At 58.6% G+C, this 130,144-nt stretch overlaps 7 protein-coding genes across 14 annotated transcripts; 5 read left to right on the top strand and 2 right to left on the bottom strand.

The window, feature by feature from the left end:
• The first annotated feature begins 9,936 nt into the window (after nucleotides 1–9,936).
• LOC120307570 (protein-glutamine gamma-glutamyltransferase 5-like) lies at nucleotides 9,937–17,489 on the top strand. Its single transcript, XM_039342441.1, has 13 exons — nucleotides 9,937–9,958; nucleotides 10,050–10,229; nucleotides 11,974–12,210; nucleotides 12,549–12,667; nucleotides 12,812–12,940; nucleotides 13,058–13,235; nucleotides 13,731–13,869; nucleotides 14,216–14,319; nucleotides 14,404–14,643; nucleotides 15,572–15,901; nucleotides 15,985–16,145; nucleotides 16,268–16,401; nucleotides 17,039–17,489. Exons 1-13 carry the CDS (start codon nucleotides 9,949–9,951, stop codon nucleotides 17,211–17,213), a joined length of 2,136 nt encoding a protein of 711 aa, XP_039198375.1. The 5' UTR covers nucleotides 9,937–9,948; the 3' UTR covers nucleotides 17,214–17,489.
• Nucleotides 17,490–18,193: 704 nt separating this feature from the next.
• Nucleotides 18,194–22,294, bottom strand: CCNDBP1 (cyclin D1 binding protein 1). Of its 2 annotated transcripts, none has more exons than XM_039342445.1 (10): nucleotides 22,021–22,294; nucleotides 21,844–21,917; nucleotides 21,390–21,471; nucleotides 21,064–21,160; nucleotides 20,816–20,889; nucleotides 20,612–20,688; nucleotides 19,342–19,583; nucleotides 19,039–19,099; nucleotides 18,610–18,656; nucleotides 18,194–18,417 (listed from the first exon to the last, which is right to left on the bottom strand). In XM_039342445.1, the coding sequence occupies exons 1-10, from the start codon at nucleotides 22,139–22,141 to the stop codon at nucleotides 18,246–18,248; spliced, it is 1,047 nt and encodes a 348-aa protein (XP_039198379.1). In that variant the 5' UTR covers nucleotides 22,142–22,294; the 3' UTR covers nucleotides 18,194–18,245. The 2 variants fall into 2 exon arrangements, with proteins under 2 accessions (XP_039198379.1, XP_039198380.1); XM_039342446.1 differs by having other exon boundaries at nucleotides 19,342–19,577.
• Nucleotides 22,295–22,731: 437 nt separating this feature from the next.
• Nucleotides 22,732–29,446, top strand: DDX27 (DEAD-box helicase 27). Its single transcript, XM_039342440.1, has 21 exons — nucleotides 22,732–22,946; nucleotides 23,034–23,159; nucleotides 23,246–23,305; nucleotides 23,446–23,599; nucleotides 24,040–24,089; nucleotides 24,466–24,555; nucleotides 25,186–25,291; nucleotides 25,380–25,553; nucleotides 25,650–25,800; nucleotides 25,949–26,048; nucleotides 26,274–26,415; nucleotides 26,498–26,651; nucleotides 26,735–26,816; nucleotides 26,897–27,074; nucleotides 27,168–27,274; nucleotides 27,664–27,769; nucleotides 27,846–27,940; nucleotides 28,043–28,172; nucleotides 28,297–28,387; nucleotides 28,761–28,835; nucleotides 29,075–29,446. Exons 1-21 carry the CDS (start codon nucleotides 22,881–22,883, stop codon nucleotides 29,088–29,090), a joined length of 2,253 nt encoding a protein of 750 aa, XP_039198374.1. The 5' UTR covers nucleotides 22,732–22,880; the 3' UTR covers nucleotides 29,091–29,446.
• Nucleotides 29,447–31,440: 1,994 nt separating this feature from the next.
• LOC120307568 (small nuclear ribonucleoprotein-associated protein B') lies at nucleotides 31,441–33,427 on the bottom strand. The gene is made up of 7 exons (XM_039342438.1): nucleotides 33,329–33,427; nucleotides 33,095–33,246; nucleotides 32,861–32,972; nucleotides 32,389–32,541; nucleotides 32,098–32,236; nucleotides 31,787–31,912; nucleotides 31,441–31,617 (listed from the first exon to the last, which is right to left on the bottom strand). Exons 1-7 carry the CDS (start codon nucleotides 33,329–33,331, stop codon nucleotides 31,580–31,582), a joined length of 723 nt encoding a protein of 240 aa, XP_039198372.1. The 5' UTR covers nucleotides 33,332–33,427; the 3' UTR covers nucleotides 31,441–31,579.
• Nucleotides 33,428–33,562: 135 nt separating this feature from the next.
• Nucleotides 33,563–43,133, top strand: ELMO2 (engulfment and cell motility 2). Of its 6 annotated transcripts, XR_005556578.1 has the most exons (24): nucleotides 33,563–33,717; nucleotides 34,715–34,842; nucleotides 34,970–35,010; nucleotides 35,152–35,224; nucleotides 35,359–35,409; nucleotides 35,574–35,755; nucleotides 36,349–36,448; nucleotides 36,527–36,678; nucleotides 36,761–36,839; nucleotides 37,099–37,134; nucleotides 37,386–37,436; nucleotides 37,645–37,767; nucleotides 37,858–37,992; nucleotides 38,075–38,179; nucleotides 38,269–38,377; nucleotides 38,940–39,076; nucleotides 39,159–39,322; nucleotides 39,410–39,522; nucleotides 39,597–39,704; nucleotides 39,819–39,901; nucleotides 40,003–40,080; nucleotides 40,535–40,954; nucleotides 41,286–41,475; nucleotides 42,833–42,969. XR_005556578.1 is itself a non-coding variant. In XM_039342434.1 (22 exons), the coding sequence occupies exons 2-22, from the start codon at nucleotides 34,765–34,767 to the stop codon at nucleotides 43,031–43,033; spliced, it is 2,199 nt and encodes a 732-aa protein (XP_039198368.1). In that variant the 5' UTR covers nucleotides 33,563–33,717; nucleotides 34,715–34,764; the 3' UTR covers nucleotides 43,034–43,132. The 6 variants fall into 6 exon arrangements, 4 of the variants coding, with proteins under 4 accessions (XP_039198368.1, XP_039198371.1, XP_039198370.1 ...); XR_005556579.1 differs by lacking the exon at nucleotides 40,535–40,954; XM_039342434.1 differs by lacking the exons at nucleotides 40,535–40,954; nucleotides 41,286–41,475 and having other exon boundaries at nucleotides 42,833–43,132.
• Nucleotides 43,134–43,251: 118 nt separating this feature from the next.
• On the top strand, nucleotides 43,252–47,556 carry SLC35C2 (solute carrier family 35 member C2). The gene is made up of 9 exons (XM_039342433.1): nucleotides 43,252–43,378; nucleotides 43,458–43,623; nucleotides 43,775–43,838; nucleotides 43,993–44,065; nucleotides 44,207–44,375; nucleotides 44,462–44,545; nucleotides 45,141–45,316; nucleotides 45,654–45,777; nucleotides 45,861–47,556. The coding sequence occupies exons 1-9, from the start codon at nucleotides 43,280–43,282 to the stop codon at nucleotides 45,962–45,964; spliced, it is 1,059 nt and encodes a 352-aa protein (XP_039198367.1). The 5' UTR covers nucleotides 43,252–43,279; the 3' UTR covers nucleotides 45,965–47,556.
• Nucleotides 47,557–63,625: 16,069 nt separating this feature from the next.
• Nucleotides 63,626–128,800, top strand: CDH22 (cadherin 22). 2 transcript variants are annotated; one of them, XM_039342431.1, is made up of 12 exons: nucleotides 63,626–63,758; nucleotides 79,944–80,759; nucleotides 88,894–89,188; nucleotides 91,805–91,924; nucleotides 98,484–98,651; nucleotides 98,964–99,157; nucleotides 99,379–99,632; nucleotides 102,657–102,793; nucleotides 122,211–122,332; nucleotides 122,606–122,723; nucleotides 127,118–127,369; nucleotides 128,027–128,800. In XM_039342431.1, exons 2-12 carry the CDS (start codon nucleotides 80,424–80,426, stop codon nucleotides 128,542–128,544), a joined length of 2,514 nt encoding a protein of 837 aa, XP_039198365.1. In that variant the 5' UTR covers nucleotides 63,626–63,758; nucleotides 79,944–80,423; the 3' UTR covers nucleotides 128,545–128,800. The 2 variants fall into 2 exon arrangements, with proteins under 2 accessions (XP_039198365.1, XP_039198366.1); XM_039342432.1 differs by lacking the exon at nucleotides 63,626–63,758 and adding an exon at nucleotides 78,268–78,724.
• Nucleotides 128,801–130,144: the final 1,344 nt, after the last annotated feature.

The following is a 130,144-nucleotide window of genomic DNA, read 5'->3' as shown; positions in this document are numbered from 1 at the left end:
TGCACGCTGCTATAAGCAGGGCGGGCATTTATTTACTTTATTCTTTTATATGTTAGAATATAGAATAAAGTAGAATAGAATAGAATAGAATAGAATAGAATAGAATAGAATAGAATAGAATAGAATAGAACTGGAAGGGTCTTCTAGTCTGACCCCCTGCTCGAGCAGGAGAACCTATACTACCTCAGACAGGTGATTTCCCAGTCTCTTCTTAAAGATCTCCAGTGATGGGGTGCCCACGATTTCTCGAGGCAAGCTGTTCCACTGGTTAATTGTCCTCACTGTCAGGAAGTTTCTCCTTAACTCTAGGTTGCTTCTCTCCTTGATTAGTTTCCAACCATTGTTTCTTGTCCTGCCCTCTGGTGCTTTGAAGAATAGTTTGACTCCCTCTTCTTTGGGACAGCCCCTCAAATACTGGAATGCTGCTATCATGTCACCCCTGTTTCTTCTTTTCTTTATACTAGCCAAACCTAAGTCCTACAGCCGTCCTTTGTATGTTTTAGTTTCCAGGCCTTTGATCATCTTAGTTGCTCTTCTCTGAACTTTTTCCAAACTCTTAACATGTTTTTTTTTCTAATGTGACCAAAACTGGATACACAATTCCAGGTGTGGTCTTACTAGGGTTTTATAAAGCAGTACTAATACTTCACGTGATCTTGATTCTGTACCTCTGTTTATACAACCCAGGATTGTATTAGCTTTTTTTGGCTTCTGCTGCACATGGCTGGCTTATTGTCAAGTGATCGTCCACTAGGACTCCAAGATTCCTCTCACAGTTACTGTTTTTAAGCCAGGTCTCGGCTAATCTGTACTTGTACCTTTGATTTTTCCTGCCTAAATGTAAAAATTTGCTTTTCTCCACATTGAAACTCATTTTGTTGGGTAGGGCCCACTGTTCAAGTTTGCCAAGATCTTTTTGGATCCTGAGTTTTTCTTTTGGGTGTTGGCTACTCCTGACAGTTTGGTGTGATCTGCAAATTTGATGAAGATATTGAAGAGTACTGGGCCTAAGACGGAACCTTGTGGTACCCCACTGCTTACTTCTCTCCATGTGGATGTAGTGTCGTTGAGGACTACTCTCTGAGTACAGTTTGCCAGCCAGCTACAGATCCATCGGATGGTGATGCTGTCTGTCTATTCCACCTTTTTCTAGCTTACCAAAGAGTAGGTTGTGGTCTACCTTGTCAAATGCCTTACTGAAGTCTAAGTATACTACGTCCACAGTATTTTGCTGGTCTATTAGTTTAGTCACTTTGTCAACAAATGAAATAAGATTGGTTTGGCATGATCTGTTTTTAACAAACTCGTGCTGGCTACCAGTTATAACTTTGTCTGCTTCTACTTGCTCACAGATCTGCTTTTTGATGATCTTTTCCAGGATCTTCCCAGGTATTGATGTTAGACTGATTGGTCTGTAATTTCCTGGGTCTGTTTTTTTACCTTTCTTGAAGATGGGAACCCCATCAGCCCTTTTCCAATCCTCAGGTATTTCCCCAGTGCTCCAGGATTTTTGAAAGAGGGCTAATTAATTCTAAAGAAACAGCAGTCCAATCTGAAAACTGAAAACCTTGAAATCTCATTAGATACATTACATGCTTATCCTTTCTTTAAAAAAAATTCTCAGTTTCAGAAATCATTCACTTTTCTAGCCTTTTTTTAAAAAATGGAGAGTTTTGTTACAGCATTTGAGAAAATCCACCCCATCTTCTATTTATCAAAGTCAAAATGTTTTGTTTGTCACACACAGCTAGTAAACACAATCCAAGAAAATTCAATTTTTAGTGCCGCTTGACAATTTAAACCTGTTGTTTACTAGCACTGATCATCCAACTTGTTTCAATACCTAAAAATATAAGCAGGGATCCTCAACCTTGGCAACTTTAAGAGTTGTGGACTTCAATTCCCAGAATTCTTCAGCCAGCAAAGCTGACTGAGGAATTCTGGGAGTTGAAGTCCACAACTCTTAAAATTGCCAAGATTGAGGACCCCTGATATAAAGGCCACAATTAGCATTCTTTTCCCCCAACATTTTGCACATCCTGTTCAGAAGATAAATTTCCCCTAAAAGGGGATGCCTTTTTGGACTGTGAGGGTCCATGAATCTGAAATCACCATTAGATTTTATCCCATCTTTACCACTTTAAAGAAACCAGGAAACCACACCAAAGAACTTGGAGATGGACCTGCTCAATGCTGGCACCAGCCAGAGCAGAAGAAAGATCAGCGAAGAAGCAAGGCGAGATCAGAAGGCATGGAGAGACCATCAGCCCCCGAGAATCGCCAAGGGATGGACATGATTGAATCACAACCAAATCCTCCTCCTCCCCCTATCTGACCACCAACAACAACCCTGCAAGGTGGGTTGGAGTAAGAGAGAGGGACTGGCCCAAAGTCACCCAGCCGGCTTTCCTGCCTAAGGCCTCACCATCTTTTCCATCAACCTCCTAGAAGATCTCATTCGGCATTCTGGTGCAGTCCCGGTCACTAGACCGGGACACTTACGCTAGGTATGAAAAATGGCAAAAAGAGATGGGGGGGGGCCCTCGGCTCTGTTGGGTGGCCGGAGCAGCCCCACCACTTAGTCTTCCTCCTTCCCCGCGTCAGAAGGAAAGCCCGTCTGTGTAACTGGCCTTGGTGGCTGCTATTTCCTGGGGCCTCTTGGCAGCACTCCTGAGCCTCCGTAAGCTGGACAAAGGAGACCAGTATGCCTTCCCCCCCAGGGGTTGCTGGGCCTCGGGGTCAGTCACGGCTTAAATCCTCCTGAAGCCATTTGGCCTCTCTCTACTCCCCCCCCCCACGTGTGTGTCTCTTTCCCCCTTTATGACAATCTTCCGAGAGGACCTCCTGGTTGGCAGGCCGTCCTGGCAGAGATTCCCACTGTGGGACAACGGCCAGGAGTCTGGCAGCCAGGGCACAGGGTGCCTATGAGTGGCTGGTGCTGGATGGGGAGGGGGCCCTCAAGCAGCAGCTGAGGCTCTCCTGGGTCAGGTCAGCCCCAGACCCATCCCTGAGGCCCCCACATTGTCTAAATGGAAAGTTTGGGGCCAAGAAGGAACACCCGCTTCCAGTTCAGAAGGACGAGGGAAGGGAGCCTTGGCTGCCCAGCCACAGCTGAGGATGAGGAGGGGCAGGGACCCTCCCCTCACAGCTAGCAGGGGCAGAGGCTGAGCCCACCCACCCCCCAGAGGAAAGGCTGCGACCACTGGGCTCCCTCCTCTGGGGCAGGGAGGGTGGACCCGCTGCTGGACTTCTACAGGGGACGACTGCAGGGACCCCCGCATCGTCATCGTCACGCTCTTGTTGTTGTTGTGGGGAAAACAGGAGGAGGAAGGATGATTACATACATTTGCCTCCTTGAGTTATTTATGAAAAAATAAAGACAGGCTGTAACAGTAAAGGAACATCTTCCTCCTTGGATCGGATTACTGTGTGTTGCTCTGCCCAAGCCCCTTCCTCATTTCTTGAAGCAGCCCGGCCCGGGGAAGGAAGCCACAGCCATGGGAAGGGGGCTGCCAGGGGGACTGAGGGCCCAGCTCTCTGCACCCTTTAGGGGTCCAACCCGCCCATAGCGATGCCCCAAGAGCAGCACCCCACCCTCAGCACCAGCCCTGCCCAAAGGGGCTCCTTCCCTTCCTGCCAGCCAGCCGCGGGTCTTCATTGGGAGGAGGCCAATGGAGCTTCCACCCCCCCCCCCACTGCAGCTGCATTGAGGAGGCTTTCTGGGCAAACGTTTGGCTGGCAACGAGTGGAAAAGCACTTTGCCTTCTCCAGCCCAGGGCTCTGGGCTCTCCTGTGCCGGGAGAACTTTGGTGCCATCCATCCAAAACCACCTCTCAGCCCTTCCTGGGCACCAGATCTCCTCTGGCTCAAGGAGGCAGCCCCCACCGTTCCAGCCTGAGTCCCCGGGCCACTTTCCGCCTCTCTTGGGGCCCTGGCTGGCTGTGGGTCTGGGGGAGCTCGGAAGCGTCTCCAAGGGCTGCAGGGGGGGGCATCTTTCCTCTCAGATAAAGTCAATCCGCTGGGCAGATCCTTTGGCAGTGATTAAGATGGATCTGAGCCCCATGGTCAGGGAGGAGGTTGACCCTCAGGGAGTGGACATTCTGGCTGTGGGAACGGCCACCTGCGTTCCGGACCCATGGCCCTCCCCCTGAGTGGGTCCAAGTAGTGGTCAATGCCCTTGGGGGACAGGGTGCTCCTACCTGCCTTGCAGGACGCTTCTCCTTCTCCAGAGGCCATCTCTGGACCCAGTAGTACTGGACAACCTTTGTCCGGTCCCCAACCTCCTCCCCCACTGTTTTTTTTAGGGAAGGTTGTTGAGAAGGTGGGGATGCTCAGCTGCCCCAGGGCCTCCAGTGAGCGGATTCCCTGAGCCTTTTCAGTCAGAGTTCAGGCCGGGACAGAGCACCGAAGCAGCTTCAGCTCAACCCTGCAAAGGCAGGGGGGCTCCGTACTTTGGGCCCCCCAGGGGCAGGTGACATGTCCTCTTTTACTCCAGATGGGGTGGTGGTCTCCTGGACTTTGCTGGCCTATCTGGGGTGCTGCTGGACTCACAGAGCCCTGAAAGAGCAGGTGGCTGTCATGGCCAGGAGGACTTTGCACATGTTTCTCCTCTGTGCCAACTTCATCCTTTCCTGGGCCGGGAAGCCTGGCTCATGTCTTGGCCACTCGTGCCTTGGTCACTGCAACACGCTCTCCACGGGACTGCCCTTGAAGACCACTCAGAAATGACCACTGAACCAGTATGCAGCAGGACAGGCAATGACTGGTGCCGTTAGATTCACCCATGTTACACCCATGTTATACCTGTGCAGCGTGAGCTACACCGGCTCCAAGTTTCTTTCCAAGTGCAATTCAAGCGGCTGGTTCTATTCGTTCGTTCGTTCGCTCGTTCGCTGGCTCGCTCACTCATTCATTCATATTCATTCACTGAAAACATTTATACAGCTTCCCATCTTATAACAAATGCTGGCTTTTACATATATGGCACGGTGCCTGGTGATTTGCAGGGCTCTTTTCCCCTACCAGATCAGGAGGTGGGGAGCAAGCTTCTGGTCCCTCCCCTTAATATGTTACCCTCCCGTGGGACCTTTTCCCTGGCAGCCCCCGCCCTATGGAGCACCCTCCCCCCCTTGGACTTCGGCAGTCCCTCTCCCCTTTTAACCTTCCAGAAAGCGCTTGAGGCTTGGCCCTTCCCCCGAGTGCTAGGATAGGGAAGGGTAATTTTAATGATGGGGCGGGGGTGTGTCTAATATTTTTGACTTAAATATCTTGGTTGCAATATTTTTATTGTACATAAACGTGGTTTTATCTTTCGCTCGCGAGCCGGAGGGGCGATGCGAAAGTCTTAAATAAGCTCCGGCCGAAGGGCGGGCGGGGCCTCCGGGTCCCCCGGTGTTTGTGTTTGGCACACTCAGCGGCGGGAGTGGCCGCCCGTGGAAAGCCCGCCCCCCCCCCGAGTGAGTGAGGCTTCCTGGGCAGCCCTGGCTGCTTTCAGCGCCCCGGCTGCATCCTCCCGGTGAATCAGCCGCGCATCCTTGGACTCCGCCGGAATTCCCCCAAGGGCGCTTCGTTCGCGCGGCGCTGTCTGGCTGCCTGGGTCGGGGGGGGAGGGGGAGAGCCGCCCCCAAGGGAAGGCCGGGAGGCCTCGGCAGAAACCGCGGAGCCCGAGCAGCCGCCTCCCCGTTAGGCGGGCGGGAAGGGAGCCGCGGGGGTCGGGCTGATGCGGCAGGCGAGAGCCGGGGCTCGCGGGAAGACAATCCCGGTCCCGTAGATAGGACGGGGGGCGGAGGGGAGCCCTGAAACCGTAAAAGCCTCCGGAGGCTGTTTCAGGGAGCGCGGTCGAGCGACCCCCAAGGCCGAAGGTTCTGAGCGAACGTTCCGGGAAGCCCCTCCGGGGCGGCCCCGTTCAGGCGCGGTTGGGCTCTCGGCGGAGGCCGCTGACCGGGCGCTGCTTTTCCTGCCTCGCCAGCACCGGCCCTCCGGCTGCCTCCGCCCCGGGACGGCTCGAGTTGGCTCCGCGGCCGGCCCGGGCAGCTCCCCCTCCAGCTGGGGCCACACCTGGCCCCGGTTCCGGGTATTTTAACGCCGGCCCCGCTCAGCCCCTGCTCTGCTGGCCGCCCTCTGGGTTCTCCGACGCCCAGCCGCCTCCCGGGCTCTTCCAGGTCCCCGGGAATGGGGCCGCTGGGCCCGGATCACCTGAGGTCCCAGAAGCGCTCCATTTTGCTTTTGCCCCTCAGTCCAGCTTTGGGCACAACCACAACCGCACCCCTGTGCAATTCTGTGACCATGGGGCACCACCCAACAGCGGGCCCCATTTCCCTTCTCAAGAAGGCAGGGAAGGAGCCCTCTGCCTCTGCCCATCCACACCCGGGACGGCCGCACCACTTTCTTCAGGCAAACCGATTTATTGGGTTCTCTTGGTTGTTTATGTATCACCTATGGAGGCCGCCCATCCCACTCGGGAGCGACTCTGGGCAGTGTGCAATTAAACACTAGTTACACTCTCTTTGGCTTCCTTTTTCACTTTGGGCTATTTTTGGAGTCTTAGTCTGGGGTTTAGGTTTTCTGCCCTCCTGGAGATGCCTTGGCTCCATGGTGAACGTGGCCTGGTGGCCTGGGAGAGCTCTGGTCAACGGCATCCAGGCCAGGGGAAGGGACAGTCCCAGTCTCTGCTGCCCTGGTCAGAGCCCCCCTGGGGTTGTGTGTCCAGCCCTGGTCTCCACGATGCAGAAGGGAGGCTGAGAAGGGGAGAGCCACAGAGACGGGCAAAGAGGATCTGCTCTGGGGGACACAGGGCAGCTCTGCCCCCTTCCCATCCACAGGAGGGTCTGTGAACATTCTCTGTGGTGGCTGAGGGGAGAGCCCCGGTGGGAGTGCCCACCCCCAACTAAGGAGAGGTGCCTGTCCTGGAGAATTTTGTCAGGAAAGCTCAGGAGTCCATGTGGGGAGGGGTCCATCTCTGGAGAGCCCCAAAGGAAGACTGGCCAGTCATTAGTCTGGGGTGAACTGAAGATGCCCGACTTTGCCCCGGGGAGGGGGGATGGACTAGAAGACCTCTGGGATTCTGTGAATTCCCATTGGCCTCTTTCTCCACAGAATCCTGAAAAACAGGAAGAGGAAGGGGTCAGATTCCCCCAGCCCCACTTTTTGCATCCCAAGGGCTTCAGACCCTGCTCAGGACCCTCCTCTCTCCTCCCAGCAGCCCTTTCACAGCAGGGCCAGCCTGCCCAGGAGGGTTTGTGGCACCGGCCAGCAGCCCCAGCGCGGGCTGATCCGACGGCACAGCCAACCCACTCAGAGTCAGTCGCTGCAGGTGGGCACCTTTCACCCAGCCCAGGGAGACCTCCAGGCCAAGGAGGCGCAAGCTGGGACCCCTGAGTCGGTGGTTCTTCCCCAGGGCCAGCCAGGCCAGCTGCTGAGCTTTGGTGGCCTCGTCTCAGCCCAGGGAAACAGAGGAGGGGAAGCCCACAAGGGTCCTGGGAGGGGGAGATTTGTTATTTTTTTAACCTGTTAACCATTTATCACCAGCAGCCGGATGATCTGGCGCTGTTGTCTGGGTTGCAGGAAGGGGGAAGAAGCCCAAAAACTATGTGGGAAGGATGGGTTGGCCCCCTGGCAAATGCCATCCAGCTGAAATAGGTGCACAGTGATGCCCGTTGGGGCAACATAACCCCCCCAACCTCAAGTCTGCACTGTTGGGTCTGAGTCTCCTGAAACTGTGGGGTCCCTGGTGCTCTCTGAGCTTGGTTGTTTTCTTGCAGCCATTTCATGACCCAACTAGGTAACATCCTCAGTGCGAGTGTAGGTTTTTCTCCCTGTTTATATTCAGTAGCTTGCCCTTCCTGTATTGGTGGTGGGTGTAGTTTTCCCCTTGGTGGTTCTTTATTAAGATATTGTTTGTCTTGTGTTAATCCCTGCTTATCTGGATCTGGGCCACTAGATAGGATTGTTCTTTTTGTTTCTTTGTTTCCTTCTTAGCTTTTCTATTGTCTCTGATGTATAAATCTGGTTTATCTCTACGTTATGTAGTGATGACTGATTTATCTAAATGCCAAGTTCCCAGGAATTTCCTGGCATTTTTGGATTTGGCTTGGTCTAGGATGCTTCTTCAGGGGGGGGGGGAATGTGGCTGAGACTGTTCGTATGTGTGGGGAGATTAAGGCGTTTCCATCGGATCCCCCGGCTGCTTATTTTCCTTATTTTCGTTCAGGGATGAGCCCTGCTTGTCTTCCGCCCGTCTGTCCTGCGTTGCAGCCGCTTCAGTCCTCCACAAGTATGTTGTGGGTGACTCTGGTTTTTTTCTCTCTCCTTGGGCTGCTGGGTTTTTGGGTTTACTTAAGGTGCTTTGAAGGGCTTTAACTGTTTGTGTGCTGTAGCGATGCTTGGTAGTGATTGCACTGTGTTGGTTATTTCTGAGTTGTTTTTCTTCTGGAACTAGCGCCCCCTCCTGGGAAAGAACTCCATAAAGAGGTCACCGTGTGTGGCGGCCCTGAACAGGGCCCACTCTGGGGCGAAAAGGGGCTGGCCTGACTCCACCAGCATCACGCCCCCCCAGCGCAGAGGAGGCTGGGGGCTTCGGCCTTCCCCCAGGCCAGGTGAGAACATCTGGGGCTTGGGAAAGAGGTGATGGGGGGGAATGCGAGCCAGATGCAAAACTTCCTGCAGAAGGCAGATGGGGGGGGGGCGCTTCTCTCCTCTCCAAGGACTCCCCCCCCCCAAATGCTTCTCACTGGGGGAGACAGAAGCTGCTTCTAAAGATGAACCAAGAGAGAAGGGATTGAACACCCCAGCCCCACCCACGCTGGTCGGGCAAGCCTCTGTAGGGGAACAGGGAGGCAAGCCCACCCTGTCTGGCGCTGATGATGCCCCCTAGCTGTGCTGAGGGGGAAGGGTCTTCCCTCCCCCTCCCCCTCCCCCAGGTGTGAAAGGCTCCTGCTCAGAACATCCTGCCCGGCTGGTGTGGGAGACCTCAAGCTGCCCAGAGAGGCTGAAGGCTCTCAGGAGGGCTCTGGCCGGGAGACCCCGCTCTGGGGGCGGGAGGGGAGTGATGAGAGGGCAGGCAGATGGGGCAGAGTTGAGAGCCAGAGAAGGCAGGAGGGAGCAGCCCCTCGGTGACTAGACTGAGGGGCTTGTGGTTGGAAGGGCCTGGTGGCACCGGGAGCAACTCCAATTGGCCATTTTTTCCAAACGCTGATGTGCCCCCCCCTTTCATCCCTTGCACTTGTTTTGATCTGTTCTTTCCTCCAGATGGGAGGACCACTCTGGGGCCAGAAGGACCAGCTCACGCTGGGCCCCTCGGGCTGCTTTCCTGAAGAAAAAGAGAAGAAAGAAGCAGCTGAGAAGGAGGGCTCGGGTGCGGGGGGGGGCTGGCCACCATGGAAGTATTGGGGGGGGGGGAAGCAGGCCGGAGAGGAAGCTGGTTAAGGCTGCCCCCAAGTAAGCGGTGGGGGGAGGGGGAGGTGGGGCCTTGTGGATCCACCAGATCAGGCTGTCTGGTGGGGAAGGCCAACCAAGCCAAGGTGTCCCCAGTGCGAGGAAGGGCCCGAAGCGTCTCAAGACTCCCGAGGCTGCTCCAGGGGCCACGGCCCAAAGGCCGCAGGGAGCCACGGCCCGGACTGGCAGAGAGGCTCCTCGCCATCCTGGTCCGCCCACAGGGAGGGAGGGAGGGAAGAAGGGCACACACGACTCTTAATTGTGCCCCCACCCTCCCTGGGTCCCTGGGCTTCCTCTCTCTCACACACAAAGTGTGTTGACGTGCCTTTTCAGCAAGTGTGAACTGCGCCCACGCCCAGGCAGCTCTTGGGTGGGAGCTGCTGTGCCAGCAAGTTGGTGACGGAGCAGGAAGGTGAATGGGCCATGCCCAGAGTGCCACGCCTGGAGCCTCCTTGGCTCCTGCCAGATGCCGCCTGCAGGCATCCGCCAGAAGAGCCCGGCAGCAGCAGGAGCAGCATGGCTGGAGGTAGGGAGGCTCGGCGCAGGCAGAGGGGCCGTGGTGATGAAGGGAGCCCAGCTCTGCCCCAGGGCCCCTCACTCCCCACTGTGCCCCACAGAGCTGCAGCTAGCCTTTGTGGACTGGCATGGCCTGGAGAACACCCACAGGCACCATACGGCCGAGATGAGCAGTGGGCAGCTGGCTGTGCGGAGGGGACAGCCCTTCACCCTCACCCTCCACTTCCACTCCAGGAACTACGAGCCGGGGTTTGATTCCCTGTACCTGGTTGCAGAGACAGGTAAGGGGGGAGAGGGGGGATCCCAAGCCAGGCATCCATGCTGGTTGCTGCTTCCCCACCGAGACCCAGCCAGAGGGGCTTCTCCTCACTGCAGGGCACTCCTCCGGGGGAGCCCCTCCACCTCCCCACTGCAAAGCCCCCCCTGCGGACCAAGTGGCACAAAGGCTGCTTCCGCTGATGTCCGCCTGGGTCCAGAAGTGTGTGTGTGGGTTGTTGGGAGTGACAGCCGGTGGGTGGTGCCTCCCCCCACGTTAAGTCCCCAGGCAAAGTCTCTCCCGGGAGCAGGGAGCGAAGGCTTCCTCCCGGTGGCCGGGCTCTGCCCAGGAGGTCCAGGGGAAACGGAGCCAACTCCAAGCTGAGTAGGCTGCACAGAGGTTGCCGCAAAGCTTCTGGGGCGAGGTGTGTGACTGTGTCAGTGGAGGGGGAGCGAGGAAACTGCCCAGGAACAGGCGGCGGGGACTACCTGGTGAGCGTGGCCAAGACTTGGCTCTGCGCATCGAAGGTGAGAACCAGAGGATCGCTTGAGCCAAAACTCTGAGGAAGGGCTGGCCGGATCAGCCACCCGCACCTTGCCGGCAGAAGACCTCGCCGAGGGATCTGGTCTGGCTCCCTTGGGGGGAGACGGGACGGGAGATCACCGAGGCCTAAAGGGGGTTCACGCTCGATGGACTCACTCGCCAACAGCAGCCCCAAAGAGTCCTCCCTCGCTGGGGTCGCCTGTCACCCAAATGCGTCTCCCAGAATCGCCAAGTGAGCCCCATCCGGCTGGAGGGAGTTTCTGTTAGCTCAGGGTGAGCGGCGGAGTCCGGCTGCCCTCTCAACTTTGCTGGCAGATGTTTCCTTACCCGATCAGGAACCTCTTCAGAGCTTCTCTCGTGGTACAAATAAAAGCCTCTTGTACAAATATGGTTTCTTTGTCTGGCTCCCTCCACCCCACCCTTTGCTGAGCCCCAATTTGGCAACCGTCAGTGTTGATTTATACTGTAGGTGTCCTGATTGCGGGCAGCCGTTTGGCAAACCCATCGGAGCTGCGGGTTGGGGAATTCCTCAGGCAGCTGTGAATTTGGGCAGGAGGGGTGCTCTGCCCACTCCCTGCAGTGGCCATCCCTGGGCAATGGCCAGAATGCCCCCACCTGCTATGGGTCTCTGGCGGTTGCCATGGGTCTTTCTTTTACCCGGGGCCTGTAAGGTTGCCCCCGTTTTCCTGAGGCTGAGGGGGACATGTCACTTTGGCTCAGCCATCCTGTGCCAATATCTCAAGATTAGGGCCAAGGAAGGAATTTCCCAATTTTGACCCCGGCACCGCAGCAGTGGCAGTGCTGCCATCTCGGAGTAGGGGGTGCTCAATTCAAGGGCCAAGGAAGAAAGGGGGGCAGAGGCCAGCCGGGGGGCCACTGGCCATTCCTTGGGTGTAGGTAGAGGCCCCCCTTGATCTGCATGAGGCAGAGCCGGTCAACGGAATGCTGACCATCCAGCTGGGCTGGTCTGGCTGGCTGGCTTCCCTCTGGAGCACAAAGGCCCCCCCCCAGTGTGAAACAGGCTGACCTTAGAGGAGCATCTGAGTCTCTCTTTGCTTAACGGTTCCTGGGCTCCCCCCACTTCCCCTGATGGGGAGGCTGCCCTCAGATGGCACGGCAAGCTTGGCCCACACAAGCAGCGAGAGAGACGGGTCCAGGCGCTCCCTTGCCCGTCCTCCTCCAGAGTGGAAACAGAAGAGTCCACTGGTGGCCCCTTCTCCCCCCAGGACCAGGGCCGGAGAGGGCCATCTTCCTGGTGAGTCTGAGCCAGCAGCACAGCAGGGAGGCCTGGAGAGCAAGCGCAGTGCCCAGCGGCCCCCAGTCCACAGATGTCACCATCTGGGCTCCTGCAGAGGCCCTTGTTGGGCAGTACCAGCTGAACGTCCACTTTGACTCCGGCCAGGGCGCGTCGTCCTCCTTCCAGCTGGGCGAGATCCTCCTCCTCTTCAATGCCTGGTGTCCAGGTACTGGGGCCGCTTCCTCCACTGCCGGGGCCCTCTCCCCCTGCCTTTCAAGGCCACAGCCACCCTCCAATGCCTGGACTGAACTGAGCAGGCCTGCGCCTGATTGGTCCTTGGAAGGAAGACCACCAGGAGATATCAAGGCTTAGAGCACCCCAGGGCTCTCTCCTAGATGGGCCCTGTGTGCCGCATAGGCAGCTTTGGCTCCAGAGAGAGACACTAAGAGGCTGTGACTGGGGGGGTGTCCCCCCAAAAGGAGGGAGAAGCTTATTTGGTCCTTTTGGGGAACCTAAAATAATTGGGGGAGCAGGAGAGAAAACCCTTCTCCCTCCACTGCACAGAAGACGACGTCTACCTGGAAAGCGAGGCCGAGAGGCAGGAATATGTGATGAACGAGCACGGCGTCATCTTCCACGGAAACAGGAACTGGATCCACCCAGGTCCCTGGAACTACGGCCAGGTACTGGGAGCCCTTCTCCCACCGGGCTGTTGCATCGCAGTTCAATGGGGGGCCCTCCTCAACTCCCCCTGCCGTTTTAATGGTGGCAGCCAAACTGGACGCTTGCCCCATCCCGGCCCACTCAGCTTCATTTCTCTCCTGTAGTTCGATGAAGAGACGGTCAGCATCTGCCTGAAGCTGCTGGAAAGCAACCTGCAGTTCCAGCACCACCCAGCGCAGGATTCTGCCCTGCGCAGCAGCCCGGTCTATGTCAGCCGGGTGTTGAGCGCCATGGTAAGAGCTGTGCCCTGGGCACCCCGGCCACTGACTGGGGCATCCGGGTGCCAACCTAGAAGGGGGTCCTCCTTCTCTCTCAGGGCTGCGAGCTCCCACCTCTTTCCTCCTCTCCAGGTCAACAGCAATGACGACTCCGGGGTCCTCCTGGGCAATTGGGGCGAGGACTATTCTGGGGGCACCCGACCCAGCGAGTGGAGCAGCAGCACCCCCATCCTCAAGAAGTGGTACCGCTCCGGAGGGCAGCCGGTCAAGTACGGGCAGTGCTGGGTCTTTGCAGCTGTGATGTGCACAGGTAGGGCTGGGGGCAGTCGCTAGCACGCCACACCTCCCCCACCAGATGGTGTGTGTGGGCAGGGGCAATCTCCCTTGGTGTCCCTAAACCAATTTCTTTGGACAAATCCCGGGAGGAGGAAGGAAATATCTTCACCTTGTCTCCCTGTGAGCCTTGGCTGCTGGGATGCAGGCTCACCCAGAAGCTCTTAACCTGGGTCAGTTTTTCAGAGTCTTCCCACCTTCTCTTCGGCTAAGAGAGCTATCTCTCATGCAAGGCGGGCTGAGGCTGGCACGGCCGTGTGAACCCCTTCACTTGGGCACCCCTGGCCCCTCCACAACCCTTCGGGAACCTTGGAATCCCTGCACCCACAGACGATGGTTGCAAATGCTCCAGGACTGATATGTTGTGGGGAGCAATTGGGGGGAGGGCAGGACCCCTTGCAGACATACAGAGGAGGACGGAGGGAGCTTTGCCCTTTGAGCTGCACGGTGCACCGAATCCCTCTCTCCCCAGTCATGCGCAGCCTGGGGATCCCAACCCGTGTGGTGACGAACTTTGACTCGGGTCACGAGAAGGATGGCAACCTGGTTATCGACGTCTTCTATGACAACACTGGGCAGCTGCTACCCCGGGAGAGCAAGGACAGCATCTGGTGGGTGGCTCCTTCACCCCATGGCTTTGGACAGCGCTCCGGGGCCAGGCTGGCCTCTGTGTGGCTGGGCTGCCCTGCAGGGGCTTGGGAAATGAAGCAAGCAGCAGTCTTGGAGATGTTCTCCCCCTCCCTTTCACCCATGAGGCCTCCACAGGAACAGAAGGGTGGGAGGCTCAGAGGAGACCTCTTTCTTGCAGGCTGGAAAAGAGAGTAGATAAATTCATAGAAAGAGGGGGAGACAACTATGGGGGTGGATTCATGGGGGTGTCCCCCACCAGCGGGGTTGAGGTTTGCAAGAGGGCTGCCGGCTACCTGTGACAATTCCCTCCCTCTACTTGTGTGGCAGGAACTTCCATGTCTGGAATGAATGCTGGATGGTGCGCAGGGATCTGCCCCCTGGGTACGATGGCTGGCAAGTCTTGGATGCCACACCACAGGAGTCCAGCAATGGTAACCGGCTCTGTTCTCTGACTGGGCTTGGTCAGGCTGGTGTGCGTCCATCTCGACCCTTCCTCTCTCTCTCCCTTTTGGCAGGCCTGTACCGCTGTGGCCCATCACCCGTCAGAGCTATCCGGAACGGCGATATCCACCTGCGCTACGACACCCCCTTTGTGTTCTCCATGGTGAATGCGGACCGGGTGGTTTGGCTGCTCTCTGGGACAAGAAGGGAAAAACTCCAGTGGAACCCAAGCGCCGTGGGGAACTACATCAGCACCAAGGCCGTGGGAAGTGATGAGCGAGAAGACATCACCCACACCTACAAGCACCAGGAAGGTACCTCTGGCCCCTTGAGCTTCACACAACCCCTCTCTGCCCCGATTTAAGCAGCCTCTAAGCCCAGGCCTCGGGGTGGAGTGGGTGACAGAGTGGGAGGGGGACCCCCTGCTTGAGCAGGAGACCCTGGGCCACTCTGGACAAATGGCTGTTGAAATGCTTGAAACCCTCCAGTGATGGAGCACCCACAACTCCCCGAGGCAAGCTGTTCCATGGATTAACGGTTCTCACTATCGGGGAATTTCCTCTTAGTTCTCGGCTGGGTCTCTTTAATAATCTTCCATCTGTGGCTTCTTGCCCTGTCTTCAGGGGCTTTGGGGAATGAGGTGACCCCCCCCCCAAGCATTCTCCTGGATTGTTTTTTTTCAGACCTTTGCATGCACAGTTTGCCATGTAGGCTGCCCAGGATAGTCAAGGAGTTGGGCACTCTATCAATGAACGAAATCTATAGCTGCCAGCCACCCTGAAACACTCAGCAGGGCTTCCTGGAGCCGTCCAGGGTGGCCGTGTTCCTCCCAGCCCGATGGCCTCGCCCGGCCTATTACAGTTCCTCCAAGCCTTGCTTTACCATGACAGCAACCCCAGCACTGGCAGCCTCCCCCCCCTGAACACTCCCTCTCCCATAAGTAGTGGGGCAGAACCTGGACCAAGAGGCTGCTAGATGGGCCTTTATAACTTGCCAGCATCGTGACATAAAAGCACACGATTAATTTCCAGACAGAATCAGGCGGAAAGAGAGTAGGAGGGAGACCCCTCAGTCAAGGATTTAGGATGAGGTTGGGCCGGAGGCTGCTGCTTACGGCCCCTCAGTCAGCTTGCTGGCCTTTTGGAGGTGTCCCTGCTTGGGACCCCCCCTTCCTCCTCCTCTCCTTTGCCCTGGGCAGCCCCTGCTCCCGGCCTCCTCAGGCAGCCCCCTCTCCCTCCACAGGCTCCCTGGGCGAGCGCCAGGTGTTCCTGAAGGCCCTCATGCGCAGCCAGCCCTTCGGCCCCATCAGAAGCAGCACCAGCGCCCTTCCGGCTCTCCCAGAGGGCCGGCGCCGGGACCCCCCCACGGGGGCTCAGATGTACCTCCACCTTCAGCTGGTGGAGAGTCCGGAGATCGGCCAGGACATCCACCTCACCCTCCTGGCCCGCAACCTGGAGTTTGCCTCCAAGGAGCTGAAGCTGAGCCTGAGCGCCCAGTCGGTGCTGCATAACGGGCACCCCCTGGTGCCCTTCTGGCAAGACACCCTGTACCTGTCCTTCAGCCCCAAGGAAGGTAAGGCGGGGGGCAGCTGCGGGTGGTCGGGTGGCTCAGGGACGGCCCGGCTCTCGCCCCGGCTACCTACCTTATTTCCGCAGAAAAGCGCATTCCCTGGCACATCTCCTACCGGCAGTATAGCCGGCACCTCCCGGAGGACAAGCAGATCCGGGTGGTGGCCATAGGGGAGGAGAACACCACCTGGCAGAAGGCCCTGGCAGAAAAGACCATCACGGTGGCCACTCCCCCCGTCCTGATTCATGTAGGTGACCTCCCCACACGCTGATTCCCCCCCACCCCAGCAGAGCTGCTCAGCATTTCTGTGGGGGGCCATGCTGCTCCTGACTTTCTAATCCCCCATTCTCTCCCCCCCCCATGGCGCAGGTGTTGTCCCCCGTGGTGCTGCATCGGCCCTTCCAGTTCCGAGTGCAGTTTGCCAACCCCCTGAGTGAAGCCGTCAGTGATGGCCTCCTGACCGTGGAGGGTGCCGGCCTGGTGCGAGGCCAAGCCCAGATAGAGTGAGTGGGCTGGGCTGGGGGGGGGGGCTGCTGCAGCTCTGCCTGGAATGGGGGGGCAACTGTCTCCTTAGGAATGCTGCACGGGCAGGGGTGGTCTTCCCTTTCTGCACTGCACAATCCCGTGCGCATGTTGTGTCAGTGTGAGAGCAGCCATGTCTGGACTTGCCTAGCTGTCTCCCGGCAGATGAGAGGGGAGCTCCACGCCCCTTCGGATTCTAGGAAAGGTGCAGCAGAGCTGGGCAGAAACGCGGAACCCCCCGCGCTGCCTGTTGAGCCCCTCTAGGAGCTGCTAGGCAGAGAGCAGCCACCCGCCCCAGCCAAGGCCACCCAGTTGCCAGGGGCACTTACTGAGGGCGGCCCAGAAAGCGGGTGGGGCACTTCCTCTGGAAGGTGCCAGAGGCTCCTTGGCTGCTGCTGGATTCTGGCCAGGCCTGTTTTGCGCCTCCAAAGGCCCCGGAGAGAGCCAGACAGGGCGAGAGTGGCCCTCAGCAGCTGCCCCGGAGCGAGGGAGGAAACGCTCTGGCGTGGGAGGCCTGCTCTTCCGATCCTCGGGCTGGGGAACTGCAGGGTGGGGAGGTGGCTTTCTCTGCTAGAGCAATGGAGGACGGCACCAAGCCCCTGCCTTTGCCCCCCCCAGGTTGGGCTTCCTGCCTGCTGGACAGCAAGCTAGCCTCACCCTCCAGCTGATCCCCTACAAGAGTGGGCCGCGGCAGCTGCACCTCACACTCCGGAGCAGCCTCTTCCCCCCCCTGAAGGGACACAAGCAGGTGCAGGTGGCCGAAGGTGGCTGGAGGACAGGCTGGCTGCCTTAGCCATGGCCACGGAGGGGCTGCATCAGGACAGGAGCAGCCTCAACCGCCCCCCCACCCCCCTTCAACGCACTTAATAAACTGACTGTTGCACTGATGGGGTCTTTTCTCGGGAGCAGCTTCTCCAAGACCCCCAGGCAGAGTCCACGTGAAGCTGTGGGAGACCTCACCACTGCACTGGCTGCAAACGAAGGCTCTCTCCCCAGCTTCTGGACGTTCAGTGCCTTCAGGGGAACTTTCGGCTTTAGGGTGATGTGGTGGGTGATGGGAAGGGAACAATTCTCTCCCAAGAGGGGGGCCCTCCCCCAAGTCAGGGGAGATAAGGAGTGGGACGGGGGGGGGGGCAGAACAGCACTGAGGTGCTGAAGGGGGGTGAGCAAGGCAAAGGGCTGTGTTTTACCTTTGATTTCATACACAAAAGGCTCCTGTTACAACGCAGATGTCAAAACAGCCACAGAAATAAAATCCCAAGCAAGGAGAGTCTGGACAAAAGCTGATGCCCGCCGATCCTGCAGTGGAGCTCAAGGTTCTGAGCGGAGGGCTCCTGTGGCGATTCCCCCCGCCCCACCCAGAGCAAAGGCAGTCATGCCACACAGACCCTCCCCTGCCGGGGCTACAGAAGGCCAAACCCGCCCCTGGACCGTCCCCTCCAGCTCCCCCGGCCACTGGGCGCTGCCTTCCCCGAGGAGCTGCCCCCACAAGGAGAAGGCCAGCAGGGAGCCACTCCGGGTCCTCTGGTGGGCCAGAGCCACAACTGACCACCCCACCTGGTAGCTGCCCCTGGTCAGCTAGGAAGGATGGGGTGGAAAACTGGAGACCCAGGCCCCCTGGTCCTCTGCACGTGCCCCTGCCCACCCTCACCACCCCTGTCCTTGCCACTTAGGTCACCGCTTCCGTGCCAAGTCACAGCCTCTCTGGAACCGGAGCCGTGTGTGTGTGTGTGCTTGTGCTAGAAAAATAACCACACTGCAAGCATTCCAAGCTTCTTGCACAAAGGCCAAGGGTCCTTTACTGCCCGCAGTTGGAACAGAAGTGCTACGGCTGCTCCTTCGGCCGAGCATCTCCCACGCACAGACCCTCCCCTGCCGGGCCAGGGTCTCCCAGCAGGCCTTGGGTGGAGTCCTTGATCTTGCCCAGGTTGTGATCCACTGCTCCAGCCAGGAACTGCACCCAGCTCCCTTCGGAGGGAGGGCAGACGTGGCTCGTCCTGCGGGAAACGAGATGGCAGCCCTGAAGGGACGGACTCGGCTCCCTGCCCTGCCCAGCCCAGCCCAGCAGGCAGCTCAGGCTCCTCTGCCGGGATGGAAAGTCGGCCGCCTGCCAGCCTGGCCTCCAGGCAACTGACCCAGAGAGACACTCCCTGGAGACCCAGGGCAAGTCCAGAACCGGTTTCCCTCACCTGGCGATTTCCAGCATCCTCATTAGCACCGAAGCCAGTTTCCCAGCCTGAAAAGGGATCAGCAAGTGAGCAAGGAGCCTAGCAACCATGAGGCTCCCCCCCCAAAAGCACACCCTGCCAAGGGTCCCCGGGGGCTTTAGCTGTGATTAACAGCCTGCCTCCAGGGATCCTCGCTGACATATCCTGGCTGCCCAGGCCCATGGGGAGGAGAGGCTCTCCTCCGCTGGGTCCTTCCCCAAAGGCAGACTCTCAGGACTGTGGGACAGGCTTGCTCCGTTTCCCTTGCAGGTGGCCCCAAAGCAGCCTGGGGTGACCCTCTCAGCTGAGACGCCCTCCGTGGGGAGGACCGAGGGGAGTAATCACACCGGGCGTCCCACAGGTCTGGGCAGCTAGGAAGACGCCACCCAAGTCTCTCCTGGACCAACTTGCATTCAGCCGCAGAGTGAGCTGGTTCACGGGCGGGCAGAGGCCAAGCACCAGTTCGTCCACACTAAAACACAGAACACAAAAGCAGCACGGGGTCAGCACAAACACGGCCAGCACAATGCAGAGTCTCTCAGGCAAGTTGGGTCTCGCAGGGGTGATTGTTGGGAGCAGATGCAGCAACGACCTCCTGACCTTTCAGCGAACTCCTTGGAGGCAGGAGGAGTCCCCTCCTCGCCATGTGGGTCCCATTGCTGCCGGGGATGGCAGTGCTCCTCCTCTGCTCTGTGGGGCTTCGGTGACTCTCACCTGGGGCTGAGCTCAGCTGCGGCCTCGGCCAGGGCATCCAGCTGAGCCACCTGCTCCTCCGTGTCTGCTCTGCCGTGGGTTCTCATGGCCCCCAGCAATTTCTTCAGCCCAGCCTTGGTGGCCTTCACCAGCCCCTTGCAGGGGCCCAGCAGCTGCCGCTCGGTATCGGTCCAAGCAAGGGCAGAGCCCAGCATTTCATCCTCCAGCAGGTCACCGGGAGAAGCCCCTCCCTCAGCCTGCATCTAACACAAACACAAACCTATCACAAAAGTGCTTCAGTGTGAGGGAATGGCAGCATCTGGGCAGCTGGGGGAGGGAGGGGAGACACGCCACCAAGGCTGCCATGGGAAGCCCTTGCAGGAGAATCACTAACCGGGGGTGGGACTTTGAGCATGCGGGGGGGGGGACCCAAGGGGGCACCTTCGGGGCTCAACCACCTTCAATGTGGTATGGCCTTGCAAGGGTGCAGAAGCGTCACCCTGGGCATCCTGAAGAAACCAAGAGGGGTCACAATGGTGAAGACTGGGACAGAATTCCAAGGCTCAGAGGAATCAGCCAGGCCCCAAGAGGAGATCAAGTGCAAATGGGAAGGTCTGTGGAATGGCTGGTCTCAGGGATCTATTCTTTTCTGTTGGAAAGCCGTGATACCACCACAGACAGGAGGGGAAACAGGATCCACTCCGAGAGCGAGAATCGGATTCCCCATCTGTGGGGTCTGGGCAGTAGGAAGGACTAGGCAGACCAGAGAAGGCTTACATTCCACTCCACCTACAGCCCAATTTGTTCAAATAATTGCTTGCAACCGCTTGTAGTAAGCATGCCAGCTGCCCGTGATCCCTGGGGCTTTGAAGGCGATTGCCAGTTGACAGGAGGGGCCAATGACAAAACTTTGACGGGGGCATTTTTGGAAGGCAGAAGAGCATCTCAGGGTAAACCAAAGCCAAGTTCTGATCACTCTTTATTGGAGTTGAAGCTTTCTGGGCTAAATAGCACATCTGGGTCTTTAAAGGCTTGCCACGGGCTCACTCACAGAAAAGAAGGCTGCAACCCATTTTATCATAAAATGCAGGTGCTGCTCCTACGTGGCTGCTTCCCACTGTCTTCAAGTTAAAAGGCCCAGCAGCCCCACTCCCTGCCCGCCTCAAAGCTCCCCACGTGCATAGCTGCCCCTCCTTCTTGCCAGGGGAGAAGGCCTCTCTTTGCTCCCAAGCTCTGGCAGTGGCTGGGCCTTTGCCCCAGGCAGCCCGAAGCAGCCCCCTTCTCTCCCCACCTGCTCCATTTCCTCCAGTGCGTCCTTGACAAGCTCCAGGCAGGAAGAGATGGCCAACGTGACCGCTGCCAGGTTGTCTGACCAGAGAGAACACGGGGTGAGCACTCTGGGGGGGGTGTGGCCGGAGCCCTGGCTCAGCCTGGGCCCATTCTCTGGCCAGAGCAGGGGCTGCCTGCTAGCCCGGACCTCTCTCCCACCACTCACCAGACGGCAGGCAGGAAACTCGGTCGCAGGCCTCCCAGACGCCTCCGGTAGAGATAAGTTGCTCCTGGGACAGGCTGCAAGAGGAATGGCGTGACAGGGACCTGCAGCCAGCATGCAGCTGGAAGGCTGGGGCCAGGAGGAGAGCTTGGCTCAGCCGAGGACCCCCCACCCCACCCATCAACTCAGCCTCCTGGGCAGTTTTCTGGGGAGGGAAAGCAGAGGGGCAGCCATGGAGGGAGAAGGCTCACCTCTCCTGGGGGGTCCGAAGGATAACCTCTGTGAGCTGAATCATCCCCTCCACCACCTGGATCGTGGCACAGCGGACAGCATTGTTCAGGGTCTTTCCTAGGAGAGGCAAAGGGAGCTCTGCAGCACTTAACTTGCAAAGTGCAGCAAGACTCCTCCTAACAAGCAACTCTGAATAAAAGCAGCCCCCTCCAGCCGTCCCTGAGAAGCTCTGGGCCTCTCCCCAGCTTGAGAGAAGGGATGGAGGGCCAACTGTCAGTGCCGATGGCCCGAAAGCTCTCTGCGCTGCTGTTAAAGGGGGGGGGGCGGCACTGATGCTGCTGCTGACCTTGGCTTCGCGGGAGCTGGCGAGACACCGAGACGGCTCCGAGGACAGCAATGCGCACCTCTTCGCTTAGCCTCTCGCATGTCTGGGGAGAAGGAACCAACCGCCAAGGTTAAGCTGCCGTCCCCAACAAGGCTGTGTATCCAGGTCCTCCAATGGCTAGAGGGGCCCTACTATGGGCACCAGTGAAGGATGCTCCGCTTCCCGCTTCCCCCCCCCCTCCGGAAAAAGCAAGTTGAGCTTAAAACGGGGAACTGACTGGAGAACAGCCTCGCTCCAGTCAAGGGGAAAAGCTGCCTCCCACCCAGGGCGAAGGCTCAGCATGAAGTGGGGCCGCACCACAACCTCGCAGGCGGGGGGGGGGAGGCGCTCAGGCTTCTGCCCCCCCTACGCGCGCGCCCCCTGCCCTCCCCGCCTCTGGGCCGCCAGCCAGGAGGTGGGGGGGAGGGCGACCCACCTGGGAGTTTCGGGCGGCGGCGGCGGCCAGGCTGAGCCGCGTGGCTTCCCGCGAGGCGGCCCCGAAGGCTCCGGCTGCGAGGGGAGGAGAGCGAGACCCGCGTCAGGGAGGCCCGGCCGGGAACCGGAGGCCGCCCCTGCCCTGCCCTCCCCCGCCCGCCCTCCGCCGCGACCTCACCCAGCGCCTCCCGGAAGCGAGCCCGGTCGAAGGCCTCCCCCTCCTCCTCCTCCCCGCCGCCTCCTCCTCCTCTCGGCAGCCCCGCCAGCGCCTCCCGCAGCGCTTCCCGCAGCGCCTCCATGGCCGGCCACTCCGGGGCGGAAGGAGGTCCATCTCCCGGGAGGGTCCGGGCGGGGGCTCTTCCGGCCCGCCCGGCCTGGCAGTTCAGCCGCTTCCGACCTTCTCCCGCCGGGCAGATCAGAGCGGAGTTCCGGGCTCTTTGGCGGAGACCTCTCCCGGAACCTGAGGGGGGGGGGAAGGGAAAGGGCGGAAGCCCCGAGACTCGCTTCTCGGGACATTTTGGCACCGAAAGGGGGATCTGAGTAACCCCGGTCCCTTCGGAGCTTTGCGGGCCCAGCGGGGGCCTCCTGCATAGAGACCTTCCGGAGTGAACCGTCGGGTTTTACGTCGCAGAGAAATCTCAAAAATAAAAAAAAAATCTGCGGACTGGCTGCATCGCTGCGGCTCCGGTCGAATTGTCTGCAGCCTGGGAAAACGAGGAAGGCGGCAGGCGCGGAAGCCTGAGATACCCCGCCCGCGCCTTCCTGGGGCCCATTCCGGCACTCCTGCCATTTTCCCTCGCAAAACCTCCCAAGTGTTGCTTGGCCGCCCGGCAGGGCTGAGGCCGCCCCGCGCATTCCGGCGACCCTTAAAGAGAGTTGCAGTCCGGGGTGTTTGCGGAGCTGCTTTTCTCTCGAGGATGTCGAGGTTCCGAAGCGCTTCCTGCCGCTGCCGCGGGGGGACCCTTTCGGAGCGTCCTACGTTTCCGACCGGAGCGAAGGGACAGGGGACCGGAAGTCGCGTGCTTCCCCGCAGCCACGATGGAGGCCGGTACCGGAGCCAAACGGAGCCTGGAGGAGCAGGAGCGGACGGACTCGGAGTCAGAGGTGAGAGGCTGGCGGCGAGCCGGAAGGGCAGCGGTGAGAGATTCGCGCCGCCAACCGACTCTCTCCCCATCCTGACCTTCCCCGCAGGAGGAACCGGCGGCGGCGGCGGTCCGAGGAGACTTCGCAGCGGGCTTCGCGTTCTCTGAGAAGGAAGCGGCGGCAGGGCCGGGCGGCGGGGCCTGGGCGGAGGCGCTGGGGCAGCTGAAGCGCAAGGTAGGCGCCGGGGACGCGGGGCGGGAGCGGGGTCGGCCGCAGCGTCCCTCTCACCTCTCGGCCCCCTTTATCCCCCCTTCCCGCAGCGCTGCGCCACCAGCTTGGACGAGAAAATCGCGACGGTGCGGAGGCAGCGCCGAGCTCAGGTCAGAAGCCGCTCGCAGCGCCGGCTTGGACCGGCCTGTCTTGCGGCGCTTCCCTTCCTTGGGGGGGGGGAGGAGGCGGACCGGTGGGCGCGGGGCTTTGGCCCGGGTGGTTGAGCCGGAGGAACGTCGCCCTTCTGCAGGAGAAGGCGACCAAAGAAGGAGCGGCAAGCAGAGAGTGTGGAGGGGCCACCGGGGAAAATGAGGCAAAGGCCGGGGGAGACAGCGAGGAGGAAGAGGAAGAGGAGCTGCAGTCGGAGCCTTCCTCGGCCGACGAGAGCGTCTTCGCCAAAGCTGGTAATTAGCGCTGGCCTTGAGGGAGGCCCACCCGGGAGAGGCTCCCAGGGTGGGCACCAGCTTGCATTCCTTTTTGCCGGGAGGTCCCTCTGCTGCTTTTGATAAGCTGAATCAGGGCCAGAGATCAAGTATATTCAGTGAGTAGAAAGGACCAGGTCGCGATGAAATACGATTAGGTTCAAGATATTGTGAAAACTTCTTTCCTTATACGGTATACCGAAGCCATAACGGATTATTTTTTTGGGTGTCACATGACGCATAAGTTCTAGCATAAACTGAACTTGGATTGAATGTCTACAGAGACAACCAGCTAATACTTGGTATTGTTTCATAAACTTAAATGGTACTGTAGTTTATTTAATTATACGGTGAATGTCTCAATTCCATTGCTCTTGTAGTATTTTGTAACATAAGTACGCAGCAATTGCTTTTTTTTGTAGATATGCTAAAGCTGAAGGAGCGGTGGAAACAGAAACATGGTGAAAAGGAGGTGAGCGTTAGTGGGGTGAAGTCAGACCAATTTGGAGGGTCTGTTAAGTCCAGCTTTGCTCAGTGCAGCCTCTCAGATAGAGAGCCATCGGCCATTTTTTTTCTATCACAAATTTATCTTAAAAATGGAGGATGAATGGGATGAGTTTACGCACTGCTAATTCATCCCAAATTGGCTTGGTTTTGAGCTGTTGTGCCCGTGCTTGATCATTGTGAGTTGTTCATAGCTTTAGTGTTGCGCATATGCCAGACCACTGTGATTTTTTTTTGCAAAGAATTGTTAAAATAGACCTTGGCTTTGCTACTAGGAGAGATTTGCCTCTGTGTAATATGGTTGGAGGGTTCACACTGTTGTTTTTCTCTGGCCTAATTTTTAGGAAACCACACAGTTCTTTCAGGAAGACGCTTCGCAGTATGATGATAGTTTGTCCTTCCAAGATATGAACCTCTCTCGGCCCTTGCTGAAGGTACCCTTTTGAAATGTGGGCTTGAGGTGCCTGGTGTCTCGTATGGGTAAAGCCCAAATAGATTTAGGTGCGGTGTCTGAAGATCCAGCGTTGGGATACGGTGCTTGCTGCAGGAGAGTCCACTGGCAGCATAGAAAAGCAGCACAGATGGCCGGAGAGAGCAGACAGTTTTAAGAAGTGGCAGATTTCTCTGGTTCCAAATGGCTGCTTGGAAGAGAGTGCAGTCCTGGGCCCTTCCCAAGGCCTTTCCACGCTCAAATGACGTTCTAGGGACGGGTCCCAAGTGAAAAGCTTTCAGTGGAGCTCTGTGGCTTCCATGGGATGAAGAGCCTGGTAGTTTTTAGGAAAGAGTTGGACGGTCGTAGTCTCACGTGCGCCTTGCAGAAAGAAAAGAGCAGAATAACTCAGTGAAACGGCTGATTTTTAAACACCCTCCTCTTTGATACAGGGCATTCCTCCTATAGAAATGGGAAATACTAAGTAATTAAGAGAGGTAAATGTTAAGTACAATGGTCCTGCTTAAGAACGGGAGCAGTTTGGTAAAGGCTCTTTCTAGTGATGTAATCAGATCTCTACTGGGATGGCTCCAGACGTTTGCATGCTGACCTGCATAATGCTGTCTGTTGTCAGGCTATAACTGCTCTGGGCTTCAAGCAGCCTACCCCGATCCAGAAGGCCTGCATCCCTGTAGGACTGTTGGGGAAGGACTTGTGTGCGTGTGCAGCCACAGGAACAGGTGTGTTGCGCCTGGCTGGAGGTGGGAAGTGGGGGCTTGGAATGACCGCTGGCCTCCTATGGATCTTAACTTTTTGCCTGCTTTCCAGGAAAGACTGCGGCCTTCATCCTTCCTGTCCTGGAGCGCCTGATCTACAAACCTCGGCAGGCCCCCGTCAGTCGGGTGTTAGTGCTGGTGCCAACTCGGGAGCTGGGCATCCAGGTGCATTCCGTTACAAAGCAGCTGGCTCAGTTCAGCAGCATCACCGTGTGCCTGGCAGTGGGTGAGTGGCCCAGCCTTGGGCATTTCCACGGCCAGTTCGCTTGATCTGCTTGTTGTTTGGGGATGGCTGGGCTGCACGCTGTTTGTGTTGTTGCAGGTGGCTTGGACCTCAAGACCCAGGAGGCAGCCCTGCGCTCTGGCCCTGACATTCTCATCGCCACTCCTGGCCGCCTCATTGACCATCTGCACAACTGTCCCTCCTTCCACCTGGGCAGCATTGAGGTCCTCATTCTGGATGAAGCCGACCGGTGAGAGGAGGGTTTTAATTCCCCCGGGACCGAGAATGCGGGTTCGGCTCTCCTCTGGCCCTCTAAGCCCCGTGGCCTGAGCTTTGCACAGTGGGCCAGGGAGAGGGCTGGCCCGGTCATTGGCTCTTGTTCCCCCCTTGCACATCAGGATGCTGGATGAATATTTTGAGGAGCAGATGAAGGAGATCATTCGGATGTGCGCTCGACACCGCCAGACCATGCTCTTCTCTGCCACCATGACGGACGAGGTACCGCAGGCGCCTGGCGTGGAGGAGGAGGGCAGGTGGGAAGAGAAGGGGGTGGCTGTCTGTGGGGGTGGATGAGAACCCCCTCGCCCCGCCTGGCAGGACTGCTCTGGAGCAGCAGGGGAGGCCTCGTTCCTGTCGCATCTGGAGCAGCAGCCTCTGGGGACGCTGTTCCTGGGGAGGGCTGAGTGGGGCCGGGCTGAGGAACTTCCCCTCCCACTTTGGCAGGTCAAGGATTTGGCTTCGGTTTCTTTGAAAAACCCCGTCCGGATCTTTGTGAACAGCAACACAGAGGTGGCCCCCTTTCTGCGCCAGGAGTTCGTCCGCATCCGGCCCAGCCGCGAGGGGGACAGGGAGGCCATTGTGGCAGGTGGGAGCTGGTGGAGCAGCTTCGGGTGGGGGGTTCAGGCGAGGGGGGAGCTGGCGTTAATGGGTCTCCCTCTGCTCTCCAGCTCTGCTGACCCGGACCTTCCCTGACCACGTGATGCTCTTCATCCAGACCAAGAAACAGGCCCACCGCCTGCACATCCTCCTGGGCCTGATGGGCCTGCGTGTCGGGGAGCTGCACGGCAACCTTTCCCAGGCCCAGCGCTTGGAGGCTCTCCGGTAGGTGGGAGGGAGGGAGTGGGCGGCCGGGGAGAGCCAGGTCGGGGCTGGACTGGCCTTTTCAGGGGCTCCTTTCTCTGCAGGCAGTTCAAGGACGAGCAGATCGACGTCCTGGTGGCCACCGATGTTGCCGCCCGAGGCCTTGACATTGAAGGCGTCAAGACAGTAAGGTCCCTCCCTCCTCCTCCCCCCAGCCTCTTTTTCCCAGGGGCCAGTGCTCTTCACTGCCTCCTCTCTACTTGCAGGTGATCAACTTCACCATGCCCAACACCACCAAGCACTATGTCCACCGGGTGGGGCGCACAGCTCGGGCGGGGCGCGTGGGCCGCTCCGTGTCCTTAGTGGGCGAGGAAGAGCGCAAGATGCTGAAGGAGATCGTCAAGGCTGCCAAGGCCCCCGTGAAGGCCAGGATCCTCCCCCAGGGTAACGGCTGTGGGGTTAGGGTTAGGGGGTGGGTTAGACCCTCGTTTTGCTGTGAGGGATTCGGTGGAGGCAGCGGTCTTTTGGTGCCCCCAGATGTGATTCTGCGCTTCCGGGAGAAAATTGAGAAGCTGGAGCCAGATGTGTACGCTGTGCTGCGCCTGGAGCGGGAAGAGCGGGCGCTGCAGTGCTCGGAGGCCCAGGTGCGCCAGGCGGGAGGGGGCCGGTGGAGGAGGGGCTCCTGGGCTGAGTTCTCTGCCCACTGAGGGAGTGGAGAAGGGTGGGGTGGGGAACTGTCTGCTTCCAGGGGGCTAATTTAGAAGAAATTCATTTCACACCTTGGTGACCCAAGTCCAGGCAGAGAATGAATTTGGCGTTGCATTTCAACACCTGCAGGATCTACCATAGTGGGAGGGAGGGGCTGTCCCAGTTGCTGCTTCAGTGGGGGATGAGTAACATCCTCCTCTTCTTCCCTCCCCCCTTGCCAAGGACAAATGGATCTGGTCCCACAGCTCCTCTGCCTGGCCTGGGGAAGATCCTTTCGTCTGCCAAGGCAGCCTTCGGGCTCTGACCACATCTGCTCTCCTTCCAGATCAACACTGCCAAGCGGAGGTTGGAAGCCGGTTCCCAGCCAGCAGGGGCTGGGGGCACTCCCCGCAGCTGGTTCCAGAGCCAGGAGGAGAGGAAGAACGAGAAGCGTAAGGCTTGGCTCTGGGGAAGGGCTTGGATCCGTCCAGGCCTGGCCCTGACCTCCCCCCCTTGCTTCTCTCCCAGTCGCCAAGGCCCTGCAGGAGTTTGACTTTGCGCTTCGAGGCAAGAAGAAGAGAACCAAGTTTGTGAGGGATTCCCAGAAGAAGGCTCAGCCTACGGTGAGCAGCTGCCTGTCTGGAGGAGGATGGGGGGGGGAGGACTGGCGCTTGGGCCCCCGGCCCCTCCCCAGCCAGCCTTGCGAGCGTCTCTCTTGTTGGCAGCCTGAGGAACGTTCCCAGTTTGAGATCTTGAAGGCCCAGATGTATGCCGAGCGACTAGCCAAAAGGAGCCGCCGGCCCAAGCGAGCCCGGGCCATGCCGGAGGAAACGCCGCCGACAGAAATGGAGGCTGGTGAGGCTTCTCTTTCCCCTGTTCTGAGGCCAGGGGGGCGCCGGGGGGCCCTCTGGGGGAGAGGGGGGCTTTCCTCCATGACTGGCTTACAACCTGCCTTCTCGGCCCTCCTCTCCTCTGAAAGGGCCCAAGAAGCAGTGCAAGAAGAAAACTTCGGCATTTGACGTGGAGCTCACCAACACGAACGAGAAAGCCCTCAAGCAGTATCGAGCAGGGTGAGTATCGCTCTTCCGCCCTTGCAACTCCCTCCCTTTGGTGGGCAGTTTGGGGGCTCTCTCTAGAGCACCGACGGTGCTTCTCCGGTGTCTGGGCCCAGAAGCCCAGTCTGGTGGGTCGGGAAAGGGTCTGGGGGGGGGGGACCGTGAGAGAAGTCCAGGGAGGGGAAGTGAAAACAAAATCCCAGAAGGCAGCAACAGTGGTTCCTGCACTGTGAGCGAGAGAATTGTGCCCAGGGGGTCACCAGGAGTGAAGCTTAACTTGAAAGCATCTTTTTCCACCCACCCCCTCCCTCCCCCCAAAACCCCTGGGCGGTTGAGAGGAAAAGGCCTCCTGAGGTTCCGCTGAGGGCAGCGCTTTTTCCCTCTCCAGGCCTTCCTTTGAAGACCGCCAGCGTCTGGGCCTTCAGGGGAGAAGGAAAGGAGGAAAATTTAAAACCAAGTCCAGGTAAGGCTCCAGTACACCCGGTCTTCCTTCCTGGATTGTCCCACCATTCAGTCAGAGCTGAAGAAGCTTCTGGGATGAGAAGCGAAACATCTTCAAAGAAAAGCAAGAAAGTCCAGTTGCCTCCTGAAAAAGAAGCACCTTTGGGGCAATCATGACCTGGGTGACTGGGAATCTCCACGGACATCCTTCCTGGATCCTTTTCTGGTTCTGAGATTGTTGCTTGCTTGTTCTTTATGCAGGTACAGGCGGAAGTGAGCGCACCTGGGGGCCGGGTGGCAGAGGCCTCCACCTGGCAGCCCTTGTGGAATTCAAGATCTCTTCAGATCAGCTCTCGGGGCAGCAGCAGCCGAGCAGTTGGAACCGAGCAGTGCCCAGAAAAAAAACACCTGGCTGCTTTGGGACTTGGCTGAAGAATTGGACCTTGGGAGGGATGTCAGGAGGACCTCTCTTGTGGTCCATTTTCTCGCTTCTCTGGAACTTCCTAGGAAGACCCTGAGACCAAATAAACAACTATGTTGTTGACTCATCTACGTTGCTGCCTTGCTATGGAGCCCGAGGGTTTTGTGTGATCTTTACCTAACAACTATTAAAGGAGGTTATGAAAATTCCAAGAACTCAAAGGCAACCTTTACTCACTAAAGCAGTTCTTAGTAACAATGAGGTATTCTGCTAAAATCAGCAGGGGGAAGCTTAGAAACCCTTTAGGGGAAGGGCAGTCTCATCCCTTGTCCTTGGATGACTGTGCCCTACTGTGGTCTGCAACTCCCAGCAAAGTGGAGGACCTCTAAGGGGCGTTAATGCTTGAGCCTCTAAGATCAAGGCTGTGACTGGAGCAGCTTTCCTCACTACAGCTGTCGCTTTAGGCAGAGGTCTGCTTGTTTGTCTGCCTGAAGACCAGGGGGGGGTCTCACCTCCCCCCACCAGCCCAGCAATAGTCTCCTCGGTATTGTCTAGGAGTGTGGCCTTCTGCCCAGCTACAGAACCAGGTGTATGCCCATATGACACAAAAGCAGACAAGCCACCTGTCATGGTCAGGCAGGAACCTTTACTGACATGTCAAAGGTTGGGGTGAAATGTACAGGACTCTTTTCCTGATTGTATTGCAAGCGAAAAGATTCTTGGCTACTTCTTCAGTATTTGGAATTGATCAAGAATTGTGAACTTTTCAAATATGGCAGCACTCCAAAGTATTAATGTTAACAACTGGAAGGATAAATCCACAATTGTGGAATGTTCAGTGACTGATGTAAGTTGCTTATTAATACTGGCGTTGTGGCTTTTAGAAGCAATATAGGCTTTTGAGGAATTTGATCAGCGGAGGGGGGTGTCTGGCCCAATTTAATTTCCCAGGGTTTATGCAGAATGTGTCCCTCTCAGTGAGCTCTAGTCGGTGTGGAGTGTGCAGTGGAACACAGAGCTAGTGCGCTGTGCTTGGATTATACTGCCTGCAACAGCATCTAAGGCCTGAGCTGTAAATAAATCTCATAAACATAACATAAACATTAAGAATTAGAGCTTCAGCCAAGGCCTTTGTTCATTACCTAACTCTAAGCACCAAAGTAACATCTACAGTTACTCAGATGAAAGTCTAACTGCCAGTGGTTGTGTCCATACAAGGAACTGCGGAAGGAGAGCCCCCAACAGATTGTGTGTGTGGTTAGTAGAAATTGCTGAGGTTCCATAACATGAAAAGTCTACTTATTTTGACACCATGGAGTCCTCTGAGCTCTCTGGGCTTGGTTTTCTTGCAGACATTTCACGTGCACTGAAGATGCCTAGCTAGGTCATGAAACGTCTGCAGGAAAATCACCAAGAACAGAGAGCACTGACTGGCCACAGACCGACTTCTTGTAAACCTCTCCTATTTCAGTCCCTTATCACTTCTTCAAGAGACAGATGGAAAATACTACATAATTATCATGTAGTTTGTCAGTAACAGTTAATTAAGGCCTTGATGGTGTTAGTGGAATATGAGCCTGATCTCCAGTGATGACTTCCAAATCCAAAAGTCCTGAACAAGCAGACCTAAACTATTAACATATGACGGATGATCAATCATGAGCCAAACAGCGTTGATTTGTTTTCACTTAATGTGAACATGCCTGTATTTGCCAACAAATGTTGTAGGCAAAGACCTTTTCTCCTAACCTTTTTAACAGGAGCTGGAAGGGACCTTGGAGATCATCTAGTCCAGGGGTACCAACGCCCAGTCCATGGACCGGCACTGGGGCTGCGGCATACCAGCAACCGGGCTGCGCAAACAGGCGAAGCCCCATCCACACGATGCAGGCAGCAGGGGAAACCACACCCTCCAGTCCCTGGAAAAACCTTTCTCCATAGAACCGGTCCCTGGTGCCCAAAAGGTTGGGAGCTGCTGATATAATCCACCCCCCTGCTCAAGCAGGAGGCCCTACATTACTTCCAACAAGCACCATGGAAGCAAGGCCTTCACTATCTTGGCACACGTGCCCTTGGTTGCTACTTGGCAGGCAGCTGCTACCAAGGAAAGGGATGGGCCTCAGGAGGCCAAGGCATCCAAAAACATTCAGTCCCAAAACCATTTTTTCTTTCCCCAAATACACGCCTAACAGTAACACCACAGGAAGAAATGTCAAGAGTTTTATTAGAAATGGGCAACATGACATCAAAAAACAGAGCACATACATACACAGCTAATTATACTCCTGCCATCTTGCGATCACCAAGTTCGGCCCCCGTGAGTCCCACTGGGTTCAGCATGGGTGTCAAGGCCTAGGCGGGCGCATGCCAGGAGGAGGGGGACCTGAAAACAAAAGTCACAAGTGTCAATTATTTGCAGTTGTGAGAATATTGTAGCGCTACTGAGTAATTTGTTTTCAACCCAGCTATCGCAATGGCCTTTCATACTGAATCAAACGCCACCACTTTGGCAGCTTATCTCAGAATTCTTTCTTGCTCAAAAGAGTACTTACCCCTCATGCCAGGAGGTGGCGGCCTCATTCCCGGTGGCGGCATCCCCAGTGGTGAGCCACGGCCTGGGGGCATCCCCATAGGAGGGCCCATGGGTGGTCTCATACCAGGAGGCGGCCCCATCATTCCTAGAGCAGAAGAGCAGAAGCATCAGCAACTGGCAGTCCCTTCCCTCCGGCATTCTAGCCCAGCAGAGACCTCAGAGTAATCCTGCTTTGACAACAGCTCCTCACAGCAGTGCTCAGATACTGCCATTCATCATAGGTCCCGTCAGCTCCGGTAGCGAGGAGGGGGTGGCTTAGTCAACACTCACCTGGAGGGGGAGTGCCCCTTCCCATGGGCGGGGGAGGGCCCCCACGGCCTGGTGCGTATTGAGTCGGGGCTCCTGCTATACTAGCTGTGGCAGCAGCAGCAGCGGCAGCAACCGTCCCTCGACTCTGAGGTGTCATTACCTGTAAAGAAAAAACAGCTTGAATGTGATGCGCCGCTCATCTCTGTCCACGTCCACAAGGAGAGAAAGAGAAAAGGGTTTATCAGCCGGAAGCCGCCTGACACCAAAGCCGCACTCCATTCTCAACGCAGCTGGACGTGGCTCTGCTCTTACCTGTTGTGATGGTCCACCAACTCCACGCACAGGACCGGCCAAACCCGCAGGCGCTTGGGGCATGGGAGCCCCGGCTGGGACTCCTCTTCCAGCAGCTCTGCCGACACCGGGTCCTCCTGCTGCCCCAGCCAGTGGCACACGGGCAATCCCAGTCTGGAAAAGAGCTGAAGCGTCACCACACAGCAGCCGAATCCCCAGAGTGTTATTTCACCAGCGCTTCACAGGCTCCTTTTGCTGGACCGATTCCTCCCAGGGGAGTTTTTCTTCGCCATTTGACAATCCTCCGTGATTTGTCTCTAACAAACCTGGCCCGTTCAATCCGCTGCGTTCCCTGGCAGCCCACCCTCTCGGCGTCCAGAGCAGGAGGGGGCAGTGAGCAGAAGCAGCCGGGCCCGAAGCCTCCCAAGGGTGCCGTGAGGAGCTCGTGCATCGCTGCTGCTCCCCACCTCCGGTCCCCCCCACCCCGGCTTACGTCCTTGGGGGGCGGCCCCTCCACCGTCATGGAGACCAGGTTCTCGCCACGGAGCAGCACCAGGCCCAGCACGCGCTTCTCCTCCCGCTCGGGCTGCTTGGAGTTCTTGGGCCTGCGAAGGGAAGGACGGAGGGAAGAGACGCCGCTTACCGCCCGGGCCCCTCCTCGACCCCCCCCTTCGCTCCCCGTCTCCCGTCGCCGGCCACCCCCGTCCCCTTCCCCTCCCCCCTTTACTTGATCTTGCGGAACTCGTCGCAGTCGCAGAGGATGAGGTTCATGTGCTTGTCGAAGGCCTTGAAGGTGCCAATGAAGACGCGCCCGTCCTGCAGGATGCACCGCATGCGGTAGTCGATGTGCTGCAGCATCTTGCTGCTCTTGCCCACCGTCTGCGGGAAGAAGAGGCAGGCGGTCAGCGCGGGGCGGGAGGTTCCCCCCCGGCCCGGGTCCACCCGCCGGGCCCAGCCTCACCATGGTGGCGGCGTCGCGGCTCTTTCCTTCGCGCCGGCCGCTTCCCTTCCCTTCCCGCTGCCTCGCGAACCGCCAACGCGCACCCGCTTCCGCCGGAACCGGAAAGAAAGCTCACTTCCGGCCCCGGCCCCATACACCCCGGCGGCCGCCGGACCAGAGCAACGCCGCGGTTTCCATGACAGCGACGGCCTTGCCGATCCGCCAATGGGAGAGGGCGCTGGGGAGCCGCGGCGGCGGCCTCTCCCAATCCGCGGGAGAGGCGGGGCCGAAGAGCGGAAGGCCGAGGGGGCGGGGCCGAGCCGAGCCCAGCAGGAGCGCGGAGCCCCGAGCGGTGGGAGGCCGCCGGGCATTGCCCCCCCCCGCAGCCCCCGCCCGGCGTTCCCGGGCAGGTGAGGACGCGGCCTCCGCTCGGCCGGGGAAAGCGCCGCCGCGGGAGGGTCCGGGCCCCGGAATGGAGGCCGTGGCCCCCTTGGACGCTGCCCCGGCGCTGTCTGTCGGGACGACCCAAAGGCCGCCTACGGGCATCTCGGGCCCGACCGGGGGCGCTGCGCCAGGCCCTGAAGAAGAGCCCGGGAGGGAGGGGGAGCCCGCCTCGGTCTCCACGGAGATTCAGTCCGGGGATCCCTGGGGGGACGCCCCCTCTTGTTGCCCGCAGAGGGACCAACCCCCCCCGCTCCCTTCCTTTCCGGCTGCAGCGCCGTCGCCGGTCCGCAAGCAGGGAGCCTCCTTCCCCCAGGAGGGGGCCCGGCGGGAGAAGCCGGCCTGGGCATCTCAGGGCTCCGCCGTTTCCCCCCTTGCTGTCTTCGTATGGCCGGGGGGGGGAGAGACCGCCCTGAGCAAAAGCCCCGCCGCCTCCCTCCCCCCCCGCCTGACTCTCCTCCCCGGCCTCCCGCCGCTCCTGCTGCTGCCGCCGCCCCCCTGCAGACGGCCGGCCGGGTGCCCAGAGCGGCAGCTCCCTCCCCCGCCCCCCTCTGGGGTACAACCCCCCATTCGACCGAGGCCAACCTCGTCTCTTTCTCCACGGCTGACCCGCGGGAGGGGGCATCCGTTGTCTGGCGCCCTGCGAGTGGAGTGAAGCCCACCGGAACGGGGCCTGTGCGCCTATCAGGAGTTTCACTCGATTTATTTTGCCTCCCCTCCCCCTCCTCATGAACTGGGGGGGGGTCTCTGACCGTGCCTGCAGACGCACCATGCTGGGGGTCCTCTGGCAGGAAGGGAAATCCGGGAAGTATCCCGATGTATCTGGTGGGGCCCAGAGAGCATGCGCGGCCGGCACAGGCCCTCGGCTGACCCCTGGGCTGGAACCGGCAATGGGCCTGAGGTTTGGGCTGTTGGCTCCAGCGGTGGGAAAGCCACCCATCTGCCAACCCTTTTCTGTTGTGGCAGGTCTGGAAGAGGATCCCCGTTTCTAGCGAGAAAGCTGGGTCTCTAAAGAGATGCTGCCCCTGCCAGACATAGTTAAGGTGGCCGTGGAGTGGCCTGGGGCCAACGGCCAGTTGCTGGAGTTTGACCAGGTGAGAGTAAAGGGTGCCCAGTGTTTGCAGGAGTGAGGCCTGGACAGTGAGCACAGCAGGGTGGCTGTGGATGATGGTGGGGTTGTCTCAGAGAAGCCTCCTAGCTCACGATTCTCGCCCTTTTCAGAAGCGGCCCCTGGTCTCCATCATCAAGGAAGTCTGTGACGGGTGAGTGCCCGCCAGTCGGATCAGCCTCCTCTTCCCCCCCCCAGTCTTCTTAGCTGGGGCCCTAGGAGCACCCACTCTCTCAGGTGAAGAACGGCCAGGCTGGAAGGCTCAAGCGCCCTTCCTGTGTTTGTCCCCTGGCAGATGGTCCCTGCCTAACCCTGAATACTACACGCTACGTTATGCCGATGGAGCACAGCTGTACATAACGGAACAGGTAGGTGTGCAATCCTCCCTTATTGCAGTCCTTACCCTAGAGTCCCAACACGTTTTCTTTCTTTCACACACACACACACACACACACACACAATTGACCGGTGTTAAGCCAGCTTTTGTCTTTGTGCCCTACAGACTCGTGGCGACATCAAGAATGGGACCATCCTCCAGTTGGCGGTTTCTCCAGTAGGTTCTGGCTGCTGCTAGCCCTTCCGGATGCGGCTTGGGGGGGTGGGGCTCTTTTTTCTCCTCCCTCCACCCCCCCTTTGCCAGTTGCAGCGTTGAGGACCTGCTCTGGCTCCCTGTCTCCCGAGCGAGATGGGGAGGGGCTCCCGATGCCTTCTTTTCAGTCCAGGGCCGCCCGCCAACTGATGGACCGGACCCAGTCCTCCAGCTTGGAGGGCCGCCTGGAGGCCATGAAGGAACTCGCCAAGCTCTCGGCAGACGTCACCTTTGCCACTGAGTTCATCAACATGGATGGCATTGCGGTGCTCACCCGGCTGGTGGAGGGCAGCTCCAAGCTCCTCTCTCAGTAAGTGCCGGGCTGCTCTTCAGTAGGAGCTCCTCTTCTCCCCCCCCCCACACACACTCCTGTCTTTGCAAACACTCCTGGCACCTTTGCCCAGGGCACCCCAGCGGAGGAATGAGCTTCCGATTGCTCCAAGACCTCATGGCTGTCAAGGAGTGGCTCTCCAGGGGAGACGAGGAGGGGCACGGAGGTAGTCAATCCCTCCTAGTGCTTTCCTAAGGATGGGGAAAGGATGGCAGCAGGTCATAAGGCTAGTCCTATTTCTAGAAAGCCCAGGAAAAGGGAAGAAGAGAGCCATCTAGGGGCCCTGTCCTGTGGGAAGCATTGTCCCCCCATTGGGTATAGACTGCCTTTAGCCGGTGTTGCAGTCGGTGGAGGGTGCGCTCAGGGGCAGGGCTTTGTCTCCTGAAGCCCCCGGGCAGCAAGGGTGGCCTCCTCCATGGCCGTCGCCCGTTTTGGCTGGCGGGAACATCACCAGTGGGGCCCTGTCAGAGAAGAGCCGAAGGGGTTGTCTGAGGTTTGACAGCCAGGTGAGAAAGAGCCGCGCAGCAGCCTGTGGACCAGGGAGCGTGGACGGTTTACGTCTTCCCCTGCAGCTACGGCGAGACGCTGGCCTTCACCCTGACAGCCTTCTTGGAGCTCATGGACCACGGCCTCATCTCCTGGGACACCATCTCCATCGGCTTCATCAAGCAGGTGCCGTCCCCTGGGAGGAGAGCGGGCATGTCCTGGTGAACCGGGCTGGTGCTGACTGGAGGTTCCTTCTGCTGGCAGATCGCAGAGTACGTGAGCCAGCCGACGGTGGACGTCTCCATCCTGCAGCGCTCCCTGGCCATCCTGGAGAGCATGGTGCTGAACAGCCAGGCTCTCTATCAGAAGATTGCGGAGGAGATCACGGTCGGGCAGCTGCTCTCCCACCTCCAAGTGTGAGTGTCCCAGGGCTTGGGGCTTCCCCTTGCCCTCCCCCTGGCAGAGCTGGATGAGTGTTCTCTCTGGCTCTCCCTACAGCTCCAACCAGGAGATCCAGACATATGCAATAGCGTTGATCAATGCTCTCTTCCTGAAGGCTCCTGAGGAGAAGAGGCAGGTAGGTGGCAGGGACCGGGGGGGAGGGGGCATGCCCTGTCGACTGGGGAGAGGGCCAGCGGAGGCAGGCCTTGCTCTTTTCCTGGGGGGGGGGGGGCAGAGCCGTCTCTGGGGTGGGGGCTGGCTTGAGTGTCTTCATGTGCACCCCCTCCATCTGTATCCTGTGAAAGGCTGTGTTCCCCCCTCCCTGTTTCCCCCCCCCCCGTCTGCTGATTCTGTCATCTGCTCCTTTTGTGTCTGTTTCTGCTTTCCGCCCCCAGGACCAGCTTGTTAGTCCGCTAGACCTGCCCTGCACTGTAAGTCGATCCCTGTGGCAGAGAACGGAGGCCCGGCAGGCTCCGAATCCTCTTTCAGGGTGCTGGGATGCACGGAAAGCCTGGGAGGAGCAGGGGGGCCCAGGGGCAGGAGGCTACTCCGGCTGTGGGGTTTTTGCAGATGGCTTCCCTGGTGGGCAGGGGAGCAGCACAGGTGGGGGGAGGTCCAGAAGGTGGCCCCTCCGTCTCCCTTCCTTCCACCACCCGCCATTTCCTTTGTACCTTCCTGGCAGGAGATGGCCGAGGCCTCTGCCCAGAAGCAGCTGCGTTCAGCCATCCTGACGGTAAGGCTCGGGGTCAAAGACGCTCTCCCTAGTTAGCGTTGCTGTCTATCGGCCTTCCCTTCAGCTGGGCCTTACAAGGCCTCACCCTGCAAGGCAGCTCGCCCTTGCCAGTTAGCAGGCAGCGTGCCGGCCGCAGCAGTCTGGGCCAGTGGACAGCTGCGAGGCGGTGGGGGCTGCTCCTGCTGACTGTTTTCACGCTTCCCCCTAGCATGTCATCCGAGGGAACCGCCCAATCAAAACCGAGATGGCCCACCAGCTGTACGTGCTACAGGTCTTGACTCTCAACCTCCGGGAGGAGCGGATGATGACCAAAATGGACCCCAGTGACCAGGTGGTGGGCAGGGTAGCCCCCTGCAGCCTTCAGGGCGGGTGTCCGGCTGCCGCCACTGCCCAGACTCACCGTCCCCCTTGTCCCACGCAGGCCCAGCGGGACGTCCTCTTTGAGCTGCGCAGGATCGCATTCGAGGCCGAGGCCGAGAGCAGCGGCGTCCCTGGCGGCGGAGCAGAGAAGCGCAAGGCGGTCTACACCAAGGACTACAAGATGCTGGGCTTCATGGTCGGTTGGCGGTGTGCAGGGAGGGGAGCCCGGCCGGTGGGGCTGCCAGGCCAGGGGCCAAGAGACCCTCTTGTTTCCACAGAGCCCTGCCAACCCCGCCCTGGACTTCCTCCAGACCCCGCCAGGCATGTTGGCCTTGGACAACATGCTCTACCTGGCCAGACACCATCAGGATGCCTACATCCGAGTAAGGGACCCGGCTGCTTCCCACGGGGGACCCTGCGCAAGCAGCCACCTGGCTCCCCCTCACCGTGCGCCTCTCTCCCTGCCCCACAGATTGTCCTGGAGAATAGCAGTCCGGAGGACAAGCATGCCTGTCCCTTTGGGCGCAGCGCCATCGAGCTCACCAGGATGCTCTGCGAGATCTTGCAGATTGGAGAACTTCGTAAGTGGGGTCTGGTGGGGAACCCAGGGAAGCCCCCTCCCCCCCCGTGGAGAAGCCACTCGGGCTAGAAGTGGGGCTGCTCCCCTTCTCCTCTGAGCCCTGGGGGGACCTACCGGCTAAGGCCTTTCCCTGAGCACCACTTGGCCCAACCGGATGTGGCCCAGCAGGGATGTTGGAGCCTCAGAGGGCTGCTTCACGGGGCAGCCGTGGCCTGGTACGTGGGTGGGACAAGGATGGTTGTTGAGCTGCCACTGGCTGCTGCGGGGGGGCCGTTCACTTCCCAAAGGCTGGTCGGAAAGGGAAAAGCTCCGCCTGGCCATCCGGCGCCTCAGGGGCTATGAGCATCCCTGTGTGTTCAGCTGGGACGTTGTGACATTTTTGTGCAATTTCTCACGTACACAAAGTGCACTTCCCAGTGCTTTTCTGCTGATGCCTCCGTGCAGTCTGGGAATGTTTGCCCTGGATCTCCCTCCCTCCCTCCCTCCCTCCCAAAGCTCAGCCTGGGGGAAAGTGGGCCTGCCCGGCCGCTCTGACGTCCCGCTTCCTCCCTGTCTCTGCCAAGCCAACGAGGGCCGGAACGACTACCACCCCATGTTCTTCACGCACGACCAGGCCCTGGAGGAGCTCTTCGCCATCTGCATCCAGCTGCTGAACCGGACCTGGAAAGAGATGCGGGCGACAGGCGAGGACTTCCACAAGGTGGGCGTGGCCTCCCCCTCCTCCCCCTCCCTCCCTCTGCAGCCCCGCTGCCCTCCTCCTCCTCCTCCTCCTCCTCCGCCAGGTGATGCAGGTGGTGAGGGAGCAGATCACCCGGGCCCTGCCCGCCAGGCCCCCCTCCCTGGACCAGTTCCAGAGCAAGCTGCGGGGGCTGGGGTACTCGGAGGTGCTGCGCTTGCGCCAGTCGGAGCGGATGAGCCAGGACGACTTCCAGTCCCCACCCATCGTGTGAGTGTCTCAGGGAGGGGCCCTGGGAAGGCGCGGGGAGGGGACACAGGCCCCCCTCTGATGCACCTGCTGGCTGGCCTTCCCCAGGGAGCTGCGGGAGAAGATCCAGCCGGAGATCCTGGCGCTCATTAAGCAGCAGCGCCTGAACCGCCTCTGCGAGGGAAGCAGCTTCCGCAAAGTGGGCAACCGGAGGAGGCAAGGTGAGCCGGGGATCCTGCGGCAACCGGGGGGTCTCATGGGGGGGCTTTGCCGAGACCGTTTCCCTGCCTTGCAGAGCGCTTCTGGTACTGCCGCCTGGCCCTGAACCACAAGACGCTCCACTACGGGGACCTGGAGGAGAACGCCCAGGGGGGGGCCACCCTGGAGTCGCTGCAGGAGAAGAGTAGGCTGGGGGTGGGGCTGGGCGGGTGTGCAGCAGCTCTCCAGCCCTGGGGGGAGGGTCTGTCCAGGTGGGCCTTTGGAGGGCCGGGCCTGATGGCCGCCGCTCTTCCCTTAGTCCCCGTGGCAGACATCAAGGCCGTTCTCACCGGGAAAGAGTGTCCTCACATGAAGGAGAAGGGGGCGCTGAAGCAGAACAAGGTACGGGTGTCCCAGGGAGCCCCCCCAAAGGCTTCTGCCCAGGGATGGGGGGAAGGGAGAGGGCCACCTCCCTGTCCCTGACTTCTCTCCCCATCCCCAAGGAGGCCCTGGAACTGGCTTTCTCCATCCTTTATGAACCGGACGAGACCCTGAACTTTATCGCACCCAACAAATACGAGGTGAGCAGCAGGTGCAGGTGGGGGAGCCCAGGGCTGCTTTTATCCTGCTGGGCTGGCCCTCGGGTTGCTCTGCCCCCCCCCAGCCAGCTTTCCTTTCCCGAGGGAAGGCCTTCACGGCTGCTTCTGCACTGAGAAGGCTAGCATTGGAGGGGGCTCTGGAGGCCATCTAGTCTGCCCCTGTTGAGGAAAGGAAGTAAAGCACCCCAATAGGTGCCTGTCCAGCCTTGGCCCGAACACATCCCCCTCAACAGGGGAGACACCCCCCCACCCCTGCATCATTGGCCTCTCTGTTGAACTGCTCCTCTTTCTGACCTTTGGTGCGAAGGTCCTTTCCTGAGGACTGTTCAAATTGTGGACTTGGATTCCGGGAAAGGGGCCCTGGAAAGCCTCCCCTCTTCACTGGGGTTTCTTGCGGGGCCACCAAAAGAGCCTTGTCGTTTCCTCCTCCTTTTAGATCGGTCAGAGTAGAAATTTTTGAAGATGTGTTAGAAATCCCTGCTCTGTGCATTTGCACCCCCTTGGTGGCCCCCCTTCCGCAGACTTCATCCCTCAGACTGGACGCCTGCCAGTCGCCGTCTCTGCGCTCCCGGCAGGAGCAGCGCCTTAAATCCTCCACCACTCGGGCCCTCCTCGCTCAGCGGTTCCCGGGGGGCCCTTGGCTCCTGGCAGTTAAGGAGAATCTTTCTGGCTCTGTGAACCGGCGGTGGTGCTGGCTGCAGGGCGGAGGATGTTCTTCCCTGTGTAGCCGCCGCTTTGAGCAAATGGAGCTCTCTGTGCTCAGGCGCTCGCCCGCTGCTTGCGCGGTCCAGCTCCCAATGAGCCGCACCCCGGTACCAAGCTGCATCTCTCGGGTTGGGGACCCCCGATTTGAAAGGTGGCTGCATCACCCCTCTTGCGCCCCCTCAGAAGACGCAGCTCCTCCCGCTGAACCCTCCTGGATCATTTCTTGGCCCCTGGCCGCCAGTGCCCCGTTTTGGACACCCCAGGAGAGGGACAGGGGGCCCAATGTGGGTCGTGCTGCTCTTACTTCCCCTGTGGCAGCTGCCTGGATGGTCCTTGGGGCAGTTCTGGGTTCCAGGAGGACGGGCAGGAGCTGCCAGCAGGCCAAATGCGCTTCTTGCAGGTTTCCGGATTGTGGAGGAGGGGTGGAGATAAGGAGAGGCCTGCTGCCCCTCCCCAACCCGTTTTCTCCTCGTGTCTCCCAGTTTCTTTGGGGCTGACAAGCAGGAGGTGGAACGGCAGCCTCTCCAGTCCCTTGTCCTGCCGCACTGAGCTAATCTGAAATCTCCGGCATTAATAACCTCCCGTGGGTGTAGGGCTGCCTCTTTAAAACATGCAGGTTGGTGACCATCATCAGCCTGGCCGTAATGAAGACTGCAGGCTAACGGTGTGCAGGTGAATAAAGTGCCTCTGTTGTCTGGTCTGCGTCCCCTCCCTGAGTCTCCTCTCCCTGCTCTGCTCAGGAGCCGCCACAGTGTCTCTCGCCATCCAGCCAGGAGAAGCCACCTCTTTTGGGGCAGCCTCTTCCTCTCGGCTGACGGCCTGCGTGGTGTAGGGAGGAGAGCTGCTGCCCTCTGGCTCTGCTCCCCTGGTTCTGCCTCTGCCCCCTGGGGCAGGAGAGCATCAGCCGCCCCTCCTCCAGGATGGCCCTTCAGAAAGGCCAGGGCTGAAGAACCCAGCTCTGTCAACCGTCCCTTGCGGGCCTTGGTGGTGGCGGCGGCGGCAGCAGCGGCCTTCTTCCTCCTCTCGCCTTGCTCCGGTCGGGATGGTGGTGACTGGAACACGGGCTCCCCATGGGATCTGACCGGGCTAACGCGGGAGTAGGCTGGGGGAACCACTAGTGGAGCGAAAGCTCCCTGGCCTTCATAGCAGAAGCTCTGCCTCATTGCTGGTTGAGCTGTGAGAAGAGGCAGATCCTTCCCAGAGGGGCCAGGCCAGCTCTGCCCCATCCTGCACTCGGGTGTGTTCCCCACTCGGGTGCAGAGTGGGACTTTTCTCCCCTTCTCCCAGCTTTGGTTTCCAAAGGGAGGAAACTTCCTGGGCTGTGATACGGACAATAGAGCTGGAAGGGACCTTGGAGGTCTTCCAGTCCAGCCCCCTGCTTAGGCAGGAGACTATATCATTTCAGACAAATGGCTGTCCAGTCTCTTGTTGAACACCTCCATTGATGAAGCACCCACAACATCTGGAGGCAAGCTGTTCTGCTGGTTAATTGTCCTCATTGTTAGGAAGTTTCTCCTTAATTCCAGGTTGCTTCTCTCTTTGGTCCGTTTCCAACCATTGTCCTGTCTTCAGGTGTTTTGGAAAATAGGTTGACCCCCCCCTCCTCGTGGCAGCACCTCAAATACTGGAATACTGCCATGTCCCCCCTAGTCCTTCTTTTCTCTAGACTGGCCATATCCAATTCCTGCAGCCGTTCTTCATATATTTTAGTCTCCAGGCTTTTAATCATCTTAGTTGCTTTTCTTTGCGTTTTTCTCAAAGTCTCAGCATCTTTTTTGTAACCTGACCAAAACTGGATGCCGTATTCCAGGTGGGTCCTTACTAAGGCTTTATAAGGCAGTACTGAGGCTTCAGTGATTTTGATTCTGTTCCTCGGCCTAGAAGCAGCCGGGCTCCTGTAGCGCTTGAAGTGGGTCGAGGAGCGGCAGAGGCTGCCAGGAGGGTCTTCGCGGAGCGGGGGTGGGTGGGCGGGTTTGGCTAGTCTCCCTCTTTCCCCTCCCAGCCTGAGACGCTCTTTTGCTGCCCCCAGTTCTGCATCTGGGTCGACGGGCTCCACGCCTTGCTGGGGAAGGACATGGCGAGCGAGCTGACCAAGAGCGACCTGGAGACGCTGCTCAGCATGGAGATGAAGCTGCGCCTGCTGGACCTGGAGAACGTCCAGATCCCCGAGGAGCCCCCGCCCGTCCCCCGCGAGCCCAGCAGCTATGACTTCGTCTACCACTACGGCTGAGCCGCCTCCGCCCGGCCCCGGCGGGGTCCACGGACAGGGCGGGGGGGGGGTCGCGGGGCGGTGGTTGGACCTGGCGCGCTCCCCCCTTCCTCCCCCCCCCATTAAAGCTGGTTTTCCCCTTCCAGCCCGGCTCCGGCCTCTTATTCGCGCCGCGGGCGGCAGGGGGCGCTGGGCGGCCGGGGCGCTCTGGCCGCGCGGCCTCTATGAAACGGGGGGGCGTGGCCGGGGGCGCTTCTGCCCGGCGCGATGGCGGCGGCGCGGGCTGCTGCGCGGGCAGCGGGGCTGGTGCTGCTCTACTACGGCTTTTCCATCGGCATCACCTTCTACAACAAGTGGCTCATGCAGGTGGGCGGGGCTCCGGGGCGGGCGCGGGCTGCTCGGCCGGCCGCCGGCTCACCGCGTGCGTGGCCTCCCTTCCGCGCAGAGCTTCGCCTTCCCGCTGTTCATGACGCTGCTGCATCTGCTGGTCATCTTCGCGCTCTCGGGGCTGGCCAGGCGCTGCTCCCGCCGCTGCAGCGCCGCCACCTCGGCCACCGCGGGGCGCGCCCTCCTGCCCTGGCCCGCCTACCTGCGCCAGGTGGCCCCGACAGGTGAGGGACGGGGGCGGGCAGGGTCGGGCAGGCGGACGGAGGCTCCCGGGACCGAGCGGGGCGCAGCGTTTGCCGCCGGTCGGGGGTCCGCCTGAAGCCTCGCCGGACGTGCCTCGGGCGGCTTTTCTCACGGGGCTTTTCCCGCCCGCAGCGCTGTCCACCGCCCTGGACGTGGGGCTGAGCAACTGGAGCTTCCTCTACATCACCGTCTCCCTGTGAGTGCCGGGCGGCTGCGGGGAGGCCGGCTGGGGCGCCGCGGGACGGGGCCGGCGCAGCCTTCAGCGGCGGCCGGGACGGTGGGGAAAAGGCCGGTGGGGGGCTGCCTGCAGCTGCGCCCCTCACTCGTCCCTCGCTCCTCCCGTCTGGCAGCTACACCATGACCAAGTCCTCGGCTGTCCTCTTCATCCTCCTCTTCTCGCTGATCTTCAAGCTGGAGGAACCGGTGAGACACCCCCCCGCCCAGTCTCGGGGTTCGGGCCGGCAGTTGGCGGGCACTGAGCTGGGGTGCCAGCAGCCCTGCTTGGCCTCTGCCTGGCCCGGCTCTCCGTTCACCAGCAGGTGACGCTGCTCCATCTTCTGCCAGAGAGCCGCCCTGGTGCTGGTGGTCCTGCTCATCTCCGTGGGGCTCTTCTTGTTCACCTACAAGTCCACCCAGTTTGACACCGAAGGCTTCGTAATGGTGCTGGGCGCTTCCTTCCTGGGGGGCATTCGCTGGACACGGACCCAGATCCTCCTGCAAAAGGACGAGCTGGGTGAGTGCGTGGTTGGGGGCTGAGGGAAGGCCAGCCTCCCTCCCTCCTTCCCCCTGACAGGCTGCTGTCCTTCCCCTCTCTTGCAGGACTCCAGAACCCCATTGACACCATGTTCCACCTGCAGCCGGCCATGTTCCTGAGCCTCTTCCCCCTCTTTGCCGTGTTTGAAGGTCAGCCGCCTGGGGGGAGGGGGGGAGTGGACCTGCTGGGGAGGCGATGTCTTCTGCCCGCCCCAAGTTGCTGGAGGAGGGGGCGCAAAGGGTGTGTCGGGATGCTCCCGCCAACGGCTCACATTGCGGAAGGGAGAAGCCCCATCTTGTGGCCCGAGGTTCTGCTCAGCCCAGGAGGGCCCTTTACCCAAGGAGGCCTGTCAAGGGGAGGGTCCTCGGGGCTCAGCTTGTCTGGCCCGCCACCCCGTGCAAGTCCCCTGGGCTTCAGCTTTCCAGACCAACGGCTCCACCCCCTCCCCCAGCTGCATGGCTCTTCCCGCAAGGGCCGCTTTCCAGGAGTCCCGCCCAAGATCTTGTGCTTTGGTCCCTTGTGATCCACTGAGATGCCCAGATCACTTCTGCAGGCCCTGCCAACCGCACTGGTCTCCCCAGCCTAAACTATTGGTTGCCTTCCTCCCGACTGACTGCTGGGCGGGAGACCTGGCCATCCCCCTCCTGCCCCCCCATCTGTCTCTGGGACTTGCTTCCGGATCAGCCGGTTGTGGGGCTGGGTCTGCAAGCGAGCCCCCTTCCTGTTCCCTCCCTGTTTCCCCAGGTCTGCCCTTGTCTGCGTCGGAGAAGCTCTTCCGTTTCCAGGAGGTGCACCTGCTGGTGGATCTGCTGGGGAAGCTGGTCCTGGGGGGGCTGCTGGCCTTCGGGCTGGGCTTCTCCGAGTTTCTCTTGGTCTCCAGGACCTCCAGCCTCACCTTCTCCATATCGGGGATCTTCAAGGTATTTGAGGGGGGCGCTTCTCTGGCCTATCCTCTCCTTAGTGCATCTCTGGGCCTTTTCCTTCTTCCAACACAGCAGTCAAAATGTGCGTATGTTACAACCCCTGGGCCCTCGGAAGGCCTGCCTTACTCCAGGAACTGCATAGAATTCACCATGGTGTAAAATTAAAAAAAAACACAAACCCAGTCGGGCCAAGCCGGCCGCCTCTGCCTTTAACGGGGGGTGTTTATGGCTGTGAGGGGGACCCCCAACAGTGGGACTGAGCCTGTCGGATCAGCCCCCAACCGCCTCTGGCCTGGTCTGCTGTGAGCTGATGGTGCGCTGCCTCGTCCCCCAGGAGGTCTGCACCCTGTTCCTGGCCGCTCACCTGATGGGAGACCAGCTGACGCCGCTGAACTGGCTGGGCTTTGCCGTCTGCTTGCTGGGCATCTCTCTGCACGTGGCCCTGAAGGCCCTCAGGGGTAAGGAGGGGGCAGGGGAGGGGCAGAGAGACCCTCTTTCTATGGGCCCTTGCAGGGCAGCTCACCCCTCCCTTCCCACGCAGGGCCAAAGGGAACGAAGCACCCCGAGGCACCTGGCTCCCCTGCAGACCTGGAGCTCTTGCTGCTGCCGAACTCCCAGGAGGAGGAGGAGGCCCCCCTGCGCTGATCCCCCCCCGTTGGCAAGCTGGAGGGCGCCTGCTCTGTGGTGTGTGTGGATTGCGGGCTTCCTAGGGTGGAGCAGAGATGCTCAGCTTGGGGAAGGGGGAGGGCAGCTAGCAGGGCTGCTTCTGCCCCCCCTCCCTGGGCTGAGAGGGCACCCTCTTTGGGCTTGCCGGGGCCTTGTGCCCCAGACTGGCTGGGCCAGAAGCCGAGAGCCGGGGCCTGCGGAGGCTGCAGCCGCCTGCAGTGGGCCCGCCTTGCTGCCTGGCCCCTCAGAAGCGCCTGCAGATGGCCAGGGTGGCTGCTCAGGAGGAGGTTTGGGCCCTGCGGTGGAGAGGTGTGGCAGGTCAGAAGAGCCCCAGAGGAGGACGGCCTCCCTTTTCCCCCATGCCCCCCCTCGGGGCAGGAGTTGCTCTGCCCGTGTCCAGGAGGGCACCTGCAGCAAGATGCTCCTGAGCGTTCAGGAGGAGGAAGAGGAGGACTCGGAATGGAAAGGGGAGCCAGGTGGCCGAGCCTGGGTGCAGGGAAGAGCCCCCCCGGAACGTCAGCCAGATGCTTACTTCAGGGTGGGCTAGATGAAAGCGCCCACCCGAGTCAGGAAGCAAGGCAGGTGGAGGTGGGTGAAAGGCAGGGCCCCGATGGGCACGCAGCGATCACGGGGCCAAAAGAATGGAGGAGCCCCAGAGCAGAGCAAGGGGGAGGCTCGTAAAGAGCAAAGGCTGCATCCCAAAGGTGCTTTTTTCAGGAGGCAACTGGGCTTCTTTTGTTTTTCTTTGAAGACGTTTCGCTTCTTATCCCAGAAGCTTCTTCAGCTCTGACTGGGTGGTGGGGAAGGGTTTATACTCCTTCCAGACAGCTGGTCATTTGCCTTCTTTTAGATAAGAGCCATTGAGGCCACTTGGAGGTTTACCTGTGTCCTCAGGGTCACCTGAGTAGTGCAAATGGGAGCGGGTCCTTCCTGGAACTGCTGACAGGACTGTCTTGTGGACCATTTGCACTACAACGCAGGAGCAAGGAGGGAGAGGAGCAGGTGGAAAAAGTTAAACTGCAACTATCTGTTCCAGTGCCCACCAAAATGAGAACTGGGTTTCCCCTCGTCCCCAAATAAACCACGTTTGCTGTACTGGGGCACTCTTGGGGCACCCAAATGGCTGAGGGGCAAGTGGGGGGACTGGAAAGCGGAGGATGGGAAACCAGGGTGCTCTCTTGGGCGCTTCTGGGGGGCTGCCAGGAAGTCAGGGCATTGTCACTTCAGGTGTCCAGTTTGCCCCAGTAAAAGCCCAGCAGGGTTCCAGGGCCACCAGTGTCACCATCTCCTGCTGTGGGGCGAGGCTGGTCCAAGTGCTCCGCATGTGCCCAGGCAGCCAGGGTCAGGCCCAGTGGCAGTGTTCTGACCCAGAACAGGCAGAACTGCCTGACACGAGCCGCAGCCTCCAGCAATTCCACTTCTCTGGGGGTGATGGAAGTTTTTCTAATTCCTTCCTACCAATTTCTTTTCAATTCATCCACAGCAGTTCTGCTCAGGACTGCCGGCAAAGTGCCACTGATATTAAATATCAAATTGATATTTAAATTAAATATTTAAATTGATTGATGTTATTTGAGGAATATTTCATAAAGCTATGCACTAAGGGGGCTCATCACTTCTGTGACACCCAGCAGCTGCGGCTGTTCTGCACCCATCCAGGTTTACCGGCTATAGTGACTCTTTGCAAAGTAGCCGTAGCTGCCATTGTGGGAACCCGGAGCGGCCAGGCTGCCCCTCCTGGCCTGGTTCACACATCCTAACAACTGATTCAGTTCTGCTCAAGTAGGGTGTTAAGCTTGGAAGGCCGTGTCCTGCCCACGTTGGAGCTTCCCAAGATGAGTATTTGGAGGGGGGGAATGCCCATTGTGCCTCATCCCGTGCCCCACTGAGCCCCCCTTCACAATCATGGGGAGCTGCTGGCGTTTCCTATTGTGGTCCACCCTGCCGGAGGGGAGGGTGGAAAGGAGGCTGAGGCACAGAGGTCCAACACATCAGCTTCTCCTGGGACACACCCCACTCGTTCAGTGGGACAGGAGGTCTGGGGTGCTCCTCACAGCAGTCCTGGGCTGTCAGGATGGCTCCTGCAGGGCTCCAGCCTTCGCTTCCTCCCTCTTTCCTGAGAGGCACGGCTCCACAGTGTGTGTGTCTGTGTGGGGGGGGGGTTATATGAGCACAAAGACATACATGGACATTGACAAGCACCCACCTGGCCACCACAACCATTTAGGGAGTCAGGAATCATCTCTCCCCCCCCCTTGCTTTGCCCAGAGATCGCAGGACATCGCAAAAGATGGAGAGGAGCAAATGCAGGAATATCTTCAGGATGGCCACAGGTTCTTTACGCCCAAACCTCGATCACAAGGGGGCTTCTGGCCTTCTCTGGCGTGGCTAAGCGTTCCTGGGCGATGTCTCCTTGGGCTGTTAGCTTACTCCGTGGTGTCAGGATATACTCAGTCAGATTGTTTGGGCCTTTTAGGTTTCCACATCAACCTTCTTTAACGATGTCTAAAACACCAGGAGGTCGTCTTCCGTATAATCAATCATTCAAGTGGGCCAGATCCTTGGATGCCTGGAGAATCTCGCCATACGCAAACAGTAGGACAGGCAGCCATGTATCCCAGTGCTTTGGGTCCTGGCCAGCATATTTCCTGAGCATATTCTTTGGGGCTTGGTTCCTCCTTTTTGTAAGACCATTGCATGCTATTGTGCATTGTAAGGACTGTCCCACCGATGCTTTTTTCCAAAGGCAAGTGGACTTTGTTTTTCCCTGAAGATGTTTTGCTACTCATCCAAGAAGCTTCTTCAGTTCTGACTGAATGGTGAAGAATGGAAGGATTTATATTCCTTGCAGTCATCTGGTTGTTAGTGCTCTTTCTGAGAGTTGTGGAGGCCACCGGGAGGTTTATCTGCGCCCCCAGGGTCATCTGAATAGCGCCAATGGCTGTGGAATTTTCTTAGGACTGCTGAAAGGATGGTGGTATAAAGAGGAAATGGGTGGTGTCCTATTCCCCCCCTCTGTTGAGAGGGCTGTTCAGGCTTAAGGTAGATGGCTTCTTGACCCCTCTTTCAAACCAGTGGTCCTCTTCGAAAGAGCGGCCTTGCCCGGTCCTGATGGGTTTGTTCTCCTATGTTGTGCCATGCCATCGTGAAGCGGTTGTTTTGATTCTCCAATGTACAGATCTGCGCATCTCTCCCTGCATGTAAGAACTGGTAGGCACCCATTTTATTCCTAAGTCTGCATATAGATATTTCAGCAGCGCCGATTGGTTTCTTAATCCATCAGGATCTTGTGTGAAAATCTTTACCAGCTCCTCTGTGACACGCTTAGCGGTCAGAGTTCCCTAATGGAACTGCTTCTGGACACCGAGCTGCGTAGTGACAGGCCGCCAGGATATACTCGCTGCCTTTACTAGATTCTGGTGATGGGCCTACCATATCCATGGCGACTTTAGAAAAGGGGATGGGGGCTGAAGGACCCCTTTCCATGGGGACTTTGTCTTCTTCCCCTTGTGGCACACAAGGCGGGTTTTACACCTCTCTGCCAATCCCTGACTGATGATATTGGAAGGGACCTTGAAGGTCTTCTATCCAACCCCCTGCTCAGGCAGGAAACCCTACACCATTTCAGACAAATGGCTGTCCAGTCTCTTCTTAAAAGCTTCCAGTGTTGGAGGCAAACTTCACTGCTTCTGGAGGCAAGATGTTCCACTGGTTAATTGTTCTGTCAGGAAATTTCTCCTTAGTTCCAGGTTGCTTCTCTCCTTGGTTAGTTTCCATCCGTTGCTTCTTGTCCTGCCTTCAGGTGCTTTGGAGAAGAGCTTGACTCCCTCTTCTCTGTGGCAGCCCCTGAGATATTGGAATACTGCTATCATGTCATTCCCAGTCCTTCTCTTTGTTAAACTAGACATACCGTGGCACATGGACTTTCATGGGTCCAAATATCACTTTGTGATATCCTTGAGGATATTTCTTCAGTCAGCCCCTTTGTGTAGGGATGAAGCCTTATGTGTGCAGCAGGCCTTCCTTTTCCTGGAATCCTGGCATGGTGTCCTTGTTCCCCTCTTTTTCCGTGGCTAACCAATCATGTTTTAATGTGGGCTGTTTCTTTTGCAAGGGCCCCAAGCTACACCTCCCATCCCGGCCTCTCTGTCCCTCTGGAGCCTCCCCCCCCCCCGCTTTGTCAGTGAAGCTTTCACCTTCCTGGGACCCTTTGCTTCTGCTGAATCAGGATGGCTAGGAAGGACCCCAGGCTCCTTGCCTTGCTGTTTCTCTTCCTTTTCTTTGCCCGTGCTGCTACTCCCCTCTTTCTCTACTCTTTTCTCTGAGTCCAACATCTGCACCCAGTAGTAGGTTATGTGGCAAGTGAGGGATCACTCCCACCACCGGTGCCTGGTTGACTTTCAGCAGGGTGACCGTCTCAGAAGCCCCTGTCAGGGGCTCTTTCCCCACCGATCCAGCCCTTTTTTTTTACCACTGTTTGTCTACTCCCAGCATCTATTAAGTCTCTCACGGGGACCCCATTAGCTTTTGCTGGGATCCTGATTATTCTTCCCAGAGAAGTTTGCCTGACCCCAGCGACAGCCATTCCCTTTTTCCTCTGGCCTTTACAGTGCTTGGACAAGTGACTACTTTTGTCTCCCTGGCTCCCGTCCTCCTCCTTTGGGGCTTGGCTGAGAGCTCAAAGTTTCCCTACTCAGTTTGCCTTTCTCTCTGGCAGCCCCTTAGGAGCTCTTACTTGCTGGAACAGCCTTTCTTATTTCTTTCTCTCCCTCCTCCCTCCATCTTTTTTTTCCAATCTGACTTCCCTGGGGCCGTGCATTTCTCGGCTGGTTCGGCTGCCCTCTGACCCAACTCTGGATTGTGTTCCTTCACCCAAATCCTCAATTGTGTAAGGAGTCCTTGCAGAATCTGTTCTAGAATTACCACCCCTTCCCCTGCTTTGGCCTCAACCATCTTCCAACCTGGCCCACACTTCGTAAATCCCCCCCACCCCCATGTTTGTTAAAGGTATAACTTCTAAACGTCTGCCTACAGGTGTCAGGCGTGGCATCGTATCTGCACAGGATTGTGAGCATAATTCACTACTTGCAGAAAGAGTGCTTATAGGTCCTTAAAGCCTCCCCTGTTGAACATGGGGCTAGTCTGGCCACTTGCGAGAGGCGGCCACAGCCCTGGGCTGCTTCCAGGGGCTTTATTTCCACAGAGACCACCTCCCCACTCCTTCCCTTCCAGGACTCCTCCCACACACCCAGCTGCTCTTCTGCTTGGCTTCTCCCGCTGCCCCTTGCTGGGCTGGCTGGGGGGAGGTCTTAAAGGGGCAGGGCGCCCACAGCCCAGGGGCCGCCAGTTTTCAGGCAGCCTCCCCTCTCAAGGGACGCAGGACACCAACGAGCAGGTTAAAGCAGACAACAAACACCCAGAATCTTTTTCCTTGTTGCATTGACCCTCACCGGCATCAAGCTGTTCCACTGCCCTTTACTGTTATTTTTAATTGATTTCTATAGTTGTCCCTCTTGACAAATGAGTCTTGAGTGATTCCTGTCTCTTGTGGAGTCAGATGGCAGAATCGGCCCCTCGGAGGCCTCTCGGTGCAGCAGCTCTCCCGGCTTGCTTTTGCAGAGTCTCTGATGGCAGAATTTGGTCCCCACAATCCTTGCTAAGCATCCCGAAGCGGATCCTGGATCAGGGAGGAAGACGGCACGGCAGGGCCTGCAAGCAACAGATCAGACTGCCCCTGCTCTTGCCTTTCTGCTCTTGCCAGCTACTCCAGCCTGTGAGGGGGTGGGGAAAATGCCCACCTAAAGAAGGAGTCGGGGCAGGTGGCAATGGACGGAGGGAAGGGGCCTCCATCGGCATGCGGGGTTACAGGGATCACGAGCAGAACAAATGCAGGAGACCCCAAGCAAAGCGAATAGTCTGGCGAGGTCACCTTAGGGTGGTGACTCTACGTTCCTCTAGAGTGAGGAGGCTCTACTCCCCTCCTGAGGTCGGATGCTAGAGCCACGGACCGTAAACCGTGTCCTCCGTTGCTCCCTGTGGCTGAGTCCTTCAAAGAGAAGCTTCCTCTGCCCTCTGTGACTTCTCGGCTGCCTCCAGGTGTCCATTTGCTTTTGTTTTCAGGGCTCAATTCATTACACAAATTAACATAGCCATCCAACTCACCCACAGGTGACTCCTGGCGGCTTACATTTAAAAAAACAACAACCCCATCACGTACTAAAAGCCGATTAAAAATGCAGCAGGAGGCACTGTTAGAGCTGCTTGAGCGGTCCCGGCCCGTAAGCGCCCCCCAGTGGTTCCCCCTGGAGTTGAGCGGGGCGAGTGGCGCTCCTCTGGCTTCTTTTCCAGGCCCGGCGCCGCTTCCGCAAGAGCGGGCAGAAACCCAGGTTGCCTCATCTACAGGTGACCCGCAGAGAGGGGACGCGGCAGGACCACGTTCAGGTCATCCTTGAGGAAATCCTTCCGTGTCGTCGCTCAGCAAGAATCGACACGATCCGGGCAGGCATAATTAAGGTTACCGGGGAATCGGGATAAGCTGGAACGAGGAGAATTTCAAGGGTGAGGAAGGCAAACTTCCTGGGGGGGGGCGAGGGGGGAAAGCTTGAAACGCTGCAGCCTGCGAGGCCGAGTCAGCCGGAGGCAGCTGGCGGAGAACCCGGAGCCGGAGCGCTTCGGAGCCGCCCTGGGGCATCCCCAGCCTCGGGCGGTGAGCGGAGGGTCGCGGCTGCCCTGGCTTCCTGAGCCGGGGGCCGGCGGACTCTGCCCAGAGCGGCTCCCCAGCTCCCGGAGGCGGATGGACGCCTGGACCGTCCCCCGGGGCCCTCCGGTTTCCCCGCTCAGCCGCCGGCAGCGTTGGCCCAGGCGCTGGGTCGTTTGTGGTTCCGTGCGTGCCCCACACATCACGCCTGCCGTTGCTGGTGGCTGGGCGAACCTGAAGGGCAGCCGCTGTAGCCGACGCCCTCGGCCCGCGCGCTGCTCTCGGCGCTGGGACCGGGCGCGGGGTCTCTGCCCGCCTCTCGCCTGCAGGTCCCCCCTCCCGTCTTGCTTGTCGCGGGGTTGGGGACAAGCATTATGGGGTGTGTGTGTGTGTGTGTGTGTAACGCCAATTTCCAGGGGCAGGATCGTGTTCTGTGTGTCGTTTTCAGAATCTGGGCAAGCAAAAAGGTTTTGTGTGTTCCAAAAGTGGTTGTGGTGCAAGAAATGAACGGTAGCTGCAGGAAGCCTGGTGATTGTGTGTTTGTACACGTGAGCACATGCACACCTGGATGAATCCCTGCAGTTTTCTTGGCAAGGTTGCTTGGAAGCGGTTTGCCATTGCCCCCTTCCTGGGGCTGAGAGAGAGGGACTGGCTGAAGGTCACCCTTTGTGCCCAAGGCAGGACTAGCACTCAGAGCCTGCTAGTTTCTAGGCCAGCACCTTAACCACAACACTACACCGGCTCTTGCCTGGAGAGTTCCCTAGAATCCAGTTGTGTCATTGGCTGCCTCCCCCCAGCTGGCCCAAGGGCCTTGGAGTCAGCCAGAGGGACCCACGTGGGAGGTCCAGAAGGCCCTCCGAATCCGGCCCCCAAAGCCCAGTGAGTGGGGCTTCTTCTGGGGCACGAGGGGCTGCAGCAGCTTTTCAGACTCAGCTGTTCCTGCGTGGAGGGTGTGTGCGAAGAGCCCGTTGGGGCCATGCAAAAGAAGCCCCTGGCAAAGTCTGATTGGACCTCCCTGGTCCCCCCCCCAAAAAAAACTGCTGGATGGAAATTGCACCCCTCGGCCCAGTGGACAGATGGTGGCAGAGAGGAGGGGCTGCAGCCCCCACAGGCCGGGCCATTCCCACAGGGCTAGGCCAGGCCAACCTGAGTTGCCTCCTTTGTGGTTTGGGGCAGCTGTGTGAACTAGCCGTGAGGCCAGAGGGACCAAGGGGGAGGGGTTGGTGTGATTCCGGCTGCGTGTGGGGTGCTGCGTTGGGTGCTGTGCCTGTGGGGCTGGGGGCTGAGCTTGGGTCCTGGTCATCTTCTGCCTTGGTTCAGGGGCTTTGCCCGGAGGCCAGCTGGCGACCTGGGTCCTTCTAAGGGGGCATCCCTGGCCCCTCCCTGACTTTCAGCCAGTCCTCTGGGGGGGGGGCAGGCAGCCTTCATCTGTCCAGGAGCCGCTTTGCCTTCCTGAGAGCAGCAGCTGAGGGGCTGCAAGGGATGGGGGGAGGGGCAATGGGGCAGCGGCCTCCTGTTCCTCCATGCTCCAATCAGGGGGCTTCATTGGGGAGGGGGTCTCCATCTTCAGAGGCAGCTGCTGGGAGAGCCCCTTCTGAATGGTAATTTTCCGGTGACCTTTACATAAATCTTGCCGCTGTCTGCAGGCTACACATGTTTCCTCTGGTGGAGAACTGACACTGCGGGCCTTTGGCGCCCAGCGGTCAGTTCCTGCCCGGAGTGCCCAGATCAACTCTCAATTACTTGGCTGCTCTGGGCATGCCAGCTGAAAAGCACCAAGAAGGGGTGGCCGCTGCAGCTGCAGGACCCCTTTCTGGATGAGGTGGCAGCCAGACCGTGGCCGTGGCCCCTTTTCTGGGGAGGAGGGGGACAGCCCAGGTCGCCTCCCGCCAAGAGACGACATGCTCCGGCTGCAGGCAAGGCGACTCCACGGGGTGAGCAAGCAGAGACACGTCTGTCGTGTCGCTCTGGAGCATCTATGCCGCCTGGCAGTGCTGGCAACGGGCAAATGGAGCTGCTGGTACCAGCTGTGGAAGGGAGGCTGCCCTGCCTGGATGCCCCTCCCACGGGTGCCCCTTCCACACCCTACCAGCCCCCCCTTCGGCACCCCACAGCCTGGGACTGAGGAGGGCTGGGTCCCCGAGGGAGAAACCGCACACCTTTGCAAAGTGCCCCCCCTCCCTTTGACAGTGCGAGGCACAAGTCCTTCAGGCAAAGCAAAAGGAGTTTAACTAAGGGTGTGTCTGTGTGTGTTTCTCTGTATGTGCGTATGTCTGTGTCTGGTGTTTGTGTTAGAAGCGTCATGAAGCAACAAACCAAACTATAGAAGTGGCAAATTCGTGGGTTACGCCCCTCCCTTTTCTAAGGCTTGCAAGCGCAGTTCAGGGGCTCAAGATGGGCTCCCCATTGCTTAGCTGCTGAAAAGGCTCGTTTTTCTGCGTGTTCTCCGTGCTGGACTTCAAAGGAAATGGCCTTGGCTGAAAAACTGGAGAGTTACAAAAGAGGCCGAGACTCCAGGCTAAAATGCTAATATCACCTTTTAAAAATGCTAATAATGAAGCCTAGAATTCCCACAGAAGCGCAAGGGTGGGCAGGAGGCAGCAAGTGGATCCCCCCCCAGCCCTCCCCTTGATTGGAGGTTTTTTTTTTTTTTAACATCCTGCTTAGAAGGACTTTGAGGCTGGAAAGATTTAGCATCTTCTCTCAGCCTGGGGTTTAAGCTGGAAAGTGGAAGAAGCATGAGTTTCCTGGGAGTAAAATTTAGCCCAGCAGTAATATCTGTTCTGAGACTCTGTATTCTCTACGGAAAATCAGCTTAAAATTGGGCTGTTTAATTTCTCTTTCTTTCTTTCTTTCTTTCTTTCTTTTTCTTTCTTTCTTTCTTTCTTTCTTTCTTTCTTTCTTTCTTTCTTTCTTTCTTTCTTTCTTCCTTTCTTTCTCCTTCCTTCCTTCCTTCCTTCCTTCCTTCCTTCCTTCCTTCCTTCCTTCCTTTTTGCACCTGCTTGTTGATGTTTAATATCAGGAATTGTATTTACAGTTTGTGTGCCTTACACATATTGGCATCTCCTTCCATCAGAGTTAATTCTGCGCTAATAGTGGATCCGTCACCTTGAGTCTGCCAGGAACCTTTGCTTCGCCTTCATGGTTTTTCAGGCGCTCCCTCTCTTTTCAACGGCTTTGTATTCTTATCTGCTTTGCCACAATGTTTTATGTAGGATTACTTAAAGAAACAAAAGGAATATTTTCACTCTTTTTCCCTGTTTTAAAAAAGCCTCTTTTAATTTTATCGCTTTGGAGGTGGATCTCCTTCCAAAGAAGGGGAGATTTGGCCTGGTGTTATGGCCCGGAGCCTCTTGGTTTATTTCGTGCTCCTCGGGCTCTTTTCTGCCAGCCGGGGCCCAGGAAGTGGGGCCCTCCCCATCTCTCAGACAGAGGGGGCATGTCAAAGACCAGCTGGGGCGGCAGGAACCACCCCCAGCTACCCAAGGGGGGGCTCCAGGGCAGCCACAACCTGCTCTGACAGGGCCCTCCGCCCCACCCGTCCTTCCAGCAGCCAGGCCTGGGGTGGAGAGCAGGAACCCCCAATCTCCAACCTCTCTCTCTGGGCAGCCTGGCCATGGGCGAGAGGGCCGAAGCCGGTAGGGGCTCAGAGGCTGCCTCTGCCTGCCGCTGGGCTCTGCCCGGAAGGAGAACTGCCCCAAACTCCTCGAAAATGTTCCTGCAGTTGGCAGAGTCAGTGCTTTTCCTCTGGAGCGGCCTGGCTGTCAGCGGCCAGTGTAGACCCCCCCCCCCCAGAAGAGAAGGAAACGCCTCAGAATCCCTTGCAAAGTGGCAGTAAGAAAAGAGAAAGAAAGGAAAAGGGGAAGGGAAGGGAAGGAAAGGAAAGGAAGGTAAAAGAGGGAAGGGAAGGGAAGGTTCAGGGCGGGTGGGAGGTGGGGCAGAGGGGGCTGCAGCTGGGGAGCCAGACCCAGAGGGTCCATGGCCGGGGAAGAGAGGAGAGGGCGAGGGGTCCACGTGGGGAGCCGAGAGGAAGGGAAGGGCAGCCTGGACCTGGTGGTGCAGCCGAGTCTCAGCGGTTCAGCTCCAAGGGGCTGGGCCGGGGGGGGGGCTGCTCAGGGGTCTCAGTGGTGCTGAAGACAGCCCAGCGTGGGAGCAGCTAGACGGGAGCAGCCAGGCGTTTTGCTGCCTGAAGTAAAATCTAAGTCATGGAGTTAAATTCTCTTACTATAGGGAGTAGTTATGCTTAGTCACTATAGAGAGAGACACACACAAACTCTTACTTGGCAGCATTTCTGAAAAGACTCTTTGCACCGAGCCTGTAAGCCGTCTGCACCATCCCACTAGGGAGCACTACCCCCCCCCCCTTTGAGAGCCATGGAATCCATGGTCAGCTCCATGGAATATGGAATCCCAGCCAGACTGAAGGTTTTACTAACAAGATGCTGCGTTTCTGCCCACCGTCCGAAGGAGCGTCCAGGGAGGCCAGGCCGGTGGACACAGAAAGAAGGAGAGGAGCTAAGCCAGGAAGCCCCCCCGCCCACCTCCAGATCCTTGATGACCATCACTAGCATGGCAATCAGGGTTAGATCCAGGGTATTCCTTCCTTGCTAGCTGTTGGCTGATTGCTGGGGAGGGCAGAACCACCCCTCTCCCCCCCAAGCTCTAGCCAGGATGGTCTCCCCATTCACAGACCGCCACTGATCAAACTCCAGCCACTGGGGTGACACTTGCGTAGCTGTCTTGCACTCCCTGGGGACCCCATCTGCTTCTCCATTACGTGTCTCCAGGACCCCCCTCGCCTCAGGGGCTCTGTCCCATTCAGCTGGTCTCTAGGGAAGGAGCCATCCTTGGGGCTGAGGGTCTGTGGGGGGGGCCCTCTGGGTCAGCCACTGGGGCCAGGGGAGAGCGCCTGTGCTCGGTGCTCCCGCTCAGCCATCGGAGAAGACGTGAGGGGGGGCTGCCCCATCTGAATCAGCTTTGGGGCTGCTCTCTCCAGATCCTGCTGTGCCCCAGAGGGTGACATGGCCAGAGTGGAGAGCGATGGGGCGGACGTCTTCCCAAGCCAAGAAGGAGACCAGGCCCCACAGCAGCCGGGCAGCCGCTCTGCTCTTGTTGCGGGGGGCCGGAAGGGCTGCTCCCTGTCTCCCCAGCCCACCTTTTGGCTTGTCTTCCCTCAAGGAGCCCCCCCCCTTCTGCTGCCACCTCAACACCACTCCGGGATCCAGCCTTCCAAAGGGCCACCAAAGCTTACAGCATCCCAACAAACTCCTGGCTTCATGATCTGTCAGGCGAAACGCTTCTTCTGAATGGTGGGTGGGCATCCCTCAGTGCTGGGGGGCAGGGGGGCATTTCCCTTGAATTGGTTTCTGCATTAGGCTGCCTTCCACCTGGCTTTGCCCCTCTCCGATTGATTGGGGGCTGCTCAGGGAGGAGGTGAGCACAAACCTCCTTGGGGTGGAACAGGGGTCTTGAAATTGGGGGCGGAGCAGGGCCTGGGGAGCTGGGGATTGGGCCCCAGGACCTCACAGGCTGCTCCCAGCCTTCCTCCTGAGCAAAGACTGGAAGAAGGTCTCTTGCCTCCTCCCCCCCCCCATTCCTGTCGCTTAACATATCCAATTCCTTCACCACACTTGCACAGCTTAAGCTGCCAAGGCCACACCTGGACTATGGTGGCTGTCTCTGGGCATCACATTTTAGGCTGGACCTTCCTTAGCCCACTGGGGCTGGTCCAGAAGACCTTCGCCTGGGTGGGTTGAGAGACAAGCCCCCCTTTCCCCTCCCCCCCACATGTATGTGTCAGAAGGGCTGCCCTGCAATTGGGGCGGGCAGGCAGAGTTTAGATTACAAGGGAATGGATTTTTGTTCCACATCAGAAAAACCGATGAAATCAGCCGATAAAATCAAGTGGATCCCACCTCTGATGGCCTGTAACAAGGAAGGGAAGTTTAGGCTCCAGTATAGATTTTCAGGCAGATTTTAAAAGTGATTCTACCCATGAAACAAGAGGCCTTTTTGGATCTTAACGGCAAACAAATGGAGACGTTTTATGGAATTTTGTTTTGTATATGATAATGGCACGAGACTTTTATACGTTCAATGATTCAAGGATTTACAAATATCTACAGTGAAAGAATGGCGGACGGGGAAGATGGTGGCCTCTGGCAGCCCCGATGAACGGAAAGACTTTGACAAATTTCCACTTGGAAACCATTTTTTTTTTCTTTGCAAGAAACTGAAAGAAATGAAAAGTTGATTCTGGGATTTGAGGATTAGAATTATGTGAGATTATGGAAATAATGTAGACAAATGTTAATCTTAGAGTTTGCTATATTTTTTACTCATATCTGTACCAAAGAAATTCAGAAAAAAAATCATTCTTTTTCCATTCTTTTTTCTTCTTGCATTTTCACTTTTTTTTCCTGAATTTTTTCTTTTGTTTTTGTTTTTATCTTTTAACATTAATATTTAGAATTTTTGTAAAACATCAATAAATGTATTTTAAATATACAAATATAAGATCTATATATATATATATAAAACCTCTCTGTATATAATGTATAGATTTTAAAAAAAGAAAAAGCTGGCCAATGATTAAGAAGAGACTGCTGGGGGGGGGGCTCTTATTCACCGGCAGCACTGGAGGAGCGGCTTGCCTCTGGAAGCGAGAAACCAGCGAGTTCTGCCCAGGATTCGGCCCAGGCTTTGTGGCAGTGCCTGTGAGAAGGATCCAATTCAGGGGTGCCAATGGAAGGATCCAGGTGCCAAAGGACCGCCAGCCAAGACCGAGCCAACCAGGAGATGCTGCAGCTCAAAAGGCCAAAGCAATCTGGGGCTGCCCAGGAGATGGTGCGTCTATTGTGCCGGGTGGGCTGGAGGTGAGCCCGGAGTCCACTTCTGGACAGCCCGCTTTCAGAGGGAGACGCAGAAGCTGGGGCGGGTTCCCAGAAGAGTTGCCAGCAGGGGGAGGGAAAGCCGGTCCTGGGGCAGGGCTCGAGGAGCCGGGCAGGGTCAGCTTGCAAAGGGGACGAGTCCGTGGAGGCCTTGCAGCATTCCACAGGAGAGAAGCTGGGCCTCTCCTCTGCTGAGACTGGACTGAAATTAAAGTGTTGAACCTTGGGAGGACGGCTGTTCAGCAGTGGAAGCGGTCAGGGCTGGGGCAGTTTCCTGCTCGGGGAATCCTGCCAAACCCAAGTCTATTTCTGCTCCCAGAAGACGCTGCTGGTGTCTGTTTCAAGAACCCAGAAGGTCACAGCTGTCCCGGAGCTCTGGCAAGGCCTGGCAAGCAGGGCCGGCTGCCACAGCCACCCTTTGGACAGCCAGCTGCTGGGGGGTGGGGTTCTGCCCCTTGGAGACTCTACCCTTGACACCCTGTTCAAGCCTGCTTTGCAGCACTTCCCCCCTTGAGGCTCCAGGGGTCCTGAGAGTCTCTCCTAGGGGCCCAAGGGCTGGATCGGCGACTGAGAGCCCGGAGGGCATCCAGGGACCCTCCATGCTTCGGACGGGACTGCGGAGAGCAGCAGCAGCAGCTGCTGTTCCAGAGACCTCCGGGGTGTATTCCGGCCAGCTGCCCCTCCTGCCACCACTTCGCTTCTTCCGCCTAAACTCGGTCCCGGAAGGCGGCCGCGGCGAGTCGCCTTCTCCATCCCGCCTTTCGGGGCCATCTTCGCGCCGGCTCCTGACTCAGCGGGAAGAGGCGAGCCGCGCCCCCTGCAGGCGCGCGTGCGGGGCGATGGGCCGGTCGTGGGCTGCCGGGCTTCGGAAGGCGCCGGCCGGAGCCGAGCCAGGGCAGAAAGGAGACTCTACAGCGGAAGGACCGCTGCCTCCGCCCTCCGTCCCTCTCCAAGCCGCGGCAGAGGCAGAGCGGGCGGCGGGCGGTCCCAGCTTGGGCTCCACGAGGGCTCCGGCCGTCCAGCCGGGGCTGCCCAAGGTGCCCTTCCCCGTCGCCCCGCCAGAGGCACCGCCTGACTGGCATTGGCACCGCAAGACAGCGGACGTGGGCATCCTGCTCTCGACGGGCTACAGAAGGGATGCCAATATCATGAATACACCAAAAGAATGTGAAACTATATTCCATAAAAATAAAGCAAAGGTTGTGGAGGGCATTATCCTACGTTCATATCTGCGGCCCCCAGAAGTCTCCAAAGCGTCCCCTCCCCTAATTGCCCATTCTGAGATTCCAAGAGATTCAAAAGTGAAGTCTTAAAAAAAGCACTCGGGAAGGGCCAGCTATGCCACTCTCGCTGTATCCTCAGAGCTGGTGGAGATTCAAAAAAATGTTGCCCCCCCAAGCTTTCCCTCCCCCTTTAAGAATCGAATGGGCTTGAGGAAGCTAAAGGCCCAGCAAGGGAGGGAGGGAGGGAGGGAGGGGAGGGGAGGAATTTCCTGCAGGTGCACAAAGGCAGTGAGCCTATTGGGGGATGGATGACCTCTCAAGGACCCTTCTCCCATCCCTTTTAGAGGAAACCTGGGGGGGGGACCCCAGACGGACAGCTCACACAGCCCCACCACCACACAGAGCTGCCTCCAGGTGCGCTGGAAGCTGTGAGCAAAGGCCCAGGAGGGGCTCCTTGCCAGGTGCGGAGAGCCGCTGGAGGATCACTAATTCTTCCGATGTAAGCAGAGGCCGTAGATCAAGAGATGACAGCGTTACAGGCTCGGGGAGGAAAAGCTGCCTGTGTGTGTGCCTCTGGCAGAGGGGGCTGCTGCGCAGACCAGCTCAGGAGGGTGGCAGGTGGAGATGCAGGAATCCTCTGGGCTGTGTGGGATCCCTGCAGCGTGCCAGGATGTCCTACATGGGAGGGGGCATGTAGAGGGCCCAGCACTCCCCTTTCGGCTGGGTGAGCCCCTCCAGCGAGGAAGAAGCTGAAGAAGGGGTGCCTTGCTGCAGCCTCTGCGTGGCTCCTGGAGCAAAGCCTTGGAACGAGACATGTCTGAGTGATCTCATGGATGCCCTCCACGAAACCTTCCTCCAGCTGCCTTTCAGGCCATTGGAACACCCCTCCTCCCCGCCCATCTCCCAGGAGCAGAAGCAGGTAGGGGCACTGGCAGGTGCCTGGCACGTCTCCCTTTCTGAAGCTGCAGGACTGCAGCAGTGGCAGCACATTTTGCATAAAGTTCAATTAAATATTTGCTTTATAACTGCGCAACAAATTATTCATAAAGGCAGCAGAATCTAAGCACACATCTGCTACATGGAGGCAGGAAATGGCTCGGGGCTTCCAGAGAATCGAGGGTCGCAGGGGAGTCCTTCATGCAGGGTCCCCGGGGATCTCTTGTGGCCGGGCGTGGCTGGTGCCCACCAGGAATACGACAACCCTGGCTGCTGCAACTGCTCTAGGCAACGCCAATCCTGGTTTGGGATTGATGAAGATTACGCTTCTGCTGGGCCGCCCCCTGCCCATGCGCAGAGTACTTTGTGGCATAAGGCAAGCTACCCCAGGGACCATCCAACCAAATCGCAGAGCAAGCCTCCCTCAAAACACATTCTGGACGTGCATCCCACACTCCCCCCCCCGTCCCTGCAAGCCGGTCAGTGTTCTGCTCTGCGAGGGGGTTTGAGTCAGAGGGCCTTGTGTGCGGGGGGGGGACATGCCTCTCCTCTCCTCTGTCCTCTGTTGTGGCCTTCTCCATCCCAGAGCCCTGAGTCCCCCCCCCAGCAGGAAGCCAGAGAGGGGCAGAAGAGGTGAGCAATGGGGGGGGGGGACCTCGAAGCCCGAAGGATCTTCTCCAGATTCTGGGGCCACCTCAGGGCCTCCCCTCCCCATGAGGGGGGGCATGTCAGGCCTGCAGGCAAGAGGAAAGCAGCCTGAGCAAAGTTGGGGGGGGCTTCTGGCGGGGGAGGGCAAGAGCCAAAGAAAGGGGGAGGGGCAGGAAGAGCACGGCAGCCTCGCAAGGGTCCCCTAGGAGACCGGGGGGAGGGGCTGTTGCCAGGCAGTAGCCTGTGGCACGGCGGGGAGGGGGAGGGAAAGAGATGGTCAAGAGCAAAGGGAAACCTCAGTGAAGGAAGAAAGGCAGGAGGAGACCCCCGGGAGGGAGGCAACCCCTCAGGCATCAGAGGGCACCGCATGGGGGTCGCCCAAAGGAGAAACCCCCTCCCCTGCCTCCCCCAGCAGCCTCCCCCGGGCGCTTCCCGTCGGCCCTTCTAGACGCCGGCCGGCCGGGCTCGGCCCGACCCGAGGGCCGAGCAACCTTGCCTGGAAACTCCGGGCAGCGACCGGACCCAGGGATGCGCGTCCTCGCGAGGCCCGCAGGGGGCGCTGCGACACTGGAAGTGAGTTGACCTCGCGCCCATTTCCAACATCGCGCTACCCCTGCCGGGAGTGGAGCGAGCCGGGCCGCTCACACGTTACGCAGATTAACTCCGCCGCCCGAGCTTGCCCAGCGTGGCTCGCCCGCCCCTCCCGGCGCACTCTCCCAACGCCTGCTCCGCCCGAGACCCGGCTCCGGCGGCTCGCCCCGTCCTCGCCGAGAGCTGCCGCGAGCTTCCGCCGCGACGCTCCGGGCAGTGGGAGGGGGCGGCCCTCCGGCGAAGCAGCCCCGCTGCCCGACATCTCCCGGGAAGCCGCGGCCGGCCGGCGCCGGACGCCCCGCTCAGCCTCAGACGAGCGGACGCGAAGGGAACTCCGCGGACTCCACCGGCGCCGGCCGCCGCCCGAGGGAGGCGAAGCGCCGCGGCTGGAACGGAGCCGCGGCCGCCAGAGGGGGGTAGCGAGCGCCGGGAGCCCTCCGGGCGGGGGCCCTTCGGCGGCGGGGAATGCCCGGCCTGGGCTCGCGCACGTGAGCAGGCGAGGAGGACCCTGGCCGCGCCGGCCCATCCCCGCGGCGGTCGGCCGGGGCTGCAGAGCGCGGACGCCGCCCGCCAGACGTCCCTCGCCGCCGGGGCCGCGGAAGAGGCTGGGCTCCGCCGGCGCGCTCACCGCCTCGGCCCGGTGCCCGGCGCGCCCCAGCTACGGTTCTCCTGGAGCCGGCTGGGGAGTGCGCGCCCGCCCTGCCGCCCAGGCGTCGCCGCTGCTTTGCCGCCGGGGCTCGGTGGGAAGCTCCGCGCCGCCGGGAGATGCGCCGCCGCCTCCGATCCAGGTAAGAGGCTCTGCGTCCCGCCGGCCGGGAGAGGCGCACCCGCCCTGTCGGACCGCCCAGGAGCGGATCAACTTCGCAAACTTTGTCGCCGGCTTCCTCGCCGGGGCCGCCGCGGGCCGGTGGCTGCCCGGGGGGGGGGTCGGTTCGCCCGCTGCGCTGGGGAGGGGCGTCTCCCCCACCGGGCGGAGCTCCTGCCGGCCCCGCTGGTGCGGCCGTGCACCCGAGTGCACCCGAGGGGCCGGAGCCCCCGAGCCCTCGTTTCGCCGGGCCCCGCTGGGTCCTCCTTCGGCCTCGGGCGCTGGGAATTCGGGGTCGGGTCTTGCCGGGCTGGTCGGCTCCAGCCGGTCCCCGCGCTGAGCACCGGGTTCAGAAGCGCTTGGTGTGGCCGCCTGAGGCTGCGGAGCCGGGAACCTCTGCCGGGCTGCGAGCCTGGTGTAGAGGGAGTTCCTCTCTGGATCCTGGGTCGAGGGGGGGTCTCTTCTCAGCCTCCTCGCGAGAAGGCGAGCCCGCCCCTGCCCACGGCCAGTCCCCGGGAGAAGCGGGTCCTAATTCAGCTTGCTGCCCAAGGGGCACCGCTGCCAAGGTCCAAGAGGGCAGCGGGTGGCACCTCCACTCTTGTCCCCTCCTTGCCGCCAAGTGCCCTTCAATCAGGCTCAGCCGGTAGAGGCCAGCAGTAGGGCCCCCCTCCCCTTCTCAGGGCATTCTTTACAGCTTTGGGTCCTGAGCCCCCTCCAAGTGCCTCTCTGGGGTGTCGAAGCTTCACCTCTTTTGCCCTTGGCTGATGATTCACCAGCCGGGAAAGGGGCTTGGGGGAGCCCCTCCATGTAGGCAGCTATGCAGTGCCGGCCCAGGGGCTGCCTGGGGGTGGGCCTGCGTGGCTCAAGGGAAAGGGAGCCTGAGTGGGGCAGGCCTCCTGGCTGAAGACTCAGCACCTGCCGAATCTGGCTGAGTCTGGTGCCCCCCCCCAAGTCCTTTCTGTTCTGGGTGGGGAATGGGTGGGAGGGGCTGCTTCGTGTTCCCTCTGTTCCCTCTGCTGGCCGCAGTGGCCTGAAGAGCCCCTGGGTCACAAAAGCCACCCTGGCATCTCCTGTCTTAGCTGGCAGCAATGGGGGGCAGGGCGTTGGCAGACAAGCTGTGACAGATTCAGAGGCCCCCCAAAGGTGGAAAGAGGCTAACCAAGGCTGCCCCAGAGAGGTTCCTTGTGGGCAAGTCTCCTGGCCTGCACTGCAGGGTTGGCATTGGCCCTAGGACTTCCATCTCTCTCCTCCGGGCAATGGAGTTCCCTTTTACACGCCCCCTTCCAGCCTGAGATTTGTGGGGGTGGGGGTGGGGTGGGGGGTCCCTGAGCTGCATAAGGACTTCGGAGCAATGGGAGGCCTGTGAGCCAGTGGGGGGGGGGCTGTATGGACCAGGCTGCTTCTCCAGAAACGCCCCCTGGCTATTGGGAAGGCCAGGCCAGTCGCCCAGGAACCAGAAGCCCCCCTGGCTGCCGCTTGTCCCCAGAGTGTTGGTGCCTCTGGGTGGCAGCTCCCGGTGCTTGGGCTCCCCCAGCCCACCCGGGGGAGTTTGTGCTGCAGCCCTGGAAGCCCAAGGTGCAGCTCGCCTGCTTGGAAACAGCAGGGCCCCTGGGCTCATCCGGGCACCAAGAGAGCCCCTGTCCCTCCCAGCAACCCCCTCCTTTGGGGTGAGCAGGAGGAGCGGGAAAGGGGTGGCAGCTCAGGGTGGGTGGCTTCTGCTTTGGCGGTAGGAACCTTGATCACAAGTTGGGGGTGCGGGGTCTGGACAAGGCCCCTGGCTGCCCGGGATTAATTTTGGGGGAGCTGAGCTCTTGCCCATTTGAGACGGCTGCTGGTGCCCCCCCCCCACCTGGAGAGCTGCTGCAGAGAATCTGTTTGGGACTCTGTGCGTCCGTGTGCAGGTGGGTAAGGTGATCCTCTTTGCCAATGAGGTTTGCTGGGATGAAGCAGTGGTGTCTGTCTGTCTGCCTGTGTCTGCCTGAAGCAGCCAACCTCTTGGGGGGTGGGAGGGAGGAAGAAGGAGGATGCCAGGCCTGTCCGGCTTGCCTCTTGCTCCTTTGACCTTTCCTGCTGGCAGAGCACTTCGTTTTCTCCCTCCCAGCAAACTGCCTGACGCCTTGAAGGCCAAGGCCCGGACCCTGCAGGTGGAGCAGGCATGGCACCTTCTTGGGCCTGTCGCTTCTACCCGGGGGCAACCCAGAGGCACCATTCCTACGCCTGGCATGAGTCTGGGCTGCTTGCTGGCTGCAAGGTTGGCTCTGCCTTCCTTGCAAGGAGGGCGTAACTGTCTCCCCAGGTGTTGGCACTCCAGAGGCTCTTGGGCGCAGACAAAGTGGGGCCCCAGGATGGGCAGGGGACCCTGGGGAAATCTCGGGGGCTTCCCTAAAGAAATTGATGACCAGAGACGGGACTGGATTTCTATTTCTGGGCGGCCAGATGGAAACAGGGGTGCCTATGTGAGGAATTGAGGAGGGGGGGCCTCTCCTTATTCTCCATCGAGGCAGGGGTCTCCTCTCTGGGGCTTTGGTCCCTGGTCTTCTGTCTTGCAGAGACCGGGTGCCGCTCTGCTCCAGATGTTGTCTGCTCTGGGGGTTTCTTGACCTCTCTTATGCAGCCACAGAGCTGCTGGCCTCTGAATGAACTTTTGAGGAAAAGGCGGCTGAGGCAAAGACCCCCAGGCCTCCATGCTACCAGCCTCCCTCTTCCCCCCCCCTCCAAAAAGCGGCTACCTGGGAGCGTTTGGGTGCCCAAGACCTGCTGTAAGAGATGCACCGACCGGCCTGGCTTTTCCTCATGGGTGAAGACATGTCGTCATTTTTGTTGGATATCACTTGAGGCTTGGTGGGGGGGGGCTCTTCTGGTGCCCCTTCCTCACTTCAGACTTCTTTTTGGAGTCCTTCTGCCACTTTTACTTTTTTAAAAACACACACACTGTGTTATTAGCAAACTTGGCCCTGGCACGTTCATTGGTGAAGATGACAACAAGGAGTGATTTCAGTTCTAATTGTATGTGGGGGATTTATACATTCCTCGGGGGGGGGGGAGGATTTTTTTAAAAAAAATCTGATTTTTTGATGGCAAAGTTTGCTAGAAGTTTGAGCAAGGAATTTTCAAAAGTCTTTGGAAACAATTCTGTTCCAGTAGTAGTTAACCATCTCAGAAGCTCTAAAACACGGAGGGGCCAGGACGATGGTTTCTTTTTTTGAAGCCCCTCTGATCATCCTTCCACACAGCTATGGCAAAGTCCACCTTAGCCCCTCGCTGCCCGGGGCGAATGACCTGTGGAGACACGAGCGCCGGTTCTGAAGCCTTCACCCTTGGGCCGCTTCCCACTCGTTTAATAAGAGCTATCTGGCCTGTTGCTTGGGGAACTGACCCGAACCCTAATCCTGCGTCAGGCTAGAACCAGGAGATGGTGAGCTGTAGTCCCACCAAGGCCAGAAAGTCAGCTGGATGACCAGGGGCCAGCCCCTCTCCCTCCGCCCTAGGAAAGAAGCAATGGCAAACCACTTTGGAAATCTTGCCAAGACAACAGCAGGGACCGAGAACGGCACACGACCGAACGGACCGAACGGAACTTTAAAAAGCCGTGGAGCCTTTCTAAAAGTCGGCATTTTATTGGCTAATTTCCTTTATTCCTGAAGGGAAGCTGGTTTTAGAGGCACAGCAACTGCTGAGTTCTTTCTGAACGCCTGGATGAGCCCTGGTCAGATTTTGGGTTAGCTGGGTTTTCCTGTCTGAATTAGGCGCTGGGGTGTGTGTGTGTGTGTGTGTGAAATGCAACCCCAGCTTTCAAGCATTTCTCAGTGCTGGGACTTGAGCCTTCCTGGAGGGTACCGGGTGGGAGAGCAGCAGGTGGGAGGGGGCTGGCCAGGGAAGCAGCTCTGCAGGCCTTTCCAGCCCGGCTCGGCTGAGGAGCCTCCAGCCCTGGGGCTCTTTTTATCCTGCTCCCTTATGGTTCCAGGGACTCTGTAGAAAGTTTTGTTCCTTACAGTAATTAGGTCACCTGAGCTTTTTCTGTGGGCACCGATCCCGGGCCTTTGTGGCCCCACGGCTTTTGCTTCTGTGGGCCCCACCGGCCCCTCTTCTTTTCAGTCAGGGCAGCACCGCTGACTCCAGCCCAGATTCCAGGAGACCCTCTGGGACTGCTAGGCCACATCTGTCTGTGCAGATGTGCCCACCACCTGTGCAGAGAACCTGGGCTGCAGCCTACCTGCCTCTTTCCATGGAGAAGTCAACAATTAGAGGGGTCCAAAATGCCATTTCCGGAGACCCTCGGCTGGGAGGCTCCCAGGGGCCACAGAGCCCAATGCCTGCTCTGCGCAGGCATCCAGACTGAGGTTTCTTGGGGGACGGACAACCACCCGGAATGGGTTTGCCTTTGCCCAGTTGCCCCTAACCGGCTCCTGTCCCCCAAAGGGCTGCCCTAGCCAGAACCAGACTTAGCAGAACAAGCTTCCTGAAATTTGGGTATTGAATAACTAGGGGAATCCCCTGTTTGCCCCGTGGTGGGACCACCCCCAGAGCAGAGGCCTGCAGAAGGAGCATGGCTTCAGCGCCCCCCCCCCGTCGAATGGGTTGGCCTGAGATCTCCGGCCCTCCTGCGGTTTAGAGATCAGAACCGGCTGAAGGTGAATAGGGGGGGGTCTGATGGGGGGGCGCCACCAGCTGTTAGCCCCCCCCAGTTCTTCACGGAGCTGTGCCCGGGTTGGCTTCGGGGTCTCCCAGCTGCCGCCGTCTGCGGGGCTGCGGGAGCCCCGCCGGGGATGGGCGTGGCCAGGGCGGATGCCCAGGCCGGGGCAGCCGAGGCCAGCAGCAGCGCCGGGAGCCGCCCTCGGGGCCGGGCCTTGCGCGGCTGGCCGGCTCTGGAGGGAGCGGGAAGGGCGAGGCGACCGGCAAAGGCGAGCGGCGCTGATCCGGCGACCGAGCGGAAGGGGAGCGCGGGACGGGGCGGGCGGCGGCGGCGACCTTCCCCCTGCCTCTTTGCCCCGTCCGGGACCCGGGGGGGGGGCTGGTGCCAGCTGCGCCGGGTGGCTCTTCCGGGGAGGGCGGCGTCTCCCCCGCTGCGACCCCAACACCCCCCTCCCGCCGGTGGAAGCCCCCCACCCCGCGCCTCTTTCCCAAGCTTCGGCCGCCCCGCTCGCCGGCTGATTGCGGTCGCCTGGACGCCGCTCTGCTTCGAAGCCGCTCCGGAGTTTCTCCCAGCCACCCCCCAGGACTCCACCGTGGGGCCTCCTTCACGCTGCCCGCAGCCCTTGAGGGGTCCCCGTTTGGGAGGACGCCCTTCCAGGGGGACCCTCCTTGAGGCGGCTGCCCGCTGCTGCCAGGCCTCGGTCCTCACCCCCTCCCCTCTTTCCCCCTGCAGCCCCCCACCTCGGTCGCCTGGCCCTGGGGAACCTTGCTCCTGACTGAGCGGGGCTGGGGGAGCCCCTTCGTTTTGGTCTTGGGGGGCTGGAGAGACACCTCCCAATCCTGGGGCTGGAATCCTCCTTTCGTCCAATAGTAATAACTAAATAAATTGGTTCTGGTCAGGGAAATCCTCCCCTGCCTCCCCCACACAGGCGGAGCGCCCCCCCCCAGGGATAGGCTGGTCCAGCATGCACCCTCCCCCTTGGGGGCTGGGTCCTGCTTTGAGACTGGGCAGGTGAGGGGGGGCAGCCCTTTCCAGCGGTGCCCAGCTGCTGCTGCTGCTTCTGTGCAGGCCTTTCTCCTCTGGCTGGTTGATGTTGGGCTTCAGTCTGTGGAACAGGCTGTACAATTAATGGGAGGCGAGCGTCATTCATTCCAACTGCAGCACTCGGGGGATCCGCCATTCCGGGAGGGGAAGCGGGGGGGCTCTCTGCTGGGAACGAGTGTCACAGCACAGTGGACACAGAAATGAAAAGCTATTAATAATGATCCTGGAACTTCACTTCCATCAGTTGTTTATTTAAAGGTGCTGTATTCAAAGCCACCTGATTTATGTGGGCAATAACAGGCGTGGGCCGGGGATCACTTCTTTAAGCAAGGCTAATGGGGTGAAACCATCACACTGCGACAGCGGAGATCAAGCTGGGAAAATGATACTGAGGAGAGGAGTAAGCGATTTTATCCGGGATCTGTGCTGGGGAAGGAGCTGCGGTGTGCGCGGGCAGGCGAGTGTGCGGGCACCTCCACTTGGCTGCTGGCAGCATTTACGAGGGCTTTTATGCCCCTTCTGCCTCTTCTCTCCCAGCTGGATTTATTGGCTGTGAAAGGATATAAAGATTTGATTCTACTAGACAGCAGCTAAAAGCCTGTTCCTCGCATCACACGGGAGCAGGACTTTTCTATGAGTGGGAAGGGGGGGAGGCGGGGGGAGGGGGATGCTGTGGCTGCTCTGCGCCAGAGGAAGGGGAGATCCTGGCTGGTTGGTCGGATCATCAGCAAGTGGAGTCTATAAATGAGGTTGACGCCCAGCCAGGGACTTACCTGTTCAGCTCCAGTTCTCTGCTCTGATTGAGCTGCTCCAGAGGGCACAGATTCTTCCCCTCGGCTGCCGCTGCCGAGGTCTCTCTGGAGGGCCCACAGAGCCAGCCCTGCCTCCCACCCCCACTTTCCAGCCTCTCCTCTAGGGGGGTCCACAGTCCCCCTCCCAGGAACCTGCTTGGCCTTGGAGCAATGCCCAGAATCCCAAAGAGCAATCCTCCACACCCAGGGCTGGATCCAGCTTGCGATGGCTCCAGTGCTCTTACTGTACACCGTGTCACGTTAAGGATTTTGCATGCTGCCCTGGTACCTGTGAGGACAAGGCACGACTAACCATGAGGAGGGGGAGGGGAAGACTTTGGGCCCTTTCTCTCCCCTCCCAGAAAGGCCGGGGGTCAGCAGGCAATTCTGGGCAGGGCATTTCAGGAGCTGCCACAGGGCGCCTGTGCATGCGGAGCCACCAGGCGCTGAGAGCCCCCCAGAAGGTGCCTGGTGGGAAGGATGAAAAGGCAGCGGGCATTCTGCCCAGAGAAGAAGTGGTGGTGGTGGGGGGGTGTCTTTTGGCCATCAGGAAGGAGGGGCCGGCTTCTTGGAGCCCTCCCCCAGGTGGGAACTGCAGTGGAGCTGATGTCCTGGGGAAGGGGCTGAGGCCAAGAGACGCCTTCCAGAGGACTGGCCTGCCCCCAGGGAGGGTCCCTCTGGCCAGAGGGCTTTGCAGAGGCCGAAGCCTCATCCTGCCTGCCTCCCTGTTGAGCAGGGAGAGTCAAAGAGGCTTATAGAATTACTCTAAGCCCCTTTGAAGCCTTGGAAGTGGGTGGCGTGCAAACTCTTCCATAAGACAGTGTGTATAAATAAGAAAATGGCTCATAATGCAGGAAAAATGCACTTCCTCCCCCTCCTGCTTGTCTTGCAGGAAGGGAGAAGGGCCAGAGGGAAGCTCTGGAGGTGCCAGGATGGCGCAGAATCCGTAAGAGAGTCACCCGTGTCGGCACCCCTTTGAATTCTGTGCAAACGCTGGAAAGCAGGCAGGCGCAGCAGTTGGGCTCCTTCTGTCGCTACAGAAGGCAGCCTGGCTTAATTGCACCGCGGACTGAAGCCTGGGTGGGGTTCCTCCTCTTGATGACAGAATTGGGGGCAGGGGGGGCTCTGGCCACAGAGACAGCCCCAGGAGTTCTGAAAGTGACGGCAGCTGAGTGAGCAGCAGGGGGGCTCCAGGGCATCCCAGTGGGGCTGAAGCTGTCCCTGGGTGGGGATTGAGCCCCCTCCTAGCTGGCCAGGAAAACAGATGTGGGGAGGCCACCAGGGTGTCCTGGACTGACCAGGCAGTCCCAGCGTCTGGCAGGCACTGCAGGGTGGCAGCCAAGGGGGCTGCAGGGGGTTTGGGTCCCACAGTCTAAGGGAGATTTCTCTCCCGAAGTGCAGGCAGAGGACTGGGGGGGGGGGTGCAGAGGCTGTGTTTAAAGGCCCTGTCCTCTGCAGGCCTCGGGGCAAGGGCTGAAGAGGCCTGTGCAAGAGCACTCTGGGCACGCTCAGAGACAATGTGCGTTGGAGGGCCTGCCCACAGCTCCCTCTTCCCTTTGCTGTCTGTCAGCTTCCTAGCATTGGCCAGTACCCACCCTTACTGGGATTCGAGGAAAGAACAGCCAGCGGGCGGACTCGCTCAGCTGCCAAACTGGGTGGGTGGGTGGGAAGGGCCTGGTGGCTGAACCCGTCCCCTCATCTCCTATTCTATCTGGTTTCTAATTTTTATTTAATGAGTTCTCCTGAAAATAAAAAAATCATTGGAACAATTTTCCTAAGTATGAAAGATTAGTCTGCTATTGGCAGTAAAGGGGCTAATTACCTCCATCCTTCCAGAACCTGTTGGGCAGGCGGAGGGCATCCTGGGTTACTCCATCGGCCGCCTGGGCAGGCAGGAGGGCAGTTGGCCAAGCGCCGGACTTCCCTCTCTGAGGGACCGAGGGCTCCCTTGCCTGTCCGGCCCCCTCAGAGGGGTCAAAGCTGAGGAGGGCCGGCTCCTGAGGAGCCCCAGAGAGAAGCAGGGAGGCGGGGTCAGCAATGGGGAAGCACCAGGTGTCCCCCCCAGAGACCCACCTTTGCCTGGTCTCCTGCTCGGAGCTCTGCCCTGCTGGGAAAGGAGGTGAAATCCTGCAGGAGACCCTCTGCAGCCCCCCCCCCCAGGAGACCAGCCTGGCCCCTCCCTCGGTCGGATGATGGAGGGACTGGGTCCCTGCTGCAGGGGGAGGGTCACAATGAGGCAGTGGGGGGAGGGTTGTTCTCAGAAGGGTCCGAGTGGGAAAGGCAGAGGCCTGAGGGTGTCCAGACGGCCATCCTTCAAAGCTATAATGCTAATGGCGGATTTCAAGGGCCGGGACTTCAGCTGGGCTTCTGCCTGCCAAGAGCCAGAGGACCAGCCAATTTTGGGCTTCTTTCGCTGACAACTCATTTCTGAGCATGTGGAGAAGGGGCTGTGGGGGGGGGACAATCTGCTGCCCTGGACCTCGTCCTCACTGGGGTGAGGCGGGGAGAGTTGCCACCATGGGGGAAAGTGATTGGGTCATCTTTGAATCTGTGAGATCGAGACTGAAATGGCAGAGCAATTTCGGTGGGGGGGGAGAGGCCTGGGGTGCCCGGGGTGCCCATGAACGCCTGGATCAGCCCCAGTCAAACCTTGTGAGCCAGCAGGGAGAGGCGGTTCCCAAAGTGGAGTCCACTTCACAGTTGTCGTTGTGCCCTTGACTCCACTCTGGTCATGCCCCACTGGGAGTCCTGTGCCCAGTCGTGGGAACCACAGCCCAAAGAGGACAGTGGGAGAAGGTCAAGGAGGGCTACCAGGATGACCAAGAATCCGGAAACCAAACCCTGGGAGGACCTGGGTGTTTATCCTGCCAGGTGGTGAGAGCCAACTTCAAAGAGCTCTGCAGAAGAGGAACGGGCCCCTTCTTCCTGGCCCCAGAGGGCCTGGGGACCAGAGCCAGGAAGGAGGCCCAGGCAGAGGCCAGGAGGACCTTCCTACACGCTTGCACCATTGGCCGATGAATGAGGCTGCCGGTCATCGGCCAGAACGACTCTGGATGGAGACGGACGTACGTCCACAAGCCCTGTCCTTCCTTCCTTCCTTCCTTCCTTCCTTCCTTCTTTCCTTCTTTGTGTCAGAAGGTCTGGATGCTCCTGTGATGCTTTTGCCCCAAACAGCTAATATTTTTTCCTGACGTTGGAGAGAACCGGCCTGCCTCTCCTCTCTCGACAACAACTGCACCAGCCCACAGCTCACCACGGGAAGATGTGGGTCAAAAGGGCCCAACGCAGAACCGTCTTTCCGGGCCTCCCTGCGAATGGGCACTCTCCTGGGGCAGCCTAAATGACCCCGGCCCCTTTGGCACCCACATCCGGCTGCCGGCTCAGCTGGGACTCCAGCTTCAGTTTTGGGGTCCTCATCCTGGATTGGTGTGTTTGATTTGCTGCCCTTAATGTTACGATTCATTCGATGCTGCATGTTTTCCAAAATCAATACTGAAAATGTCTTTCGGGGTCTCCCTTCTTCCTTGGCCCAGGGGTCAGGTCAAAGCCGGGCTCTGAGGCCGGCCCTTCCTCCCATTGTGGCTTTCCTTGTGGAGCAGTAGATCGTGGATTGTTTGGTCGTGGGGGCTGTTTGTCCCGGAGGAAGGCTGGAAGATTATGGTGGCTTCTTCCCCGTGCAGCTGCGGTTCCTCTGGCTTCTCAGCCTTCCTTGCTCCTGGTTGCCATCTGGGGGGAGACAAGGGGGAGGGGAGGAGGGAGCATGCAGGTGGGGGGAGGGAACTGTGCTGTAGTCCATCTTCCATTTAACCAGCCATATTGAGTGATAAATAATTCATATTTCTGCCAAACATTTGATTAAAAGAAGCCAATTCCTTCTATGTTTGTCAGGGGGCAGAAAATCCATTTAATGTTTTCATTTTAATCGGTACTTTTCCCTCTGAATGCTTAGTGTCCGCACGGTCAGCGTGCTCTCCGCCCCCCCTGCAGCAGGTGCCCCAGCGGCCTCTCCCTCCTGGGCTGCGCTGGGCTGCAGAGGCCGGCCTGGCCTTTTCGGAAGGAGATGGAGCAGAGCCCAGGACTGAGGGCCACAACCGTGCCGTCTGTGTGTGTGTGTGTGTGTGTGTGTGTGTGTGTGTGTGTGTGTGTGGGGCGGGGGGGGAAGCATGTGGGTACTGAGGACCCTTGCTGCAGGGAATCTGCCCTCTGCCTGGGGCAGGCTGCAAGGGGTGGGAGGGCAGCCCCCCACCTTCGGCTTTGGGACCAGGAGGGCTCTGGGAAGATCAGGCTGTTTGGGCAGGGCCCACCAGTTTCTCCCAGCTGACTCTCCCCACGATTGGGGGGGGCGGAAGGGAGGGGGGTCAGTGCATGCCTGCCTGTGCATGGCTGTGTGTCTGCCCCTGGGCTGAACTGCCTGCCCTGGAGATGAACTTTCCTCCACCCAGACTTGGTGGTCTTGGGGCCTCCCACCCCAAGGGCTGGCTCCCGCCCCTCCCCCAGGAACGTGGGGTCCTCGCCCTCTTCCTTGGGGGCTCTCCGGGTTGTGCCCATCACAACCCATCGCTACTCCTGTCCATCTTGAAAGGCCAATTAATGCGCTGCATCCGTGCAGCTGAAGCATGAAACTTCCCTGTTTGGCGAAGAATTATTGCGGAGCGAGACGGTTCTGGCTGTAAAAGCCCTCTTCCCCCAGGGAGACGCTGAGATGTTCTTTGCAATTAAAATTTCTTTCAAACTCGGACCAAGGAAGATTGAAAAAAAAAAAAAAAGAAATATTTTCAGTTGCAAAGACCTTTCCCAAACAGGGACGGTGTGAGAGTTTTAACAAACACCTTTCCCGGCTCTGAAGACTCGCCAAAGTTTGGTGGAAACCATCAACTGGCTGGTCATTAAAATTTTGGGGAGGGGGAAGGGAAGCCCCGCCCCTTACAGAGTGTGGCAGCTAGTATGGGGTGGGGGGTAGGAGGTATCCATTCATTCCTCCCCCCCCCTCCGCTTGGGGTCTTCCAGCCCAGTGAGAAGAAAAGCTATGAAGAGGCCCCCCCACAGGGAAAGTAATTCTGAGAAGGCAGAAAAAGGAAGCTGTCCATTTACTTCAAGGGCAGAATAGATTACACTTTTAATAAGTATAATGGCTTTCTGGACCCTTTCTTATTAAAGCTGGAGTGTGACTGGGATTATCCCAGGGCTCTTTCACTTCTGGTGTTGCCTGTGAATCTGAGCGGAGGGGGGGGGATTGGCAGGGCAGGGCAGGAGGGCAGAGCCGAGCCCAGGACAGGGCTGAGTTGGGTCTCTTGCAGACCCTCTCTTTGTCTCCCGCCCTCCTGGGCACTGGCAGAAGGGGGCGGCCTGGCCAGGGAGGGGTGCATCCTGAAGGGGCATGGATGGCCAGCCTGGAGAGGAACGGTCTGGGTTTACCTTCGGGGGGGGGCTGCACCCATCTTCTCCTGGTGGGTCATCTCGAGGGGGTAGGTGGGCGACAGCCGCTTTAGCCAGGAGCTGGCAATGATCAAAGGGGCTGAAGTCTCTTGTGGCAGCAGGAGCCCACCGCCCCCAGGCCCACCAGGAACCAGTTGGGATGGGGGGGGCAGCTCTTAGGCGCCTGGGGGATCTGCCCTTCTTCCAGAGAGAGAGAGGGGGGGGGGAACTGAGTGGTCAGAAGACGCCCAGCTGACCAGGGGCTCGGAGGGCCAAGGATTCCCCCATTTGTCTAGGGGCTGCTCTGGTCACAAGCTGACTCCTGTGGAGTAGATCCTGGGAAATGGAAACTGTACAGACTCTCTCTCTCTCTCCCTGCCTCCCCCCTCCCCAGAAAGGAGAGTTAAGTGGAATTGGATCTGGTTTAAGAGAAAAGAGCCATTCCTGGGCTGCTATTTTTCCACACTGGCAGAACCCGGAAAAGGTGTTTGTTGGGGAATCTTGCCCTTCTCAGGCAGGGATAGATGGCTCCTGTGTTACTCCTGCGGGGGGGGGGGGATTTGCCCTGCTAGCTGTGGCGCCTGTGGGAGGGGGAGTCTGCTTTCCTTTCTGGCCTCCCTCCCCCCTCCTCCACGGACCCCAGAAAGAGCCCCCACATGGCCGGGCAGGCGTGTGCTGTGCTGTGAGGGCTGCCGGTAGTCCCCCCTCCCCAACCGCTGCATCGGTAAAATGAAATAAATATCGACACGGACGGGGTGCCATTCAATTTGTCCTGATCACTGGGCTGCAGTGAGTTCTGACAGGGCAGAATGTAAAACATAAGCTCAGGATGTAATTTCTACTGTCAACATGATGTACAGTATGGTTCTGCCAAACACACACTGAGAAAGCAGGGAGGGGGGGGCGGGCGGGCGGGGAGGGAGGGAGGGAGGCACGTGCTGTTGCCACCAAGCCTGGGAAAGTGGGGGCGGGAGGCGGGTGGGCGTCGGGTCCAGCCCTCCCAGAGACCAAAGGAGGTGCGTGGGGGTGGTTGGGTGGGGGGCTTCTTGAGGGAGGGATGCAGCAGCAGCGGAAGCAAAAGGCCACAGTGGGGGGAGGAGGGAAGAGAGTCCCCAGGCAAGTTCTGGTTCCCACAGCAACCGTTGCCCAGGCCTGGCACGTGTAGGTGGGACACGTTTGCTGGTGCGGTCTATGGATGTGTGGTACGCGTGCGTTGGTTGTATCCAGATGGGTTTGCCTAGACTCCCCCCCCCCCCGAGAAAGCCCTGGTTTGCTGACCTCAGAGGCCCCCAACCTTCAGGCAGGGCCCCTGGCGGTGGCTTTGTCCCTCAAAGGGAGCCACCTACAAGCATTAGCCCCCCCCCCGGCTCCGTCCTTTCTGCCCCCTCGGCCGAACTAGGGCGAAATGCCACTGCTGTCCACTTGAACTGCCCCCCAACCCGGCAACTCTGCAAGCTCTGGCCCCAAAGAGGCAGAAGGGCAGGCGGCACCTTCTGCCCCCAAGAGATTCTACCCGCTAGAAAAGCCCTCTTCCCTCTCCCTCCTGGCACAGGGTGGGCCCCCTCCACTCCCAGGGAGCAGTCTGGGCGGCTAAAGAGCAGGCCAGGCACTTGCCCCCTCCTCCCGCCGAATGAGGTGCCAGTTCCAGAGCCTCAAGTGAACCCCCCCTGCCCCATAACCGAGACCCCATCTGGAGGCTTACAGATGCCCCCTCCTGGGCAGTTTCTGTCTTGGAAGATGGCACCAGGACCACTCTTGAAGCAGGGGGCAGTGGGCCTCCAGCTTGCCTCTGGAGGGGGGGGGGGCGTCCGGACTTCCACCCTGCCCCCACCACCCACTTGCCGAGCCTCTTTGGCTGCTGAGTTCACATTTGGTTCCACGTGACTGGCCTAAAACGGGGCTGGGGCGTCGTGTGTGGCAGCAGTGCCGTTATGTGTTTTCCGGTGAGACCGGTCTATCGGGGCATCCAGGTCTACCCCAAATATGGGACAGAGCTTCCGCTTTCGCCTTTCAGCCCCAATTCCCCCTTTAATTCTTTGTCGATACAGGCCATTATCTTCGAGTGTGGCCTTGGCTAAGCAGGGGTCAGGCCAGCCAGCGCAGCTCTTCTTCTCCCAGCCCAGATGGAGGGTTTGGCACATTTTCTGACGGAGCCTCTTCCCCGCAGAAGGAGAAGCTTTGGGGGGGGGGGCGGGGATCACTCCTGGTTGGTTCTGCACCATCAACTGACTGGCTCAGACTGACCTCTGCACGTCTGAACTTGGGGAATTGGGGTGCTCCGCGTCTTCTTACAGCACTCCTTGAGACGGAGGTCTCTGCAGATCTTGACCGAGAGGATGCGCAGGGGAGCAGCCTGGTTGTGCAGGGCTCTGGGTGCGAAATCAGCTCGGACCTTGGGCTCAGAGGCCTAGAAGGAGAGAGAGAGAGAGAGAGGAAGAGAAAGAGGGCGAAGGGGAGATCTTTAACCTCCCTCCCTCCCACCCAAAGAGCGATCCAGCTCTTGGAAGCTGCTGGCGCTGTCAGGAGGGCGAGGGAAGAAGCCTTCCAGCCTGGGGTGGGATCGGGCGGCTTGCCGCATCTCCGGCTTGGAGGAGTAGCGGCGCGCAGCATAGCCTCCCATGCAGGGAAGCGCCGAGGGCTCCTCCTGGAGCGGGCCGCTCGGCTCCTCTTTCCTTGCCCGCCCTGGTCCTCCTTAGCAAGGCTTGCCCGACGAACCGGCGCTCCCGCCCAGCACGTGGCCTCCGGGCTGCTTCTGGGCTGGGCGGCCATTAGCCGGCCACGAATTCCTTGGGAAAGTGGGCCAAAATCGGCTGAAACCGAGAAGAAGCGACCCGTAACTCTCCTGCCCTGGCGGGCCGGGCCGGGAAGGGGGGCTGCGAGGCAGCGCCCGAGTCTCCGGGGGTCCCGGCGGCGCCCACCACGCCCCGCGGAGGACCGGCGGGCTGGTGGTTCCGTTTGCTGGGCTGAGCTCGGGGGGAAGGGGCGTTGCTGCGGCTGGAGGCTCGTAGGAGAGAAGGCTGAAGACAGCGGAGGGCCCCAGGCGGCTGTCCCGGTTCTGCCTGGACCGTGAGCGGGAAGCCGCAGCAGCTGGGAGAGGCCCCCGACCTGCCCCCCTTCCCCAGAAAAGGGGCGGAGCGGTGGGGCCCAGAGCAGGTCGCTGGAGAGAGAATTGGCTGACCCCCGGCGGAGACTGGGGGGGCGGAGGAATGCAAATGCACGGGTTGCACGAGAGCGGGGTGTGGGTTGGGGGGGGGGATGAGCCCCGGCTGCCCTCCCCACACAAGCAACCTGTGCGAAAGGGGGACGGGGGGCAAGGGCAGCCTCGTGGGCGCTGCCCTCTTCCCGAGTATCTCCGTGGTTCCACGGAGGGGCTGAACTTCCCAGGCCGGCTTTCCAGGGGTGGGGGAACAATTTTTTTTCTTGGGTTGCATTTGTAAGTCTTCCACAGTTCGCACAAAGCTAAAAAATTATCTTTAAGTGTATACCAGGAAATGAAAGAAATTTGTTTTATTATGTTTTTGTTTTAAGAAAGATTATTTTAAACTGCACAGAAACCTCTGGGCAACTGCATCCCTGGGCAACAGAGGAGGGGGCTTCGCGCTCTCTGGCACATGCGGAGAGAAAGCCTTTCTCCTGGGCAAGGGCAGGGAAGGCCCCGGCCTTTGAGGGGGCTGCCAGGGAACCCCTGGCCTTCACAGGGTGGGTATCTGGGGGGGGGTCTCCCAGCCCTCCCCGGGTCAGGGACAGGGCAGGCTGCTGCTGCTGCTGCTGCGGAACTCTGAAGTAGCCACCGACTGACCCCTTTGCTGGGCAGAGAAGCCAAGCTGGTCAGCTTCTGCCTTCTCTCTCCCCCCCCCCTCCATCTGTGGGTCTCGGCTTTGACAGAACTCTGTGCAATTGCTGAATAAAAGTGTCACCTCCCTGCCCCTGACCAGTGACAAAAGTTTATGGGCTGAACACTTTATCCTGAGTGGAGGAGGAGGGAGGGAGGGAGGGAGGGAGGGAGGGAGGAAGGAAGGAAGGAAGGAAGGAAGGAAGGAAGGAAGGAAGGAAGGAAGGAAGGAAGGAAGGAATAGGCCTGGGGAGGATAGTTCCAGCTTTCTGCCTGTGTTAGAAAGCAGCAGCATTTCCGCAGCCTCCCCAGCCTGGGCAAGGGGGTTCTGGCTGGGCCTTTGGTGGGCAGCCAGCCAGAGCAGCCCCCGGCCCAGGTGCCGGTAGGGAAACAGGGCGCCTCTCTCGGGCTCTTGGCTTGCCTTGCCCCCAGCGATGGTGTTGTCTCTTCCAGGTGCCAGGAGGATGCCATTGCCCGCTGCACCTTTGACCCGAGGAGGACGGTGGCTGCTGCTGCTGGCTGCGTAGGAGCCGCCTGGCCAGCGAAAGCCATGGAGCCTCAGTGCCACCCCGGTCAGGAGCAGCTGTAGCTGGGCAAAGTCTGCTGGGTGTGCCAGGCCGTTGCTCTGATGGGGCTTTCTGCCCACCAGCTTCCCGCAAGGAGCCAGCCGTGGCCGGAGCCAAGAGACTGGTGTGCACCTCCACACCCCCACGCTGGGCCGGTTTGGGAGTAGCTGCCTGGGGGCCGGTTCCAGGGATCTTCTGACCCAGAGAAAGAAGGGGGTCTCCTCTGCATCGGTCTGACCCAGTCGATGCCCACCTGCCTGCCCAGAAGGACGTGGATTGCTGGGTGTTGGGCCTCCGTGTGAGCCTCCTGCTCATCAGCCTGGGAAGTGGAGCTGCTCCGGACGGTCACCAGCCCTGCCTCCCATGGATGACTGACTCACAGCCCCGGCTGGTGGCTCCCCTTTCCCCCCCCAAGGATGCCTGCGGGCCGCCTCCCTGCTCCCAGGACTCTGCAGTGATGGTGCCCCATCGCCCCCCTGGAAGTGGGCTCCTGCTGCTGCTGCTGTTGCTGCTGTGCCTTCTGGGTGGCCCAGACCGTCTGCCCGCAGCCCAGTCTCTGCCGGGGGCATCCGGGGGGCCCAGCCCGGGGGCACCTGGGGATGGCAGTCTGCCCGGCGCTGGGCGGGTGAAGCGTGGCTGGGTCTGGAACCAGTTCTTTGTGGTGGAGGAGTACACAGGCACAGAGCCACTGTACGTGGGGAAGGTAAAGGCCGTGGGGGAGAGGGAGACAGCCCCAGTCCTGGACTCAGAACCTCTGCAGGGGGATGGGGGATGGGCGGGGGGGAGATGGCCTGGCAGCCGGGCAAGGCAGTTCCGCTCAAGGCCGGCTCCCCTGGGGAGGACCTGGCCTTGGCAGCTTCTAGAGGTAGCTTAGTAACCACCTCGTTTCCTGCAGCAGCCAGAACCCCAAAGTCGCCCGTCCGGCAGCCCTTTCCGCCACGGGAGCTGCAGCCCCCGGAAGCCACCCAGCCCTGCAGAAGACGGGGGTGCAGGCAGCAGAGCACAGGAAGCCCCCCCCCCCACTTCTACTGGCTGGACAGGAGTAGCCTTTCCCCCGATCAGCATGCCCCTGCCGGAGTGGGTCCCCTCCTCCTCCTCTGCCCCCTCCCACAAACCGGCTCACCAAAGACGCCTAATAACATTTTCATAAAATCTGGATATTCGCTCCAATCCTTTTTCTGAGAGGGAATTTCTCTGGAGGCCCTGGAGGGTGGATGTGGATTTTTGTGTTTTTAAAATAGAATTATGGGGTCAGAATGAGTTACAAAGTTGTGCTGGTTGGACAGATCTATTTTAGATAGAGGAGGGGATTAAAGGGGAAAAACGGATTTAATTAAGTTGCTACCATTTAAAAGGAATTGAGTTGGGTTTATGAGTTGGAGCAAACACCAAAGCGCCTTTCATTAAGGGCAGCTTTTATGTCCGTTCTTTTCTCTCTCCATCCCTGGGTCGTTCTGTATTTGGGAATCTCTTTATCCTCTCTCCGAAAGCGCTGCTCTGCTCAAATTTAATTTTGATTTAATTAGCGAGGTAATTGATGGCATCGCAGAATCCCAGGCAGTTGCCCTTCAGGGGAGCCGCCCTTTTGCTTGGCCAGAGGGGGGGGGGCAACCCAGGGCAGATGGCCGCTGCGCTAGCCTTCCCAAATTGGGGAGGGGCCGGGGGTCACTGGGCGGTCAGAGCTGGCATGACCAGGGCCAGACCAGTTGGCCAAGGGTGGGTGAGCAGGGCCCTCCTGGGGGGGGGGGGCTGGTTGCAATGCCCAGCTCTGCCACCGTGTCCAGTGAGGCCGGAACGAGGAGGAGGAGGAGGAGGCCCAACCCCAGGTCTTCAGAGAGGCTCTTGTGGCATTTTGTGCTTCCCGAAACGGTTTTGCCAGGCAGCCCAGCCCCGTCTCCTGCAAGGTCAAATGCTTTCCTTGGCCTGCTCTGCAGGGCTGCCAGTGGTTTCTTGCACCAGCAGGCCTGGGGGGGGAGTGTTCTGTGCTGCCAGCAGTCACACCGAGCTCTCCCCCCAGCTTCTGCATGTGGAAGCAGCTGAGAGGGAAAGAAGGAAGTGGCGGATGGGCTTCCCCTTTCCTTCCACGAAGAGATTCCTGCAGTGCAAAGTCTTTTCATTAGGTCAGCTCTACATTTCTTTGCAGAAGGCTACAGTCGTTCCTTATTGCATCCCATAATAGCACCTACAGGGTGTAGAGGTTCAGCTGTCCCCTGCTTCTCTCTGACCCTAAGGTGAGAGTGGCAGGTGCCGAATGCCCCTCCCCAAGGCATCTCCAAAGGGCGCCTCCTCCAGTGGCCCTAGAGAGGCGGGGAGAGACCTGGGAGGCCCAGGGCCTCTGCCCCACCGCCTCTTCTCTGCAGGGAGGATCGGCTCCCTAAACTGGCTCTCAGCCTTGATGGAAGTCAGTTCCTCTAAAGACTCCTGCAGCTGTGCCCGAACATCTGGCTCCCCAAAGGGCCACTGGGACGGGAAGGCACTTTCCATGGGGCCCTGCCTCCAAGGGGGCTTCTTGGGACTGGACACGCCATTGCCAAGAGGGCTCTCCTCGTCCCTGTGTCCATCGTCCCCTGAATAGGCCAAAACTGGTCAAGGGTCAAGAGACCGTATTGTAGGCCGGGCAGCCGTAAGAGTGGCCCGGGTCCCCCCTCCACCCCACAGACGTCTAGCCCATGAGCCGATCCAGTCTCTGATCTGGCCAGAACCCCCTTTTCCCCCAGGCCAGAAATTCACCCGCTGTTCTGGGCAAACCGTTCTTGAGAGCCTCCAGAGTGGGAGGCGCTCCGTGGAGACTTTGTCCCAATTTGGAGTTGGGCTCTCTTGTCAGCATCCGCCCGTTGCTCCTCCTGCCTTTGGGCATCACGGAGGATAAATCCACCCCCTCTTCACCTGTTGAAAGGCCGCCATGTCTTCCCTCGGCTTCCTCTTCCTTAGACGAAGCCCCAAATTCTCTTCCTGGGACTTAAACCCCCAGCCCCTCACCGTCCTCCGTGCTCCTCTCTGCACCCTTGCCAGGACTTCAGCATCCTTTCTGGTATTGCGGGGAAGGTAGCTGGTCACAATATTCCCACCCGTGGGCTCGTCAGTGCTGACATTTTGGGTATTGTTGACACCGTGCGGCTGTGGGCCCAGCCCAGGAGTGCGTTGGTTTTCTGGCTCACATTTAATCTGCATCGCCCAGATTCTTCTCATAAGGATTGTCGCTGGGCCGAGTCCCCTGTCCTCTGCCTCTTGCGCCTGTTTTTTTCCTGTCTGAGTGCAGAATCTGTATTTCTCACCGATGAACATGGTGAGGCCTCAGGGCCAGTGTTGAAAGTCTGTCGGGATCTTTCTGAGCCTCGAGCATGTCTTCTGGAGCGCTAGCAACCCCTCCCCCCGGCTTTGTGTCCCCCAGAATGTCTTCTAGGAACATCTCTTCCGTTCCCTCACCTAAGTCTTTCGTGAAGGTCGGAGACAGAACCCCGGGGTGCCCTCCTGCACCTCCCTCCTTCCAGGTGGACCCTTAAGGGCCACATGCTGTCCACAGTCATTCAGTCAACTGCAAATCCATCTGGGAATGAGGCTGTCCCATCTCTCACTGTTCCGGTTTATCAATGAGACTGTGGTCTATCGGATGTCTTACTGAAGTCTGAGCACAGGGCTTCGTTCCCTTGGTCCACCAATCAAGTATCACATGGTCAAAGAATTTAATTTTATTTACATTAATTTAAAGAAAGCAGTAAGCTTCGTCGACATGACCCGTGCCAACAGATCTGGGAAACCACCTTGCCCCTTTCCAAACGGCTTCATTATATTTTCTAGGATTTTCCTAGGTATGGATGTCAAGGTGACCGGTCTTCGTTTCCCAAGTCTGCTGGGTTCCCCCCTTTCTGAAATATTGCAACAAGACTGGCTCTCCCGTCTTCTGGGCTTCTCTAGGCAGAGTTCAGCCAGTTGCTCTGAGACGGTGCCCAGCAGTTCCTCTGGGACACTCTGGGACCTGCCCTCCATCTGGCCCAGGAGGATGGAGTCCATTCGGAGCCTCGATGGCCTTCATTCCTCATTGTTCCACAGCAAGAAGCTGCCGCCCGTGTCGCTGGGAGGCCGGGGGACTGCTTGGCGCAGGGGGTCCCCAGGGCATCCCACCTTGGGGACAAGGCAGCGGCGGGTTGAAAGGGAACGGGAACTGCTGTTCAATGTGGGTCCCTGGTTGAAAGTCAGCCATACAATGGACATTGTATGCCTTCTGAGGGATGCTGGGGTTTGTGTGTGTGTGTGTGTGTGTGTGTGTGTGTTGGGCTGAGCTTCCTCTTTAGATCCTAGCAGTGTGAGACCCTTTTTGACTGGCTGGGCAGCAGCTGCCTTGAAGTTTGGCTTTTGGGGCGACTGGTGGGTTGGCATTTGGGCTAAGGCAGCCCTCACCCTGCTTCCATGTCTTCTTTCCCCTCCCCACCGAGGAAGATAGAGGCATAAAGGGTCCCTAACAAGACAAATAGAGCGGGGGGGGGGGGGAGGCTTGTGAAAGTGGCCACTGGGGATAAATTCTGGCTGCTGCAGCCGCTTCAGACTCTGGAAGAAGAATGAGCGGCCCATAAACCTCCTCATATTTCATTAGCCAATTAATGGGAGACTCGCAGTTTTGGCAACTTTGCTGATTCTCAGCAGAAATGGTGGGCAGGAAACAAGGGTGAGGCTCCTCCAGAAGCAGGTCCCATTAGGCACCCTCCAATTAAGGCCTGGCACAAGGCATCCCTCCCCTCCCGATTGATTTCTCACAAGTGGCTGGATTCTAAAAGCCTCGTAACTCAGTTTAATGCCGCCTATAAAACTTTATCAGGAAATTTGGCCCCATGTCTGGGCACTCAGGAGGTCAAAGGGAGTTAAGCTCTGCCTTTCCTTGCTTTCTGGCACACATACACACAAAGTGTGTGTGTGTGTCAGAGAGAGAGGCAGAGGCAAGGAGACTAGAGGAGGGTTGGGGCAGGCAGCCCTTGGGCAAAAGTCCCTGGTGCTGGGTGCCAACCGCAACTGAGCTCTGCCCTCTGGCCCTCCCCTCCTTGCCTCCCAGGCCTGGGGGAAGCCCAGTGTTCGGGGTCCGGCTCCTGAGCCCTCTGCCCGGCCCAAGAAGCACAGCCTGGGGGAAGCTATCTGGCTCCGAGGAAGGAGAAGCATCCAGCCAACACCAACTGGGTCTGGGAAGCTCGGGACCCCACAGACCCCAAGGACCGGCCAGGATTAGGAGGGGATCCCACTTCCTGAAAGATGGTAGTGGGTTAGAGTCCATTTGGAAGAGGATAACGGAGGAACCAGGGTCTTGAAGACATGTCCCGCCAGGAGAAACAGAAACAGGGAAAGTGGCCAGGGAATAATTGAGACGCCCCCGCTTGGAGTTAGCGTAACTGTCCTGAAGGTGAGGTACAAAAGAGTCTCCCTGGGGAGGCTGGGGGCTCTCGCACCTCTGCAGCCCTTGAAGAGGAGGCTGGACAGCCACCCAGCGTGCACGGGCGTGGCTGAATTGGACCTGACGCTTAGACTTACACCGTACACCGCTTCATGGTGCCCTCTCTAAGCGGCTATTTAGTGACGCTCGCGGTCTTTTCCAGCTCCACCTTTCGTGATTCCCGGTGAAGAAGGCTTGAGGAGGGACCCCCCCCCTTGGCCAGGTTTTCCCCTTCTCAATTTCTTGGCTGCCCTGGGAGAAACAGCGGGGGGGGGAGAGCTTTTTGGGAGCTGATACCTATACTGGTGGGCCCTGGGCAGAGGCAGAATGCTACCAAGCAGGATGTGCCCCCTCCTCACGTGTCCTTTCCGAGGAGGGGGCAGCACTGAGCCGGCAGTGAATAAATGTGAGCAGCAGCTGCGGCCCCCTGGGGATGGGCCTTGGGTTCCGCCAGGGTCCTCCGGGAATAAGAAAGAGGACAGCCGAAACGCTCATCTGGCTGCGGGAGAAGCTGGGGGAGGCTCTGCAGGCAGAAGGATGGGGGCAGCCGCCTGGAACGCAGGAGGGAAGGTGGCCGCACAGCCCAAAGCCAACCGAGAGACAGTCAGAGGAGAAGAGAAGGGGGGGAGCAGCCGGGCGGGCAGAGAGAACCAGAGGAGAGGCTGTGTTTCACCGGGGCTGGTGAAGGGCAGGAGCTGAGCCCCAGATCGACAGGAACAGATCAGGGAATCTGCTTTACTCCGGCTTACACGTCCAGGCCCAGAGGGGAGGCCTCCTACGGCCCTGAAGGAACAGGCTGGTGTTTTTGCTCTGGCCCTTCGCTGTGATCTCTGACCAGCAAGACTTCAGCTTGTCCCTTCAGGCCATAGGAGTCCTCTGAAGTGATAAAATGGCAGAGCTGGGAGGGGGGGATCCAGGGGGCTTCGGTCAGGCATGGGGGTAGGGGAAGAAGGGGGACAGGCCAGTCAGTGCCTTGAAAGCCACAGTGGTCATCATCAGCATCTGAAGTCAGCAGGGCAACTCTTGGCAGGTTAAACTTTTATTGTTCTTTTAGGCAAACATCCTCCTTAGTAGATGTGAATGCAGAATGTCTTGATTTCTGCAGCTTCAATCAGAGAAGAGCTGAAAGGGACCTTGGAAGTCTTCTAGTCCAACCTCCTGCTCAAGCAGGAGACCCTATACCATTTCGGACAAATGGCTGTCGAGTCTCTTCTTAAAAACCTCCAGTGATGGAGCACCTGCAACTTTTGGTGGCAAGCTGTTCCGCTGGTTAGTTGTCCTTACTGTTAGGAAGTTTCTCCTTAACTTCTCTCTTTTGATTAGTTTCCATCCGCTGTTTCTTGTCCTGTTTTCTGGTGCTTTGGAAAATAATTTGATCTCCTCCTCCTTGTGGTAGCCTCTCAAATACTGGAATAATGCTATCGTGTCACCCCTATTTCTTATTTTCTCTAGACTGGCCATTCCCAAATCCTGCAACTGTTCTTTATATGTTTTAGTCTCCAGGTCTTTAATCATCTTAGCTGCTCTTCTTTGTACTTTTTCCAAAATCTCAGCATCTTTTTTGTAATGTGCTGACCAGAACTGGGTGCAGGATTCCAGGTGTGGTCTTAGTAAACCTTTATAAAGTGGTACTAAGACTTTGCATGATCTTGATTCTATGCCTCTGTTTATACAACCCAGGATTGTATTAGTTTTTTTGGCTGCTGCTGCACACTGCTGGCTCATCATCCACTAGGATTCCCAAGTTCTTCTCACAGTGGCTGTTATTGAGCCAGATTTTGCCTAATCTGTACCCGTACCTTTGATTTTTCCTGCCTAAATGTAAGACTTTGCTTTCCTCCACACTGAAACTCATGTTGTTGGGTAGGGCCCATTGTTCCAGTCTGTCAAGATCTTTTTGGATCCTGAGTTTGCCTTCTGGGGTGTTGGCTACTCCTGCCAGTTTGGTGCCCTCTGCAAATTTGATGAGTTCCCCTTCAATTCCCTCCTCTAAGTCATTGATGAAGATATTGAAGAGTCCTGGGCTCAGGACGGAGCCTTGTGGTGCCCCATTGCTTACTTCCCTCCATGTGGATGCAGGTCCATTAACTTAATAGCTAAGCTATTTCATGACATTTGGATTAGCAGGTGGGCTGGATGGCTTAGGAAATAGAAACCCAGCAATTGGCTCAGAAACCTGTGTCAGGTTTTCAGTGGGGCACAGAAGAGCAGCTCCTGGTTCAGCATCTCATTAAGGACTTGGGTGAAGTGAAGCCAGCCTACCTGCCGGATCTGTGGATCTTTGGGAGAGAGAACAGCAGTAAGATTCAAGCCTTTCCAGGGTTCCCCCCCCCAAAGTCAGCTTTTGGTTGGTATGGATTATAGAAATAGGTATGGATTAGATACAGATGGAGCTCTTGGTTAGAGAAATGGACTGAACACCAGAAGAGACAAGCGCAATGTTCTTCCTTCAGGAATCAAATGCAGGTAATGACGTTCTTGCCGGTTCAGCCACCTGGCTGACCCATGACCTGGTTAGGCTTCCTCAGGGGCCTGGGATTGGTGGTCTGGTGCCTGGGGATTGCTCTGCAGGGTTAAGGGGGGGCTGAGGGTCCCCCTTGTCTGAAGAGAAAACCTAAATCCGGTTTCTGCCAAAGGGGTGATCTGGAGTGACTCCCCAGAGGGAACTCTCTGGGTGGCTTTGCCTCTGGGCCAGGGGGACGGCCACCTGCTGCGCACTTCTGAGGCTGCTTGGATGTCGCCCGGGAGCCTCTGGCCTTGGCTGAGACCCCCTTTTCAATGGATCGCAGCCTAGCTGTGCGGCAGAGGTGCCCTTCCTCCAGAGTGTCTCTTGCAGAGGCTTCCATATGGCCACCCAGGGACGTTGGGCAAGAGGCCGGGAGGTGGCCCCTGAAGATTCTCAGGGGAGGTGGGGTTCTCCTCAGAGGGGACCCCCAGGCAGGCCCTCTCCCCACTGAATTAATGAACAGCAGCCCCCAGCAGGAGTGGGCTGGGTGGGCCAGTGTGAAGCCTCCCCAGTGGCTTGTTTCTGCAGCATCAATGCAACCAGGCACTGGGAAACCTAGACTTGCCTGAAGGAGGTGGCCCAGCATGCCTCCCCCAGAGAGAGAGCGGGCAAGGTGAGGGGCGAGACCTCTGCCTTCAAGAGAAGGGAGGCCACGAGAGGGAGGCCAAGGAGATGGGAAGAGGAGGGTCTGCAGGGTGGTTTCTGCTTCCTGGGAGGCAGCCCCCTGCCCGTCCGCCCGGCTGGCTCCTCTTTTAAGCACTAGGCGGCCCTTCCCCCAGGAAGCCCTGATGGCCAGGCCAAGGTTGCTGGATGAGGGCTGAGGTGGGGATGTGCGCCCATCTCCTGCGAGGCCTCCCTGCTGGGCCCCAGTCGTAGCTGCCCGCCCTGCGCCTGACCTCCGCACGTCTCCCCTAGATTCACTCGGACTCCGACGAGGGGGACGGCTCCATCAAGTACACCATCTCCGGGGAGGGGGCCGGCACCATCTTCCTGATCGATGAGCTGACGGGGGACATTCACGCCACGGAGCGCCTGGATCGCGAGCGGAAAACCTTCTACACGCTGCGGGCTCAGGCGCGGGACCGCCAGACCAACCGGCTGCTGGAGCCCGAGTCGGAATTTGTCATCAAGGTGCAGGACATCAATGACAGTGAACCTCGGTTCCTGGGGGGGCCCTACATCGGGAGCGTGGCCGAGCTCTCCCCCATTGGTGAGTCCCGGCGGTGCCCGGCCAGCTCTGCACCCTCCCCTCAAGCAGCCAGGGCCACGGGGGAGGGGGAGCGCCTGCCCAGGTCTGGAGTGTCCAGTGGGCACCGGGCTCTCTTTGGCCCCTTTGCCCCCAGCACAGCAGGCCTGGCGCCTGACCCAGGTTGCTGCAGCTTGAGGGGGAAGCGTTTATTTACAGCTGGAAGCGCAAATGAGGGTTTAAAGCTGAACCCCCAAATAAATGAGGTGGTATTCCAGGAAATGGCACAATGGGGCAGTCTTTTCTCCAGCCCCGCAGCCCCCACCTAGAGTTGTGTCTGTCTTGGGGGATCAGTCCTTTGCAAGGAGCAGCAAGGGGAGGGAGGGGGGCCCAAATAATCCCTCTGTGTCTCTTCAAAAGCACCCACCCGGTGCCCCCTTACTTGCGAGTTAGGGTGGATATATTTATTGTGCAGCCCTGGAAAATGAGCCCCACACATTGCTGGTCTGCCAGGACTGGGGTGAGCCCATTTCAGGGCTTCTCTTGCCCACCAGTGAAGCCTCAGCCTGAACCCACACAGGGAGCCCGGCCAAGCCCCAGCCCGGCTCTGGAGACAGGCGCCAGGAAGGGCAGCGGTGAAGAGACAGCCCAGGCATTTTTCAGGCGGGCCCCAAGTTCGAGAATCCGTAAGCGCTGACAGTTAGTCACTCAATCCATCTCACGCTCCTGGACCTCGCCGGGCTGACGGTTTTGATCTGCTTGGGGTCTTTCTAGGACTGTTTACCAATTGGCTGGTGGTGTTTTGTCTATAAGGAAACATTCAATGTTGTTGTTGTTGTTGTTGTTCTGCTTCCCCCTTGAGAAGGAGCTGCTGGGCATCACTGGGGCCGAGGCTCCTGCCCCAGGTGCGGATTCTTTCAGCACAGCTCCTGAGCCCCAGACCTTCCCTGCCCCCTTCTGGGAGAGCAGGCAGGCAGCGGAAGGCAGCCGTGGGCCCCTCTGGGGCTCCGAGGGGTGGGGGGTTCAGGTGGTCTCAGGGGAGACTTCCTCCTTTGAAAATGGCCCGGGGTCTTCAGGCATTCCAGGAAGCAGCAGCTGTGCCAGGTGGGGGGGGGCAGGGCAGAGCGAACATCCTTTGCCAAGGCGAAACAAAGGGGCTCCTGCGAAGGGAGGGGCTGTTATGCCCGGCGGCCTCCAAGGGACTCGGGAAGCGCCACGCTGAGCTGGCAGGGCTGGAGCCGTGGGGGTGGGCAGCTCTGATCTTCCTGCCGGTTCCCTGCCTTTGTTTGTCTTGCTGATTGCAGCAGCAAACGCGAGTCCAGCTGCCTGTCCTTGCGGAGCCTCCTCCTTCAGCACTAGCAACCTGTTTTAAGCACGTCACGGCCACAAAAGATGCGGCCACGCCTATGGGCAAGGGGGCTTAGTAGCAGCGTCCCCCCACCTACCGGGCACTGCATCCACCAGGAGCCTCTTCCTGGGCTTCCCAGGGTGGCATAGGGCAGGGAGGAGGGCTGCCGCTGCCCTTGGCAAAGCGTTGCCCGGGTTTGCCAGGAGCAGAATCCAGGGTGCACAGAAGGAGCCCTGAACAGAGCAGATGGAGGGGGGCAATTCTGCCTCATGCAATTGAACACCCCCTCCCCCAGAACAGGAATTCACTCCACTGGCCAACCACACTTTGACTAACAGTTCTTGCCAGCAGCTTTTCAGGTGTGTGTGGGGGGGTGTACAAGAGGGCAAATAACAGAGCAGGCTGGCAAGGATGGGACACACATTCCACCCCTGTTGCAGGTGTGTCGCATACAGGTTTGACAGGTGCACGAGTTGTGTCTCTTCAGACTTTTCACCTTTGCAAGCTGACCCTGCCCGGCTCCTTCAGCCCTTCCCCAGGACCGGCTTTCCCTCCCCCTGCTGGCAACTCTTCTGGGAACCCGCCCCAGCTTCTGCGTGTCCCTCTGAAAGTGGGGTGCCCAGAACTGGACTCGGGGCTCACCTCCAGCCCAACCAGCACAACAGACACACCATCTCCTGGGCAGCCCCAGATTGCTTTGGCCTTTTGAGCTGCAGCATCTCCTGGTTGGCTCGGTCTTGGCTGGCGGTCCTTTGGCACCCCTGGATTGGCACCTGGATCCGTCTCACATGGACTGCCACGAGGACTGGGCCCAATCCTGGACTGTCCCGCTGGTTCCTCGTATCCGGAGGCCAGACCCTCCAAGGGGATCCTGTCCACCGTTAAGAGTGTTTCACGTTTCTGCTCTTCCTGGGCAGTTTGTCGTGTTGTTTTTATTCTGTCCTGCTTTCCTACTTTCCTTTCTCCCTGTGCAAATGCTCTGCTGGGGGCCGTCAGCCCCCTCTGCGGCCCCTCATCTTCTTCAGACACCAGAGACCCCTTCCCGCTCCTCCAGATCCCTGCTGCCTGTTTGTCAGAAGGGGAAGGAGGTCAGATCTGGGGGGCAGCCAGGCCAGAGAGCTGCCTTAACAAGCCGGGGCTTAAGACCCGTGGCTTGATGGGGGCCGCCTGATGGGCCTTGGTCCCCTTTCAAGGGCAGCCTTCACCGGAGGAGGCAGTGGGCTGGCAGACGGGGTGGGGGCTGCAGCCAGGCCCTTCCTGCTGCTCACCTGCCCCCCCTTCTCTTCCGGCAGGGACCTCGGTGATGCAGGTCATGGCCTCCGATGCGGACGACCCCAGCTACGGGAGCAGCGCTCGGGTGGTCTACAGCGTCCTGGAGGGGGAGCGCCACTTCACCGTGGACAGCAAGACCGGTAAGGGCCAGCGGGTCCCCTGGGCCCCCCAGAGGAAAGGCAGGTGGCAGGAAGGGCTTCAGGTGCCCTGGCCGGAGCGGTCTGCTTGCGCGTATGTGCGTGTGTGTGGTTCAGATCCCTGGCCTGTTCCTCCCCCCCCCTTAGTAGCAGACAGGCCGGTTCTGGTTCTCAGAATCCTCCGGAGCAGCTGCCCCCCTGGACTCTTTGGGGGGAGCTACGTGTGGGAGGGAGCAGGGCAGCCCCCCTCCTCAGTTTTCCAGAGTTGCCTGGTTAGCATCAGGCCTTTGATTAAAGGTAACACTTTAAATTAAGGATTGCTTTATAAATGCTCTATTAATATTTAATGAATGAACAGTGGAAGCCGCTCCATCCTTTAATAACTCCTAATAAAGCTGCTGTAAAAATCTGTCTGTGATGAATCCAAGCAGATGATGTCACCGCGAGGGGCCGGGAGCCAAGGCGAGGGGGCTTCCCAGGCGGGGGGGGGGAAGCGAGGGGGGCAGCAGTTTCCTCCCTCTGCCCCAGCCCCCTCATCCCTCAGGAGAGCAGCAGGCCCCACCTCAAACAGACCCCCCCCACCAGGACACCCCCCCCAGTTGTGAAAGTTGAGGGAGGTGCCCCAGGCCAGAGAGGGGGCAGCAACACGGGTCAGGGGAGGCATGGGGTGGGGCAATGGGGGAACCGGGGTGTGTGTGTGTTCTCTTTCTCCTAAGGGGGAGCACCCAGATAGAGACCCAGAAGGACCACAGTCCCCCTTCGGGTCCTGTGGCGGCAGCCGTGACCTGCAGGCATCTCTGAGGGGCAGTGGGGCAGGCGGTGGGGCTGTGGCCTTTGCCCTGCCCCAAAGGGCTGTGAAGGAGGAGGTGGGGCTGGGGGAGAAGCATATCTGCCACCCGCTCCCCCCAATGGACCCGTCCTTGGCCCCAGGGCTGTTCACCTTTCCATCGGAGGCAAAGACCCCGTGCAGCCTGGGGGCTCTCGGCTGCCGCTGCCCCACTGAAGTGGCCGGAGGTGGAGGGGCTCTTAGGAGGGGCCCACTGGGTTTCCGCTGGTCTTCGGCAGGCCAAAGGTCCTGCCTTAACAGCCCAGGGGTCTCTTTCGGGGGAGGGTCTTTGCTTTCCTTTGGGAAACATTTGTCGGGAGCGGCTCTAGGGGGACCCAGACCAGCAGGCCCACCAGCCAGCCCCCTTCAGCCAGGCCCAGGTGGAAAACAAGCTGCTTTGGATGCAGAGCCAGAAAGGAGGGGGGGCTACCTTCCCAGTGGGGCAGGGGGTGGGGGGGGGCTTCTTCTCCAGCAGGGAAGGCCAGAGGGCAGCAGGCGGGTGAATGTGGAGGCTCGCCCAGCTTCCTCCCAACCTGTCCAAGCCAGTCCTGAGAAACGGGATGCCGCCAGCCACCCCCGGATGGTCCGAGACTCTGCGCAGGCACTGGTCCTTCCCCTCCTGAGCCCCCCCCAGACGTTGGCCTTCACCTCCGGGCAGCAGGAGGCCTCTGGGTGCAACTGAGAGCACCAGACACTGGGAAAGGTGCCTGGGCACCAGGCATTGCCAGGCTGGGACTTTCTGCTGTGCAGGGGCCACTGGGGGGGGGGCTGGAAACCCCTCTCTTCCCCCCATCTCAAGGCGAGGATGGGGGGCAGCTGCTCCTGGCTGGGTCCTCCTACCTGCAGGCTCCCCTTCTGTGTTTGTGGGGGGGAGGAAAGCCCCCCCTTTCCTGGCCCAGCAGCCAAGCCATGGGCTGTACCTGAGCCAGCCGAGCTGCCCTGGGGCCCCCCAGCCCCCTCCCGTTCCGGGGCTGAGCGCATCTCCCGCCATGCACCAGGCAGAGCCTTCCTGGGCCTGGAGCTCACGGTTTAAGTGCCCGGATCGGCAGCTTAACTCGCAGAGCCATCGTGATCATTAATGCTGTAAAAGGAGCCATAAAATCTGGCACATTCATTTTTTGTAATATATGATAATGAGAGCTGTTTGCGTTTCCTTTTTGACTTTGACCTGATTTCTCTTCTCCTGCACATCCAGGGAGGCCCGAGAGGACCACCTCAGCTGCTGCCTCGGCTGCACGGGGTGCCCAGGGCCAACATGGGGGCAGCGACACCCTCGCACAAATGCGCTTGGGAGGCGCCTGTGCGTGTAGGCGATAGTCTGGGCAGTGCGCCTCCCTCGCCTGCCCTGCTTCCAGAAAGGTTCCTGTGACGGCCTGTGGGAACCACCTGGGAACCTGGGAAAAGGGAATCGGCCGAGGGATGGCCAGAGAAGAGGCGGAGTAGCCGGCAGGTGCATAGTGGGCGGGGCCACAGGCTCAGAAGAGACCCTCCCTAGTTTCTTGGGCTGTAAAGGAGAAAGGAGGATAATTATTCTGTTAACATAAAATAAGGTAGAATTCCCTCATCTGACAGCAATCTTGCAAGTCCAAAAGCTTTCCTCCCCCCCACTCAAGAACTCAGGGAGGGGTCCTCCCGGAGCCTCCTGACCCGCCCCCTGCCAGCTGCAGGCCTTGCCGTCTCTGCCTTGACCGTCCCCTCGGCTGCCTTTCTTGGCCCAGGATCCCGGTTTTTCCCACATAATCAACACCCCTCCTGACCAGGCTGAGCGGGGTGGATGTGGTGGAAAGCTCCACGCTGTACCCACCAGGCAGGGGAGGAGGGCCAGCCGAGCATGAACGCCCACAGTTTTGGCAAGGGGACTGGGGTGAAGTGGCTGTGGCCAGGCAGCCACGGCCAATTGTCCTAGGCACTTTCTGAAGGGCCCCTGCAGGGGAGCCAGGAAAGCCCCGGGCGGTGGGAGGCACTAGTGGCTAGTCTTGTCTTGAAAGGGAGGGAGGGAGGCGCCTGCCTCCACACAGCCTCCCAGCCCCCCCCCTTTGCAAGTTCCCACTTCACTAACCTGAATTGGAGGCAACTATCTAACAATGAGACCACTTTGGTTTCAGTGTCAAGCCCGATGCAAAGGGGGGGGGTCACCCCCACCCCTGCTTGGCCCTGGAACCCCCATGGAGCAGGTTGCTTTTGCTAGTGGCGTCTCTGGAGGAGAGAACACACCGGCTGCTCCAGGCTGCTCAGCTCAGGCAGTCTCTGCGTGGGTCACGTGGCCAGTGCTGCCCAGACGTAGACGTGGGGAAGCATCTGCCTTCGTTCACCCCATCGGTCCCTGCTCACACAGCCCCGGGCAAAGCTCTGGCTGCAGGTGGAGGAGGCCCCACAGCTGCCCCTGGGCCTTCCTCCCAGTAGAGGTCTCTGCTTGGGGCATCCTTCCCTCTCCCCCCTCCCTCCCTCCTCTTGCAAGACTTCAAAGAGCACCAGTTCTATCAGAGGCTGCCCTCCCCCCTTTTCCTCCTCCACATCTTTCTTAATTTAAAGGCTTCCACCCACTGCCCACCCAGAAAGCTTTGAGCTGGTTGAGATCCTGGTTGGCTGTGGCTGCTGGGGGGGCAACTGGGCCAGGCCAGGGCCTGCAGGGCCTCCCAGGAAGTGCCTCCTGCCCCTCCCCCACACAATGGCTGTGGGTCCCCCCTTGCATTTCCTCCCCCCCCTTCAGGCCCCCAGCCCTTTTTTCAAGGGAGCAGCTAGGACTGCCTGGCTGAGCAGCTGCAGAAGATCTGGGGAGTGTCAAATGTGGCCATCTTCACTTCCGTGCATTTTATTTGTGCTTCATGTTGTGTATTGTACGTTTTTTATTTTTATGGTATGGGTGTTTTAGCCCATATCTGTTCTCTGCAAGCTGCCAGGAGTCCTCTTGGATTGCAGTGGGGTGGAAATGGGTTTCATAAAGGGAGGCAGCCACGGGTGCAGGCCTGCCCATCTGTCGGCGCCCCGTGCCCAGGGCCAGGAGGAAATGCCCGGTGGGAATGGGAGGCAGCTGGGCTCTGCTCTGGGGGGGCTTACTGCGCCCTAGAGGCCACCCCACCCACTCCGCCTGTCCCTCTCCTGGGTCCGGGCTCCGTGGTCTCCTGGCCAGGCTCGGACAGGGGAGGCAAGGGTGCCCTTCGGCCTTCCTGGGCAGAGCCTGGACGCCCCGCTGGGCCCCTCTGCCCATGGCATCCCTGCTGATGTCCCTTCCTCTGGCCAGCTCCCCCCCCCGTCCCCAGGCGGAGACAGAGGCCTTGCCGGCCTGTCCCTCTTTGGGAGGGAGGGGCTGCAGCAAGGGAGGGGCTCTGCCTCTCGGGACCTGTGGACCCCCGGGGGCTAGGTGGCCTGGCTGGCTGGCCAATTGTGGCCATCTTCCTCCACTTAGCAAAGTGACCCCAAAGCGCACCCCTTTCTTGCCGGCCGGGTTCAAAGGGGCTCAGCATGTCAGGAGGAGCCAGGTTCCCCCATTAGACCACACCGGGGTCTTTCGGGCCACGCATGTCGCAGGAACATCGTGATTCTCTCTCGACTTCAGGGCGGCAGCTCAGGGCAGCTCCTGCTGGGTATTTACGGGAAAGTCTAGATTATTCTTAACAAATCGCAAAGTCTTTGCAAAACGTAACGTACCAAACCACAAAAGTCGAAAGATTTCCAGGGGACACATCGGAGGGTGCCGGGAGCTTGGAGGACAACAACGGGTGCGCTTCAGCCACCGGCCCAGCTGAAGTGCCACAGATGCCAGACGCTTCCCTGCTGGGAGGAAGTCCAAGGCTGGGCGGCTTTTATCGCCCCTCAACGCATCTCCTCCCTTTCTAAACTGGATGGACGTCACTAGGTCTTGTAGCAGCAAATGCCGGGGCACTGTGGAGGCAGATCTCTTTCGTCCATCTGGAATCTGCCGGCACTCGGATTAAAAGAATCCTTGTGTGGAGTGGGCTGTTTCTGTTTTTTCTGAGTTTGTCAGAAGAACTGATCTCTTGTCGTCACCATCTGCCACTTCTTTGAGCCTCCTTTCTTGGGGGAAAAAGGGTTTTGGCACAGACGTTTTCTCTACATCCTCTGCCATTGGCTTCCTCTTGCCTCGGCGCCTCGTTAACCCCTCCTGATCCAGAGTCCCAACCGCCGTCTTAGCCGAGTTCCAGTTTCCGTGCATCAGTGAGATGCTTCTCAAAATCCCTTTATTCCCTTTCTTTAAGTCTGTAGTTCTTCGCTGGGACCTCTGCGCTTCACAAACCTGGGGACCTGCAGCTGCGCAGAACCCCTGGGAAGGCCGACGGCCTGGTTGGGCAACAGCCCCCCTGCCCCAGCACTGCTTGTTTGGCCTGGCCAGTCCCAGCTCTTCCTCAGAAGCCCTGAGAGGGGCCCATCGGGACGCCCCCTCCCCTCCACCCATGAATCCACCTATCCTGCTTGGTCTCAAGTGACCGTGTGGCTCCTGGATGGATAGATCCCATGGGTGGATGGATGGATGGATGGATGGATGGATGTTGTGCCTTCAAGTCATTTTTGACTCCTAGTGACCTCATGCATTGACCTTCTCCAGGACGGTGTGCAGGGGGCTGGACTAGAAGACCTTCAAGGTCCCTTCCAGCTCTATTCTATTCTACTCTAGCCTCTTCTTCAAGGCTCCCGGTGGCTGTCCTGCTGGGTCTGTCTGAGGGCCGAAGGGTCTGCCTGAGGCCAGGCCTGGCTGAAGGCTTTGCCCGTGCATGTTGTGTGGAGGGTGAGGGGCTTCCTGGCTGGCGGGGACCCAAAGAGGGAGGAGGGTGGTCTGAGGAGCCCCCGGTTCTCCCTGTCTGCTCTTCTCCGGACAGCCTCCTTTTGCCAGCAGCCTCCTCGGAAAGGGATTTCTGCCTGCTGCCTTCCTGCCAGGGCCGTGCCCCACTGTTCTTAAGTACAGTAATTTGGAGGATCTGAAAAATGTTCCCTGTTTGTTGTGACCAGAAATCCTATTTCTCTGGTCTGCGTGGGAGTTGCCTACGAGGGCAGCATTTTCACGCCTTGATTTGGTTGCTGTTGCCAAGATGAAGGCAAACCTTTTGCTGCAGCCGGTGAGAGCCTTCCTCCTGGACGGATGGACGGACATGGCAGTGCCCCCCTCTGGGCTCCGTTAAAGGGGTCCCACGGGTGGGGGGGCTTGCCTCCTCAAGACCCCACGCTCAGCAGCCCCTCCCCCTTTTCTCATCCAGTTTGTGCAGGCCAGCAGCCCAAGACTGCCCCCACAGGCCACTCAAGGATTCGCAGGGATCTGGAGCTGCAACACCTTCCGTGGCTCAGCACGGGGGGGGGGGGCAGGGGCTTCCCCTGTTGAAGCCCCAGCAGGACTCCCAGTTGCCTCCCCCCCTTTTTCTGTTGTGGCCATTCAGAAGAGAGGATTGGGCTGGGGGGGGTCCCTTGCCCCCCCCCGTCTGGCTCTGGGCTCCATCCAAAGGACCCAGAAAGACTCTTTGCTGCCCCACAGGCAGAGCACTGGGCAGCTGAGGAGCCCCTGCAGGGACCCCGAGCAGAAGGTGCCCAGGAAAGTGGTCTTGAGCAAGCCCCCCCCCCTCGGCCACATGCCCCGCCCTTCCCCCCGTCCCGCATTCCTTCTGTCTTCCAAGGTAGCCCCCCCCTGTGGCTCTATGGAGCTCTGTGGTTGGGGTGGGATTGCTGGAACGGAGGGGGGGTAGGAGTTGGGGGACGGCCTCCCCTCACAGGCCCCTGGGCCTCTTGCAGGTGTGGTTCGGACGGCCGTGGCCAACCTGGACCGGGAGACCCAGGACCGCTACGAGGTGGTAGTCCAGGCCACGGATATGGCGGGGCAGCTGGGGGGCCTCTCGGGCTCCACGACCGTCACCATCATCATCACTGACGTCAATGACAACCCTCCTCGCTTCCCCCAAAGTAAGACTTCCGCCTGGGGCTTGGGGGAGGGGCAGGGTGGGGGGGGGCTGCTGTGGAGGGAGGATGACCACAGCAGAGCTGGGCTCCAGGTGTGGGGGAGTGGGCTGCTGCTGCCGCTGACCAGGACCCCCACAGCCACCGTGCCTGGCTGCTCTCCCCCGTGCGCAGCTCGAGGGAGGAGCTGAAGAGGAGCCTTGAATGGTGGCGGGGGGGGCACCCCTTGTGTCCCTTGCCTGGATCTCCTCCTGGCAACAGCCCCCCCGCTCCCTCAGAATTCAGCTCTTCTGTCCTTTTGCCCACCCCTCCCCCCAGAGATGTACCAGTTCAGCATGGTGGAAACAGCCCCCGTGGGCACCCTGGTCGGGCGAGTGAGGGCAGAGGATGCCGATGTTGGGGAGAACACAGACATGGCCTACCAGATCAAGGAGGAGGAGGAGGGGGCCCTGGGACCCTTCCGTGTGGCCACAGACAGCAACACGCAGGAAGCCCTGGTCTTCTTGCAGCAGGTGAGGCCCGAGCCCAGGACCGGACGTCTTCCCTGCTTACGAGGCAGAAGCATGTGCCCACCCCCCAGCCAGGGTGGACGGATCCTCTGGGGAGGGGTCTACAGGAAGGACCCATTTCCCCTGCCCTGCATGGGCCCCAATGCAAGGGGTCAGTCGGGGGAGGGGGGGCTGCGGGGGATAAGAGGGCAGAGTGACCCCCACCGCCTCCTTTCTTCTTTCAGCCGCTGAACTTCGAGGCCCAGGCCGTGCACACCGTGGTCTTGGAGGCGCTGAATAAGTTTGCGGACCCCCGCTTTATGGACCTGGATACCTTCCGGGACCAGACCATCGTGCTGGTCTCTGTGCTGGATGCGGACGAGCCCCCTGAGTTCCGGCCTCCCAGCGGCCGGGTGGAGGTGCAGGAAGACGCGCTGGTGGGCTCCCTGGTGGGGGTGGTCACCGCAGTGGACCCTGATGTGGCCAGCAGACCCATTCGGTAAGTGAGGTCATTTCCTCCCTCTGGGAAAAGGGCTGATGGCGCGTGGAGGGAGCAGGAGGGCCACCTCCTGTGCCGGACATGGATTTGGGGAAGGGAGCATGGCCAGCCGGAGCAAAGCTGGCAAAATGGCTGGAACTTGCCCACTCCATGGTCTGTGGTTCCTGGGCTGACCTGGCTCCTTTGCGAGGTTTGGGGACTGGACACACCAGTCCAGTTGCCAGCCCTCCAAGGGCCAAAGAGGGAAACGGGGCAGCTGGACACAGTCCATGGTGGATGCTGGTGGTGGGATTCAGGCTCCTTGCGAAGGGTGTGACCTTGTGGGTGTGACCCTGTGTGTCAAGGAGGATGTGAGGCTGGACAATGGGCTCAGCCCACAGCCCCCCCCCAGGGCTCCAAACCCCAGGGAGCCCCACACCAGAGAAGCCTCCCGGAGGGTGGTCTTGAGGGGGGAGAGCAGAACCCAGGAAGCCCCCTCCCCCATTGAAAAGTGGGAAGCGTAGAAGGGAGGGAGGAACCCCTCCACGGTTGTGCAGCGGCTGCAAGAGAACACTCCTGGTGTGGAATGGCACCCGTGGCCATCCAGATCCTCAGGAGACGGGGACCCTGCCAGAGGACCCACGTCTACTTTAGAGGAAGGTTCCATAAACAGAATCTTGCACGTCCAAAAATCTCTTCCCAGCCTGATAGGGAGGAGGGTCTCTTTTGCCTCCCTCCCAGCTGGGCGACCTCTTACCTGACCCTTTGCCCGCCTGCCACGGTCAGTGCCACTGGCAGATGCACCTGGCCACAGAAAGAGGCCGGCCAGCATCTCCTTGTCTCCGCAGGGCTTAGCCCAGGAGCAGGTGTGTGTGGGGGGTGTTATGAGCTGATTAAAATCAAGGAATACTCCCCCCCCACCTGGAAAGATGGTCAAGGAGTGTCACATTTTGTTTGTTTGTTTGTTTGTTCATTTATTCATTAGATTTATTGGCCACCTCAGGGTGCCTTGCAAACACTTCCTTTCTTGTCTGGAAATGAGGGGGTGGGGGGGAGGTGTCTCAAAGGGCGGGGGGGGGGCAGCTCTTAGCGCAGGCTCCGAATGACAAAAGGGCGGCTGAAATATTTACGGCGGGTCAGGCAGGGTCTCGCAGAGTGGAAAGTCAGCAGGCTGGTTAAAAATCCATTTCAGAAGCGATGAGGGAGGGCCCCCCCTTCGCTTTGGGGAGGGCCCCCCCTTCGCTTTGGGGAATGAAACAGGCTGTCCAGGACAGGAACGCAGGCCGGCACTTTCTGGGCTGGGGGGCACGGGGGCTTAACGTCAGTCAAGGGGCAGAGCTGAAATGGGTTGAGCGTTTGCTTCTGGAAAGCAGGGTTGGAATTAGCCAGAGTGGTGACATTTTGTATTTATTTACTCGTCCCTCTATTTGTGCAATAGGCACAGCCGCCCGTCTCCCGGGGATGGCCCTGGGCAGTTCACGTAATTAGGCGACCAAGCAAGCAACAAAGCTAATAAACCTGTGCAAATACCAAAAATACCCCAACAACACCTCCTTTAAAACCAGATTAAAAGCATAACGCGTCATTACAAGCAGGCAAGCCTTGCATCCATCGTCCCAGCAGGTGGGCAGGTGGGCAGATGGGAGCCTTTCAGAGGCAAACCGGTCCAGGCCAACCGAACCTCCAGGGCGATGATGCTCCCAAGGGTGGGCAGGAAAGGCTCTTCCCCTCCCCCCAGCTGGCAGAGGAAGCCCCATAACAGGCAGGGCCCGTCACCCACCTCTCCTGTCGGACCTGATGGGATGGAGGAGGGCGGCAGGAAGCCGTAACTAGGTGGAGAAGAGCTGGTGGGGCTTCTGCAGAGAGGGGAGTCTTGCCTTCCGTAACTACGGCAACAGGCAGGTGTCAGACGGTGGCCCTCTGACCAGATTTCCCCAGCCCAGAAGCTCCGCCCCACAGTGGTCAGGAGCTCTGTGGGAGGCCTCAGCATCTCCCTCCCCGGGCTGCCCCCTCACCCGCCCAGCCCCTGCTTGCCCCCCTGCCCTGCAGCATCTCCCTCTGCTGCCCCAGGAGGCTGGGACAGGCTCCTGGGGGGGGGGGTTTGGAAGGGCCAGGGGGGCCTTGGCGAGTGGATTTCTGCCCCAGGGATTCATGACTTCTGCCAGGAGCCCTGCTGCTGCGGACACAGAGGGGCCGGGGCTTCCCAGATGGCCTGTGGTGGCTGCTCTCTGCGGGATCTGGGCTGGCAGGGCGCCTCCTCCGGTTTGTCACGTCTGCGGATCTGATGAGCGCCGGGCCGCTCCTTCCTCCCGGCCATTAACTTTATTGCACTGGCACTTTGGCAAAGAGCTAGACGAATGCAGCCTCCCTGCCCTCTGGGTGCCACCAGGCTGGGTGGGCATCCAAAGAACTGGCAATGCCAGCTGGAGCTCCGTGGGGGGGGGTGCAGCTCTTCTCCCCATGCTGACCTTCTTCTGATGAAGTCTTGGCAGCCCAACCCTTGGCTTGTGATCAGCAGAAGCAGCGAAGCCAAGAAGAGACCCCAGCCCCAATTTGCAGGCTGCCTATCATGCCTCCCCTGCTCCCGCCTAGGCTGACCCTCCCCCCACCTGTCCCTGGCAGCAGCTGCTGCTCTTTGGTGATGAACCCTTCTGTGCACATGGGGGGGGTGTCAGGAGGGGAGACCTGTGACGGGGGGGGGGGGAGAGGGGACGGAAACGGCCTCCGCCTCTTCCCTGGCTTCGGCCTGGCTGGGCTGCACAGGGGCACTGCTGGAAGGGAGAGCTTGCTGGGCCTGGCCCCGCTTGGGCCTTCCCGAGGGGAGGGAGAGGCTCGGGCACCTCCTGCACACAGGCAGGGCACGGCAGGAGGTGGGCTGGCGGGCGGGACTCGTGGAAGGAGCCGGGCACGCCTGGTGCCAGCCTACTGCTGGGTCTGTGCCGGTGCCAGGTCTCCCATCCAGCCAGGCTGCCCTCCCCGCCTGCCTACTCCTGCCCAGTCTGGCCAGCTGCAGCTCACAGCTGCTCTGCTTTCTGGGCCTCCCAGGTACGCCCTCGAGCGCCCCGAGGACACAGAGCAGATTTTTGATATCGACGCCAAGACTGGAGCCATCCTGACCAGGCAGGCCTTGGACCGAGAGACGGCCGGCTGGCACAACATCACCGTCTTGGCCATGGAGGCTGGTGAGCAGGCTGGGGTGGGGGTGGGGGGTGGCATGGAAGGCCTCTGTGAGTGGAGGTCTGCTGGAGCCTCACCTGGTGCCTGGCATTGCCCCAACCCTCAGAGGGGAAGGGACAGAGGTGGCCCGGCAGAGGCGCCCCAGAGCGGTTATATGAACCCTGGAACAAAAAGGGGGCCTCAGGATAAGCGGCACCATCTTGATTTGGGGGAGGGGTCAAGCAGGGCCACCTTTGGAAGGGCTGGTCCTGGGGGTGCTAGTAGCGTCCAGCTTGCCCACAGCTTTGCGTGGGTGGAATGTATCTGCTTTGCCCCTGCCTCTCCGATTCCCCCCCTCCCCATTTCTGCTTTGTTTCCCTTCTGCTTTCCTGAAAGAGGCCACCGAGTGCTGTGGGGAAAAGGGGTGGGGGAAGGGGGCTGCCTGGGGGGAGGGGAGCAGAGGAAGGACTGGAGGAAGGGGTTGAGCTCTCCAAGGGGCTGTTCGTGTTTCCAGGATGGGTGCGGAGCGGCCTTGTGGAGGCCCAGGGACTGCCCAGAGGGGCTTGGGGGTGCAAGGCTGCACCTGACGCCACCAGCCGGTCCTCTTGGTCGCCCATTTCGGGGGCTTCTGTGGGGGCTCGGTTCATGCAGCAGGTCAAGCTGGCTTACCGGGTAAAGATGGCTTTGCAGCTGGCTTAGTGTGGTGTTTGGTAGTCTGTTGTGCAAGGCCACGGTGGCTCAGAAAGCCTGTGGTGTAAGAGCAGTTATCGTGCTCCACTCAAAGTCCTGTGGATCCGCACAGCTAAACTCGGAGCGCAGAGACCCCAAGATCCTCTCCTCACTCTCTGGTCAGTCTTTGGCCATCCTAGTTCAACCATCCTTGTTGTGTTTGATAAGTTTTTCCCTTGTTTTCATTGATAAGAAAACTCAAAGGTGCTTTTTCATGAGGCAACTAGACTTCCTGCTTTTTCTTTGAGGACTTGGAAGGATTTATATTCCTTGTAGACAGCTGGTCATTTGCATTCTTTTAGAGAGTTGTTGAGACCACTTGGAGCTTTATCTGTGTCCTCCAGATCACCTGAGTGGTGCAAATGGGTGTAGAGCAGTGGTTCTCAACCTTTTTAATGCTGCGACCCCCAACTGGTCATAAGTCGAGGACTAAACCCGTTGTAAGTCGAGGACTAAACCCGTTGTAAGTTGAGGACTACCCAACCAGTCATAAGTCAAGGACTTTCCCTGCCCGGGAGCGCCACACATGCATGGTGCCGCCCCCTGCACCGGCCGAGGCGTAGCTGGCAAGTGGCAGAGACGGAGCAGGCCATCCACTGGCTGGGCCACCAGCTGGCCCAGCCCAAGGGAGGTAAGGCACCCGCCGGAAAAGGGGAAAAAATGGCGGACAGCCTTGCTTGGCGACCCCCGTGAAATGGTTGATCGACCCCAAATGGGGTCGCGACCCATAGGTTGAGAACCGCTGGTGTAGAGCAAACGACCAGCCGTCTGCAAGGAGTATAAATCCTTCCCTTCCCCACCATCCAGTCAGAGCAGAAGAAGCTTCTTAGATGAGAAGCGAAACATCTTCAAAGGAAACCAGTGACCTCTTGAAAAAAAGGCACCTTTGGGACAACCTGGACCTGGACGATGGGGACCCTCCAGAGACATCAATAAGGAAACATGGATGAGCGGCTCATGGCTAGGATGTTTGAGCCAGCTGGGCCTCCCCTCAGCCGCTCTGCCATCTAGCCTTCACTGTCCCAGGGTTGCTGTTGAAATAAAGACATATCAGGTCTGTGGCTGGTGTAATATCGACAGAGAGGGAAGGCCTGACTTTGGGCAGACTGGGGGGGGACAGTGGAGGAGGGGGTGGGGGGGCAGGCTGGTGTGTTAGGGTGGGTGGGATTTCAAATAGTCAGACACAGCTTAGCAACTGGACAACAAAAAACGCCGGTGGCCTTCCAGCAATCTCAGTTACCTGTTAAAGAAATTAGGCAGGGGTCTTTTGGTAAAGGTTGTTTCTGACTTCGGTCATCATCACATTGTTCTCAGGGTACTGACATTTATTTGTGGTTTTAAAACTTTTTATGAAGGTCGTAGTCTGCAGCTCTCTTGAGCCTCCTTTATCTTCTTCCAAAGCTCTCTTCCGCTTTTTCCACCGCTTTGCCCCCCCCGCCCCCTCTCTGCTCCCTGAAGCCAAATCTTCAGCTGCTTCCTTCACTCTCATTGGATGCTGTTTATCTGGGCCAGGAGATTTAAACTTATTTGTAGTAAATGGTGATTTCCCAAACCGTCTTTCTGCCTGTCTCCCCTCTCTCCGCTTTGCTCTTTGCAATTCCTTCCTGAAAAGCCCAGCCTTGCGCCAGGAGATTGAGGCAGGGCAGAAGTTGAGCAGCTCAGCGGTTTCTTTTAGCATGTTGCCCCTCTTGCAAAGCAGCCCATGCACCGGCTTCCTTTCTTATGCCTGTATTTTGAAAAGTCCTTTCTGTTATTCTTGGATTCCTTGGCTCACCTTGGCTCATTACGAGCCTTCCCTGCCTCTGCAGTTCCGGGCTCCCCCCCTCGCCCCCCCACCGCTCCCCATCGCCTTTGCCTTTTCCGTCTGTGGATCCGCTCTGAGCTTTTTGTGCAGACACAATGCCTTTTTCTACTCCATTTTTTAATTTCTCATTGCAATTATTTGCTATTGTCCTTTTAATATTTCCTTCTTTAAGAACCCCCCCCCCAATCTTGTGAGCCCTTTTCCCTTTAGTTCTCCTGCCATAGAGTTCCATTTATTAAAAAATGGTATTCTGAAATCTGAGACACATATTAAAATTCCCTTAAAATTAAGGAGTCTGGTATTACATCATCACTTCCCCCCCACCACCTCCTTCCCCTTCCTTAATTAAGTCTTCCTGTTGGCCGCTGGTCTTATGGGGGCTTCTCCCACCTTCTTAAAGAGAAAGGGGTCGGCGAGACCTCAGGCATTCCCTGAAAGGGCTGATTGGAAGATTTAGTCTCCCAACAGATGTCAAGAAAATTAACTAATTAAAATCAAATCATGTTTCTTTGAAAGCATCCTCCACATCTTATCTTTGGTAAGATGGTCCATAGCACAATAGATACTAACGATAATATTGTTTGTTGTTCCTCATTTACTAGATAACAAGGCTATGACCCTCCTGAGCCTTTTGTTAAATGAATAAAATAGAATACAATAACAGAATTGGAAGGGACCTTAGAGGTCATCTAGTCCAACCCCCTGCTCAGGCAGGAAACCCTATACCAGTGGTGGCAAACCTATGGCACGGGTGCCAGAGGCGGCACTCAGGGCCCTCTCTGTGGGCACGGGCGCCGTCGCCCCAGTCCTAGGCCTTCAGCTGGGTTTTATAAAACCTTTTCGCTTTGGGCCTCCACCGCCGTCTGCAAAAAAAAAAAAAAAAAAAAAAGTTCAATCAATTTCAACTTCTCGCGGGGAAAAAAAGATCTTGCAAAGTTGGAATTGATTGATTGAACTTTTTAGTCCCACCCAGTCTGCCATTACCGCTGCAGCCACGCCCACCCAATTGGCCACACCCAGCCAATGGGCCATACCCACCCGGCACTCGACGATGCGTAAGTGGGTATTGAGTTGCAGTTTGGGCATTCAGTCTCTAAAAGGTTCACCATCACTGCCCTATACCATTTCAGACACATCGTTGTCCAGTCTCTTCTTAAAAATTTCCAGTGCTGGAGCACCCACAACTTCTGGAGGCAGGTTGTTCCACTGGTTAATTGTTCTCATTGTCAGGAAATTCCTCCTTACTTCCAAGTTGCTTCTCTCCTTGTTTAGTTTCCATCCATTGCTTCTTGTCCTGCCTTCAGGCGCTTTGGAGAAGAAGTTGAGCCCCCCTCCCCTCCTTTGTGGCAACCCCTGAGATCCTGGAAGGCTATCATCAGAGAGGAAGTATCGTGGTAAGCCCTGGTCGACGTCCCCCGTTCTTGCTCCTGGCCACCAGCCCTCTGCACACACCGATGGGTCTGATGGCCATCCACAGGGCCTCTTCCATCCGTCCCCCTGCAGGGAGCAGCCCCGGCCCTCTGCCTCCAAAGGAGCCACGGCTTGGGATCCTCTTCCGCAGGGACCCCTTTCCTTCTGTGGAAAGCTCTGCGCCCGTTTCTTCTGAGGCCGGGGGATGCAAAACGCCTTGGAGGTAACCTGCGTGTGGGTTTGTCCTTCTCCTCCAAGGGGCCCCTCCTCCTTCGACCTCCGTCCGTGAGTCAGCCAGTCCCTTCGCGCTGCTGCTTCTTTTCAGCCGCTGTTGCGATGCTTTTCCCTCCTTTGATTTGATAAATCTCCCTGTTCTTGCACCCCCCCCTTGCCAGTCCCTTGACTTTATGTTTCAAGGGCTGCTACAAATGTAATTGGACATTGGTGTGTACCAGGCCAGTCTGCAGCCTGACAGGAACAGGCCACAAAGATCGCGAGTCATAGCTTCGAGCCTTATCCATGTGTAGAATCATGAGGGTACCTTAGAGGTCATCCAGTCCAGCCCTGTAGAGGGTCACAGAGATGACCTTGGAGAAACTAGAGAGGAAGGTAGGGAAAAGATGAGTTGAGCCCAGGAATCAGAGCAAGGCTGAGAAAGTAATTTGGGTTAATACCTCCCTAATTCATTTGAGTTTATTTTGGGGGGGAGAGGTACTTACCAGTTTTCAAGATTCTGCCTATTAGTAAAATATAGTTCTACCTTTTTTTCCGGCTGGCCTCCTCAAGGGCCAGCAAGCCACCTGCTGAAGGTAGATCTGCTGAAGCCTTTCAGACCATCAGCTGACCAGCTTCTCTTTGACCACGCTAGTGAAGAGGAACTTAATTATTTATTAGATTTATTTGCTGCTTATCGCACTTTGATACATTACTTCGTGCTTGTTCAACTGACTGACAGCTAATACCGTTAAGAAACTCCTGCTAACTCTGGTGCATGGAGAAGAAAGGACACCCTTTGGAAACCTGCAGGAACGGAGCTGGCATCCTGAAGGTTTCATCTTTGTTCCAGCAGCCCCATGAAGGATTTTCTTTCTGTGCATGGAGAGCAGCTGAAATCCTTTGAGGGCTTTAGGAATGTTTGAAAGCAAAAGGGCTCCCTGCCAGGAGGATTTCAGCCCCATGCCTTCGGCCGGCAGCTCCTTCACCCCATCCATTTTATGACAGAGAAGATCATTTAATGGCTGCAGTTGGAAGGGCTGGGATTGTGATCATTGAGCACAACAGTCACATGGGTATCAAGCTTAAGTACTGCTCTACTCAGTGACTGAGATTCTGCTCCCAATTGTGGTTGTTAAGCAAGGACTAACTATATTGTGCTCCATTAATTTGGTAGCTTTTCTCCAAAGAAGAATAACAGAATAACAGAGTTGGAAGGACCTTGGAGGTTTTCTAATCGAGAAGTCCCCAACCTATGGGCCACAGCTCACTACCAGACCAGGCCACATGAGTAGCTGGGCAGTGCACGCATATGTGCATGTGCTTACCCCCCTCATGCCACTGCTGCTGCAAGGGTTGTGCAGGCAGTGGCAGCCCCGCTAGTATTGAATGGATGGCGGCAGCGCTGCAAGCGGCAGGTGGGCCGCAGCCTGATCCTCATGTGGGGCAGCAGTGCAGTCCTTGCACCAGGGGTGGCATTGCTGCAAGCCTGGAGGCAGCAGTGCCACAAGCACCACACAAGTGCTACCATCGCTGAGAGCCTTACATGCATGCTCGCAGTTCCATTTGCATGGTGCACATGCTCATAGCCTGTTTGTACGTGTGCGCACACGTGTGACCACATTCATGTTTGCACACGTAAGGCTCCTGCCCCTCCCTCTCCCACCAGGCCACCAAAACAAAAAGGTTGGAGACCCCTTTTCTAGTCCAACTTCCTGCTCAGACAGGAAACCGGACAACATTTTGGATAAATGGCTGTCCAATCTCTTCTTAAAAACCTCCAATAATGGAGCACACACAACTTCTGGAGGCCAGCTGTTCCACTGGTTAATTGTTCTCACTGTCAGAAAATTTCTCCTTAGTTCCAACTTGTTTCTCTCCTTAATGAGCTTCCATCTGTTGCTTCTTGTCCTGCCTTCAGGGGCTTTGGTGGATAGGTCATACCCCGCTTCTTTGTGGCAGCCCCTCAAATACTGGAAGGGGGCTGTCATGTCACCCCTCGTCCTTCTCTTCATTAAGTTAGACCTACCCAATTACAGCAACCGTTCTTTGTATGTTTTAGCCCCCAGCCCCCCCTAATCCTCTTGGCTGCTCTTCTCTTCACTCTTCCTAGAGTCTCAACATCTTTTCTAGATAAGAATACCTTGGTAAGGCCACACTTATAAGAAGATAAGGTTCATTTAGAGCAATTTGTTTGGGAGGAAATGAAACTCTTGGTGACTTTGGCTAATTGCTCCATCCCCACCAAGCGCTCCTAAGGATTGTTCCATAATCTTCTCATGGATGCTGAGACTGAGGCTTAGGCTAATTTCTTAAGATGTCGGCCACGGACGGAAGGCACCTCTTTGCATTTCAAGCTCTCAGGTACGCCACTTATTTGGAGGGGAAACCAATAAGGGACGCCCTTTCAAGTCTTGGAAGCTGCTCCCTGGAACCGAGAGGCCTCCGTGGGGCTCTCTGAGCTGCTCTGCAGGCGTCTCCTTGCCCGCCATCATGGGTCCCCCCTCCCCCGTGCGGGGGTGAAACCTCTGCCAGGAAACCACCAAGCTCAAGGGCGCCACCGCTCTGAACCCTGAGCTGTGGAGATCCTCTCCTGTTGGAGCCTCCCTCAGATCCCTGCTTTGCCAGCAGGAAGCACATGTGGGGTTGGGGGGGGGGCTTGAGCAGCTCTCCGGAAATCTGCCCATCCCACAGTCAGCAATTGCCCAGGAGGTGACCTTCTCACCCCTCAGCTGAGCTTGCAGACCCCCCCCCTCCTCGCTTCTCCCCGCCTCTTGCTCCATGTGAGGTCCAGCGGCTGATCTGCTCTGGGTTCAAGGCTGAGAGCAAACACATTTTCTGCAAAGCTGTGGGTGTGGTTTCCAAGCAAGCCGGGACTCAGCAGCGCCTGGTCTGAACCTCACAAGCCAAACCAGGTTTAGCTCAGGAGGGCTCAGGAAAACAGGCTCCTCTGGGCTGCAGCTTCAGGAACGCTGATGTCCTTCTGGGGGGAAGCTGCTGCCAACCCACGGACACCCCTGGGCTGTTTCAGCCGGGGCCCACTGCCTCCCCCTTGCCCCCACGCCTGCCTCCTCTTGTGGAAGGCGAAAACCTGCTGCCTCTCCCCCACCCCATAGCCGATCCAGAGTTGCCCAGGAGGAGTGGGCACCCGGGTGCAGCAGAAGTCCCAAGACCACTTCTGCTTCTCCGGCTGCAGGGGGGGGGAGAATGGGGGGAGATCCACTTGTGGTCGACTTGAGACCCCCTATTCTGCCAAGCCAGACAGCACCTCCTCGTGGCCCACAGAGGTGGCTGCCGTGGCAGGTTCCCTTCCCTCGCCTCTGACCCCGGGGAACCAGGGCAGCCGGGTGTGTTTGCGTGAACAACCCCCTCCACCCCCTCCTCCCACAAGCAGCCATGCACGCACAACACACGCCATGCTTCTGAGCTCTGTGTGAAGGCGAGGGACCCAGCCAGGCTTCCTGAGTGCTTCTGGGGCAGAGGGGGGCCTCTTTCCCCTCCCCTCCCCAGCAGAGGCTGAGCTGCACCACCCGTCCCTCCCCCCTCCCTCTTCCCCGGCTGCCTCCCCAAAGAGGAAGCCCCCCTGGCATGAAAGCTGCTCTTCCCCACTTCAAACACAGGCGGAGGAGGAAGCCAGGGCCACCAGTGGAGACTCCCCCGCCCCTCTTGCCTTTGAAGCCAGCCTCTCTCCTTCAGCTGGCTGGCTGGCCAGGAGGGCCTTCCTGGCAGGCGTTTCTCCTCCTTTGGGGCTCAGCTGTGCCGGTGGAAGCCGCGCTCCCTCGCTTCAGAAGGGGCCGGGGCGGGCGGATGCCGGATTTCGCTGAGCGCATCATCCAAAATCCAAAGCGAGCGAAAGGAGGACGATGCTTGCCTGGATGGAGGCGGGAAAAGAGGGAGGGAAGCAGGAGCCCCACACTGACAGGAGGGGAGGGGGACGCTGCCCCCTCCTGGCTGTGGTCCAGCACCCTCCAGCCTGGGCTGTGGCGGAAAGGCCCAGATTCCCAGGCAAAACCTCCCCCTTCTGGGCACCTTCAGGGGTGGGTTGGGGGCCTGGGAGAAGGAGGTCCCGTGTTGTGGAACAGCTTCTGCCTGAAGTCAGCCTTGCTGCCCGCCTCCGCCCCCGTGCTATGGGCCCCCCAGAAGCAGTTGTGGGGAATCTGGAGTCCCTCCAGGGATGCCCCAGGAACTCCATCGTTGCTGCTCCTGCCTGTCGAGGCGAACCCTTTGCATGTTCTGCGGAGTCAGGCCTTGTACCCTTCCCGGCCTGCCTGCCTGCCATGGGTTCCCCCGGCCAGGTTGCCTCAGTTGCCCTCGGCGTTGCTCTCCAGCCAAAGGGCATGGAGAAATTTTCTCGCCCAGAGGCTGCCCACACAAGCGGAAAAGGCCGCCTGGGGCAACCGCACATCCCTCCTGGCTGGCACCATACAGGATGCTAGCCTTGGTGGGTCTCCTTGAGGACATTCGGACCATCCCTGCTCCCAGAAGCCGACCGCAGCGGCCAAGGGAGGGGAGCTCTGTTCTCAACCGCTTCCGTTGAGATCCAGCCATGCTCGGGAGTCACTCCTGGCCGGCTTCTTGCTGAGCTCTTTCAGGCAGTCGAGGAGGCTCTGCCCCCCAGCCCTCCGTATTGGGGGTCGGACCTCTTCCTCCAGGGAGGGCCCCACTGGTGCTGTCTCTGCCTTTCTCGGCCCCACTTTCTCCTTCGTCGAGTCTGGCCTGACTCTGCAGAACAGAGCGAGGGGGCGCCTGCCCCTTAGCACGAGGCTTCCGTGGGTGCCAGCTGGAATCACGTTGGCCTTTCCCGAAGCCGCGTTGCACCAGGGGGCCCGTTCTTGTCCCAAGTGAAGACCCCTCTGCCTCTGTGAAGCTGCTCAGGAATAATTTCCGCTCATTTCTGGCAGGAAGAGGCGGAGGCAGCCTTGGGGACGTTTGCCCAAGCTCTGGCTGTTCTGCTGAGGTGCCAGCGGGAGCGGGTTCAAATTCTGCCGGAAGCATTTTTCTTCTGGCTGCTTTGAGAGAAGCTTCCTTCCTCATTAAGGAGGACAAATGAATCGGGGGGGGGCCTTTTGGTCCAGGGGGGAGGAGGGGTGCCAGGTCTGCTTAGCAACTGCTTAGCCCCCCAACTCCAAAACCTTTTGGGTCTCGCCCTGGTCCGAACATTGCCCGAGCTCAGAGGGCCAAAGGTGGAAGTGGCCCGGAGGAGCAGTCTTGCTCGACCCCACCACAGTCCGGCAGGTCGGGTGCCGGGTGCCAAGGACCAAATGCAGGTGGATTGTCCGTGGCAAATGCTTGTGCAGAAAAGAAAGGGGGGGGTTTAAAGCCATGGGAGGGGCACTAGCAGGCATGGGGGGGCACTGAGTGGCACGGTGCGTCTGGGGTGGGTGATGGCCTCATTCCTGGGCTCGGCTGCCGGCAGGCTCTCCGCTTCCCAGGCCCAGCCGAGCCGGGTGCTGGGCCAATGCGTTGAGCAGCCGCTGGGAGGCCTGTCAGGCAGCATTAGTGCCTGGGCAGGCGGTTGGCGGCTCTCCTGTCAGGAAGATCTGACTCATCCATTTTAGCTGTCCAGGCGCTCCTGCTACTGACATTATCCTTAACGTTTTGTAATCATGAAATATTAATGGCGGATATTGAATTTAAAGTGCAATTTATGTCTGAATCCCTGGCTGGAAAGGGCAGTTGCAAAGGTAAGCCTGCAGAGTGCCTAGCAAGGGCGGTGGGGGAGATTCGGCCCCCCAGAGCTGGCAGGGAAGGCAGAGAGGGGCCTGCAGGGCGAGAGAGAGGCGACGCCCATCCCCCACCCAGGCCATGCCTCCTTTGAGGACAGCGGCAGGAGGCCCCCCCCCACAGCCTTTGTGGGGCACAGCTGCGGGCCGGAGGGAAGCTGGAACCCCCACAACTGACAGCTGTAGGGAGCCCCAACTTCCCCATTTTCAATGGCGCAGATGCCATGGCTTAACTTTGGGGTGGGGGCTATGCCCGGCCCCTGCCTTTCTCCCCTGCCCAATTTTGGAGAGGAGGGCTGAGCTTGCCCAGGGATTTGGGCTGCCGCAGGTCCTGCCCACTCAGCTGTGTCAATCTTTGGGCAAGGAGCTGTGATTGTGGCTGGCCATGAAGACGGAGGCCAGCTCGGCAGGTTGACCGGAGGTCCCGGCTGAGGTTTTGCCCGGAGCCGCCTGCCTTCCTTGGCTCTAGAGGGCAGGGCCGGTGGGAGCGGAGGGGACGAATCCCTCGCCAGGGCCGGCTTTAACCAGAGCTGCAGTTTGGACCGCTCTCTCATTGCCTTTGCCCCCCCCCCGCGAGAAGGAAGAGGGGAGCAGAAGTGCCCATGGTGGTCCCGGACCCCGGAGAAGAGGACTGCCAGGGAAAATCACGGGGCATCTGGGCAGGAGCAGGTGGGGGTTTCATCCTTCTCCCTTTTTCCGGTCGGCTGCTTTCACGGGACTCTGTTGCCATCCGGGGCAGAGGTTTTCCTGCATTGGGGGCTTGGCACTGGGGTGGGGCATTCTCCCCCCCACCTTACCTGCTTGCCGCAGCCACGTCCTCCCTGGTTGGACTGGGTGTAGGGGGCCCCATGGCTGCCCCTTGGTGGGACCTCCCCAGTTCAGGTGCAGCTCCCGCCTTCAGATAGATTCCTCCTCCTCCCCCCCCCAATTTGTATGATCAGCTTGTGGGGGAGTCTGCTCCCCTGGGTTCCAGGCCAAAGCCCTTCTCCCCTGTGGCCCTCGGGCCCCAAGCAAAGAGGGGAGCCCTCCAGGCTGGGCCCTGGAGCAGCCAAAGAGCCCTTCGTCCTCTCCTCCCCCCATTCCCATCCATTTGTTCACACACACACACACACACACATCAGTCCAGCCTCCCTCCCCCAGGCAGCTGGTCTTCCACCACCAGTCCGGATCTCACATTCACCCCACAAACTAGCTGCCAAGGAGCGACACCCCAGAATTCTGGGGGTGGCTGGTCAGGGCCGGGATGTGCCTGCTCTGCCGAGCATCGTTGCTTTGCACGGCCCCCAGGTGAAGTGGGGCTTGTAGGCAGGGTCCCCCTGGGAGCCCCTCCTTCCTGGCCCTGCATGCCCCGCCCCCCCATGGATCTGCCCTCCTTCCCCTGTGGCCTCTGCAAAAGAAGCCCCATCCCTCCCCCTGCTGCTGTGTGTGGGGCAACTTCCTGGCTCCACCTGCAGGTCCAGAAGCGTCTCCTGCCGAGGCCCCCCCTCCTCTCCGGGGGCCCTTCTGGCGGGACCAGCAGGTGCTGAGCCCCCCCCCCCGAATGGTGTCCTCAGATTAATGGATTCCAACTCCAGGAGGAAATGCAGACAAACGGCGTGTTTAATTTTAATTTAGGAAACTATTTAGGTAGCAGTCTTGTTTCCTTGCAACTGTCAATCACGTTTTCTCAAGGCTGACATCAATTAGTTTAAAAATATTGAATGTAATTTTGCCTGACACAACATATTGCAGCCTCTGCAAAATATAATTTATTTTAGAAGAAGAAATAATTAAACTAATTTGCATGTCAGTCAGCCAAGCTGGGACGCTGGGGAGGGAGCTGCTGGTGGAGGCAGTGGATTCCCCCCCCCGTGCCACTCTGGGGCACAGCCCTCTGGGGGCATCGCACCCCTGTGCCCCACCCAGCAGCAGCAGCAGCTTCTCCGGGTCGAGAGCCCCACGGGACTGTGAGCACCACTGGGGAAGCTGCAGCTGAGAAGGGGGCAGAGGGGGCTGAAAATGGAGGTGCAAATCTCCACACATGATAGACAATACAGCACTGAAGTCAGCAATCCAAGTAGTTTAAAGCCCATTTTATTTCTATCGCCTGTATTGATCTGTCTCTCAAATTCACAGGGCCCCCAGTTCACCCAGAGGGACTCTGGGCAGCTTACAATAAAACCACTTACCGGGTGACAAGTTAAATTCTGCCTCCCCCTTAACTAAGGCGGTTTAAAATCAAAAAGGGCTTAAAGTCCGTCCATTCATTGAAGGAAGCAGGGCGGGTGCTGGGCCTCCCCCACTCCCTTGCAGAGGCCTGGGCAAGCCACAGCTCTTGGCGGCTCTTCTAAACCACAGCTGGAGGGGGGCTCTGGATCTGGGGGACCCTCCCTCCAGACAGCCAGCCAGGCTGCAGGGAAGGTGACTTCTGGGGCCTCAGTAGGTGACCTCGTTTAATCCAAGGGCCAACCAACCCTGCCAGGTTGAGTCAGCCGAGCAGACCCTATGGGGAGGGGGGGGGCTCCCTCAGGCCCCTGGGCCAGGCCACGCTCCGTGGCTGGAGACCTGCACCCCCCCCCAAAGAAACCATCAGCCGGCACCGCTCGGTGGGCCCGCCTTTACCGTCCGCACGTCTGCCTTCTGGAGCAGTTGGAGCTTCCAGCTGGTCTCCAAGGGCAGCCCCATGAAGCTGCAGAGTGACTAGAACAAACACCGTTGTCTCAAGGGCCCCCCACCCCACCCGATCTAGGAAAGGGTGCAACCTGCACACCAGATGAAGTTGTGCCAAAGCTTTCCTGGCCACAGCTGGCACCTGCAAGAACCTGGAGTCCAAGCAGACCCTCAGGTTGCGCATCAACCTCGAAGGGGGAGGTGCTCCCCCTTCTGGGCAGTCCGAACAGTCACAGACACACACACACACACCCGTCTGCCTTGCTAGAACTGGGCCAGAGATGGATCTTCCCCATCCAAATCCACGGCGCCTCCAGGCACTGGGACCGAACCTTGACAGCCTCACCTGGCTGGCCCAGGGTTCAAAGAAGCGACTGCAGTGAGCTCAGAAGCAGATTCGTGCAGATGCTGAACATGAGAGGAGAAAGTACCGAGGCCTGCAGCACCCCACAAAGTGGATCCCTCCCCCCAACACCCACTGGAACTGACCCCTGAGAAGAGAGGAGGAGAATCTGCACAATGCCATGCCACCGTCCCCAACTCCCGGAGAGTTGGGAGCCAGCCGTGTGCTGCAGCTGCCGAAAAAGCCAACACAGTGCTAGGTTGCATCAATAGATCCCATAAAGTGTTAATACCACTTTACAATGCCTTGGTAAGGCCACACTTGGAATACTGCATCCAGTTTTGGTCACCACGATGTAAAAAAGATGTGGAAACTCTTGAGTGCAGAGAAGAGCAACGAAGAGGATCAGAGAACTGGAGGCTAAAACATATGAAGCACAGTTGCTGGAATTGGGGATATCTTGTTTAATGAAGAGAAGGACGAGGGGGGACATGATAGCAGCCTTCCAATATATCAAGGGCTGCCCCAAAGAAGAGGGAGTCAAGCTATTCTCCAAAGCACCAGAAGGCAGGACAAGAAGCAACGGATGGAAACTCATCAAGGAGAAAAGCAACCTGGAACTAAGGAGGAATTTCTGGATAGTTAGAACAATTAACCAGTGGAACAACCTGCCTCCAGAAGTTGTGGATGCTCCAACACTGGACGTTTTTAAGAGGAGACTGGACAATCATTTATCTGAAATGGTATAGGGTTTCCTGCCTGAGCAGAGGGTTGGACTAGATGACCTCCCAGGTCCCTTCCAACTCTGTTATTATCATTATCATTATTATTATTGATCATTGCACAGTCAGCCAGATGTTCAGACTGGATTTGGCATTTTGTCTTCCTATCAAGTCCTTACCAAGGACCTGGGATAGGCAGATGTGGATGTTTGATGTTATTACAGATATCGTTGCAGGATGGAAGCAGTTCCTAGCAAGGCTGCCTTTTGCAATTGACTGATGGTGAAATTGTCAATGCCAATGATGGTGTTCAAGTGGTGCTCCAGTTGTTTTGGGATTGCACCCAAGGAGCCTATTACTATTGGTACTACCCTTGCTTGCCTTTGCCACAGTCTTTCTATTTCTATTTGTAGATCTTTGTATTTTGTTATCTTCTCCAGTTCTTTCTCATCTATTCTGCTGTCTCCAGGCACTGCCACGTCCATTATCTAGACTTTTTTGTCTTTCTTATTGACAGTTGTTAAGTCCGGGATATTACGTTGCAGGTGCTTGTCTGTTTGAATTCTGAAGTCCCAGAGCAGTTTAATGTTCTCATTTTCTATGACTTTATTTTATGATCCCACCAGTTCTTGCTTGCAGGCAAATGATATTTCTTGCAGATTTTCCAATGCACCATTGTTGCTACTTTGTCATGCTGCTGCTTGTAGTCAGTCTGTGCGATCTTCTTGCAGTAGCTTATCAGGTGGTCCACTGTTTCTTCAGCTTCTTTGCATAGGCGGCACTTACTGTCTGTCTTCTCAATTTTGACTTTATATGCATTTGTCCTTAAGGCTTGGTCTTGTGCAGCCAGAATTAGTCCCTCGGTCTCTTTCTTCAATTTTCCTGCTCTTAGCCATTGCCAGGTCTTCTCATTATCTGCTTTCCCTTCTTCTTCTTTTTTAATGTACTGGCCATGTAGTGCTTTGTCTTCCCATGCCTCTATTCTGTTCTTCATTTGGTCTTTCCTGTATGCCAGTTTGGTCTCTCCAGTAGTCAGTAAGCCTTCCTGATATACTAATTTCAGTGCATCTTCATCACTGTCCTTCAGATATTCTTCCAAAGCCATTTTTTTTTCTTCAACCATCTGATGTACTTGCAGCATTCCACGCCCACCTATTTGCAAGAAAACCACCAGGCTCACTGGTACCAAAAGCCATCGAGGGGTTTGGGTGGAGACCCCACCACTGTCCTGGCTTGGCCACAGGTCACCTGCAAGTATGACCCAGGCTGTCTAAACTGCTAAATCCCAGCCCGACAGCCGACTCAAATGGGTCCAGATCCTCTGTTTCCTCCGAGTTTCCCCAGGGCAGACGGTCTGACCCACCGCCTCCACAGTCTTCTCCAGAAAGGCAAGGTCAGAGACTGACCAGACTGAAAATCCTTGGTGTGCAGCGGCTCCACTTTCAAGGTTGGTGACCCCTCCCCCTCCTCCCAGAAGACCGGCAACAGGGCCTGCACACAACTGCAGACCCTCCCCGGCTGCTTCAATTCTTGGCGATTTTCTTCTGAGTTCAGCTTTGCTTTAAAGTTGCTTTGCTTGTGGTTTTACTTATGAACCCGCCCCCCCCCCGGAAGGTTGCTTTCTTTGCTAAGCCGCTCCTCCATAGACATTGAGAAGTAGACCAGCTCAATCCCATTATCTGTAAGCCACGGTTGCAAAGATGGCTCAAAACGAGAGCCTCTCTGCAGCTGGGGAAGGCAGCCAAACGCCCCCCCAGCACGCTCCCCCCCCGCACCTGGGACCACCACGCTCCGGAGGGTGCCAGGGCCTCCTGAGCACCCCCTGCCTTCTGGAGATCCGCTCTGGGCCTGGGCTGGTCCCCTTCAGTTCTCCTTGCCCGTTGTGAAAAGACGAGATAAAATGGAAGGTGGGATGCCAAAGGGCCCCTCCTGTGTGGTTTGTTTTCTCCAGTTCTGACTTCCAGAGAGCCAAGATTGCTCAGCTAAGACCCTCCATGTTAGGTACGGTAGGCAAGCATGTTTTCTGAGGGGGTGGGTGGGTGGGGGCTGCAACCAGTCATGGCCATCAGAAGGAAGAGGCAGGCTTCGGTCTCTCTCGAAAGGGCCCTTGGAGTGGAGGAGAGGACAGGGATCCTCCCAGCTCCCATCATTCCTGTCCTTAAAAAGCCTTCAGATCAGATGCAGGAACATAGCGCTAAATAGTCAGATTCTGACACCATCATTTTGGCCTATTCTAGGGCGAGTATTTAGGGCTGGGGGAAGAAGCATCCCACAGGCTTCCTTCCTTCCTTCCCTCCCTCCCTTGTTTCTTCTCCCTCATCTATCCCTCCCTCCCCCATTTTTTCCTTCCTTCCTTCCTCCCTCCCCTCCCTCCCTCCCTCCTTCCCTCCCTCCCCATTTTTTCCTCCCTCCCTCCCTCCCCCTCCCTTCCTTTCAAGATTCTAAGCATTTTGCCTGCAAAGCTGGCCCTTCCCAGTGCATTCTTGGGGGGGGGCACCTCCCTCGCCAGGGGAGCGGGCTGACCTGGGCAGGCCCAGCTGCTACAGAGACAGGGGGGGTCCAGTTAGAAGCCACCTTTTGCTCATTAGCTCCCAAGTTGGATGACCCAGATATAAAGCCAATTAAGTGAACATCAGCCGAAAACAGGAGGAGAGGTTAACACGGAAGGCGCCTCTGGAAAGTCAACCCCTCTCCCGCTTGGGGAGTTTGTGAAATCTCAGCCATTGGCAAAAAAAACCCAACAACATATAATTGGAGGCAAAGGAGAGCTTTTCCTTGGGGAGTCCAGGCGGGGGGCAGGAAGAGCCAGTGGGAGAATGGCCCAGCGGGGGTTTCCTGAAGGTGCCCCGGTGCAGACCGGGCTGCACGGAGAGGTCCACACACCTGCCGAGACCCAGGTTAGCTCCTCTCGCTGCGCCCGAAGACATGAAGCCTGTTGGAGCTGAAACAGGAAGGCGAGCTTGGCAGGCACCCCGGAACAGCCCAGGGTTAATCTGCGGGATTTATTCCCCCAGACTTTGCAATGGAGGCTGACTTGGATGGCTCCGGAGGGGAGGGGGGATTGTCAAGGGCTGTTCGTCTCGGAGCCCCTGGGCCCCCACCTGGCTGGGCTCAGCCTCCTTCAGGGGAGACACGGCAGCAGAGAGGGTGGGGCCTCTGCCTGGCCCCCAAGGGCCCCTTTGAGCCATTTAACTGATGCAGGTATGCAAACCAAGGCCTGGGCTTTAGAGGCAGACGTTCCCGGTCCAGGGGAAGATGGTCAGCTTTGACATTCAAGGAGATTTATGGCTTCCAGTAACTCTCCAAGCAGCTGCCTCCTCTCCCGGCCAGCTTCTTCCTTGCTGAAGAGAGGCATTGATTTAAAGCGGTGGCCCCCAACCTTTTGGGCACCAGGGACCGGCTCTGTGGAGAAAGGTTTTTCCGTGGATCAGAGGGGGGGGGAACTGGTTTGGGGTGCTGCCTGCATCCCACAGATGAGGCCGGGCTTTCTTGCGCAGCCCGGTTTATGGCATAGCGTGGACTGGTGCCAGTCCGGGGACCCGGGGTTGGGGACCCCCGATTTAAAAGCCCCAGAACCTTCTGGGTAGCCCTCGGAGGCCTCCTTGGGGGGCAGTTGGGACCTTCCCAGGTGCATCGGGGTGCACCTCCCCTCCTGGCACCGGGGTCTTTGCGCTGGGCCAGGCCCTTCACGATGTGCCCACAACCTGCTCTCTGGGCACCTCACTAGCCAGCATGGTTGACTGACAGCAGAGCAGGCTTTCATCCTCCTGGAACAAAGTAGGGGAAACGCTCCTTCTCTTAGCCTGTTTCCAGGTTTCCATGAATTCTGAACCCCTTAAAGGCAGTTAAGAGCTCTGGTGGCGGCACAGTGGTCAGAACGCAACTCTGCAGGCTGATTCTGCTGACTGCCGGCTGCCAGCAGTTTGGCAGTTCGACTCTCACCGGCTCCAGGTCAACTTGTCCTTCCATCCTCTCGAGGTCGGTAAAATGAGGACCCAGATTGCTGGGGGCAAATGCTGACTCTGTAAACCGCTTAGAGAGGGCTGCAAAGCACCGTGAAGCGCTATATAAGTCTAAGTGCTATTGCTATTATGAATCACAAAAGGAAATCCATCATTGTCGGTGAGCGTCTTTTGCTCACTCTTCTATTTTTATGGGACTTCAATATTCTGAATGATTCACCTGGGGCAGGTAAGAGGTCCTGTGACCTGAAAAACAGGATGCAAATAAATTCAGGAAATCAGAATAACGGTGAATAACTGCAGCTAGACAGCAGATGAGTGTTCACCAATGGGGGGAGCCTGCAGGTACCAGCCCTGGGAAGCACAGCCTGGGGGCAAGCACAGGTGCCCCCCCACAGGTCAATAGTGCACATGGCCAGGCAGCCTCCCCCAATGCAGAGGTTGGCAGGAGGAGGCTCCAAAGGGCTCAGACCCATGGCCAGGCCAGGTGCAGGGGGAATTCCCCCTTCCCCCCGTGCAAAAGTGGGGTGGGGGAGCTTTCCTCAGGAACCCATAAGAAGGGGAGTTACCCCCACCCCGAGGAATGTGAGAACTGGCTTTCTCCCAGGGTCTGTGGGCAGCCAAGATCTCTACACACACACACACACACACACACACACACACACACACCTACTCTGACTGACAACCACAGGCACAACCGCTCCCAGAGCAAAGCTGTCTTTCTGTAGGGCCTCTGTTGCATCCGTGGGGGGGAGACCTTCCTGCACACCTGCTGGCAGGGGATGCCCTGGTAGAACCTGGCCCCCCCTCCCCCGCACTTTGGGGGGGGCATTCCTGCAGGCTCCTTTGTTGCAGCTGGTGCACCCCCCCTACTCACCTGGGGCCCACTCTCTGGGATCCATCATGGGGGCGTGGGAGGAGGGGCAAATGAAGTCCTGGGGGCATCATTCAGAGGCAGCTGCTGATGGGCCTGAGGCGGGCGCCCAGCTAGGGGGCTCAGGAAGGGGGTGGCAGCTATTTATTAAATTTGTATGCCACCCATTTCACTTGTAAGGCAACTCTGCAGATAGCAAAATACATATATATTTGTCAGTTGTTAAAATTAAGATTTAAATAAGAACTTTAAGTAAGGCTTAAATAAGAACTTCTTTAAATAAATTAAATAAGAAGAAGAATCCAGGATTTATCGCTAAAATTGGCACTTTGTGTTTTGAACATTGTTGAAATGTAACGATCTTCCCTGTTTTTTGGCAATGCTGTAAAACTCAACAATTTTGGAAATAACGTATTACAGAATGCTGATACCGAAGGGCAGAGCCTCAGTGGCCTGCTAAAGACGGATCTTTCCCTGCCTGTTGGGAAATGTGTGCATTTTTGTGTGTTGCTTGCATGCTAATCAGGCCTTTCCTGCAGCCAGCGCCCTCCCTGGCCCTGCTGAGCTTCCGGCAGCCTCGCTTGAAGCCAGAAGCCCCACATGTGTGTGTGTGTGTGTGTGTGTGTGTGTGTGTGTGTGTGTGTGAAACTCTTCTTTAGCTTGGGGCTAACTGAGCATTGCCCCATGCTGGTTAGGCCGAGAGCTGGGGCCAGGCATGAAGGGGGGCAGATGCAAAATGCCAGTTGGTCTTCTTGCCAGCCAGTACAAGGAAAGGGTGGGAGGGAACCCTGGAGGTCTTCTAGTCCAACCCTCAGCTTGTACAGGACACCCAGGAGCCCCGATAGATCCGTGAGGGTGGCGGCTGAGGGCCAGCCCTCCTTATTAAGGACTGGGTAGCTTCTCTTGAGGCTGAGGTTGGGGTGCCAGCCTGGCATTGGGGGTGGGGTGGGGGCTGCTGCTGCTGAGGTCCACTGCCTTAGCTGTGTTTGTGTGTGTGTGTTTTCATTTGTTCAGACAATCCTACTCAAGTGTCCAGGACGGTGCTCAGAATTCGCATCCTGGACGTCAATGACAATCCGCCTGAACTGGCCATGCCCTACGAAGCTGCCGTCTGCGAGGATGCCAAGCCAGGAGAGGTGCGGAGGGTCAACCCCACTGAGCAGGTGGTGTTTGGTCTGGGGCAGGGGTGTGGGGGGAGCCCTTCTCTCCGGGCCCTCCCCTGGCACTCAGCTGCAGGCTTCTGGCCCTGGGCCTCCCGGCGCCTCTGCCTTGCCATCTGCAGCCTCCCCCCAGGGCCCGCACCTGGGAGGGGGATGCACCTGGGGCTGGCCTGGCCCTGCTTGCCCTCTTCGTGCAGGTGGGGGGCACCTTCTGCCTCCCCCAACAGCTCTCCACGCTTCTTCCCGTAGCTGATCCAGACCATCAGTGTCGTGGACCGGGACGAGCCGCCGAGCGGCCATCGCTTCTACTTCAGGCTGGCCCCCGAGGCCCCCGGCAGCCGCCATTTCTCCTTGCTGGGCATCACAGGTACGCTTCACCTGGGGAGCTGCTCCGCCCGCAGGTCTGCCTGTACATCTTCCACGTCTCCCTGGGTTTTGCCCACGGCCTGGTCCTCCCTGACCCCCCACCTCCCGCTGCCCCAGAGGGCTCCGTCCCCCACGACCCTTCGGCCCTCCCAGCTCCCCTCCCTCCCTCTCTCGCTGTCGCAGGCACCGCATAAATACCACGGGTGACAAACTGCCGCCAACAGCCCATCTGTTTCTTTGTACAAATTTGTAGCTAGTTTTGAGATGTGATTTATAAATATTGCTGTAGGAGCCAAGATGAGACAGTGATGGATGCCAGCCCAGATGGAGGCTCTTCCTTAAATCTCGCCCTGCACAGCAGCCGAAAGGGGCCACGGGAACGCCACCTGGCACCTGGCCTTGCCCTGCGCAAGGGCCCACTGGCCAAGCCTCCCAGAAGGCAAATGTGGCCCTGCCCGGCTCCCTTCCCTTACGGGAGGGGGGGGGGACTGGGACTGGCAGGCGGCCAGATGGTGTCGGCTGATGGTCCCCACTTTGCAGCTCAGGGGTCCTTCTCCAACCTGAGCTGGGGAGGGCAGGGAGGGTCTCCAGAAGTTGACTCCCAAGGGGGATGGGCAGGTTTTACTGCCCTGCACCCCCCTTTTCCCCTCCCATCCGAGAGTTGCTCAGCAGGGAAGGTTAATGAGGATGACGCTTCTGGGCTCCTGGTCCCACAAAAGAGGAAAACAATTGTCTAATGGCGGTTAAAGCAAAAAGGTTTCTAGCTCACAATTTGCAAGAGTAACTAGGAGCAGGTAGCGTTAATTGCAGGGTCTGCCCTGAGTGAAGCCAGCCGACTCTGGAGCCCCTCCATCCTCCTGGCTCCCTCGCTGCTCTGGAGGTTTCTGGACCAGCCCTGGACAAAAATCCCAACGGAAAATCAATCAGCCGCTAATATACAAAATCAATTGACTGATTAGGTGCCATCTGGTTTGTGTTAGCAAACCACGTAGGTGGATCTTCTCTGGGAGGAGGGTCTGTCCCCAGCCCGGCCCCCCAGTCTCCCCAAGGTGCCCCCGTCACTGCTGCAGCCGTGTTCACCTTCTGCTACCTTTTTCCTTCTGGGCCCGAGGGGTCCAAAATATGAGCCTTTGAGCCTGGTTGTCAGTAATGTGAGTGGAAACACTATGTGGGGTGGGGGTGTTGTCCCCTCATCTGTTTATCTGTTTTCACTGCGTTCTCATGAATCTTCTCCAACGCTATCGTTCAAAAACATCAATATTCTTTCTAAGCCTCCAACATTTGCTTCCAGGGAGCGTTGCAGGGAAACCGTTCCATGCATAGTTTTAACATTTGGTAGAACTTTTGGTGGCACCTGGATATTATCCAAGCCCTTCCCTGCAGGAGTCTCAGTGTGTCTTTTGGTGCTGGTTCCTTTGCTGCTCAGAGGCCATCCTGAAAATGAGAAGCCCCCCCCCCCATGCCTCTTCTTTACCTTCAGTGCCGACTCGAAGGCTGGAGCCACAGCTGGGGTCCGGAGCCTGCTCCTCTTCGCCCTCAGCCATGGTCCTGTTTCGCACCCTGCTCCTGGACTCTCCTTGCCTGAACCAGCAGCCCATTTTCATGCTCAACTGCCAGGACGGTTCCCGGCACGGTGTGGGATGTTGATGTTTCTTCCTCCCACATTAAAGCCTCACTCATCTTCTTTCAATCTGGCCTCTCTCGATATAGATTAAAGTCTCTTGATGGGATAAATAGGGGGGGGTAAGCAGCCTCATCGCACCCCTTTGCCAGCCTGGAGCTGCTGTCTTCTGCCATGCTTCCTCTGGGCTGGGATCCTGGGCACACACGGGGACGGGGGGGGTGTCCCACGTTTGCTGAGGGCATTCCACAGCTTGACACGATTGACATGATCCGATCTGGCCTTTCCCTAATTGATGAAGCAGCCACGGGCTTCTCTCTGGCCTTCCTTCCTCTTCCTCATCCAGCGGGCCTCGGCTGCTCTCCCTCTTGTTCCTTGGTGTTTTCTAACACCGGCTTCCACACCCGGCACATCCTGTTTCGTGTAGGGCGCTAATTTGTGTAGCAGGATTCTGAGCATCATTTTACTAGCATGTGAAATTATGCTTAATCTAGAATAGATTGTGTTCTCTGTAAAGTCTCCTTGGTGTCTCTGAACTTGTTTGCTTGCAGGCGTTTCATTACCCAACTAGGGAACATCGTCAGTGCGAGTGTGTGTATGTGGGGGGGGAGGGAGTTGTCTACAGCCGCTTGGCCGGCCTCTTTGGGTGGGGCCTCTTGCTCTGCAGTTCTTTCTTAAGCTCCTAGATGAGATCTTTGTGTGGCGTTGGCTTCTCCCACCTCGCTCGTCTTTGGCCATCGCTTTCCACAGGCCTCTTTAACCACTTGCTTTCCGCCCACATTCCTCTGGTCCCCTAGCCGTGGGACTCAGGGCCCCGAAGCAATTCCTTGGGGATAGCGCGTCCATGCTGAGGATCCAATCGCGGAAACTGGTCGCTGATTCTTCTGCTGCCGCTTTCTCTCAACTCAGGAAGCTGCAGGCGAGCAGCTTGCGCCAGCCCCCCACCACGTCTTTGCCATTGGAGCCGAGCCCCCTCTCCCCGGAACAGTAGTCCAGTTGATTTGATTTCTGTTTACGCCGTCTGGTGGTGTCCATGAACGGAGAGATGGTGGGAGACTGTATTAGCAATGAAGAAATAATTAGATTGGCAGGAACCGATAACTCATCCTTCCATTTCATTTAAGTTTCCCACTTCGGGTTCCAAATCTGTTTTCCTCCCAACCATTTCCAACGTTGGCATCCCGTTCCCAACCAGGAGCAACCCATCCCCCTTGCCTGGTCTGCCCGTTTCAGATGCAGCTTGACCATAATATCCATCAGCTTCTTCTTCTTCTTCTTCTTCTTCTTCTTCTTCTTCTTCTTCTTCTTCTTCTTCTTCTTCTTCTTCTTCTTCTTCTTCTTCTTCTTCTTCTTCTTCTTCTTCTTCTTCTTCTTCTTCTTCTTCTTCTTCTTCTTCTTCTTCTTCTTCTTCTTCTTCTTCTTCTTCTTCTTCTTCTCCTCCTCCTCCTCCTCCTCCTCCTCCTCCTCCTCCTCCTCCTCCTCCTCCTCCTCCTCCTCCTCCTCCTCCTCTTCTTCCCTCTCCCTCCTCCCTCCTCCCCCACATCGGAGGTTGGAACATAAACTTGAATGTCAAATTAAAGGATTGTCCACGGTCTAATCGACATTATTTGGTCCTTGATTGCATTGTGGCCAAGATCAGTTCTCGCTACACCCTTCCTGGTGGTAAAAGCGGCGCTGGGCCTGCTTTGTTCTTTGTGTCCCGAGTAATAAGGGATGGTGTCCTTTGACCCAACGTGCCTGGTGCGAGTCCGTCTCAATTTGCTGATGCCTGAGATGTACTTGGTAGTCATTTCATTTCGTCTCTCTCTGGGTGGGGCTTTCCCGTCTTTGTGCTTCTTAATTCCCGTGTTTCCACGGTAATTCTGTCTTCGGATTTGCTTTTCCTATCCAGCAACATCAGCAACTAGAGGTCCCAAAGGCTTTAATGTAGCCGTGTCATTCGGACAGTCAAAGGAGCCTTTCGGACTGCTCGGCTCCTCAGGGCAGGTGGGGCCCGCCGTCTGGGACTCGGTGTACTTTCCACCCACGTGTTTCTCCTGGTGAAGTCCAGGGGGGCTTCGTCACCCCCCCTCCTGTGCAGGAGGAGTTGGGTCTGTCACGAAAGGGAGGCTGTCCTCCAGCATCTTCCTATATAGGCTGCCGCTGGAGTGACCACCAACCCTTGGGTGACTCTGCGGGGTCTATCTACTGGTGGCCTCCTCTCCCAACAGTCTTCGCTCATCCCTCCCAGGGGTTGAGGGGAAATATACGAAAGGCAACTCCCAAAAGATGAAAACAGCATAAAACCCTCAAGGGCTCCTGAGGCCATCTAGCCCAACCCTCTCAGACCAGAAATCCAAATGAAAGCATCCGTTGCAACCCAAGCGGAGGAGAGGACCCCTCCCCCACCAGGCTCCTGGTCCCACTGCCAAACTCTCTCCTTGGCTGAGGTTCCTGGCCCAAGGGGGCAGCCCCCCCGCCTGCTGCAGGATGGGCAGGGTGCGCCCAGGGGTCTGTGTCCCTCCTTCCCCCACCCCTGCTCCAGCTGGCGGGGGGGGGCAGCTTTAGCACCAGCTTGCTTCCTTCTGCAGGGGATTGCCTGTGTGTGTGTGTGGGGGCAATTCTCTGGGGGTCTCACCTGTTTCCACCCAGCCAGCTCTGGGCCCTCTGCAGAGGGATGGACAGGGAGAGGCGTCTGGGTGGCAGGGCCCGAGTGGGCGGCACTTGCTTTCAGGGGAGCTGTAGGGAGGGTGCCCCTCGCTGGCACCCTCCCACGGGTCTTGCTCTCTCCCCAGATGACACGGCTGGCCTGCACACTCAGCACCTGGGCTTCAATCGCCAGGAACAGGACCTGTTTCTGCTACCCATCCTGGTGGTGGACGGTGGCCCCCCAACCCTCAGCAGCACCGGCACCCTCACCGTCCGAATTTGCGGCTGCGACGACACCGGCACCATCCAGTCGTGCAACACCACTGCCTTTGTGGTGTCCCCTTCACTCAGCCCTGGCGCCCTCATCGCCTTGCTGGTCTGCCTCCTCATCCTAGTGGGTGAGTGTCCTCCCCCAGGCACCCCGGGCTTCTCTGACAGTCCTCCCCTTGAACCGCACACCCCAGGAGGCCGCCTGGCTGATGAGGTGCTGCCAGGAGGGCCTGCAGCTGGCACAGCAACGTCTTGCCCGCAGCCCTAGTGGGAAGTCTGGGGGGGGGGAATCGGAGCCAGAAGCAGCTGTCCAGCCCCAGGGCCCAGGGGGGCTGGCCTCTGCCTTGGGCTGCTTAGGTCCTTTTTACTGCACCCGGTGTGGCCCCCAGTCAGGCCAGTCCCCCAACGTGGTGCAGGTGGGTTTCGTGCCCTCAGCTCAGGGGGCGTGAGATGGACGAGGCCCGTCTGCAAGTGGCTCCTCCCCCTCCCCAGAGCTGCTTCCTCTGAGACTTCAGAGCCTGCCTGCAGGGGTCAGCCGGGAAGGAGGGGCTGGGCCCCTTGAGCCCCCCCCCCGCCTGAGAGGAGATGGGGCTGCCTCTGGGTCCTGGTGGAGGGGGCAGGTGCCCGGGGGCAGCCTCCTCTCAGACGGCTGGCACAAGGATGACTCTGGGCCCCTCCAAAGCCCCTCAGTCGGCAGGGAGGGGGGGGTTGGCCCTTGCCAGGGGGCTTCTTCCACTGCCTGCCTCTCTCTCCCTCCCCACGTGTCCCCCCTCCCCCGGCTGCAGTGCTGGTCCTCCTGATCCTGGCCCTGAAGCGGCATCAGAAGGGGCACCTGCCCTCCGAGGAGGACGAGGACATGCGCGACAACGTCATCAAGTACAACGATGAGGGTGGGGGCGAGCAGGACACTCAGGCCTACGACATGTCGGCCCTGCGCAGCCTCTACGAGTTCGGCGAGACCAAGGGGGGGGACGAGAAGGGGGCGCCCCCGCCGCCCTCGGAACGGCATTCCCTGCCCCAGTGGCGCCAGGCGCCAGACCTGGACTTCTCCCTCTTCAGAGACTACATCAGCCGCAAAGTGGGGCAGGCGGACGGTGACCCCTCGGTGCCCCCCTACGACTCCTTCCAGACCTACGCCTTCGAGGGGGCCGACTCCCCGCTGGCCTCCCTCAGCTCCATCGCCTCCCGCTCGACCGGCTCTGAGCAGGACTTCTCCTATCTCGGCGGCTGGGGCCCCCGCTTCCGGCAGCTGGCCGCACTCTACGCTGGGCCCCAAGCTGAGGGGGGCAGCTGGGAGACCTAGGCCCGGCCCAGCCAGGGGACGCAATGCCACCGGAGCAGCGCTCCTCGGGGCCCCACAAGTCCCCCCACGGGCCCTCGCCCTCCTCCAGGGGGCTGCCCAGGGACCTTGGGGTCTTGGTGGGAGGGGGGTGGCCTGACCACCAGCACAGCCCCTCGAAGCCCCCTCCTCCGCCACTATTAAGGCTGTCCCCCTCCCTGGAGGAAGGACCAGTGCCAGGTAGCTCCTCTGGCAAATTATCATTTAAATGGATCTGTGTCAGGAGAGAGCTGCCTGGGCGGGCGGGGGGGGGGTGCCTTTTGTTGCCAAATTGATTTTGTCCCTTGATTGTCGGCCTTTGACAAGTTTTGATCTGTTAAGCAGTGTCTCTGCCAAGACTCCAGGCGCTCCTCCTCACTGGGGGCTCTTGCAGGGGGGGCACCCAGCCCTGGGCTCCTGGCCAAAAGCTCTGGCCAGTCCAGAGATCCAGGCACAGAGGCTCCCCCTGGCCGCCCTTCCCCCGTCCTCCCTGCTGCCCCTGCCCCCTTCCTCTGCAGGCTGGGGGGTGGGTGGGGAGCCAGAGGCAACCGGAGCAGCCAGCCCCCTTCTGTGCCTGCAGCCTCCCTGGGGGACCCTCGTGCCCCCACTCCATTTGGAAGAGGCCCTGGGGGAGCTGGGAGAAAGCTGGTCCAGGGTTCCAGTAGCAGAAGGACCCCCTGTGCCCTGTGCCGGGGCATTTCCTAGGCTGCTGCCCCCCCTTGACTGAGAGGCCTCATCTCAGGATATCTGCCCATTCCCTCCCCTCCCCCAGCCCCTCTGACCACTGTGACCCCCCCCTCCAGCCGCTTCTGCCAGGGGTGGAGGGGAGGCTGTTCGCCCTCCAGCTCAGGAACTTCCGTGGCTCATTTCCGGCCCCAGGTGGGGAACCAGCCCCTCCCCTGTGCAACCCGAGCAGCTGGATAGGCCAGGGGCCAAACAGGGTATCTGACATTTTCCATCCGGCCTCCCTGACCAACCACTGCTGCACGCAGAACAGCCATGGGGGGGGTCACACGGACACCCCCCAACACTGCAGGCGCTGAGCCCTCCCTCCCCCTGCTCCAAGTGGGAAGGAGCTGGCAGCCCCCTGGAAGTCCCAAGCCTTGTGAGCCTGCAAGGTCCTCCTGGGACGTGAAATAAATCATTTCCTTCTCATCTGTGGGGCCTCCGTTCTCCTTATTAGGGGGGAAGCGGCCCAGGGGTCACCACCTTGGCGGGTTCTGGGTGGGAGGCCGGGAGGGAGAGGCTCTGTGAGCTGAGCCTCAGGGAAGGCCTGCCTGGGGGGGGGCTCTGTCTGCTGCCGGATTCTTCTGACCGCTTGCAAGGAGGCGACTTCATGCTGATCCTGGCCAGAGACTCTGTGGACATCTTGAGTTGGTGTCAAGAGGCTGTGAGGAACAGTGGCCTCTGAAGATGACCTGGGATATGCTCAGTGGGTACTGAATGCAGAAGGCAGGGAGTGGGGGGGGAGGGAGTCCCTGTAGGGGCATAATGCCAACTTGGCAGTTGTTGCCCTGGTGGCCAGCAGGATCCCAGGCTGAACATGAGGCGTTTTTCATCCCGGAGCTGGCTACACTCAAAACCA

This window comes from Crotalus tigris, unplaced genomic scaffold (assembly GCF_016545835.1).
Source record: "Crotalus tigris isolate CLP2741 ecotype Arizona unplaced genomic scaffold, ASM1654583v1 scf7180000017791.1120302, whole genome shotgun sequence".
NCBI classification, from domain to species: Eukaryota; Metazoa; Chordata; class Lepidosauria; order Squamata; family Viperidae; genus Crotalus; species Crotalus tigris.
The sequence above is the reverse complement of the archived record's forward strand: the minus strand, read 5'-3'. Positions and strand labels throughout refer to the sequence as shown.

What these genes read in the sequence shown, in the direction of transcription:
- LOC120307570 (XM_039342441.1), top strand. An exon ending in GAGAGCAAGGACAGCATCTG is followed by an intron (nt 13,870 to 14,215) that starts GTGGGTGGCTCC and finishes CTTGTGTGGCAG; the next exon opens with GAACTTCCATGTCTGGAATG. An exon ending in GTCCTTCAGCCCCAAGGAAG is followed by an intron (nt 15,902 to 15,984) that starts GTAAGGCGGGGG and finishes TTATTTCCGCAG; the next exon opens with AAAAGCGCATTCCCTGGCAC.
- CCNDBP1 (XM_039342445.1), bottom strand. Translation starts at nt 22,141, where the DNA reads ATGGAGGCGCTGCGGGAAGCGCTGCGGGAGGCGCTGGCGGGGCTGCCG. An exon ending in TCGCTTCCGGGAGGCGCTGG is followed by an intron (nt 21,918 to 22,020) that starts GTGAGGTCGCGG and finishes CTCCCCTCGCAG; the next exon opens with CCGGAGCCTTCGGGGCCGCC. An exon ending in GCAGCTGAGCTCAGCCCCAG is followed by an intron (nt 19,100 to 19,341) that starts GTGAGAGTCACC and finishes TCTGTGTTTTAG; the next exon opens with TGTGGACGAACTGGTGCTTG.
- DDX27 (XM_039342440.1), top strand. Translation starts at nt 22,881, where the DNA reads ATGGAGGCCGGTACCGGAGCCAAACGGAGCCTGGAGGAGCAGGAGCGG. An exon ending in AGAAGAAGGCTCAGCCTACG is followed by an intron (nt 27,941 to 28,042) that starts GTGAGCAGCTGC and finishes TCTTGTTGGCAG; the next exon opens with CCTGAGGAACGTTCCCAGTT. An exon ending in CTCAAGCAGTATCGAGCAGG is followed by an intron (nt 28,388 to 28,760) that starts GTGAGTATCGCT and finishes TTCCCTCTCCAG; the next exon opens with GCCTTCCTTTGAAGACCGCC.
- LOC120307568 (XM_039342438.1), bottom strand. An exon ending in TTGGTGGACCATCACAACAG is followed by an intron (nt 32,237 to 32,388) that starts GTAAGAGCAGAG and finishes TTTTCTTTACAG; the next exon opens with GTAATGACACCTCAGAGTCG. An exon ending in GCCACCTCCTGGCATGAGGG is followed by an intron (nt 31,618 to 31,786) that starts GTAAGTACTCTT and finishes TTTTGTTTTCAG; the next exon opens with GTCCCCCTCCTCCTGGCATG.
- ELMO2 (XM_039342434.1), top strand. Translation starts at nt 34,765, where the DNA reads ATGCTGCCCCTGCCAGACATAGTTAAGGTGGCCGTGGAGTGGCCTGGG. An exon ending in AGTTGCTGGAGTTTGACCAG is followed by an intron (nt 34,843 to 34,969) that starts GTGAGAGTAAAG and finishes CGCCCTTTTCAG; the next exon opens with AAGCGGCCCCTGGTCTCCAT. An exon ending in CTCCTGAGGAGAAGAGGCAG is followed by an intron (nt 36,840 to 37,098) that starts GTAGGTGGCAGG and finishes TTCCGCCCCCAG; the next exon opens with GACCAGCTTGTTAGTCCGCT.
- SLC35C2 (XM_039342433.1), top strand. Translation starts at nt 43,280, where the DNA reads ATGGCGGCGGCGCGGGCTGCTGCGCGGGCAGCGGGGCTGGTGCTGCTC. An exon ending in TCTTCAAGCTGGAGGAACCG is followed by an intron (nt 44,066 to 44,206) that starts GTGAGACACCCC and finishes ATCTTCTGCCAG; the next exon opens with AGAGCCGCCCTGGTGCTGGT. An exon ending in CCTGCAAAAGGACGAGCTGG is followed by an intron (nt 44,376 to 44,461) that starts GTGAGTGCGTGG and finishes CCTCTCTTGCAG; the next exon opens with GACTCCAGAACCCCATTGAC.
- CDH22 (XM_039342431.1), top strand. Translation starts at nt 80,424, where the DNA reads ATGACTGACTCACAGCCCCGGCTGGTGGCTCCCCTTTCCCCCCCCAAG. An exon ending in AGCCACTGTACGTGGGGAAG is followed by an intron (nt 80,760 to 88,893) that starts GTAAAGGCCGTG and finishes CGTCTCCCCTAG; the next exon opens with ATTCACTCGGACTCCGACGA. An exon ending in CCCTCCTCGCTTCCCCCAAA is followed by an intron (nt 98,652 to 98,963) that starts GTAAGACTTCCG and finishes CCCTCCCCCCAG; the next exon opens with AGATGTACCAGTTCAGCATG.